This window comes from Notolepis coatsorum, assembly GCF_963971535.1.
Source record: "Notolepis coatsorum genome assembly, chromosome: 3".
Lineage (NCBI taxonomy): Eukaryota > Metazoa > Chordata > Actinopteri > Aulopiformes > Paralepididae > Notolepis > Notolepis coatsorum.
In genome coordinates this window covers 190220578-190364756 of record NC_140167.1, presented here as the reverse complement: position 1 = coordinate 190364756, position 144179 = coordinate 190220578, and the positions used below count along the sequence as shown (strand labels likewise).

The 144179-nt window shown below is 44.1% G+C and overlaps 3 protein-coding genes across 3 annotated transcripts; 2 read left to right on the top strand and 1 right to left on the bottom strand.

Moving 5' to 3' along the window:
* Positions 1-73552: 73552 nt before the first annotated feature.
* On the bottom strand, positions 73553-100673 carry atp6ap2 (ATPase H+ transporting accessory protein 2). Its single transcript, XM_084310427.1, has 9 exons — positions 100550-100673; positions 93365-93495; positions 91878-92006; positions 91570-91665; positions 91327-91464; positions 77862-77915; positions 76069-76218; positions 75803-75922; positions 73553-74707 (listed from the first exon to the last, which is right to left on the bottom strand). Exons 1-9 carry the CDS (start codon positions 100623-100625, stop codon positions 74513-74515), a joined length of 1089 nt encoding a protein of 362 aa, XP_084166553.1. The 5' UTR covers positions 100626-100673; the 3' UTR covers positions 73553-74512.
* Positions 100674-120087: 19414 nt separating this feature from the next.
* Positions 120088-123278, top strand: p2ry8 (P2Y receptor family member 8; the record flags this gene model as incomplete). Its single annotated transcript, XM_084311479.1, has 2 exons — positions 120088-120377; positions 122525-123278. 2 exons carry the CDS (start codon positions 120088-120090, stop codon positions 123276-123278), a joined length of 1044 nt encoding a protein of 347 aa, XP_084167605.1.
* Positions 123279-127280: 4002 nt separating this feature from the next.
* Positions 127281-132117, top strand: slc25a6 (solute carrier family 25 member 6; the record flags this gene model as incomplete). Its single annotated transcript, XM_084310144.1, has 4 exons — positions 127281-127391; positions 128434-128920; positions 130726-130866; positions 131960-132117. 4 exons carry the CDS (start codon positions 127281-127283, stop codon positions 132115-132117), a joined length of 897 nt encoding a protein of 298 aa, XP_084166270.1.
* Between the last annotated feature and the right edge of the window lie 12062 nt (positions 132118-144179).

Genomic DNA, 144179 nt, shown 5'->3' with positions numbered 1-144179 from the left:
ATATTTCATATTATTTAATTCAGAATTGTTACCACAATATAAACAGGCCTAATTGTAGTTCATATCAAACTAATCTAAGTGTGTTACTAGACATTTAAAGATGTACTTATTGTTAATCAAGGCAGGAGCAAACCAGGTGGTCACATGTGTTTATTACTTATTACTTACTAGGAGACCAAATGGTGGTCACATGTGTTTAACTAGGGCTTATCTGAACTCCTTCCTGTCCCCCACCCTGACGAACCCAGGTGGCTCTTTGTTCTAAAACCCCCGAAGGGCTTATTCAAACAGTTCTTGATAGTTTCCAGCCGGCTGTTGAGTGGCCCGACACCCAACTCTTTTGTGAGGGGTCTTGCGTTAGTAAATAACCCTATCTATTTTAGTGAGACAGGGCAAAAGGTTGGAGTAATTTAATCACCAGAAGAATGTATTTGGTTGGCTGACTAGTACAGCTGTTTTCCTAATCAAAACTTAATCTTATGACCTTTTCTATGGGACAATGAAGTTTAGGATCTATATCTATTAAAAACTACTACAGTTTCCACACTCGGATAGTTTATCTATCCTTAATTATGTCGAACATAGATCTTAACTTCTACATACTACTATCTGGATAAGAATTAAGACAAATCATACTTGGATAAAATACATATGGTTTGCCACACTCGGATTCTAAAAATCAACCCCACATTATTTTTCTATATCTCTCTTATGTATAATTACAAACACCTTTATTAGCAGTCTATTTCGGTTATTGTGCCCCGTGTGCAGTCTTTGACACGCTGTTTCGTACCAGGATCAATTTTCACTGGTTTCCAATGTGATTTGTCAAATTCTGACTTGGAGCAGTGAGGAGGGGGGGGGGGGGTCAATGTTTTCTAGATTGACCTGGCCTCCTCCTTATTTCTCAGAGCTGGTGCAGTTCACGACTGCTGAATGCTACCACCAACTCTGGGAGGTGGAATTAGAAAGCCAATTGCCTTTCTATCACACCCCGTCTTCTGTCGAGACCGCGTGCCTCGTGTTGAACTCTATAGAGGTAGGACCCCCTGCTGTATTGCTCTGTTGCTGTCACAGCTGTGAGGAGGTCGTCGCTGACTGCTCAACCCCCGTTGACCCTCGGATTAGTGGAAGAGGTTTGCTTCTCCCCCCCTTCCGCCTGGTCGTTGATAGGGGCGATAGCAGCTCCACCCTTTCGCTTGTTGACCCCCTGGTCAATTGCTAAGGCCTTGCAGCCTGTCTGTTGACAGCCGGAGTTGTTGATGAGGCCTAGCAGCCTGTCTCCTCGTAGGTTGCCTGTCGTTTGGCTCCTCTCGTTCCCCTCCGAAGCCTCAAGACCCGGTCACTGCGTTGACCGGAACTCTCCACGCTTGAGAGTTAGGCTTCTCCTGGATCTCTAGGTGCCCTGCAGTGTTGTGATTCCCCATGGACCTCTGGGTAGACACTAGCCAGTGTCTGGTTCCCCAGTACCGATGGAATCCTTGGGTCTGCTTCGTACCACACTCGGATGCATGTCGGTTCCCCAATCTCCCATTTGTATCCTGCAGTGAATATATATCGCTTCGGGACAGTGCAGGTTACTTTTAACACAACAATTGATTGAGAATCCATACTTTTCCTCCCTCAGACACTCTTTACTGGTCTGAGTTCTGACAACTTTCTTTTCCAAATCATTTTTCTATATATTTTATGGCTTCTTGATCGTTAATATTCAAAATTTCAGAAAAATTCACATGGCTCTCCTTATATTATGCTGTCAAAACAGTATAACCCACCACCCTTTGATGTGGAATAACATTCAAACATCATTACCTTCGTCCCTGGACAGCTGCTTCCTGGCCTGGACAGTCAGTACTGACACACCCACTCTCCCAGTAGTCCTAGGTGTATGGCAACAAATCACAGTCCGCCTTAAACACACATCTTCCACCTGCTCCGTCAGCCTTTACCAAGCCAACAGAGTCCCCCACAAGCCAATTATCAATTGCACATGTCCACACCCTACACAAAGACTATTCGGCCAATAGCGACCAAAACCTACTGAGCTTATCAGAGAATCATGCTTCCCAACACTTTCACCAGTCACGACACACCCCCAGAACCTAGATCCGGATTTTTAATGGGCGGAGAACAAAAATCCATGAACCAGCTCTAGTCCATCCACTTTGTTCCCAGTCCATTTTATAGACATATACTATCCAGTCCTGATGTGTCGAGATCATTCCCAGCTTGCCAGGTACCCTAAGAAAAAATATATTGAAAACAAACAAAAACAAACAAACAAAAACCATCCCCAAAACAATAAAAAAAAAAAAAAAAAAAAAAACTTGTGAGCTTTTTCTTTTTTCTTTTCAACTCACTCTTAGAAACAAAATTAACCTATTATCTAGGGGCTTATGCACCCCCGTATTAACTAAGAAACAAAAAGGGAAAAATCAAATGAATAAACAAAATGAACGCTCCCGGCCTAAGTCAGGAATTGCTCGTACCACACTAGAAAAGAGAAATTCTGCAGAAATAAAAATAAACACCTATATCTATTGCTCATAACTGTTAATATTCATCTATCAACACTATAAAAACCTAGGAACACTTATGGGTCTTTTTAATTTCTTCATCATGCAGTCCACCCTTTGACCAATCTGAATGTTGATCAAGCATGGATAATCTATTGACCACTAGCTTCCGCAGTGTCACATCATCACACTGTCTAATATTGAATACCTAATATTAACTGTTTAACATGATTTGATTTTCTTGTTAGTCTGATTAGTTCATGCATTTGTCAGTTACTCACACATCCATTTGAATAACTTCCATTCATAACCTAATCACCTAACCCCCCTATTTATTTTTTATTCTATTTTTATTCTAATCTAATCAGGAGCATATATTTTTATTCAATCTATTCCATCTTTACCCTAATCAGTTGTATATATTTTTATTCTGCCGGTGGCCTCTGCAGACATGACCTTTGAAAATGACCTTTCAGTCCACAGATCCAGCAAACCTGTCCTTGTTCCCTGGGTTGCGGGACCCGGTGGGCCGCCCGCCTGTGATCAGCTGGCCCTGGGGTCATCGGGCCCAGAGCATGTCCTTGCTATCCGCCATGGTTCCCTTGAGCCTGTTCTGGGGAGAAAGCCACGTACCTATTTGGTTCAGTCACAGTTCTTTGAGCCTGTTGTTGGGAGGGGCCCACTACCTGTCCAGACGACGGGGCACACGGCATTGCTCGATCACGGTGGCCTAACACCGACGCCCGAAACATGATCTCAATAGCTGTACCATCTAGTAGTGCAGTCTTTCTCGCCAGTTCTTGTTCCAATCGCTGAGTCTTGTGTGCAGCTTGACCGATCTCCAGCTGTGTCTTCATCAGATCTCGATGAACTGCCTCGTGTCGTTCGAACGCTGTTACAAACGCTCTCTGTTGTCTATAGGACGACGCCTCTTCCCCCATCTCAGCGCTGGCGGTTTGACTTCCCATCGCTGGGCCCCACCTCTCATCTTGGTTCTGGTGCTGAGGGGGTCCTGGACAGGGGGAGCTTGCGGGCCGTGGATCCTGTACTTGATACCGACCTTGGTTTTGCCCACGCCCACCTCATCTGTTCCCCCATCGAGGGCCTCCTGTTGTGGATAGATAGCCCCACTCACATTCTCGAGAAATGTGTCCGGGAGTCCCGCACGTCCAACACACAATTGACTGTGCTTTGGTTCCCTTCGCACTCCCTCTTTTGTTTCCACCTCGTCCCCGTGACTGCCCAGGTTTTCCCATTGGCCTTTGTTGTTGTTCTTGAGGGAGGCACGTCCCCCGCTCTTCCTCCACCTTGGCCCTTGCTGCCTGGCTCCTAGTCAGCGGGCCACTTCTCTCAGTCTGGTACTGATGGTGGGGGTGGGGGAAACCTAGGCACGGGACACAGGTGGGCTGTAGAAACTGTTCATGTATTATCCCATACCTGTTGTCCGTCTCTATTCCCGCCGTACGGCCAGCGTCAACTCCCTGGGACTGCTGTAACAACATCGCTCTCCTCAGTTGCTTTCGTTGTCTCTTGGTTAACTGGCAGTCTCCCGCAACGGACACTTCAGCGTGGATCGGCTCGGGTAATACAGTTGTCTCTGGGTTGCTTGCTGCAACGACCCCCTGTGGCGGAGTTAAAAACATTATTTCCAGTCCCTCCGTCACACTGGACTCAGGAGAGGGGTCGGTCACATTCCAGTCAATCAGGTTAACGTCACTGTTCAATTCGGTCAATGAAATGTCTGCAGAAGTTATCGGCATTCCCCCACCATTGGCCTGACTGTTGGCCATTTTTATATTGCTTCTCTCTATTACACTATGGTTTAACTGACCTAGACTATTTGTCCAGTTTTGGTTACCCTATTTTTGCTCCTAATTGCTCTTATCAAAGTTAGTGAATCCGCTCTATATTACTCATTCACACGTGCTCTCATACACTCAAATTCCACCGTTTGGAAAGCAAGTTTCTCTGTATTTAAACTATCTTTACAAACTTGAGTTAATCTCACTCATACTGATATATTGGTGCAAACAGGAATTGATAAATCGCTGTGTGTGATACTATACCCCGACTTTCAACAGTCCATTTGATTCCCCTGTCTGGAGTTCGGAATTGTCAGCACTGGCCTGTCCGCCCTGGAGCAGCTGTGAAGAGAGAAGAAAAAGCATACACTTAATTATCAGTGACATTTCCCGTTCACAATCCATCATTTATCTTTAAGCATGGAATGTAGGGCTTCTTCTATACTAATATCACTTTAAGAGAGCATTTGTGCAATTTTCTTTTGAATTATCAACGACTCGGCCTTAATCGTTTTTCAGTTGTCTCCATCGGAAAACTGGATCTCCCAATCCCGTTGTCATGTTCCTTCTCACAACTCCGGGGAACCCTATATCGCATCAGCCTTTTCCCTTCTGTTGGTCAATCAGAAATTTGTTATTCACAGCCTATCATTTCTAAACATCTGTGCTGGATATGGTAATTTAGGTGACTAAAATCATTTAAACTTTTATAATTCAGGTGAATAAAAGCGCTTTAACTCTTATTGCTCTTTGCAAATGGCTATGTGTATATTTAATTCTAATCTTTCCTCCTATATGTACTTTATTTATTTCTATTACTAGGAAAGCCTAAAAATGTATTCCGCTCACATCACATTTTACATATCAATAATACTCATATTTCACACATAATTTTGCACACAATTACTCCACATTCCCCCGTAACACCTAACCACGTAGGTGTTAAACCCACTTCTCACGAGAAAAGAAATACATTTTCAGTGCCTTACGTCACTGAATTCTCGTGCATTCGGAACAGTGTCATACAACCTGTTTATTAAACCACAGGTGCCGACACTACCCCCATATTGAAATCCCCGCAGACCAATGACATCTCACTGGTCAGCCTGACTTGTAGCCCACGGTGTCCCCCCCCAGTTTGCAAACCTGGAGCGCGACACCCCGGGCTTCCTACTCAAGGATATCCAAATTATGTACCACTCTCAACCACTGCTGCCCACACACAGCACCCCCGACTCAAATTAACCACCGTAACCACCGTCACCCAAACATCCACACACAATATAACCCAATGCGCGCAGTGTGGCAGCGAGCTTCTGACGAGTGCACGCATAGCGCATCCCCGTTAATGCGCGGTGGCAGACAACGAGCCCACCCCCGCCACGACGTCTAGCAGTCCCCGTACCCCCGTTAAAATGAAAATGTGCGCAGTGTGGCAGCGAGCATCGACGAGTCGCACACATAGTGCATCCCCGCCAATGCGTGGAGGCAGACAGTGAGCCACGACGATCTGTCTACCCAGGTGCAGCCGAGCAGAGTAACCCCCACACGCAGGTCCATCTGCGTGGAAAGTCCCCAACCTGTCCTCAAATATGCTCCGACTTACGGCCCAACAACATGAACGCCACACAAAAAAACACTGACACAGAGTCCACCGCGTTGCCCCGTGTCAGCAGCGCTATACTCCTCCGTTAAGTCAAGAGACCGGAAGGTGGCCGGAGACCTGGAGAGAGCCAGAGAGTACGGCCCCATCGTCGGTTGAGTACGACATCATTGCCCTAACGCCAGCCAATACCACTACCAGCACTAGAAATTCCCTAAAAATAACAATAAAACTGAATATGGAACAACAACATACAATAAACGAGTCCCAAACCCAACCAACTGCCTTTGAATCCTACAGTAAACAGCAATAAACAATAAACCTAGCAATACACCGCGTTTGAAACCTATACAGAACAACCATAAACAATATACAAGTCCAAACTAGGAGAGAAAGAGAGAGCGTTTCGGGGGGGGCCGAGGGGGGAAGAGAGAATGGAAGAGCGGTGGTGGAGGAACAAGATTCCTCGTTCACATAACACCTCATCACAATATAGCCTGTGCCACAGGGAGGGAGGGAAAGAGAGAGAGAGAGGGGGGGGGTAAGAGAGAGAGAGAGAGGGGGGGTGAGAGAGGGAGAGAGAGGGGGGGGGTGAGAGAGGGAGGGAGAGAGAGGGAGGGAGAGAGAGAGAGAGGGGGGAAAGGGAGAGAGAGGGCGTAAGAGAGAGAGGGAGGGAGAGAGAGAGGTGGGGGAGAGGGAATGGATGAGGGGGAGGGGGGGCCAGGGCCCCACATTCCACTACCAGATTAAAGCATAACAATCTAATCTACCCCTATTATTACACTAACCCCTAAATGAAATCGTTCTGTGTGCAGAACCCAAAAACAGTTTCGAAAGGAAACTCACCATGTCCTCTGCTGCCCCCTACCGTATTCCTAAATAAACTCCACCTTCCCCTCAACAATGGACGCCCGGCGCCCCTACTCAAGATGGCCGCCTCATCGCGAGATATTCCGAGAGTCTCGTCATGCTATGTCGTCAGCACAGTTAGCTTAGCATATTAGCTTCGTTAGTGTTGTGGCTGATGGTTGTTTAACACAGCAAGAGACGATATTTCCAATTGTAACAAGTAGGTAATTTATTTAGGAAAAAGAAGTTCCAACAGCAAAAGCTATGGTTCGAGCAGAGGATCACCACAGCTTGAACAAAAAACACTCTCCCTCTCAATCCCTCTGCTCGTCCCCTAAATCCCCTCTCAGTCCTGCCCCCCCATGACAGATATGATGACGTATCATATCATGTCAGATCTGACATGACGTACATTAAGATGATACGTAGATTTAACATCGGAGAGAGATAAGAACATTAAGAACATGAAGAGAGATAAACAAGATATGATGTACACACACGATATGATGTAAAACATTTAAGAACATTGAAGAGAGAGTGAGATGTGTGTGTGTGTGTGTGTGTGTGTGTGTGTATGTGTGTGTGTGTCTGTGTGTGTGTGGGTCTGCGTACAGACGTATGTGTATTGTATGTGTGTATTGTGTCACAGGGAATGTGTGTGTGTGTGTGTGTGTCGGTGTGTATGTCGACTGTGTGTGTCTGTGTGTGTGTGTGTGTGTCTGTGTGACTGTGTGTGTCTGTGTGTCTGTGTGTGTGTGCTGTGTCTGTGTGTGTGTGCTGTGTATGTGTGTGTCCGTGTGTCTGTGTGTGTGTGCTGTGTCTGTGTGTGTGTGCTGTGTATGTGTGTGTCCGTGTGTCTGTGTGTGTGTGCTGTGCCTGTGTGTGTGTGCTGTGTATGTATGAAAGAGAGAAAAGAACAAGATATGAAAGCGATACGATGTACGAGATTACCAGCACACAACGTGCCGTACTGAAATGTCCATCTGTCCAAGTTGTTTTAAGAACGTCAGCCAGACCGTCTTTCAGCACTGCTAGTTGACCTATATTAAACTAGTCCACCCCATACACATTTTCCCCAACATTCCCCCATTTGGGGCTATCCCTAGTCCCACCCAAATCATATAATCCAAGAAAATGTGAACGTCTAACTAAACGAGAAACCATATTTATATAATAAAAGTTTAAATGGCTGATCTAAACAAGAAACCTAGCCATATAATAAATTTCAAATGTCTAAATAAACAAGAAACCTTACTTCATTCACTGGACCCCTAACGGACCAACAAAGGCTGACTACCGTTCTCACAATAAACACAAAACCGCTCAAAACAAGAGTAATAATAAAACATCAAAAAAAAATACCCCAATTTATAATCCTAACCTGACAGACAAATCCCCCCAACCTCCACCGCTTACCAAATGAGCCACAGTTCCGGCCGGAAACCGCGACTCTCATCAGGGAAAGGAGAAGTTGACCGTCAGAACTAAACATAGAACATCCCTCCCAAAAAAAATGACATTGTCTCTTCCATAACATTGAGTCCCAGTGTCCATCGCTCAGCCCCCCTTCCATGCCCACGCCATAGTCTCCTCACCGTATTGCCAAAAGTCACATTTTGCCAATACAGCAACCACCACGCCACACCTCCAGTCCTCGTAGAAGCATGTCCCCATGCCTGGACGGGAGGCGCTGGTACCGACCTCACCACGTGTCCCCCCATCTTCGACGGGAGGTGCCCATCTTGCCCACTGCGTTAGCCCCCCCCTTTGTCCCTCCAGTCCCCAGAACCGATCCCCAGACCACTTCTTCTCAATGCTTCCTCAGGCTCAGAACCGACACTCTGCCGATGCCCCTTCCCATTCCGGTTTGACCAGGACCACGAGTAAAATAAACAAAAAATAATAATAAAAAAAAATAAAAAATAATGCAATGATTTTCAATGGTTGCAATCTCTATGCCGAAGGATCATTAGAAAATCAGACTAAAATTCCTAGTTAAAGGAATAAACCAACAAAACTGCACTCAGACCATCCCCCGTCACTCTTAAAGGAAAGAACCAACAAAAAGAAAATGTCCCTACCTCACCATACCCCTAATCCTCTATCCCCTCGTCTCCCTCTAAGGCAGCATAAAGCTGAGGATATGGCCCGATTTGTGGCTCAATCTCTTTCTGTCCCACCATCAGCATTTGGCTCGTTACGTGTGAAGTTACCAGCCTACCCAAGAGAGGCATACCACAACAGAAAAGGAGAACCAATATCAACCCTGCCACCCCAATGGATATCCCCGTCTGCATCACTATGCTTCCCCACTGTCCCAATCTTTCCAACACCCCACTCCCCCACCATTCTTCATTCCGGCCAGAATTCCCCCTCAACTCCTCCCTCAAATCCTTCAGCTTAGCCATGGCCTCGGAGAACTTTCCCCCTGGCCCCACATTCGTCGGAATGAATGTGCAGCAGTACTGTCCAAACATGGAACAGACTCCACCCTTCTCCGCCATTAACCAGTTCAGAGCCTGTCTATTCTGCCACGCCACCGTACTGGTCGCGTGCATCTGGTCCCCCATTGCATCCAACGCCTCCTCGGTGTAGTTGAGATACCGCTGCTGATTGTAAAACAAATAGTTGATCCACCCGGTGTTCTTATTGACCGATATCCATGGCAGAATAGACTCAAACCCTGCCGCAATCTCATTCTTAGCCATGAACTCGGCTGGAATGCCCCTTGGCTGTCCTATGCTGTCCAGATACACCCTTGGGTCTGCCTTGTAGCTACGCTTCGTTCGAGAGATAGGAGACTCAGAAGGTCCTTCCGTCACTGATAATGGTAGGACCACCATTGGCCTGATCGCCTGAACCCGGGCACATCTACCTGACCAATCTAAAGGAAGTGTATTCCTCAACCTCCTACCGCCGCAGAGCCAGTATTGGTCCGCCAGTGCCATATCCTGGACATGAAAAGGGCAAGCTACAGGCCGTGGGTTGGTATCCACTCCCTTTAACACGACCCCGTGTCCACACTTTCCTTCTTTCGTGCAGTTAGTCGTGATGCTCCAAATAGTAGTGCACCGCCCCTCTGCCACCTCCCCTACATCCCGGGTCCCCTCCTTTTGCAAGCACTCGAAATCCTTGGTCAGCCATAGTTTGACACCTCTGGGTATTGGCAACCCCGTCGCTACCCCCTGCACACGTACATCCAATTTCCTACAACGTTCCCGCATAGTGACATCCTTGAAATCCGTGACGTTTCCTGCCGCCTTAAAACGACTAGAGCCGAGAAACCCCAAACACTCTGCCTCGCACCAAGGGCGACTATTATGGGGCCCCTCCCATGCCTCTGCATCCCTGTCACACTGAGCCCAACTGAACTTCGTGCCCTTCACCAGCAGCCTATCCGGACGTGCCTTGGAGCAGACATAACAATCCTCTATCTGATTCTGCGCGCTCGTGTACTGGACCCACTTAAACCACTCATTCCCTAAAGCCGCCCTATACATCGGGTCAGCCTCCGGGTCTTCCTCGTCATAGTCATAGTCGCCCCCATCTTGTTCCCCGGAAGGAAGCAAACCCCTCAACCTGGCCCAGAGTGAGCCCACTGAGTCCCTCAACGTTCCGGCTGTCCTCTGGAACATATCCTGTCCCCCCACCTCTTCCGACTCAGTGTCCTTGACCTCCCTTTTTCCCCTCACCCCTGTCCCCTGTGATTGGTTCGGGACAGGCTCAACCCTCCTATCTACCCCCACAACCCGATCCTCGTTAGTATAATGGTAAGTATCCCCGCCTGTAACGGGGGAATGGTCAAAATCAAAAACATGCCCTTGCGGTCCTACGGGAAACACCCCTTTTGGTTGTAGTCTTATCTTCTCCCCCCCTTCCTCGATGGAGGGAAGAGGGGGCGCCTGATTCTGAGCCTGGTCATGAAAGCCTGCTGGTACTTGAGCCTGAGCGGGACCCCGTGGGACTCCTACCCACTCAAACCCGTCATCCTCAAGGACGGGTCGACCGTGACGGTTCTTAATGACGTCGTTGTGCCCGGCCAACCGTCCGCACACTGCTGCCAACATCTGCGGGAGCATCAGCAGGCACTGCACCTTCCAGTTGCCGTCTCGGACCCTCCATGTCGGGTTCTGCATAACTGCGATCGATTGTATCCCCCAAGAGATCGCCGCTGGCCTTTATGCAGTGATTGAAGTGGAACCAGGTCGCTGATCCTTTGACTTGGACTGCCGTTCCAGTCGATCGGATCACCTCGTACGGGCCCTCTCTCCGGGGTGATGACCACTTTCTCTTGTGGACCTTTACGAAGACCAAGTCCCCAGGGATCAGTCTCGGTTTGGTGGCTTCCTTCTCCGCCTCCTTCACCCCCTTTCTCTCCTTTCTCTGCTCCTGTCGAAACACAGCTTCATGTATTTTAGTCACTTGCTGAAGATATTTTTTCAGATCTTGCTCAAAAATATCTAATGCCGGGCCCCTAGCCAGGTGTCTAAATGGCGGTGCTGGCATGCTGCGGCCTGTAAGCATTTCATGCGGTGTTAGCTGTGTTTGGCGGTTTACGCTGCTTCTAATAGCCATCAGAGCAAGTGGCAAAGCATCAATCCAGTTAAGCTTAGTTTGCATACAGATTTTCAACAGTTTGTTTTTAATGACCAGATTGGCCCTTTCCACCTTCCCCTGCGACCCGGGACTATAGACACAGGAAAGGCGCTGTCTTATACCTAATTTCTGCATCAGCCCTTTAACCACCTTGTCGATGAACTCGCGGCCATTATCGCTTTGTAATATCGTGGGAATTCCAAATCTCGGAATGACCTCGCGACACAGGAACTTGATCACTGTGTCCGCGTTCTTGTGTTTAGATGGAATGGCCTCAATCCAGCGACTAAAGCAGTCCTCTACTACCAGGAGGTATCGTTTGCCCTGCACTGGCGTTATCATGTCTGTATAGTCCATAATCAGATGTCTGAATGGTCCCTCAGGGAGGGGTGTGTAAGCCGCCACTGTCGGTACTCCTTTGCGCACATTGCCCTGTAAGCATGTTAAACACCTGGCTAGTGTAACGTCAATTTGTGCCTGAAGCTTTGGGGACCAAAATCCCATTTTCGTGATTCGTTTCAGGGTCTCTGCTCTTCCACAGTGATCAACACCATGAGCCTCAGGTATCACTAAGGACAGAAGATCGATGGAGGCGACTATCAAACCGTTATGACTCCTCCACAGACCATCTGCCCCCCTTACAGCCCCCCTCTCCGTCCACGACTGTTTCTCGGCCTGCGTGGCTGAGTCCTGAAGATCACTCAAATTATCCTCAGTTACCTCAGTCGTCAGTTCGGCCGCAAACATCAGAACAGCCGTGGACGGCACCGCAGCCGCCGCCTTCGCGGCCTCGTCCGCCGCGTTGTTTCCCGTCGTCACAAAGGACAGGTCTTTTCTGTGTGCCTGGCACTTTACGATAGCAATGCTTTTGGGCAACTTTACAGCCTGAATAAGCGCCACAACCTGCTTGTGGTGAAGGATCGGTGAGCCGTCCGATTTCTTAAAGCCTCTTGCCTTCCAAATGGCCGCGAATAGGTGGCATACGCCATGCGCATACGCAGAGTCTGTAAAGATGTTAACCGTGCGATCTTTAGCTATTATGCATGCTTCTGTTAGTGCTATTAGTTCTGCAAGCTGGGCCGAACATGGTTGCATGCATTGTTCGGCCTTTCTTGTTAGTGTTTCTCCGTTAGGTTTGCACTGTACGACGGCGTATCCTGACCTTAAATTTTCCCCCTCCCGATAGCAGGACCCATCCACAAAAAGTGAGAGTTCTGCTATCGCGAGCGGGTCGACTCCCAAATCAGGACGGAGTTTCACGAAAGCCTGTACCTCCACCTCACACTCATGCGGTTGACCCTCGCTCGGGAGTGGTACCAGATCCGCCGGGTTACTGCCGTGGCATGTTTTTATCGTAACGTCCGAGTACTGCAGGAGCCTCATGTAAGCCTGTTGCCGTTGGCTGGTCAGAACAAATTTGCCTCTTTCAATCAAGTTTGCCAATTTGTGATGTGTCCAAATGCAAATGTCATATCCCATTGTCACGGCCGTTGCCTTCTCATACATCAAATGTGCTGCGGCCAGGGCCTGATAACAAGGTGGCAGACCCTGCTCCACCGGCGAAAGAGCTCTAGAGTAATATGCTATCGGTTGTTTTTTCCCACTCCCCCCCTGTGTTTGAGTCAGGACAGCTGTCGCATGCTGCGCTCTATGTGAGACGAATAGGTGGAAACACTTCTCATAATCCGGCAGCGCCAGGGCAGGGGCCTGTAACAACAGACGCTTAATGTTTATGAACGCGTCCTCCCCCTCCTCGGTCCATGTCAAGGGAGCGCGAAGCTTGTCTGTACCCGCCTCTTTTATCATCATCCTCAACGGCGCTGTCGCTATCGTATAGTCCTCCACCCACTCAGAGCTGTACCCAGTCATCCCTAAAAACGTCATCATCTGTCGGACCGTCAATGGCCTAGGTGCCTTGGATACAGCTTCGAGTTGCGTGGGTGAGATGTTTTTTATGCCCTTTTGAATGACGCGAGACAAGTACTCAACTTTTGGCTGGCAGTACTGCAGTTTTGAACGGGATGCCTTGTGGCCTCCCACGGCTAATCCACTCAAAACTTTGATGGAGTCCTCATGGCACTGCTGACGTGTATCCGAGCAGATTAGAATGTCATCTGCATACAGTAAAACCGTGCTGAGTAGTGTGTCGCACACTCCTTGCAAGTCTTCCTTGAGCGCCTTCGAGAAGTAATGCGGCGAGTGCGCGAACCCTTGTGGCAACCGGGTGTAAGAGTATTGTTTCCCCCTGTGGGTAAAAGCAAACAGATACTGAGACTCTTTTTCCAATGGAACACTGAAGAATGCCTGCGTGAGATCAATGACCGTATAGTACTGCGAGCTACTCGGGATGTTTGTCAGGAGGGTGTGTGGATTAGCGACTTCCGCCTCTGGTCCAGACACCACGTCGTTCACCGCCCTCAAATCGTGTACCAGTCTGTACCTAGCCCTGTCCGCCTTTAGCACTGGGTGGATAGGTGTATTACATCTGGATTTGAAAGGGACGAGCACTCCCCCCTTTAACAGTCCCTCAATCTGATGTGATATAGCTTCCTCCGACTCTGGCTTCATTGTATACTGTCTGATAAAGGGTGGTCTACAACCCTTCTTTAACCTGACCTTCACTGGCTGTGCCGACAATATTAGACCCACATCTGTGTCGTGTTTTGACCACAACCGTTCCGGGGTGCGCGCCAACATGTCCTGTTCCAGCAAAGCATCCGCCTCTGGAATAACGCAAGGGTCTCCTGGTAATCTGATTACTTGCGGTTTTGCCAAAACTGAAAAGGAAATCATTATTTTTATGAAACTCCCATCTGCGCTGTTCCAAATTAGCGGAGATTCCGTGGAGACCCACCTTTGAGTCTCGGATTCCTGTATCATTGAACCTAGATGTTCGGATTCGTAACCAGGATTTATTCTCAGAGTGATGTGTGGGGCGGCGTCTCTTAGTCTATGTTGTTCCCGTAGATACTTACCCGTGTTAACCCTCAACGCCGCGCCCTGTCTCCCTACAATTATCGTAGATGAGTTAATCTGCACCTGCTCGGGCTGTCCCTGCAACCATGCCTTGTTCCTAACTAGGTCACTATTCGTCAAATATTGTAGTGTGCAATGTGCCTCCATGTTTGTTTGTCTAGACTGAGGCAGTTGGGTTTTCAGAAATGGCTCCCAGGGGGCACAGACCCTTTGCAGCTCTGCATCTATGTTGCCCAGCCAGAACACAGTGGCCTCTTTCTCCCCCGTCCCTTGTAGCATCATTTGGTACACGTCTTGTTCAATTTGAATCCCCTCAGGCGTACATAGGATTTTACAGCCTAGTTTACACATTGCATCTCGTCCCAAGAGATTGCACGGGGTGCTGTCCGAAATTAATACAGGTATTGTTATGGTCTTGTTGTTATACGTCATAGAGATTGGATCTGATGTGGGTATTAATTGTGTTTTTCCCGAGAATCCGACCGTCCGAACATACTGTCCAGACTGGGGTAAGTGAGCGGCGTATTTTTGCTTTATGCAGGAAAAACCTGCTCCAGTGTCTGCCATCATCTCTGTTAATTTGCCCTCCACTAGGACCTGCAGAATAGGTTCTTGCTCAGCTCCCTTGGAAACCACAATCATTTGATTTCCCCCCGTCGCATTCTCTGGGCACCCCTAGTGATTACCCCCCTGGTTTCGGGGCCCTCCTGTCTCCCCCTGGTCGTGGGGCCCTTGTGACTCCCCCTGGCGCACGGGTCTTCCATACTCCGAGCCGGGACGGTATGGTTGCCTACATCTCATTTCCCTGTGTCCCTGCATGCCGCAGTTCCAACAGTGGAAACGGGGAAACTGTTGTTCGTTCCCCGGTCCCTGTGTAAACCGTGGGCCTGATTGCCCATTCCCTGCCTGCCGCCTGGACGCCTGGTTCTGTGAACTATAGCCATAGCTTCTCACTACCTGAGGTGCAGGCGGGGGTCCCTGGTCCTGCATGGGTGGAGAGGTAGCAGATGACACCATTACTGCCTGCAACCTCTTTTGGGGCTGCAGTTGTTGCTGAGTTAACTTCCTTGCGTCATTTCTATCCTGATCCCTGACTTTCTGCTCCTGAGCCCTTTGCTTCTCCACACTATGTGTTACATGTGCACAGAACAAAGGATAAGTCATGTCCATTAACCCCACCACGTCTTCCAGTCTATTCTTAACCACCTCTGGAAGCCCTCTCATCACACTTTCTCTAAACATCGCTCTCTGCAACGGGTCAATTTCTGGGTTGTGTCCTAGCTCACCTCTCCACTCCTTCAGTACTTTGTTCACATAGGCGCCAGGCCCTTCCGTCTCCATTATGGGGTTGCCTGCCAGTTTTGCCGGATTTATACGTGATGGATATTGATTCCTGAGTTTGTACCACAACGCCGCTCTATGCGCGTTGAATATGTCTCCATCATGGGCCTGCGTGTCGCATGCCACTCGCATCGATGTATCACCCATGATGTCCCGGCAGGCACCAACTCCTAGCAAACGCGTCAACAGGGATTTGACGTCACCCACTGCTAGCAGAAAAGATGACGTATTTTCCTCAAACTGCGTGATCCACCTGGAGGCTCCTTCTGAAAGGTCCGGTAGTCTTACTATTAAACCATCGATGTCTAGAGGTGACCATGGCATGTGAAAGATATCGTTCCCCTTTATTAGCAGGGGAAACTGGCCTGTGCTTGTCACACTTCCCACGAATGTAGGGGCGAAAGTCAGGGTTCCTGTAATGTTTCCTTTCTCCTGTCCTGGTTTTGTGTCATTCTCATCTTCCTCCTCATTCAACAGTTTAGTGTGGCCACACGCTCCGTGTTTCTCTGATGTCTGCTGTGCCACACTCTGACGGGGCTCTTCCTCTATCTTCCTCCCGACTCCCTCCCTCTGCCTGCCCAGGTTCTCTACCTCCTCTTCCTCTGCAGTATACAACTTCCGACGTACTGTCTCGCCATATGCCGCCAGGGCTTTCGGATAGAGATCCTGCGGGGTCAGTTTGGGGGGGGTATCTCGCCTAAGGGAGGTCTCTGATCTAGCGGAGGTTTCTGACCTAGCGGGGGTTTCTGACCTAGCGGGGGTCCCTAATTCCGTCTCCTCATATTCTCCTCTTATTGTCACAGTGCCCACCGGCAATTGCGTGACATAAGGTGGGGATGTTGGTTTCCCTATATCCGTCTCTCTCTGATTTAGCGCTAAAGCTTCCTGCCTGTATGCTCTCCCCTTCTGGGCGTAGAGCTTCATTACCCCCAACTCTTCTGTCCTCTTTTTCAACCTCTTTTTGCTGTTGTCGCCTGGCTTGTGGTTACGAATCATTACATTCATCTCTTCGCATACGTCGAGATCAAAAGTACCTCCGGAAGGCCATTTTGTGTCCCCGGCCTTTGTACGCCTCTGCCACCGGACACCAACCTTGAGAATTAGGTTCTTTATCAGCGGGTTCCGGTCTAACAGTATGTCCTCTGCTGTATGCATCGTTGTTTAGTGTGTATATGTGTTTATTGTGTTGTGTGTGTGTGTGTGTGGTTGTACTTCAGCTACTACTACTCTACAACTACCACTCCAGGACACAGTTAACCTAGATCTACTACTCTACAACTACCACTCCAGGACACAGTTAACCTAGATCTACTACTCTACAACTACCACTCCAGGACACAGTTAACCTAGATCTACTACTCTACAACTACCCCAGGACACAGTTAACCTAGATCTACTACTCTACAACTACCCCAGGACACAGTTAACCTAGATCTACCACTACAACGCTACTACAACTCGGTGTGTGTGTGTCTGTGTGTGACTGTGTGTGTGTGTGTGTGTGTGTGTGTATGTCGGTGTGTGTGTCTGTGTGTGTGTGTATGTGTGTATGTCGGTGTGTGTGTGTGTTTGTGTGTGATTGTGTGTGTGTGTGTGTGTGACTGTGTGTGTGTGACTGTGTGTGTGTGCGTCACAACCCGCTGTCTACCGGGACACAGGAATGTGTGTGTGTGTGTGTGTGTCTGTGTGTGTGTCGGTGTGTGTGTGTGTTTGTGTGTGATTGTGTGTGTGTGTGACCGTGTGTGTGTGACTGTGTGTGTGTGCGTCACAACCCGCTGTCTACCGGGACACAGGAATGTGTGTGTGTGTGTGTGTGTGTCGGTGTGTGTGTGTGTCACAACCCGCTGTCTACCGGGACACAGGAATGTGTGTGTGTGTGTGTGTGTGTCTATGTGTGTGTGTGTGTCTGTGTGTGTGTCGGTGTGTGTGTGTGTTTGTGTGTGATTGTGTGTGTGTGTGTGTGTGTGTGACCGTGTGTGTGTGACTGTGTGTGTGTGCGTCACAACCCGCTGTCTACCGGGACACAGGAATGTGTGTGTGTGTGTGTGTGTGTCGGTGTGTCTGTGTGTTACAACCCGCTGTCTACCGGGACACAGGAATGTGTGTGTGTGTGTGTGTGTGTCTATGTGTGTGTGTGTGTGTGTGTGTGTCTGTGTGTGTGTGTGACTGTGTGTGTGTGTGTGTGTGTGTGTGTGTCTGTGTGTAGTGACTGTGTGTGTGTGTGTCGTGTGTGTGACTGTGTGTGTGTATTGTATGTGTGACTGTGTGTGTGTGTGTGTGTGTGTGTGTGTGTGTGTATTGTATGTGTGACTGTGTGTGTGTGTGTGTGACTGTGTATGTGTGTGTGTGTGACACAACCCGCTGTCTACCGGGACACAGGAATGTGTGTGTGTGTGTGTGTGTGTCTATGTGTGTGTGTGTGTGTGTGTGTGTGTCTGTGTGTGTGTGTGTGTGACTGTGTATGTGTGTGTGTGTGGTTGTGTGTGTGTGTGTTTTCTACCACCAGGGGTCAGCAAACCCAAGAGAGCAGCAAACCCAGGAGAGAGAGAGAGAGAGAGAGAGAGAGAGAGAGAGAGAGAGAGAGAGAGAGAGAGAGAGAGATAAAGATTTAGTGAGATGTGTGTGTGTGTGTGTGTGTTTGTGTGTGTGTGTGTGTGTATGTGTGTGTGTGTCTGTGTGTGTGTGCGTCTGTGTACAGACGTGTGTGTCTGTGTATGTGTGTTTATATGTGTGACTGTGTGTGTGTGTGTGTGTGTGTGTGTAGGACAGCTAGCCTCTCTGTAGCAACAACCTCACAAGCCAATAAGAAAACGAACAATAGTGTTTGACACAGAGAATGCCAGTTGTGATAGTGTGTTTTGAATAACAGCAGAGCGGTACCGGTTTTTGTTTTTGAAAATTGAGAGTCTTATCTACAGAGGACAGAAAGGCACAGTTATGTGTGTATGTGGAGAGTGTCGTAAAGAAATCAGGGAAAAGGGTCGGGGAGAGGTTTGAAGAGATGGAGAAAAATTTGACCAGAGGTCGAAAACATGCAATTAAAATTGATTAGTGGCGTACTTATAGCCTGTTAAAAGAGGAATCGCCCCAGTGTAAACACCTCATCAGTCGTGTTCTTTTTAGCCGTCCATCCAGAAAACCAGTTCACACAACCAGCTCACTTTCTCCTCCCGCAGAAACTCTGACGGATATTTATATAACAAGCCCAACGCTTACCTTTTTTTGTCGACAACCGGCAGAATGTTTACGGGAGATTCCAGGAACTGGCCGTATGAAAAGGCCCGGTGGAGCGATCTACAGGTCAAGGGTCACCAAATGTTGTGGCTGATGGTTGTTTAACACAGCAAGAGACGATATTTCCAATTGTAACAAGTAGGTAATTTATTTAGGAAAAAGAAGTTCCAACAGCAAAAGCTATGGTTCGAGCAGAGGATCACCACAGCTTGAACAAAAAACACTCTCCCTCTCAATCCCTCTGCTCGTCCCCTAAATCCCCTCTCAGTCCTGCCCCCCCATGACAGATATGATGACGTATCATATCATGTCAGATCTGACATGACGTACATTAAGATGATACGTAGATTTAACATCGGAGAGAGATAAGAACATTAAGAACATGAAGAGAGATAAACAAGATATGATGTACACACACGATATGATGTAAAACATTTAAGAACATTGAAGAGAGAGTGAGATGTGTGTGTGTGTGTGTGTGTGTGTGTGTATGTGTGTGTGTGTCTGTGTGTGTGTGCGTCTGCGTACAGACGTATGTGTATTGTATGTGTGTATTGTGTCACAGGGAATGTGTGTGTGTGTGTGTGTGTCGGTGTGTATGTCGACTGTGTGTGTCTGTGTGTGTGTGTGTGTGTCTGTGTGACTGTGTGTGTCTGTGTGTCTGTGTGTGTGTGCTGTGTCTGTGTGTGTGTGCTGTGTATGTGTGTGTCCGTGTGTCTGTGTGTGTGTGCTGTGTCTGTGTGTGTGTGCTGTGTATGTGTGTGTCCGTGTGTCTGTGTGTGTGTGCTGTGCCTGTGTGTGTGTGCTGTGTATGTATGAAAGAGAGAAAAGAACAAGATATGAAAGCGATACGATGTACGAGATTACCAGCACACAACGTGCCGTACTGAAATGTCCATCTGTCCAAGTTGTTTTAAGAACGTCAGCCAGACCGTCTTTCAGCACTGCTAGTTGACCTATATTAAACTAGTCCACCCCATACACATTTTCCCCAACATTAGCTTTAACCCAGCGCGCGCAGGCCGCCAGTCTGTCCCTCGCTCCACGCACCCTTATGACGTCCCAACCGGCGACCGCTTAGCCGTTAGCGCGGCTAGTTAGCATTAGCTTAGCTTCACCCACGATACTTAGCTTAGCTTCCCCCACCCTGACGAACCCAGGTGGCTCTTTGTTCTAAAACCCCCGAAGGGCTTATTCAAACAGTTCTTGATCGTTTCCAGCCGGCTGTTGAGTGGCCCGACACCCAACTCTTTTGTGAGGGGTCTTGCATTAGTAAATAACCCTATCTATTTTAGTGAGACAGGGCAAAAGGTTGGAGTAATTTAATCACCAGAAGAATGTATTTGGTTGGCTGACTAGTGCAGCTGTTTTCCTAATCAAAACTTAATCTTATGACCTTTTCTATGGGACAATGAAGTTTAGGATCTATATCTATTAAAAACTACTACACGAACACAAAGAAGCGGGCGAGAGCAGCGAACGAAAGGAGCCATGATGTCACTATCTGGCGCAGACCTAAGATCATTCATGGACGATAAAGATGAGTAAACCAGTTAGATATAGTAGACTCTGACTCACGAAATGTTTACAATAAGTGTAAAACACAAGAAATAATGGACATGCTGCTGACTAATATGATTATTCTTTACCCTGAGTATTAATTACCTGTTGGGAAAATTTAAATATATCAAATCTACTTTAGTTTATATGTGGTTCTGAGGCCAGAGAGTGAGCCATAGACGGATCACACTTAGCCTGTGTTATCAGGCAAAGGTTAACCCTATACGTTCGTGGTTAGCTTCTCTGCACTTAGTGCAATATGCTCCCTGAGAGAGAAAGCTACACCTCTCTAGAACATCGGAAGATTATTTCATTTGTGATTTATGTAAGACAGCTTACTGGAAAATTGGAAGCCCTAGGTTTTCCCTTACAAGTGAATAGGGGACCATTTTGTTTTGTTTTTTATGTTGTATACTCGTTGACAAATGCCTCAAGCTCATATACTATGGAAGATAGATCTATGTTGTCCCTCGCTCCACGCACCCTTATGACGTCCCAACCGGCGACCGCTTAGCCGTTAGCGCGGCTAGTTAGCATTAGCTTAGCTTCACCCACGATACCATAAAAACGTTCCCCAACGACCCATTGTCCCGTTTCGCCGCGCGGGCCGACACCTCGCAATGTTAACACAACATCACTTTCCCCACAACAGAACCCTAATCCTCTCAAAACGCCAGCGTAGTGATTTAATAAAAAAAATAAAAACATAACATCATACAGGCCCTCACAAAACACTAGCTTGACCCCGCCGCCTTCACTTTCGCGGTGCTCAGGACGACTTCCGGGAAAATTTTTCATACCATCCCGATCCCTTAAAACATTAAACAACTACTTTATCCGCGTCGAATTTGAAAATTTTAAAGTGCCTTACACATCCCCGTGATCCCATGACACTATCGATCGACTTCATACATTCGAAACTACGCCGGTTTGTCACTAGCATTCTCCGGTCGCCCCCAGGCTAACGCAGCAGCTAACCGCTGCTGTGTTCCAACGGCCCTCGAAAAACATATCCCCACGGCTGTCTGGCCATTTAAACTTCATAATAATACTACAATAAACTCATACGTTTCATCAATCATTCCTAACCATAGCCATCATACAAACATTCATAATATTGCCACTCCTAACCACAAATAAAAACACAAACCTCCATACAGATTTACATACCATTGTTACTAGAATGTCCGCGCGGCAGTTTTCACATATCGTTTCACTTCATTCAATAACTTCCGCGCGACTATTAAAAACGAGACCAAGTGCAATCGTACACTTTACTTTACTGAATGCTTAAGTCTGCAACAGTCTCTCAACTGTATCGCAAAAAACGAGACTAAGCGCAAAAGTTTATTTCAATCGCCCCTAACAATCAGAATACAACTAGTACGCTGAATTTAACATTTAATCAAAGTACTATTTAACCAGCCACACATTCATAACCTGATTATACACCTTTACAAGTTCACATTGTATTTTTACAATTCTTAATACCCTCTGTGTGTTTATAAAAAACGAGACCAAGCGCAATAGTTTATTTTAATCGCCCCTATCATTCAAAATACAACAAGTACGTTGAATCAACATGTTATTAAAGTACTAATATGTTCGCCAGCTATCACAGCAATCGAGTCTTAACAATATGTCTCAGACAGTCACGCACTAAATAAGATCTGGCGACTTTGGAGCCTCTGAAATCCACATTCTCAACATGGGGACAGCCCTTCGTCAACTTAATCTACTTGAAAAATACCTTAAATCAGGCATAATTCTCCATTTAGTTCGGCCGATATTGAGTACCAAGAACGCAGATTCGTCGAATTGAAACCTCCTCCGCTACTATCGTACCAACATCGTAACAACCTGCGTACTTCTAAGCAGTCCCTAATCGCTCATACATTGCTCTTAACCCGATTTTGTCCTGCGACCCACAACAAGCCCCCTGATTTATACCGATCGCCCCTTCATTTTACCACATCTGATTACATAATCCAAACAGCGTTTGAGCTACTGCATCCACGTCCCGATGAAACACACCTCGCCCGGGCACCACTTTGAGTACCAGCCCCCCCGGCGAGACCTGTCCCACCTCCCCGGCGCAAATACATAGCTCCTCCACTGTTCAGATATGCAAAAAATTACCAACATTATTGCGCCCGGTTCTGAGAAATTTATTAGGTCTTCATAACCCAGAATACGCATCTGTCGAACTTGCCAATACCAGATATACCGCGCCCATGATCAGTAAGCTTTTCATCTGCTGTAGTCCGACGCCTCGACCCACACCATAAACCAGTAGTTGTGCCCCCCCCCACGCCTACATATTTAATACAATATGAGGTTTCCAACTTCTTCATATATACCTATATGAGGTTTTAACTTTTCTTCCCCCATGTTCGAACTGAGCGGCCTATTTTTCGTCATCACTCACCTATCTCACAGGATCGAAGCTGACGCAGCTGCGGTCGTCGTTGTCTGTTGTTGAGGTTGATGAATGAAGAAAAAAATTCTCGTTTCACGGCCGCTTCTCGTTCAAGGGTCTCGGCACCAAATTGTAGTACTTTTCTGGCTTATTGTTCTGATATGTATCAGAACCTAATATCTAATCTGCTCTGCGTTGTGATTCAAAAACCTTTAAAGCCCTGAAAAGTACTTTAAACAAAGACTTGAGGTCTTTGTTATGACGATCAGCGGTGCAGCAGGAGAAAGGAGGAGAAGAGGGTATATAACAGCAGCTGTTTAATCAAAGTTAAGAGTGTATACAAATTACAATAAAGAACACTATAAAAGATTCAAGGTACCGGAGCAATATGCCGCTCGCCCTTCTAAGAAATCAGATCAAAGAATGATAGTTGATAAGTTGTTGATGAGCTCTGTTCCCTTGCTAGTGAACAAAGCAAAGTTCTGTTTCTCCCTCCAAAATGTTCTCTGTCCGTTGATTCTCCTCTGCCCGCGTCGTCCGCCCCTGTGTGTAGAGATGGGTGTGGTCTCCTCGGGTGATTTGGTTTTCAGAGTTCCCTTCCACCATCACAACATCCCATTATATCCAAAAGCCTAGCGTCTCTGTGTGATGACATCAGCAGCTGTGTTTCTCCAATCACAGCCTCTCTACGTTTGAATGCAAATTGGGGGTTGTCTTTACACAGCCAACTGGACTTTCCTCTGTTCCCCAGTCAGAGACTCAAACCATCTAACAACCCAATACTTAAGTTATTCATTTCATAACATATATATTTGAATTGCAATTGATCACATAAACACAGAGATATTATACTTGTACACATTCTGTTATCATTAAGACTAATTTCACCTTAAGTAAAACTAATCTTATTCTGCAGGGGATTTAAATCTGTACCACAAAGTCTGCTGACTTTCAGTGAATTGCTAATAGGTCTAATCATTCTTTTAGCTTACATCAATATCTTCTATACAGTTTATACTTTAGCGTTCATTAATAATATGCTTTTATACAGTTTAGTATGCACATATTTAAGTATTTTCCAATGTAGTTTCAAACGTGACCCTCATTTCAAACTCTGTGATTCCCAGCCATAAACCTGGCATATTTCATATTATTTAATTCAGAATTGTTACCACAATATAAACAGGTCTAATTGTAGTTCATATCAAACTAATCTAAGTGTGTTACTAGACATTTAAAGATGTACTTATTGTTAATCAAGGCAGGAGCAAACCAGGTGGTCACATGTGTTTATTACTTATTACTTACTAGGAGACCAAATGGTGGTCACATGTGTTTAACTAGGGCTTATCTGAACTCCTTCCTGTCCCCCACCCTGACGAACCCAGGTGGCTCTTTGTTCTAAAACCCCCGAAGGGCTTATTCAAACAGTTCTTGATCGTTTCCAGCCGGCTGTTGAGTGGCCCGACACCCAACTCTTTTGTGAGGGGTCTTGCGTTAGTAAATAACCCTATCTATTTTAGTGAGACAGGGCAAAAGGTTGGAGTAATTTAATCACCAGAAGAATGTATTTGGTTGGCTGACTAGTGCAGCTGTTTTCCTAATCAAAACTTAATCTTATGACCTTTTCTATGGGACAATGAAGTTTAGGATCTATATCTATTAAAAACTACTACACGAACACAAAGAAGCGGGCGAGAGCAGCGAACGAAAGGAGCCATGATGTCACTATCTGGCGCAGACCTAAGATCATTCATGGACGATAAAGATGAGTAAACCAGTTAGATATAGTAGACTCTGACTCACGAAATGTTTACAATAAGTGTAAAACACAAGAAATAATGGACATGCTGCTGACTAATATGATTATTCTTTACCCTGAGTATTAATTACCTGTTGGGAAAATTTAAATATATCAAATCTACTTTAGTTTATATGTGGTTCTGAGGCCAGAGACTGAGCCATAGACGGATCACACTTAGCCTGTGTTATCAGGCAAAGGTTAACCCTATACGTTCGTGGTTAGCTTCTCTGCACTTAGTGCAATATGCTCCCTGAGAGAGAAAGCTACACCTCTCTAGAACATCGGAAGATTATTTCATTTGTGATTTATGTAAGACAGCTTACTGGAAAATTGGAAGCCCTAGGTTTTCCCTTACAAGTGAATAGGGGACCATTTTGTTTTGTTTTTTATGTTGTATACTCGTTGACAAATGCCTCAAGCTCATATACTATGGAAGATAGATCTATGTTGTACATACGAAATACAATGACATTATGACAAGCCTTAAATGTATTAGTTACAATATAAATGGTCTTAACAACCCAATAAAGAGGAAAAAACGTTTTGGACAACTTAAGAAAATGCAGTGCTCTATAGCATTCATTCAAGAAACGCACTTATCAATAAACAAACACCAGAAACTGAAGAGAGAATGGGTGGGCCAGGTGTATAGTGCGTCCTGTCAAACAGGGAAAAGGAGAGGAGTGGCTATTCTATTTAACAAATCAGTATACTTCACCAAAGAAAAGGAAATTGCAGATGACCAGGGCAGATATGTTATGGTCCTGGGGTCAATAGGAGGATCAATCATAACCTTTCTAAATATATATGCACCAAATGAAGACTGCCCCAATTTCTTTAAAGGTATAGCCTCACTTTTGGCTGGTAACGCCAAAGGAATTATCCTTATGGCCGGTGATTTCAACTGTGTACTAAATCCAAAAGTAGACAAACTTCCTGTAGATTGTGGACCCATTTCAAAAAGATCTAGATCACTGAATGCAATGATAAAAGAACTTGGACTTATAGATGCATGGCGTTTCCACCATCCTAGGCAGAAAGACTTTACCTTTATGTCTGGGGTCCATGGTAGCTACTCTCGGATAGATTACTTCTGTATTTCCAAGCAAGATATTGACAAGGTTGAATCATGTATCATTGAACCAGCGACCATCTCAGATCATGGACCTCTAACTCTTCAACTTAACCTCAGTACCAATAAGATCTTTAAATATTGGAGGCTCAATGTATCCATGCTGTCTGACTCTCACACACGGGAGAGGATAAGTGAAGAACTGAAGAGTTATTTTGATCTCAACAATAAGGGGGATGTCTCACCATCAATTTTATGGGACGCGGCAAAGGCTGTAATGAGAGGTAAAATTATCTCAATTTCAAGTGCACTAAAGAAACAGCGAAATGAAAAACAGCAGAACCTAGAAAATGAGTTAAAAATACTAGAAAGGAAACATAAACTGAACAGAGATGAGGAAGACTTAAAAGCTCTACTAACCTGCAGACAAAAACTAGATGACCTGTTGACATACAAAGCGGAAGGAGCCCTTAGATTTGCTGGTAGGAATTACTATGAGATGGGAAATAGGGCAAGCAAGCTACTGTCATTCCAGCTCCACAAAATACAGTCAAGTCGGATAGTTCCAAAGATTAAACACCCCAGCACACACATGGAAGTAATGCAAACACAAGAAATTGCTAATGCATTTGCAGATTACTATACCGACCTCTACAAAGCACAGCAATTGGAAAACAAGAAAGGAAGTATCATTGATGAGGGTAGGCGCTGGTTTCAAGAGGAATTCAGACTGGAGATGGTTTTCAGAGACAATGGCTCAGTTGGTGAAGAAAGTGATTTAATGCAGCATACAAGCATGGTTTCCACAGCACAGTAACAAGACGTCCATCCATGACCCAGCCTCGGCTAGACTGAGTCCCTTACTGTTCTCAACAAGTTGTTTAAATCCTATCTCCAATACACAAGTGGGTCTGGTCCTCCCCTGCCAATAGTTGGTAAACTGGTTTGGTCTGTCTGCGTGTGGGTACTGGGTGTGTGTGAGTGTCTGGGATGGGGGTTTCTGTGTGTGTGTCATTCATCAATCGGTCATGGGGTGTGTTTGATCAGATTGCTAGTGTGTGTGTGTGTGTGTGTGTGTAGTAACAAAAGGTCATTCAGTCACATCCTAATCAACTGGTTTTCGCCTTCAGGTGGGGGCTCTCTCTCTCTGGGGAACCTGTTTTGATGAGTAAGCGTTTGGTTCTAGCCATTTGGGGCAGATGGCTAAATCCACATTATTGTCTGGGTTCAGACTTACCAGTATGATTATGCTATAATGTCTAATAACCAATCAAAAATATACTACATAACCTCTCTTGTGACGCCCATGTGGGCGTTACACTCAGTGTTATTTTTGATGAAAATGAATATCAATCAGAAGAGTAATTTGTAAAATTCATAATAACAGAAATAATAATAATAAAAAATAAAAAGAAGGCACTACCGATCAAGTTAATAATAACAAGAATAATACTGTGAAAGATAATAAAGAAAAGAAATAAAGAAAGAATGTTTACCAATAGAAATAATACAAGAAATTAGTAAACGAATTATAGTCCATTTGTCATTAATTGAATTTGTAGAAATTTAAAATAATTTGTGGTTGATCTTTGCCGTTGGTCTTCTTCACAATCTGGTCTTGCTGGTCATTTGTTGTTCATTTTGTAGTGTTTGTAGTTCATCTGTCCATCTCCTCTCTTTAAGAGAAATATAGTATTTTGTTTCTCTTACATTGTGTTTTGTCATGCAGGCAATCACCGTCTCATGGCCCACAAACTTCCTCCTCTCTTGGGGCAGGTGGGATGAGGTGCGGTGCCTCTGTCTGATGTCAGCCTGATGTTGGGTGGGGCTCGGAATCCCGGTCGGATGACAGCTTGTTGTGTGGGCGGGGCTCGGAACCCCGGTTGGATGGGAGCCTGTTGTGTGGACGGGGCTCGGAACCCCGGTTGGATGGCCGCAGGCCTCAGTGACGTCTGGCCAGTGCGTTGGCCGGAGCTCTCAATCCGTGAGAGCTGGGCTTCCTCCCTGGTCCCTTGGTACCCGATGTGGCGATGTGGTACCCCATTGTTGGGCCCTGACCGGCGCTTTGGAATGTCAGTGGCGAGTATATACATTTTTTCTTTTTTTTTTTCTTTTTTTTACCTCTCTTGTGTCTTGAGAGATGAAATCTTACCCCCCAATCAATAGGGATAGAGGCTTCCTTGATTTTTCATCAAGGCTCGCTGTATCTTTTGGGTCTAGTTGTCATTCTTTGTGGCCTATGGCCTCTTGATGTCTTTGCACTCTGACAGGTGTGTCGTCAGAATCCAATGTAGTGAAGCCCTCGTTTTCCGTCTGAGTCTCCCTCTCTTTCTCCCGACAGCTGTCGGTCAGGTGTCTCCTCTCTGTCATGCCCTCGATCTCCACCGTTGTTCTCCGCCGATGGTCTTTCTGGCTGAGGGCTGCTCTCAATGACAGCCTCTTTGCTGTCATCCGTCATCTGGTGCAGTGTGCCACCCTGGGACCACCTCCTGCAGTGTGTCACCCTGGGACCACGTGGGCGATCATACCAATTGTTGCAGGATCACCAGGTCGTCTCGGCCCCCCGGAGTTTCTGATGCGATGTGGTATATAGCTCCACCTCTCTTGTCACTGGCTCCACCTCTCTTGACACTCTTTTGTCATCCCCTGTTGGCGTGTTGGGTCGTTGAACCTCTGTGCATGGTTGCCTGGGAGGATCGCCTTCTCTCTGCTCTGTGTAGTTTCCTTGTGGACACATAATTTGTAGAAACTCCTTGGCCATGTTAGTTGTTCCCTAATCGATCTACTCTCACGCTATGTTCATAAAAACAATACTTAACTAACTATAGTACAGCTAATTTCATATTCTGATTCAACCTTGTGTGTGTGCTTTTTCTTAATTGGTTTTCCTTTCTTAAATATTCAGTTTTATAGTTTCACTTTTTATTCCAGATTGTTTCTGTTTCTCTCTCAGCCCTGTTTAACAATTTCTTTTGCTAATTTATCTATATTTTTAGTTATTTCTCCATACACGTAAAATCATTTTTCTGTTGTCCATTTGCTCATAGAAGTTTCTGATTCAACGTTCTTATTTCCTACTTATTGTTTCTAAAATTACTTGTCTTCAACAATACATGGTTAATCTGTTAACACACTCATCCTGGACGCTGACTCTCACTGTAGTGTTATTTTATTCTGATTAGTGTATTCTAGTGTCTGTTTGATTACCTCAGCTCAGTTGCACAGACCTGGCCTATTACTAACTCTATGCTATTTTGAATTGTATACTATGTCTATTGTGCTTTTTATTTAAGTTAGTTTATATTTCCTAATTTTCTTTACCTTGTCTTAATTTTCTATTATTTCACTTTTGTTCTACTTACCTCTCTTGTCCTGTGTACTCTTTCCATCAGCTTTCACCAGGCAAACGGGGTCGGCGACTGTGACGTACCTGGGTATGTGGGTTGGTCATTACCATTATTACTGTATTTATGACACCTTCTGAACATCAGGTTAGTATATTTAATGTGTTATGTTTTGTATATGATGTGTGTGTGTGTGTGAACATGAGAGTTAATGCTGTCTCTTCTCTCCCTGTCAGGTGCTGCCCATCCCTACTGAAGAGTGCTGATTGCCTAATGAATGACAGCTGATGGCAATCACATCAAGAGGGATGGGTAGCCAAATACCTGACAGCACACACACGTCTCGGCGCCTCATTCTGTCAATTGCTAGTGACTAGAGAAGAGTGAGGTTGCCATTGTTAACCACTGTTGTGTTTATATATATATATTGTTGGCCTATGTGCCACTTCTCTAGCTGGGTGAGTGTCCTCTTGTTGGCCTTTGTGCCTGTTCCCACTGAGTGTGGACTGATACTTCACTGCCCTTTTTGCTGTTGTTTCATTCAAGTAGAGCTGTATATATATATATATTGGTAGGCTGTATGCCAGTGCCACTTTGCGTGGACTTGTACCTTTGGTACGTTTTAGCGTCGGTGGACGCTAATTTTGTTTATTTATTTATACTTCCCTTGTTTGTCTCCCCTTACCTTTTTCCCTTTGTGTGTGTTCTGGGTTTAAATCCCCTCTAAAATAAACATCATTCTCCCTTTGGGGAAAGCCGTGGGTTTCAAGCCCCACCACAATAAATATTATTTACCATTTGAAAACGTCTTTGTTTACTATCTGCCTACCCGGGACTGTTTTGACAAGCATTTTTCTACTGAGGGGGTTGTTTCTGCTCATGTACCACCTGCCCAGTTAACTATCCTGTATGATCGTTAGACCTCTGTACATGACATGGGGGCTCGTTAGTTTGCACAATTGTATGGTTCCTTGTTGGTTATGTAACATGGTGACTTGTCAATTGGAGCGTGTCAGGTAGGTTGCGTTTTTTTCATTTGGTAAGTTATATTATTATATATCCATTTTTCTGTGCTGCACACTTGACTGTTGTAAACCATTGTTGTGAGTTATGCTCTTAACCATTCTATTTTTTTCCACATAGGTAAAGGGTGGATCACCTGCTTGTTAGGGGGAGGGGGGCACACGTCGTCTATTCCGGTGGAGTGCGCAATGAAATCGGTAAGCGACTGAAGATATGTGTAGTCGTCATTCCGCTAGGGAAGTAGTTTAGACGGGGTAGTTAGTGTTACCCAGTGTGATCCTAATTAGGTGTTTAGAACCGACATTTATTGTTTTCATGAATGTTAGATGTGGATATTGAATCGAATTGGTCAGGTTGTCATACTGCATAATGTGGCTGTTGAGTGTTGCACAGGGACATTATTGAGTACTATAGGTGAGTGGCTATTTTGTGGGGCTTATTGAAGTCTGATTCGTTGTAGTATTGTGGGTAGTACAAGTTTAGGTGTTGCTTTCTTTCATAAACTGTATACTGTATACAGAGTACAGAGTGCAGAGTGCCGAGTATAGATATTTTTTTTCATAAGTAGAGCTATGGAGGTTTGTGATCAGGATGTTGGTGTGTCTGATCGTGAGAGTTTTGACTCTGCATTAGGTTCAGACCATGGTTCTATTACTTCTGCTGGTGAGTTGAGCACACTAAGCGCTGAGCTGCGTTTACCCTGTCTAGAGGAGAGAGACAGGCAGGACAGAGAGAGAAACAGAGAGAGACAGAGAAGAGAGAAAGGAGGAGAGAGAATGGGAGGAGAGGAAGGTAGAATGGGAAGAGAGGAAGGAGGTGAGAGAATGGGAAGAGAGGAAGGAGGTAAGAGACATGCTGGAGAGAAAGGAGGTGGCTGATAGGGGGTTTCAATTGGCGATGAGGAAACTGGAGTTGGAGTATGGTGACGCTAAACGTGAGAGCTGGGCTTCCTCCCTGGTCCCTTGGTACCCGATGTGGCGATGTGGTACCCCATTGTTGGGCCCTGACCGGCGCTTTGGAATGTCAGTGGCGAGTATATACATTTTTTCTTTTTTTTTTCTTTTTTTTTTCTTTTTTTTTTACCTCTCTTGTGTCTTGAGAGATGAAATCTTACCCCCCAATCAATAGGGATAGAGGCTTCCTTGATTTTTCATCAAGGCTCGCTGTATCTTTTGGGTCTAGTTGTCATTCTTTGTGGCCTATGGCCTCTCGATGTCTTTGCACTCTGACAGGTGTGTCGTCAGAATCCAATGTAGTGAAGCCCTCGTTTTCCGTCTGAGTCTCCCTCTCTTTCTCCCGACAGCTGTCGGTCAGGTGTCTCCTCTCTGTCATGCCCTCGATCTCCACCGTTGTTCTCCGCCGATGGTCTTTCTGGCTGAGGGCTGCTCTCAATGACAGCCTCTTTGCTGTCATCCGTCATCTGGTGCAGTGTGCCACCCTGGGACCACCTCCTGCAGTGTGTCACCCTGGGACCACGTGGGCGATCATACCAATTGTTGCAGGATCACCAGGTCGTCTCGGCCCCCCGGAGTTTCTGATGCGATGTGGTATATAGCTCCACCTCTCTTGTCACTGGCTCCACCTCTCTTGACACTCTTTTGTCATCCCCTGTTGGCGTGTTGGGTCGTTGAACCTCTGTGCATGGTTGCCTGGGAGGATCGCCTTCTCTCTGCTCTGTGTAGTTTCCTTGTGGACACATAATTTGTAGAAACTCCTTGGCCATGTTAGTTGTTCCCTAATCGATCTACTCTCACGCTATGTTCATAAAAACAATACTTAACTAACTATAGTACAGCTAATTTCATATTCTGATTCAACCTTGTGTGTGTGCTTTTTCTTAATTGGTTTTCCTTTCTTAAATATTCAGTTTTATAGTTTCACTTTTTATTCCAGATTGTTTCTGTTTCTCTCTCAGCCCTGTTTAACAATTTCTTTTGCTAATTTATCTATATTTTTAGTTATTTCTCCATACACGTAAAATCATTTTTCTGTTGTCCATTTGCTCATAGAAGTTTCTGATTCAACGTTCTTATTTCCTACTTATTGTTTCTAAAATTACTTGTCTTCAACAATACATGGTTAATCTGTTAACACACTCATCCTGGACGCTGACTCTCACTGTAGTGTTATTTTATTCTGATTAGTGTATTCTAGTGTCTGTTTGATTACCTCAGCTCAGTTGCACAGACCTGGCCTATTACTAACTCTATGCTATTTTGAATTGTATACTATGTCTATTGTGCTTTTTATTTAAGTTAGTTTATATTTCCTAATTTTCTTTACCTTGTCTTAATTTTCTATTATTTCACTTTTGTTCTACTTACCTCTCTTGTCCTGTGTACTCTTTCCATCAGCTTTCACCAGGCAAACGGGGTCGGCGACTGTGACGTACCTGGGTACGTGGGTTGGTCATTACCATTATTACTGTATTTATGACACCTTCTGAACATCAGGTTAGTATATTTAATGTGTTATGTTTTGTATATGATGTGTGTGTGTGTGTGAACATGAGAGTTAATGCTGTCTCTTCTCTCCCTGTCAGGTGCTGCCCATCCCTACTGAAGAGTGCTGATTGCCTAATGAATGACAGCTGATGGCAATCACATCAAGAGGGATGGGTAGCCAAATACCTGACAGCACACACACGTCTCGGCGCCTCATTCTGTCAATTGCTAGTGACTAGAGAAGAGTGAGGTTGCCATTGTTAACCACTGTTGTGTTTATATATATATATTGTTGGCCTATGTGCCACTTCTCTAGCTGGGTGAGTGTCCTCTTGTTGGCCTTTGTGCCTGTTCCCACTGAGTGTGGACTGATACTTCACTGCCCTTTTTGCTGTTGTTTCATTCAAGTAGAGCTGTATATATATATATATATTGGTAGGCTGTATGCCAGTGCCACTTTGCGTGGACTTGTACCTTTGGTACGTTTTAGCGTCGGTGGACGCTAATTTTGTTTATTTATTTATACTTCCCTTGTTTGTCTCCCCTTACCTTTTTCCCTTTGTGTGTGTTCTGGGTTTAAATCCCCTCTAAAATAAACATCATTCTCCCTTTGGGGAAAGCCGTGGGTTTCAAGCCCCACCACAATAAATATTATTTACCATTTGAAAACGTCTTTGTTTACTATCTGCCTACCCGGGACTGTTTTGACAAGCATTTTTCTACTGAGGGGGTTGTTTCTGCTCATGTACCACCTGCCCAGTTAACTATCCTGTATGATCGTTAGACCTCTGTACATGACATGGGGGCTCGTTAGTTTGCACAATTGTATGGTTCCTTGTTGGTTATGTAACATGGTGACTTGTCAATTGGAGCGTGTCAGGTAGGTTGCGTTTTTTTCATTTGGTAAGTTATATTATTATATATCCATTTTTCTGTGCTGCACACTTGACTGTTGTAAACCATTGTTGTGAGTTATGCTCTTAACCATTCTATTTTTTTCCACATAGGTAAAGGGTGGATCACCTGCTTGTTAGGGGGAGGGGGGCACACGTCGTCTATTCCGGTGGAGTGCGCAATGAAATCGGTAAGCGACTGAAGATATGTGTAGTCGTCATTCCGCTAGGGAAGTAGTTTAGACGGGGTAGTTAGTGTTACCCAGTGTGATCCTAATTAGGTGTTTAGAACCGACATTTATTGTTTTCATGAATGTTAGATGTGGATATTGAATCGAATTGGTCAGGTTGTCATACTGCATAATGTGGCTGTTGAGTGTTGCACAGGGACATTATTGAGTACTATAGGTGAGTGGCTATTTTGTGGGGCTTATTGAAGTCTGATTCGTTGTAGTATTGTGGGTAGTACAAGTTTAGGTGTTGCTTTCTTTCATAAACTGTATACTGTATACAGAGTACAGAGTGCAGAGTGCCGAGTATAGATATTTTTTTTCATAAGTAGAGCTATGGAGGTTTGTGATCAGGATGTTGGTGTGTCTGATCGTGAGAGTTTTGACTCTGCATTAGGTTCAGACCATGGTTCTATTACTTCTGCTGGTGAGTTGAGCACACTAAGCGCTGAGCTGCGTTTACCCTGTCTAGAGGAGAGAGACAGGCAGGACAGAGAGAGAAACAGAGAGAGACAGAGAAGAGAGAAAGGAGGAGAGAGAATGGGAGGAGAGGAAGGTAGAATGGGAAGAGAGGAAGGAGGTGAGAGAATGGGAAGAGAGGAAGGAGGTAAGAGACATGCTGGAGAGAAAGGAGGTGGCTGATAGGGGGTTTCAATTGGTGATGAGGAAACTGGAGTTGGAGTATGGTGACGCTAAACGTAGCACCATTTCCTCTCCAGTACTTTCCGGGCCCCAGGCACCCTTTGATATTAGCCAGCACATGTCCTTGGTTCCCCCCTTTCAGGATAGCACCATTTCCTCTCCAGTACTTTCCGACCCCCAGCACATGTCCTTGGTTCCCCCCTTTCAGGATAGCACCATTTCCTCTCCAGTACTTTCCGACCCCCAGGCACCCTTTGATGTTGGGCAGAATATTTCTTTGGTTCCCGACTTTCAGGAGTCTGAGGTGGATTAATTTTTCTCTGATTTTGAGCACATGGCGCGGGTTTTCCATTGGCCAAAGGACAAGTGGGCGATTTTATTGCAATATAAACTCACTGGTAGGGCTCTGGAGGCGTGCTTGTCATTATCGAATGAAGACGGCATGGTATATGAGAAAGTGAAAAGCGCTGTCTTGCGCGTGTACGAAGAGGTACCAGAAGCATACAGGCAGAAATTTCGCGACCGCCGTAAGTCTCCTTCCCAAACCCATGTTGAGTTCTCCTGGGAGGAGAGACTTAATTTTGATCGGTGGTGTTCTGCGTATGAGGTGAAAGACTTTGCATCATTGAGTGAATTGCTACTTGTGGAGCAGTTCATGGCCACCCTGCCAGGCGAAGCTCTGCTCTATTTATATAGGCCAACCCTCAAATCTCCGTCAACCCTCCGACAGGCTGCGATTTTGGCAGATGAGTTTGAATGGTCACGCAAACGTGTTTCTGTACGTCCTACTGTATGTGGTGGAGGTGGCCCATTCATGAGTGAGTCAGCATTTCAGCCACGCTCACCGCCGTCTAAGAGAGCGGTGGTGTGCAATTATTGTAAGAAAACTGGCCATATGGTAAAAGCATGTCATACGCTGAGGAAGCGACAGGAGAGAAGAGCGTCAGCTCAGAAACCAAGAGGTGTGGGGTTGATTGGTACAGTGTCATGTTCTGACCAGAATAGCTCTCTGAAAAAAGAAGGTGATGGCTGTTTTAAACCCTTTCTGTTTGATGGGTGTGTGTCACTGTCGGGTGACGTCTGTGACCAACGGAAGGTGAGAATACTCCGTGATACAGGTTGTTCTCAGTCATTAATCCTGGCTGGTGTCTTACCGCTAGATCAAGACTCTTACTGTCAGTCTAGTGTGATGGTAAGAGGTATAGAAATGGGGTGTATGCGCGTGCCGTTACATAAGGTGCATGTACAGTCAGATCTTATCACAGGTTGTTTTCCGGTCGCCGTTCGTCCATGTTTCTCTGTGGAGGGCGTTGAGTTTATCATGGGGAACGATATTGCTGGGGAGAGTGTGATCCCTGTGTGGGAGGTTGAAAACTGACTTGTGTTGTGATGAATTGATTAATAATCACCCCAATGTTTTTTCTGCTTGTGTTGTCACCAAGGCACGGGACAGGAAGCGAACTCAAGCTTTGGCGTTGAGTGACTGTCAGTAGCGAGGCTATCGCTGAGGACAGGGGGGCCATCTATTGGAAGGATGGAACAGGTTGCTGTAAGTAGCGTTCAGGGGACGCTGGTAATTCCCAAGTCTGCTGGCGTTTCGCTACCACAGACTCGTCAAGCATTGATCACTGCTCAGCACAGTGATTCCGGCCTATCAAGTTGTTTTGCGGCAGTGGCCAGCGCTACTGCTAGTAGGAAACAGACTTTTGTGATAGAGGGGGTGTTGCACACCTAGACCGGGTGTTTGTCGACTAAAGGATATGACAGGCGACTTTGGAGAGAAATGGGTAATTTGATACTGTGTGTCAGCAGCAGTTTGTGTTTTCACCCCACCCCTTTGTCAAGACCCGTTCAGCTTTCTGTTGATCTATTCAAAAAATGTACGCAAACTTGCAATAATTAGTTAGGACATGTTTTGACCTACCCCTCAGAATCTGAGGCGGTTCATTATAGAGCTTTGTATATAATGCGAAGCTTGTCAATAGAGCCTAGTAAAATAGAGTTCTACATGTGGATTTTTATTTATTTTTTTTATTTTTTTTCTGCTGTAATGATCAACGATGCTAAAGTGGATCGATGGAGCAGGGAGATGGAGCGTCAGTATTCTTTCACAATAGCTGCTGTAGATCTTATAGGCAAGGTTTCGTTTTATTGGTTCCTTCTGGAGTTGATTGCTAAATTAAGGGTGCACTATGCAGTTTCGGAGGAAGGTGGTTTGTTTGCAGAGCCTGCAAGAGACTAATACTTATTCTAGCTTATTTTATCATAAATTGAAACAAAATCATTTTTTTTGGGCGCTGTGAACCGAATATGAGCCTAGAGTATGTTTGTTGACAAAATTGCAGGCCTGCCTTTGCAAGCGACAGCAGTGAGGTAGTAACTTTTCAGGAAGCTTTCTAGAGGACAGTATATTTATTCAATTGTGACAATGTACCATTGGACATTATTCACTTCTCACAAAAACTGTAGTGCACCTTTTAAACAATGTTTGCCCAACAACCCTGGTAACTCGAGTAGTTAGTATTTTTGAAAGATTTTGGCAGAAGAAAATTATATTTTTGTATTTTCTGTGATATTTTCTTCACTTCAACTTTTTCTCTTTATACAAAGGTATCAATATGTGAAGCTGTTTTTGTTGACTTAACTTAACTTGTTGTTTTTGTCCAGTTAACAATCAGAATGACTTCTACTAAACCCATTGAGGTGTGGAGAAGACTGGAATACAAGGTGTCAAATTGTGTTGCCGATGAGAGGTGGACATTACATGTAAATGGTGGCACGTGACCATGTGTAGTCTGCTAATTTGGGTATTGCTAGAACTTGTAATAGTGGGGACGCCAAATCAGGGGGTGCATCCGGCTCCCCTGCGCTCCAGTCCGGACATGGGGGAACCTTTTTGAACATGTGTCTGTCGTCTGCCTAAAACAAGGGCGGAAAATCATTACATGTTGACAATTATATGTGGTTTCACTCGTTTCCCGGAGGCGATACCTCTGAGGAAAGTTATTGTTCCAGGCGTTACCAAGGTTCTAATTTGAGTGGCATCATTTTGGATCCTGCCCATGTTATTTTTGTGACGCCATTTTTTGAAAGGGGATGGGCGCTGTGATGGTGCCAGGGCAATGTGCTGATTTTTGTGTCCCTGTGTGCTGTCCTGTTAAGCGCGATGAGATGATTTTTTTTTTTTTTTTGTGATTTATTTGTTTTCCCAGGAAGTTTCCAGTTTGTTGTCTCCTGTTGACAGGACGGTATCGGCGGTGCGGCCTGTCAAAGTAGAGGTTGTTGTTGTTTCTGTTTTCCCTGGTGTGTGGTACTAATCGGATGTTGGGTAATAAGTAATAATGTTTTGCTAACCCTACAGGTTCGCTCTTATGGGGGGAGGTGTGACGTACCTGGGTACGTGGGTTGGTCATTACCATTATTACTGTATTTATGACACCTTCTGAACATCAGGTTAGTATATTTAATGTGTTATGTTTTGTATATGATGTGTGTGTGTGTGAACATGAGAGTTAATGCTGTCTCTTCTCTCCCTGTCAGGTGCTGCCCATCCCTACTGAAGAGTGCTGATTGCCTAATGAATGACAGCTGATGGCAATCACATCAAGAGGGATGGGTAGCCAAATACCTGACAGCACACACACGTCTTGGCGCCTCATTCTGTCAATTGCTAGTGACTAGAGAAGAGTGAGGTTGCCATTGTTAACCACTGTTGTGTTTATATATATATATATTGTTGGCCTATGTGCCACTTCTCTAGCTGGGTGAGTGTCCTCTTGTTGGCCTTTGTGCCTGTTCCCACTGAGTGTGGACTGATACTTCACTGCCCTTTTTGCTGTTGTTTCATTCAAGTAGAGCTGTATATATATATATATTGGTAGGCTGTATGCCAGTGCCACTTTGCGTGGACTTGTACCTTTGGTACGTTTTAGCGTCGGTGGACGCTAATTTTGTTTATTTATTTATACTTCCCTTGTTTGTCTCCCCTTACCTTTTTCCCTTTGTGTGTGTTCTGGGTTTAAATCCCCTCTAAAATAAACATCATTCTCCCTTTGGGGAAAGCCGTGGGTTTCAAGCCCCACCACAATAAATATTATTTACCATTTGAAAACGTCTTTGTTTACTATCTGCCTACCCGGGACTGTTTTGACAAGCATTTTTCTACTGAGGGGGTTGTTTCTGCTCATGTACCACCTGCCCAGTTAACTATCCTGTATGATCGTTAGACCTCTGTACATGACAGCGACAAATATCCTTGATTTGTTTTATTCCATTAACTTGTCTTATATGTTCACTTTGTTTTTATATCAACTCTCACTGTGTCATGTTTCTATTCTTACTTTATTTGTGCCCTACTCTTAAGTGGCCTTACTCTCTGTGTGTTGTGTATTTTATTTTTATTTTTTTTTATCCTGCCATTAAACATTTTCAGTCAATATGATTATAGATTGCCAGTTTTGGGCTAACCTAATTGCAGGACGGCTTTTTGCTTTTTCACTCCCACAAGATCTTTGAATTTGTATTCACTTTGTCTGGTGCATTAGTAGTCCAGAGATATGAGTCTGGAGATGTCACTTATTCGGTGTTGATAGTGTCCTCAATGCCTATTGCAATTTCTGTGTTTCACTTTCTTCACCTCCCCTTCTCTGTGTTCACTCTTTCAGTGAGTCTTTGCTCACAGTGATTTTTACGGCTCCTGTAATCGAGAATGTGCCTGCCTTAGGTTGCTGCGGGTTTCTCTCCGTGCAGTCTTACCCGTCTTTGGCTATAATGAATTAATCATTATCATTCTTCCATACCGGCCTGTTTTCAGCGTACCCGTTGGGACCGCACCGCTTGTTGAGGGGAGGCATATTTGCGCGCTGCCATTGCTGAGTTAATGGCCTGTTTTGTCATTGTCTGAGTTGAGATTTCTCAACATTATCCTTTTTGTTCCAGAAGTGTGATGTAGTCGCTAAGTAGGCTTCTCCTATTTCCTTTTCAAATTACTGTTCAGATTGTTTTTCAGAGACTTCCTTTGTAATTAGGCAGAAGAAAAGTTACTCATTTCAAAAGTAACTCCGTTACGTTACTAGTTACTTACACCCAAAAGTAATGCGTTACTGTGAAAAGTAACTATTTAGTTACTTGAAGAATAAAAAAATTGCTCCCATGCAGATACTCAAAATCGGTTGATCAACTTGACAGTTTCCATTCACATCACTGAACTCTGCTAAGCAATGTGGTCTAGAGATACAAACACAAATCTGACACAAACACAAATGTCCCGACGTAATAAGAAATGCACCTAATTGCTCGGGGAGGTTGAGCGCAGGCACGTTTAGGTTGCGCGCATGCACGTTTAGGTTGAGCGCATGCACGTTTAGGTTCTAGGTTGAAAATAAGTGCTTGAACAGCCTTGATATCTGTCGCCGGAGCGTTTCATTATAATAAACCGTCTTGCAACGTTGTTTAAGATATCAATCGTGCATTGCAACGTTAGAATAGTTAGGATATCAATTGTGCATGAAAGGACTATATTTATATTGTTTGATTAGTATTGATGAGATTCCCTGGCAGATTTGTAGTCAAAATGCGTTGATCAACTTGAGTTTCCATTAATTTACATTCACATCACTGCACTCACCTCACCAGTGTCTGTCGAGATGTAACGTTATTCCAGCAGCAACATTTTCTTTATCTCATTTCCATGTTGTACTATATTCTCTCTCCAAGTAGTTGGAAATAGTTTTCCGTCCCATTTGCTGTGTGTCGCCTGGTATCATTCTACGCGGGTGGCGAGTGGATTTGGATGAGTCCTGGTAGTTAACGTTAGACTCCAGTATCTCTGAGCCAAAACACAAATGACATAACTAAAACGTTATTTTCTTTTCGCTCGACAAAAGAGAAATACGCGAGGGCGCTGGGCGCTGCCATTATCAGTCAGGAATAGTAAACAAAACACGCCCCCAGCACAGCATTTCCCCGCAGCCAGAGAGGATATGAGGATAATAATAATAATAATAATAATAATAATAATAATAATAATAATAATAATAATAATAATAATAATAATAATAATAATAATAATAATAATAATAATAATAATAATAATAATCACTACCGCTCGCTATCAATCTACGCCGTATATAACGCAAATAACGCAGTGACGAACCATTCAGTAACGTAAGTAGCTTTACTGAATTTCAAAAGTAATGCGTTAGAGTACTAGTTATCGCCAAAAGTAACTTCGTTACTGTCCCAACACTGCTAATAACCAATCAAAAATATACTACAAAAGAAAAAATCAACAACTTCATAGATAACCTTAAACTTTCTAAACTATCCCCAGATGAGGCGGATGAGCTGACCTCCCCTATTACGGAGAAGGAGATAGGGGAAACTATTCAGATGCTTAAGAACAATAAATCACCAGGTACAGATGGGTTTTCAAATGAATTTTATAAACATTTCACTGAACAGTTAACACCAGTAGTAAGTGTAGTTTATAACTATGCCCTATCTGAGAGAGACCCACCAGGAAGCTGGTCAGAAGCTATTGTCTCGGTAATACATAAAGAAGGTAAAGACCCCACAAGATGTAGTTCCTATAGGCCCATAAGTCTCCTTTGCAATGATTTCAAGCTATTGACATCTATACTTAAAAAAAGAATACAGAAACATATAATAAAACTGATCCACCCAGACCAGACTGGCTTTATCACTGGTCGACAGGGTGCTAACAACATCAGAAGAACTTTAAATCTGCAAACAGTGGCTGGATCTCGAAAAGAACCATCAATGCTTCTCGGCTTAGATGCCGAGAAGGCATTTGATAGAGTTGATTGGCTGTACCTTGAACTAACATTGAAAGGTATGGGATTCAATAACACATTTATAGATTGGATAAAATGTTTATATAAAAATCCTAAATCTAGAGTAACGGTGAATGGTCACTGCTCTCACTTCTTTGAGATACAGAGAGGGACACGCCAAGGAGGCGTTTTGTCTCTGTTACTATTCGCGATTGGCATAGAGCCACTAGCGGAGATGATTAGATCAAACCCTCAGATACAGGGAATAGATGACCAAAAAGGCATTACACACAAGATCTCGTTATTTGCTGATGACATTTTACTTTATATCAAAAACCCTTTAGAATCAATTCCAAACATAATGATGGATTTAAGAAATTACGGCGAACTGTCGGGTTATAAGATAAATGAGACCAAATCAGAAGCCATGATGAACATGGCCAACACATGATTGATTGATTGAAAAGTTTATTAACAGATTGCAGAATGGGTACAGTACAGTACAGCTCAATACATACAATTGTTAAGAGGATGCAGACCTGAGAAAGACTTTCGTCTTGTTTCCATCAGGGTCCTCCATTTTCAATTCATCATATGACACACACGACATACAGATAGACAGTACTGCTACATCTATACATTTATGACATACCAGATTTTCAAATACAGTACTGTTTGTGATACTAAAAAAAATCCAGAAAAAGAGTGTATATACACTTGACATAGAAACTGTGCATTGGGGGAGGTTGGGTAGGTGGGGTGGGGCTGTACATTGGAGGTGGGGGGGGGGTGTTGGGTAGGGGGACACACACTGTACATTGGAATACTGACCTACATTTGACATAGAAACTGTATATTGGAGGAGGTTGGGTAGGTGGGGTGGGGTTGGGTGGGGCTGTACATTGGAGGTGGGGGGGGGGGGGGGGGGGGGGGGTACATTGGAATACTGACAAAGCCATGCTTGGTCTTTATTGTACAACTGGGTTAGGACATTTGTAGGGGCCAGTTTTGAATTGCAGTCTCCCGTAGGTGTTCTTTGAGAGTGTTTTTGAAGGTGGGTAGTGATTCACATTCCTTTACAGCTTTGGGTAGGGCGTTCCACATTGTTGTGGCATAATTGCGAAACGTGTTTAGTCCCTTGTTTGAGCCGAATCTGGGTTTTACATGATTTGTGGAGCTCCCTCTGGTGTTGTGATCGTGGTATTCACTGACCTTTGGGAAGTATTTTGACATGTACATGGGTACCTTGGTCGTGTAGTGCAGGGGTTCCCAAACTTTTCAGGCCGGGGCCCAGAAAATAAGGCGTCAGAGAGCCGCGGCCCAATGCACATCGTCTGGCTTTTTTTTTTTTTTTTTTTGCCATGCAATCGATTTTTTAAGCCAAATATCACTTCAATCCTATTAAGTTAGTTCAAGTTAGTTATTCATTTATATGTGCTATTTATGAGAGGGCTAACTTGTTGCAAAATAATAATGATAATAATAATAGCCTCATTAAAATACTATTGTTGCTTCGGTTGTTTTCAGCGTTTTATGTGCATAATCTGTTATTTAGTTTGAAATGTTCGTTGAAATAAGTAGATTTTTCGTTTTTGTTTATTTATTAAGTTAATATAAAACCATATAGTCACATTTTAGAATACAATAGAATAGAATTTTAGAATACAACTAGAAACACTGTCCTGGCCTGCTTCTAAGTTCAGTGGCCTGACAAAAAAAATTAAATAAAAATTTTATTTTTTTTTAATCATCTCGCGGCCCATCCGTGGCTGCTCGCGGCCCACCTTTGGGTCGCGACCCCGACTTTGGGAACCACTGGTGTAGTGTATCTTGTAGACCAGGCCCATTGCAAGTTGCTGTACTCTGTCGTCTACTCTAAGCCATCCTAGGTTGGCAAAGTGTGCAGGGGTGAGGTGGGTTCTAGGAGTCAGGTCAAGCAGTAGTCTGACTAGTTTGTTTTGAGATGTTTGTAATTTGGTTTTTAGTGCCTTTGAGGTGCTTTGGTACCATGAGGTGCAAGCATAGTAGTCTGAATAGTATAGCACCCTTCCATTGGGCTAGAGACGGATTCAGGTATTTAGGAATCATTCCCAGCAGCAATCAGTTATATCAAGCAAACTACGAAAAGTTGATTGTACAAATCAAATCAGACATGGCCAGATGGGACATTTTACCTCTCTCCCTAGTGGGAAGAATAGAATCAATTCGAATGAATGTGCTACCAAGACTCCTCTCAGATCCATAATATTCCTGGGGAAAGCATACTGGAAAAAAATTAAGATTGGTAACAAATGGATTACAAATACATTAAAGGTGTGGGAAAGTGTAAGGGAAAAGGGGGGAGGTCCACGATCAATATCTAGGGCCATGCCAATAGCAGACAATACAGAGTTCCGGCCAGCTATGGAGGATGGGGGTTTTAAAAAGTGGGCGGATTTGGGCCTGGTTACTATCAATCAATTAATGGATGGAGACTGTTTTAAATCGTTTGCACAGCTACAGCAATGTTTTGATCTACCTTCGAAAGACATGTTTAGATACTTTCAAATAAGACACTATGTAATGACTCACAGTGAGTGGGAAGCAATTAAGAGACCGCCAACAAATGTGGAGCGGTACTTTATTAACACAATAGAAAAAAACTTGATGGAAAGAAAGCAGATATCCAATATTTACAACATGTTACAACTAGACGATCCAGGAGACACCACCTATATTAAAGAAAAATGGGAGTTGGAAGCTAATGTGATCATAGAAAATGAAGAATGGGAGGACAGCCATTCAAGCAATCATAAAATCACAAATAGCCCAATGTGGAAGGAGTTTGACTGGAAGGTCAAGGTCAGGTACTGCAGGACTCCTCAAGTTCTCTCCGGATTTGCTGGTGGGTCCTCACCACTATGTTGGAGAGGATGTGGAATGATCGGAGATCATACACATATTTTCTGGGACTGTCCAAGGGTGCAGACATTTTGGGTGAATATCAAAAATGAGATTAAAACCATTCTAGATCTTGACTTACCTCTGAATCCATCGTACTATATCTTGGGATGTATACCGAAAGGCACATACTATGGAGATACGTTATACATCTTGAGAGTGATAGTATTAATAGCAAGGAAAATGATAACTATGGCATGGTTACAAAATCAACCACCGACAATCAAACAATGGACCAAGAGACTGAGACAGATGTATACAATGGAAGAAATGACTGCACAATTGCAACTGAAAAAAGACATGTTTATGCAGAGATGGTCACTTGTAACCTTGTACCTGGAGATACACTAGCATGAGTCTGATCCTCCTGACTCCCTCTCTTTTTTTTTCTTTTTTTTGTTAAATTATTTTTTTTCCTTTTGCTAAATTTATTTTTCTATTTATTTTTTCGTTTCTTATCCTACTGTATGTTCTTAAAAATTTTAAAAATCCCCCCCCCCTGGGTTGTTCATGAGGCGTACTCGGATTATACAGCTTATTTTGATTATGCTGAATACTTTGAAAACAAATTGAAGAAGATGGAAGAGCCTGAGTAACAAATGTCATTGACTATGTGAATCAAGTATATTATACTGTATGATTAATGCAATGTGATGTTCATTATGACACAAAATAAAAGAAAGGTCAAAAAAAAAAAAAGTACAGTCTAGTATCTGTTTACAGTAGAAGTGCAGTATAGTATATTTTTACAGTAGAAGTACAGTACAGTATCTGTTTACAGTAGAAGTACAGTATAATATCTGTTTACAGTAGAAGTACAGTATATTATCTGTTTACAGTAGAAGTGCAGTATAGTATATTTTTACAATAGAAGTACAGTATAGTATATGTTTACAGTAGAAGTACAGTATAGTATCTTTTTACAGTAGATGTACAGTATAGTATCTGTTTACAGTAAAATTACAGTATGGTATCTGTTTACTAACCAAGCTAACCTGAACCAAACTAAGCTGAACCAAGCTAACCTGAACCAAGCTAAACTTACCTGAAATAGTCACTGCATTCACACAGGAGGGCCTTGTGGGTATTCAACTCAGTGCTGTTGACTTTAATAACCACATCACAGAACCTTGCCTCCAGATGCAGCTCATTAAGGATTGTACAGGACATTGTTTCCTTTTCCATGTGGTGATTTTAAAATGGTATCTACAGAATATATTCAAACTTACAGACAAGTAGCTGCCCTCTTTTCTTGATCCTCGAATCACAACTGTCGCTTGCCAAATGTTCTAGAATGGTCTATTATGACATCATACTGTGACATCACAAATGTTCTAGAATGGTCTATTATGACATCATACTGTGACATCACAAATGTTCTAGAATGTTTGATTATGACATCATACTGTGACATCACAAATGTTCTATAATGTTTGATTATGACATCATACTGTGACATCACAAATGTTCTAGAATGTTCTATTATGACATCATACTGTGACTTCACAAATGTTCTAGATTGTTTGATTATGACATCATACTGTGACATCCAGTGATGGGAATAACGGTGTTATAAATAACGGTGTTACTAACAGCGTTAGTTTTTTCAGTAATCTAACGGATCTTAATAACGCTGTTACCGTTACTGCCAAACTGCCAAAAAATGCGGCACGTTACTATGATTGAAGCTGTTTTTTTCATCAGACAGAACTCTGCGCCGGGAAGCAATACTTTTTTTCCTTGGTTAGTGGGCAGTGCGCGATTGGCTGAGGTTGAGTAAAATGTCATGGTAAGCCAATCAGAGGTAGAGGTGGGTGGGTGTTCGAAAGAATCCAGTGTCTGACACACAGCGACAACACAAGCGACTCAGTCAACGACAGACCGCGGTTCCGTGTACGTTTTGATCGTTTGTTTGGCGAGCCCAAATAATCCAAAACTAATCCAACGAACAACACAAGCGAGCAGTCAACGACAGACCGCGGGTCCATGAACGTTTTTTGTTCACTCTTGTGTTAGTTGTGTTGCAGCGCAGGGCACTACAGTAGTGGAGGCTACAGCCTTATCAACAGTGCTGCACTTCCTGGTTTAATAGCACAGTCTTCAGGTGCTCAGATATATATATATATATATATATATATATATATATATATATATATATATATATATATGTAGACACCTGAATATTTCTAACAATAATTCAATGTGTCTAACGTTAATTCCTTGCATTCTCTGTGTTCGCGATGACGTTGTGTAACTTGCTGACCTCTCTTGATCCTCCCTATCTTAACATTGACACTTAATAGTGGGACATGATACAGGTACCGCCAGGGGGAGCTGGTGGCCTACGTTGGGCAGGGGGACACAGGTGAAGAAGGATGGGCTCAGGGCGCGGCCCCCGGCGGCGGAACTTCCTCTTCATCGTTTTCCAGAGAAGGAAGAGGTCGCTTGGAGCTGGAGCTCCGGACATCAAGCATGCGAGATATAAACCCAGTTACGAGGCGGGTTAGTAATGGAATATGCGATAGCTTAGTTTTTAATTAATGCTAAAGAGACATTGTGAACGAAGAAGCAGACAAGCTACTGCCGAAGACTGTGGTAGATATTGCACACGTTGCGTTTTAGCTAAAGTATAGGCGTCATGACAGGGGGTTGTCCCGACCCACAGCTTAGCTTCAGTTAGGCTAGCACCACAGTTTAGCCCACATGTCGCCCCACCCCTTCAGCCCAGCAGCGGACGTCACAGCACTGCACGCACCTCCAGCCCCTCCGAGCCGTTACCCCAGCAGTCACCTGCCTAACGTCTACCCAGCCCCGCCGCCTGCTATCACGGGACCTCTCGACGGCCATCTCACCACACGGACGTTCGGTGGTGGGAGCAGGCCCGCCCTTGGTTAAGTACACTCAAGCCAGTTACAGTGAGTGCTCCGAGTGCTGGAACTTTATCGGTAGACATTCTCTTTGCAGGCCCTTTAAGGGTGAAGAGAAGCAGTACTTTGAACTGACACTGGTAACAGTGTTTAGGGGCGCCCCGACATTTATTATTTTGGGGAAGCCGGGTATGGATAGGACTTTTGTTTTCAACGTGGACCCACTGTCTTTTGGTTGAATGTGGTGTGATAATGTGTGTTCTTTTATAAAATTCCCATTTAATAGCTCCTGTATCCCTCTCCCTCTTCCTCCCCTCTCTCCCCACCTACGGGGAAACGAACAAGTATCTAAACCCTTAAAGCAGTGTTTCTCAAAGTGGGGGGCGCGCCCCCCTGGGGGGGCGCAGAGGCATGACAGGGGGGGCCTTGAGATTTATAAAAAAACAAAAAAAAAAAAATTGGATTACAGAAAATGATCACTAAAGTGCTATCTGTTGCAGCTGGACTGTTCTCCATGAAAATACCATTTCTCAAAATCTGAAAATCATTATTTAATAAAACACAGAAAAGGATCACCAAGTTACTCTGGATAAAAAAAACCTTTACAGACAACATTGAGACAAAGCTTCCTGACACATCTCCATCCAAACTCTTGGAAGAACTCTTTGAAATCTCATCTGATACCACCTAGACCTAGAGAGCTAGTTTCAGAGTGTGGTGCTGAGTACCAAGTATCTCATCTCATGGCCCACCAAGTATCTCATGATGCAGCAGTTAAGGTGTTGATACCATTCAGCACCACATACAGTATCTGTGTGAAGCTGGCTTTTCATCCATGACAGCTCTGAAAACAAAATATAGGGCCAATTTGAAAGGTCACGATATTGGTGTTATTTCAATAAATTTAAACATGGCCCATTTCATGACTATTTTGTTGGGGCGAGGGGGGGGGGGGGGGGGGGCCCAAAATATTTTGGTCCGCCAAAGGGGGGCCTGACAGAAAAAGTTTGAGAAGCACTGCCTTAAAGGGATGGGTTTTATTACTGTGTCTTTCCCAGTGTGGGAATAACTTTAGTCATTACCGTAGAGCGAGAGCACTAGGTGCCCAGTGTGGAAAGAGCTTTGATTATTGTGTAAATACATGTCAAAAGAATAAGACTTTCAGTAAAAGAGAGCTAAATGGGAACACTGTGTACGTGTCTGTTAATGTGCATTCTGTCTAACCCTTTCCTTTCCGGGTAATGCTCATTATTGTTTAACCCTTTCCCCACCCCCTGCCTATGCCTCATTGGGACAGGTCTCTACTCGCCAATCAGGAAGGGTACTGCTTTGGGGAGAAAGTATATCATCCATCATTACTGCCATCGGGCGTAGGAGGGCACAGGAAGTATTGGGGGAAGTGTGGGTGTGTGGGGAGCTACTGCTAATCACCCTGGAGGGCAAGAAGGACCAGCGCACCACCCCTAGGTTAGTGAATCCTAGGCCCCATCCACTCCCTCTGCTAAATCTCCACTCCAATACTCCTGGCCTACAGTCTGGGACTCAGCCGGACCCAGCTCTGCTGCGTTCCCACTACCAGGTGGCAGTGTACATCCACTCCCATAAAGCAGGGATAATCCACCCTGCTACATATATATATATCTGTATGTCATGCATGTCTTAAATGTCATGATTATATTAGTTTATTAGATTCTTATATCTGTATGTTGTGTATGTCATAAATCATGTCATGAATTGAAAATGGGGGACCCTGATGTAAACAAGACGAAAGTCTCTCTGGTCTGCATCCCCTTAACAATTGTGTGTATTGAGCTGTACTGTACTGTACCCATTCTGCAATCTGTTAATTAAAATGTTCAATCAATCAGTATATATTTGTTATTTATTTTTGGTATAGTGCTTAACACGCATAATTTAATGTTGCCCAGTTGTGGCCTGTTGAGGGGCAATACGTATCAAAAGTTCCAAAACATCTATTGTGTTTGTATTTGTATTATCCACTATATAAACATAGTAATTATAATATCTACATACATGGCATTTGATTGGAGGCTAGTCTCACTTTGTCCCACAGCAACATTAAAATAGTTTAGATTTGTGTATGTTGTTTATGTAACAAATTTACTTGAAAGTAACGCAATAGTTACTGTCTGAAGTAACTAGTTACTTTTATAATTTGTAACTGAGTAAGTAATTTAGTAACTTTTTGGAAGAAGTAACTAGTAACTGTAACTAGTTACTTTTTTAAAGTAACTTGCCCAACACTGGTGACATCACAACGGAACATGTTTGAGTTCAATTTGAATAATTTAAATAATATGTTGACATTAAAAAAGAACAAATAAAATGATAAAAAAAACGACATAAAACAATGATACAAATTATAATAAAATATTTAAGTAAAATGTATAGAAATAAAGAAAAATAAGACAATGAAATAAAGATAATAATTAATTTAAAAGCTATTTTAAAAAGGTAAGTTTTGAGCAGTGCCAATCGAGTCTGCTGTCCTAACAGACTTAGGGTCTGTAGGGTAAGCACTTATTCCCTCCGCTCTGAACATTTATGGAGATGTATGGGCCTTTTAAGTCAGTGATAAAAGTGTCTTTCAAGGATAAGTGAGCTCCTGCACTGATTATTATAGTTCAATATTCAATATTTGATCACCAAAACCCCCCCAAAAGCATAAAAAGGCCCCTCCCTGCCCAAAAATAGCACAGGCCCAGTGCCCTTTTTCCAGCCTTTGAGCACCTGCCCCTCTAAAGTCCTGTGCACGTCCCTGCACACATCATGACATCATGTGCGTCTAATGTGTTGGCTGTCCTGGGTTCACACAGTTAGTGCTCTGGTCTGATGGAGAACAGGGCGTTAGCCAGAGAAGCAGGTAACAACCTCACTATATATTCACCCTCACTATATATTCACCCTCACTATATAATCACCCTCATTATATATTCACCTTCACTATATATTCACCCTCACTATATATTCACCCTCACTATATAATCACCCTCATTATATATTCACCTTCACTATATATTCACCTTCACTATATATTCACCCTCACTATATATTCACCCTCACTATATATTCACCCTCACTATATAATCACCCTCATTATATATTCACCATCACTATATATTCACCCTCACTATATATTCACCCTCACTATATATTCACCCTCACTATATATTCACCTTCACTATATATTCACCCTCACTATATAATCACCCTCACTATATATTCACCCTCACTATATATTCACCTTCACTATATTCACCCTCACTATATATTCACCTTCACTATATATTCACCCTCACTATATATTCACCTTCACTATATTCACCCTCCCTATTTTTTCACCCTCACTATATATTCACCCTCACTATATATTCACCTTCACTATATATTCACCCTCACTATATATTCACCCTCACTATATATTCACCCTCACTATATATTCACCTTCACTATATATTCACCCTCACTATATATTCACCCTCACTATATATTCACCCTCACTATATATTCACCCTCACTATATATTCACACTATATATTCACCCTCACTATATATTCACCCTCACTATATATTCACCCTCACTATATATTCACCTTCACTATATATTCACACTATATATTCACCCTCACTATATAGTTTCTTTAATAGTTGTCATACAGAAGTACAGAATACTTTTATACAAAATGCTTCTTTCTGTTACTCTTCAGAGACTGTGCTAGACAAAAGATACGTTTGAAATAAAATAAAATAGTATAGCATGTTTTTTTTATTTGATTTGAAGTCTTTATTTCGAACATGCAATGAATACAACAAACAATAACAAAAAACAAAACAACTCAATCTGCATGTTCGAAAAGGAGTAGGAAGAAGTATACACTTATTTTAATCCTACCCCTTTTCCACTACTCAAATGAGTGTACTATTTTAAACATAAAAAAGAAACGAAAAAAATAATATATATATATGCAAAACAAAAAACAAAAACTATATATGTATAAAATAAAATAAAATAGAAAACAAAATAAAAATGTAAACACCCGTGAATATCAAGTCCCTTCCTCATCCCTGTACCTTGTGAACATAATTTCCTTATACATCAGTTTGAATTGTCTCATGTTTGGACATTGCTTTAGCACCACATTTAGACTGTTCCACAGTTTCACTCCACATATCGAGATGCAGTGTTTTCTCATGGTAGTGCGTATGTTTAGCACCTTTAAATTGTGTTCTCCCCTCAGATTATAACCCCCCTCCCTATCAAAGAACAATTCTTGAATGTTTCTTGGAAGTGCATGACTTTTTGCTTTATACATTAATTGTGCCGTTTTAAATTCCACAAGATCATTTAACTTCAATGTCTTTGACTCCAAAAACAATATGTTAGTGTGATCACGATAACCTGCAATGTGAACTATCCTTATGGCCCTTTTTTGGAGTATAAAAAGTGTTTGTAGTGTAGACTTATAATTGTTTCCCCAGACTTCAGCACAGTAATTTAAATATGGTAAAACTAGTGAACAGTAAAGAATGTAGAGTGATTTTCTATCCAGAATGTGCTTTACTTTACTCATGACTGAAATGCTTCGTGAGAGTTTAGATTGGACATGTTTTATGTGAGGTTTCCAACAGATTTTATGGTCTATTATTACACCTAGGAATTTATTTTCATAAACTCTTTCAATAATCACATAATTTATTTTAACTTGTACCTGAGTATCCAATCTACAGTTTCCAAACAACATAATTTTAGTTTTGCTCAAGTTCAATGATAATTTGTTTCTATCAAACCATTCCTTCAATTTCTTCATTTCAGATGTGATGACCTCTAAAAGCTGCTGGACATTCTCACCAGAAAAAAAAAGATTAGTGTCATCCGCAAATAAAATACATTTAAATATATTGGATACTTTACATATCTCGTTAATGTACAAGATGAACAGTTTTGGACCCAACACTGACCACTGGGGGACACCACAAGCAATGTCCAAACATTCAGATTTATAATCTCTCATTGTCACAAATTGTTGTCTTTTATTTAGATAGCTTCTCACCCAGTCCAATACTACCCCCCTGATCCCATATCTCTCCAATTTCCTGATTAATATATCATGATTAATAGTATCAAATGCTTTTTTTGGGTCAATGAATACTCCAGCTACATGTTTTTTTTTGATCTATGGAATTTGTGATTTTTTTCAATGAGTTCTATTAACGCTTGTGATGTTGACCGGTGTGTTCTGAATCCATACTGGCTATCGGTGAGTAAATTATGTTTATCAATGAATTTATCTAATCTGTTGTTGAAGAGTTTTTCTAATATTTTTGAAAACTGAGGAAGTAGAGAAACAGGCCTATAATTTGTGAAGTGGTGTTTATCTCCAGTCTTGAACAGAGGTATGACTTTTGCTAAAAAAAAAATAAAAAAAAAATAAAAAAAAAAATGTCTTGTTTTTACATTTATTAGTAGTTTCTATAATTTCATTTTCATCTACCGCTTCCAGAAACATTGAACTAGGATTTCTTTCAATGTAATTGTCTTTTATGTCTTCAGGAGTCACTGGATCTGGGATTTTTCCTGCTAATTCTGGTCCAATATTTACAAAAAATGTATTAAAGTTGTTAACCACATCATCCATATTGCTAATAGTTTGATCCTTTTCCATAAAATACTGAGGATAGTTTATTTGTCTTGATCCATTCCTGATAATACCATTTAATATCTTCCAAACACCTTTAGTATTATATTTGTTGTTATCTAATATTCTACTATAATGATCCTTCTTACATCTTCTCATAATATTAGTCAACTTATTTTTATATTTCTTATATTTATTTTCTGCCTCTTTAGTTCTATGTTTTATAAATTCTCTATATAGTGTATTTTTCTTTTTACATGCATTCTGTAATCCCCTTGTGATCCATGGGCTGTCTGAGTGTTTATGTTTACTGCTATATTCTTTTATTGGACAATGTTTGTGATATAGTAAGTTAAATATAGATAAGAATGTTTCATATGCTTTATCAGTGTCATCCTCTTTATATACTATCTCCCAATTTTGTAGTAGCAAATCATTTTTGAAAGCGTTCATTGATTCTTCAGTCCTTACTCGTTTAAATTGTAGTTTGTTGTCCTGCTTGTTTTCTGTGTAGTTGTTGTCATAAACTGTAAAAACTGGTAAATGGTCGCTGATGTCATTTATTAGTAATCCACTCACTGTATTGTTTTCTATAATGTAAAAATAGAAGTAAAAATAGAAGTCACGTACGTAGGCACAGTGTTCAGTATATACATATGTACAATGTTCGATGCAGAATAGAGTAACTGAGTTACCATATAATATACAATACTATGCAATATACTAATATACAATACTATATAGTGCAAAGCAGAAATGGGATGAGGTACAATTTAGGTACAATTTACAGTAAGGTGTACTGAGGTATGGGTTGTAGTGCAAGTCCTTTACCAATTAATATAAAGTGTGTTTAGGTGTTCTAAAGTGTGGAGAGCATGGGTGCTGCAGTGTGTTGTTTGTTTAAAGTGAGTGTGTGCGTGTGGATGTGTGTGTTGTGAGTGCATTTGATGGTTGTTGCATAGTGTTATTGTTCGTTGAGCAACCTGATGGCCTGGGGATAGAAGCTTCTTCTTAGTCTTTCTGTGCTTGCCATGAGACTCCGGTATCGCTTGCCTGACCGCAGCAGTTCAAAGAGGCAGTTGTTTGGGTGGCTGGAGTCCTTAATAATTCTCTTAGCCTTACCCCTGCACCGCTTGTTGTAAATATTCTGGAGAGTGGGAAGCCCCCCTCCAATTGTGCGTTTGGCTGAACGTGCCACTCTCTGTAGTCTGCTTCGGTCTTGTGCGGTGCTATTCCCAAACCAGGAGGTGATATTGCCAGTCAGGATGCTCTCTATTGTACATGAGTAGAAGTTCTTAAGGATCTTCTGACTGACTTGGAACTTCCTTAGGCGCCTGAGGAAGTAGAGGCGTTGTCGTGCCGTCTTCACAACACTGTCAATGTGTGTGGTCCATGTCAAGTCCTCGGATATGTGGGCTCTGAGGTACTTAAAACTGTTCACTCTCTCCACCGGTGCCCCGTCGATGCTGAGGGGGCTGTAGTCCCTGACCCCCGACCTCCTAAAGTCCACAATCATCTCCTTTGTTTTGCTGACGTTCAGTGAGAGGCTGTTCTCCTGGCACCATCCCGCCAGGACCTTGACCTCTTCCAGGTAGGCCCTCTCGTCGTTTGCAGAGATCAGGCCCACCACTACTGTGTCGTCAGCAAATTTGATGATTGTGTTGTTGTTCTGCTGAGCCACACAGTCATGTGTGTACAGGGAGTAGAGGAGGGGACTCAGAACTAAGCCCTGGGGGGCCCCTATGTTGAGGGTGATGGATGATGAGGTGCAGTTGCCTGCTCTCACCACCTGGGGTCTGCCTGTCAGGAAGTCTAAGACCCACTGGCAGAGGTCATAGTTCAAGCCCAGGTCCCTGAGCTTGGCTATGAGTTTGGAGGGGACTATGGTATTGAATGCTGAGCTGTAGTCGATGAATAGCATTCTCACATAGTTCCCCTGCCTCTTGTCCAGGTGTGATGCTGCTGTGTGCAGCACATGGGCTATGGCGTCCTCTGTGGACCTGTTGGGGCGGTATGCAAATTGCAGGGGGTCCAGGTTGATGGGGAGGGAAAAGCAGATGTAGCCCTTTACTAGCTTCGTAGCCCTTTACTAGTGTAACCGATGGTTTAGCTTGCGTTGTGTTCTGGTGTACTGTCAATAATCAAGCAGGACTGGATCTCAGGTTGTTTATTCACCCTGTTAACCCAAATAACACAGGAATTAATGTCTTGTCTTATCCTTTTTGGCCACAAGATGGCGCCTAGGTTCTTAGATTCTCTTAACAACCAGAGAGAAACTTCCATTTTAATTCACATTGAAATAGCACATTGAGTGAATAATACAACATGGGTCACTCATCCATCTGTTAAAACAGATACAAAATAATACAATATGGGTCACTCATCCATCTGTTAAAACAGATACAAAATAATACAATATGGGTCACTCATCCATCTGTTAAAACAGATACAAAATAATACAATATGCCAATAATAAGATTGACTCATTACCTATTAAACAAATACATTAAAATAATAAACAAAACCATTAGTAAGATGGACCCATTACCTGTTAACCAGATACATTAAAATAATAAACAAAACCACTGATAAGATTCAATCTTTACCTGTGAAAACCCAAATAACACAGGAATTAATGTCTTGTCTTATCCTTTTTGGCCACAAGATGGCGCCTTGGTTCTTAGATTCTAATGGGAAGACATGCAACAAACAGGTCAGGGTTGAAGCCTACTCAATGTGTTACACAGAAAAGATCGTCACTTCTAAATAACTCGACAGAAAGTGCACAAAAGTTACTCTTCACCATAGGTAGTTAATGTATATAATCTGGTTCATTGCCCAGCAACTTATCCATACATTTACACCACAATAATGCTCTTTTAACCCAAAGATATGTCTAGAACCACAGAGCAGTCCTTACCTCTTAACAACCAGAGAGAAACTGGCGCGAGAGGGACGCACGCTCAGAAATGAGAGACGTGAGGGGAAATACGTTACTTCGGCAGGAAGTGACGATGTTTCAAAACAAAAGACTTTTGATAATAAAATAATAATAATAAACAAAACAATGAAAAAAGGGTGTTTTGGCGAAATTCACAAGAGGGACATATTAACCTGTTACATTCACCCCCCCCCCCGAATTTCCCCAAAATCACCTAGCACCAAAGCTGCACTTCAACACTAAGGACGCGCATAAGACACCGCTCAATTCTACCCCTCTGGATCAGTCAACACAAAGATCTAATCTCTGAGTTCAGTTGAAAAAAAAACTATCCGTAAAACAGATTAAAAGGCGTTACAGGTTGGCCAAACCCCCAACCCTTCAAGAACATAGAGGTGCAGTCTACACCCCATTACACCCGATCCCCAGGCACTCATATGCGACAGCGTCCTATCGGTCCCATTTATAAATATGTGTATGAAGTGACTCTAAAGCTTTATGCCACACCATGCCTTGCGAGGCGGCAACAGACCCCAATTAACAGGTTTCTGAACCATGTTCTCTATGAGCCTATTGACTGGCTTGACCATCCTCCCCGCCCTTGTGACTACCCCACCCGCAATCGGAACTTGGACAGAATCATGCTCGGGCAACCCTGACAGTGGTCTGTCATGTCGGCTGCTAAAGGTTTGAGATAGGTCGGGCTGAGGGCTGTCACGTCTGTGTTCAGAGGTCTGTGGCATGTCCGAGTCGACAACAGGAACAGTCTGTGTCTCTTCAGAGTCAAGTGGACAACTGGCCAGAGTGGAGGCTGTGTCAGTCAGTGCGTCATCCACGTGATCAGAGGGAGGCGAGTCAACGACATCTGCCACTGTGCTTCCATCCTCATTTCGGTCTGAGTCAGACAGGACCCACGATGATGTCCGCTCCCTAGAAGACTCGTCGTCCAAGCCACTGAGATCACCAGCATCGGATGAGATGTCTGAATACTGATCCTCCAGTCGATCCCGAACAGGGAGGAAACTGACATCCAACAGCAGGTTCCTGTGGACGACCTTCTGCCGGCCCGAGACATCACAGATTTTGTAGATATGAAGCTTGGGGTTTTTCTCGACAACAGTGTACACCACAGGCTCCCACTTATCAGCTAGCTTCCTCTTGCCCCGTTCTCCCTTGTTGGCCAGCAGCACACGATCCCCAACTTGTAGACTGACGCCCTTGACCTTCTTATTGTACTGACCAGCCTGGTGCGCTTGCTCTTTGGCGGTGTGCTGTTGAGCGATTCTGGCAGCCTCAGACAGGTAAGTCTGGAGGGTCTTAGAGTAGCTGCTAAAATCCACCACAACGGGATCATGCAGGGCAGACCTGAATACAACGTCCACCGGAAGCCTCGGCACACGCCCAAACATCAGGTGGAACGGCGCATAGCCAGTGGTCTCATGGACGGTCGCGTTGTAGGCAAAGGTCAGCGTCTGGATCTGTTGAGGCCATTCTTGCTTGGCTCTGAGAGGGAGTGCTCGCAACATATTTCCCAGGGTGCGATTGAACCGCTCTGTGCCCCCGTTGCCCATGGGGTGATAGGCGGTGGTATGAGACTTGGCCACACCAGACAACTGCAGCAGCTCGGACACCAGTTCACTCTCAAAGTTGGCACCCTGGTCTGAGTGAATGCGCTCAGGGAACCCGTAGGTACAGAAAACACCGTCCCACAGCTTCCTGGCAATCTGTTTGGCCATCTGGTTTCTGCATGGGAAGGCATGTGCCATTTTCGTGAAGTGATCAGTTATCACAAGCACGTCAACAGAGTTCTTGTTCTTGTCTTCCGCTGACCAGAAGTCGATGCAGACGAGTTCCATGGGAGCTGAGGTCTTTATGCTCTCCAACGGGGCTCGTGCTGCAGGTTCTGGAGTCTTAGCAAGCACACACCTCTCACAGCACCGAACATACTCCTTCACATCCCTCTCCATGTTAGGCCAGAAGAAACGTTGCCTTGCCAGATGGAGGGTTCTGGCCCGACCTTGGTGTCCTGCCAAATCATGCACTCCCTCCAACGCCTTGTCCATCAGACTTGCCGGCAGCACCAACTGAAGTCTTTTTATCTTGCTTACTGGGTCTCTTGTCTCCCTGTACAAGACACTGTCTCGGACCTTGAGCTTCTCCCAATGTTTCAGCACAGCCAGTGACCTTGCATCTATACCACTTCTCTCCCGCCTGGAAGGACGTCGCTTGCGGACAACGAATGGCAGCACACCGGCGATGGCAGAATCTTGAAGCTGGTGATCCTCCAGCTCACGTAAGGTGAATGAAGGCAAGGTGTCTTGACCAGCAGGTTGCAGCTGCTGTACCTGGTGAACGAGGCAAGTAGCCCTGTTCTCTGCAGTAGCCGTCCAGTCACTGTGATGCAGCAGGGCAGCCCTTACTTCAGAGGAGCCGCAGGAACCAGCCATGTCCGGTGCGGACTCAGATCCCTGGACCACCTGAACATGCTGGATGCTAAGCCTGAAAGCATCCTGCACTCTGCCAGCTTCTTCACCCTCTGCTTCATGCACCAAGCTACTGTAGGGTTCCTGAATGAGACGCCTGCTGATGGGAGAAGTGAAGGGGTCACGGCTGAGTGCGTCTGCAACAACATTCTTTGGACCTGGGATGTATTTCAAGTCGAAGTTGTAGGCCGACAACTTGTCCACCCATCGCTGTTCATAGGCGTCAAGCTTGGGCTTCGTCAGTATGTGGGTGAGTGGGTTGTTGTCAGTCCACACCGTGAAGCCGTGCCCTTTCAGCCAGTGACTGAACTTCTCCGTAACGCTCCACTTCAAAGCCAAGAATTCAAGACGATAGGCGGGATATCTCTGCTGCGACTTGCTGAGGCTTTTGCTGGCAAAGGCGATGGGGCGTGCCTTATCCTCTCCAGCGGGTAGCTGTGACAAGACTGCCCCTAGTCCGTCCAGAGATGCATCGACAGACAAGATGAAGGGCCTCGAAAAGTCTGGATGAGCCAGCACAGCACAGCTGAGGAGCTCCCTCTTGAGCCTATGAAAGGCTTCCTCACATGCAGGACTCCAGTCTGCTGCGGTCAACTTCCTGAACATGCCGGCACTCCTTCCACCACGGCCCTTCCTCTTCTGGCCCCCTGTCAGGGCAAACAGAGGCTTGGCGATGGCGGAGCATCCAGGGATGAAGCTCTGGTAGAAAAATACCATGCCCAAGAAGGACCTAAGCCTCTTCACGGAGGGAGTGCAGCCATCCTCCTCCATTACGGCCTCCCTTGGCATGTTAGAAATCACATCCACCTTTGTTGGGTCCACAGCAACACCACTCCGGTCGATTACGTGACCAAGGAACTTGACTGACTCCCGCAGAAGATGACATTTCTTCGGACTCAGCTTGAGATTACTGCCCCTCAGCTTCTGGAAGACCACTCGCAGCCTGCTAAGGGCTTCCTCTTCGGTGGGACCAAATACAAGGAGGTCATCCAGGTAGCAGAGCAAACTGGTGAAGTTGAGACTGCCAAAGATATCCAACATCATCCGCATAAAGGAAGCTGGACTGTTGCAGAGTCCCTGTGGCATTCTGTTGTATTCGTACAGGCCAATCGGTGTCGTGAAGGCAGTGTACTTTTTGTCTTCCTCGCACATGGGGACGTTGTAAAACCCGGAGGTTAGGTCCATTGTGCTGAAGAAGGCATTGCCTCCGAGAGCTGCCAGACAGTCGGCTTGGTGAGGAAGCGGATGGGCATCCTTCAGAGTCCGAGCATTCAGCCATCTGAAATCTGTACAAATCCTCAGCCCACCATCCTTCTTCCAGACCATGACGAGGGGAGATGCATATTCGCTGATGGATTTGCGGATGATGTCCATCTCCTCCATCCCTGTGAGCACCTGCCGGAGATGTTCATAGTGGGCAGGGGGCACTCTCCTGTATGGCATGCGGAACGGCCGGTCATCTGTCAGGCGGATGCGATGCACAAACCCCTCTGCTTTGCCGCAGTCAAGTGAGTGCCTGGAGAATATATCCTGGTACTCTTCGACAAGCTCAACAAGCTCCTTCTTAGAATGGAAGCTGGCGTGGCACGAGTCGATGTCGAGGGCACTCAATCCGAGGGTGGAGAGCCTGTCCCTGAGGTCGGTATCTGTGGCAGCCGGCCTGATACCCTGTCCTGGCCTTCCTGCCTCCATCGTGCAGGAGCCCTGCTGGATGTCTAGGTCTTCCACCGCAAGGCAAGGTGAGACATCTGCGACCTTGGAGTTGCGTTTCAGGGTGATTGGTCTGGGTGAGAGGTTGGTCATCCTCACAGGCACCCACCGATCTCCCCACATTGGCGTGATAACCCGCCCAACAAGCACGTCTCTCGGTCTGGCCTTAGAGGTGCAAGGCTCCACGATGACCGTGCTTCCTGGAGACACTGGCACATTGCTGGGCAGCCTGCCCCACACCAGGTATTCGCGTTGAGGGAGCAGCGTGATGGCATGGGGTAACTTCACAGTGCCGATCATGTCGGGGGCCTCGTCTCCCCTCCATCTGGTGGTACATGACATCATATCCAAGAACTGCTCATGATCAGGCGGCGAATGCTTGCCTGCCGCAGATATGAGTTTCCAGTAGGTGTCACTACCTTTCATGACACTCATTAGGTGCTTGAGAACGTTTGATCCGATGATGAGGTCATCGCTCTGACCTGGGACCACTAGAACAGGGACGAAGCATTTCACTCCGTAGATGGTCAGTGTTAAGTCATATATGTATTTGGGGTGGGTCTGTTTTCCTCCACAGCCAACCAGCATAATCCTTCCTGCTGACTGAGGTTCTCCCACTAGGGCCCCAGCTTCTCTGAGCTTACATTCTGCCTCCTCTTTCAGGGTGCAAGCCATGGATCCTGAATCAATCATGCCCTTCAGTCCAACTCTGTCATTCACTGTGACCTGAGTGTAGAACAATTCACTGAAAGCTGGCACCTCTGCTGATCTTTGAACCACGACTTCGCATTCTGGCATGGCTGAACAGGTGTTAACATAGAGAAGCTCGAGACTTGACTCATCTTCACTGAGGGTCTGCTGTCCACCCCCCACACTGCCCCTCTCTGAGTGTGGGTGTTCTAGTTTCCCGAAGGCTGATCCCGACTGGGGTCGCCCTGACCTGACTGCCTCTGTCCACGCCTGTTGCAGTCTCTCTTCCAATGACCTGGAGTGAAGCATGAGAGGCACAGATTCTCTCTCCTGCAGTGCATGAGCGTGGAGTGGCCGGTATCACCGCAGACCCGGCAGTTCCTCGTCTGAAAAGGACCCGGAGCAAACTCTCTTGGCGGGGCCGGTGCCGGTGCATGGGCTGCCACCTGCACATTCTGCTGTGTTATCATGCGACCCAAGAGGCTGAATAGAGCACGCATGCCATCTACGTCGGCCTCTGCAGTGAGGCCCGGAGCTGGCTGGCGATGACCTGGCTCAAAACCAGGTTGAGCAGTGGCCACTGGTACCGGGTGAGGGGCGATTAGCACCTGGGGAAGTTGTGGAGTGAGAGCGGCTGTTGGAGCCGGAATGAACTGGGCTGCTGTGGGCGAAAGCTGTGGGGTTAGTGCTGAGACCGATGCCACATCGTATGCTGCCGCAGTTGAGACAGCTGAGAGATGTGAAGCTGTGCTGACATGCACTGGCGGTGGTCTCTCCATGTGCTGTGGTATGGCCGTCTGGGTGTGGCTCAGTACATGTATCTGCGGGGCTTGAGAACGGCCTTGCGATGACCTGAGCTCACGCTGGTGGCTGTCGATGCGCTCCTGAACCTCGCTGGTCGACCATTCTTCAGCCGCTCTGATGCTGAGCCTGTTAAAAAGGACCGGGTCTGGACAGTACTTGATGAACATCATCGACACTTCACGTCCTGGATCCTCCACACTACGCCCCTGCCTCTTTAGACACTCGTCTGCAATATCAATGGCATTGTTCAGTCTCACCCAGTACTCCATCACTCCCTCCCGCTGCAGTGGCTTGATATTATAAAAGTCAGCCATGGGCATGGATGAGTAGGATAGCTCACCGAAGTGCTGCTTCAGAATGTCAAAGATCAGGTCGGGAGTCTTAATGGGGTCGAGTGTGGGGTTGTGTCGTAGCGTAATTCTCACTACATCTTTCACCCCCCCCATTAGCTTAGACAGTATCTCTTGTGACTGTTGGTGTTTCGGTGTGTTTTTCTTTATAAGATATACCCCCATTACTTCCACCCACTCACGAACGGAGTATTTATCACTGCCATCGCCCCTGAAAATTGGTGGCTCCTTAACATCGGACTGCATGACGAGCTTTACACCTGACAAATTCAACTCAGGGGCTCTCTGCTCCGATTTAGGGCTCTCTGCTGACATGGACCTATTAACACCCCTGTCACCCTGTAACTGGGTCGCAATCGACTGACCAATCTGACTGGCCAACTCTGAGATGAGAGCACTCAACTCTACGTGAGAAGCTGTTTGTGGGCTTGGTAATTCATACCGGGGGACCTGGCCACCAGTGGAACAAAACCGTGGGGTTTGCAACCCACCCGCCCTAGGCGTTTGGCCTTCATCTACATGAGAAGCTGTTTGTGGGCTTGACAATTCATACCGGGGGACCTGGTCACCAGTGGAACAAAACCGTGGGGTTTGCAACCCACCCACCCTAGGCGTTTGGCCTTCATCACCCAAAAACCAACCTCTCCCAAAGCCCACCCCAGATAAACTCTCTCCTTCAGAGACCCCAGCCCCTTCTGAGTTAGCTGCTGGTTCCATGCCTTTTCTCCTTTTTTTTTTTTTTTTTTTAAACCTTATTCAAAATGCCCCACACGGCCAAGAGTGACCAACTTGAAACGAAGGCGATCTTCAGCTTCCCTCGGCGATCGAGACGACATCGATTGGCAGATGAATCCGAAGGTCGACGGCACCAATGTAACCGATGGTTTAGCTTGCGTTGTGTTCTGGTGTACTGTCAATAATCAAGCAGGACTGGATCTCAGGTTGTTTATTCACCCTGTTAACCCAAATAACACAGGAATTAATGTCTTGTCTTATCCTTTTTGGCCACAAGATGGCGCCTTGGTTCTTAGATTCTCTTAACAACCAGAGAGAAACTTCCATTTTAATTCACATTGAAATAGCACATTGAGTGAATAATACAACATGGGTCACTCATCCATCTGTTAAAACAGATACAAAATAATACAATATGGGTCACTCATCCATCTGTTAAAACAGATACAAAATAATACAATATGGGTCACTCATCCATCTGTTAAAACAGATACAAAATAATACAATATGCCAATAATAAGATTGACTCATTACCTATTAAACAAATACATTAAAATAATAAACAAAACCATTAGTAAGATGGACCCATTACCTGTTAACCAGATACATTAAAATAATAAACAAAACCACTGATAAGATTCAATCTTTACCTGTGAAAACCCAAATAACACAGGAATTAATGTCTTGTCTTATCCTTTTTGGCCACAAGATGGCGCCTTGGTTCTTAGATTCTAATGGGAAGACATGCAACAAACAGGTCAGGGTTGAAGCCTACTCAATGTGTTACACAGAAAAGATCGTCACTTCTAAATAACTCGACAGAAAGTGCACAAAAGTTACTCTTCACCATAGGTAGTTAATGTATATAATCTGGTTCATTGCCCAGCAACTTATCCATACATTTACACCACAATAATGCTCTTTTAACCCAAAGATATGTCTAGAACCACAGAGCAGTCCTTACCTCTTAACAACCAGAGAGAAACTGGCGCGAGAGGGACGCACGCTCAGAAATGAGAGACGTGAGGGGAAATACGTCACTTCGGCAGGAAGTGACGATGTTTCAAAACAAAAGACTTTTGATAATAATAATAAACAAAACAATGAAAAAAGGGTGTTTTGGCGAAATTCACAAGAGGGACATATTAACATGTTACATTAGCTTGTAGCCCTTTACTCACCCTCACTATATATTCACCCTCACTATATATTCACACCCTCACTCTATATTCACCAGTGGCGTTGTTAGCCCTGGGCTTCCGGGGCTTTGGCCCCGGATGTTTTTCTCCTAGCCCCAGAGCTTAAAAAAATATATAATAATAATAATAATTGTTTACATTTTTTTTTAATTCTTTTTATATATATTTTTTAAGATGGCAGCATCCCCATTGCCTGTGCTGAATGTTTGTTAACGTTTGGTATTTTTTGTTGGTTTTTAGTACTTTTAAACATCCATTTTTAGTAAGTAGTAGTTTTTATTTGATCCTATAATTCTTTCATTCACCGATTTGTAGACTTTTTTTTAGTGTCCTGAAAAGCGCCTTATAAATAAAATGCATTATTATTATTATTATCATCCAGGAGGGAAAAGACACTTTGGATAGTAGGGACTGCATCTCCTGTCCTGGCCAGGAAACACTTTGCAACTGTGATCTCCTCTGGCAGTAGTTGGATATTGTAATGTGTGGCGAGGGGTTGCAGCAATTCCACTGAGAGAAACTGGTCTGAGGCTGGATAACATGCCTGTATGCCTCTCATAAGTTGTTCTCCAACTCATGAGAACCTGCTCTCAAGCTCTTGCAGCATTCTGCCGAGGACTGGATAGAACAGTCTCTGTCTCTGCTGATCTCCTGAGCTGAGGTCTGAGCTTGTGCCACAAGATGACTCAACTACATACTCGTCCATCCTTTTCTGCTTCCTCCTTTGGCTGGTAGTATGTTCCTCAATCCCAAGGCCATTACATATGGCCTTTGTCCTGTCATACATGTCCACTGCCATCTCTGAGGTGCGATAACCTTTGAGTGTGTCCTGCACTGTGCTTTTAAATAGTACAGATAGGTATTGAAGATATGCACTTTAACGCAGCAGCACCTGGAGACATCCATACCCATGTCCAGTGTCCACTGACAAAGACATGCTCATGATACTGTGATAAACTATAATAAGCTTTAATCGAACCCTGGTTAATTTCCTCTGATAGTCCGGTTGGTTTGGGGTGGTGTGAAAGCTCATTCACTCTTGCAAGTGAACCCTGCTGTGGTTCATTTGAGATGTGAATGCAAAGCGGACCAAAGGCAGGAAAAGACCCAACAATCTAATTTTTTTTATGAGAAGACTGAGACATATGTATATAATGAAACACACAATACAGTTTTTTTCCCCGATTGCTTGAGCACGATTTTGAAAACAGGGCCGGTGTTTCAAAACACTACACACAATTAGCACAACCACACACACAATTATCAGAACACCTCAGATCCGTTGCTAAATTAAACACTCTTGTCAAAACTATACACTAATTTATAAAAACTACATTTTGTTACCATATGAGACACACGTTTCATATGACTTAATTCTGTTTGAACCAGTTACACACTGCTGTGCTTAACCTAAAACACATTTAGCTATTCTACTTCTCAGTGATTAGAGTACTGTAAGTGAAGTACACAGAGAATGTGCAAATATACAATAAATTCACCAAACACTACACAAGACCAATGCTGTAGAGTAGACTGATGAAAATATAATTAATTTATCTCCATATACCCAAATCAATGATGCAGACTGATGAAAATATAAATCTTCTCTCCATATAACCAAATCAGTCAACATTTCAACATGGAGAATCACAACAAATCATGTCCCAGTTTTCATGCTACTACAGTGTGCATAACACTGTAAACTCAGCAAATATCAGACAAACATAAAATACTGTATCCAGTACAGGTTAAAATGACAGTAAAACAAAAACAAAAATAGAAACAATTTAAATAGAGTACAGAAAATACTAGACATTATCTCTTTGCCTAGCTGGATCTGGCAAGATAATTTTTTGTTGTGATTCTCCATGTTGACTGATTTGGGTATATGGAGAGAACATGTATATTTTCATCAGTCTGCATCATTGGTTGTCTTGTGTAGTGTTTGGTGAATGTATTGTATATTTTCACGTTCTGTGTGTACAGTCCTTCACTCTCCTTCCATTTTGGGTGAAGACAGGTGAACTCACCTACTGCATTTTTATAGTGCTTAAACCTCATTGGTGTATCTACAATTAAGCAATGGTGTGTTTGTGCATCTGATGGCTGTGTTTAACCAATTGGCTTATATGTGTGGTAATTTGACATTCTGTGTCTAATGTAATGCAAGTGTGTTTAGTGTTTTGCAAATCACTGTGTGTATTGTTTTGCAAAAAGTGTGAGGCTGACATTGTGCTTATAGGGGTGCAAATCTGGGCCTATGTTTTGCTCCTTGAGTGTAAGGTTTTGATAATTGTGTAATACTTTTGATTTGAGTGTTTATGCAATCGAAGAAAACTGTAAAGACTAGAGATTAACTGTTTATTTCTTTTGTACATAGGCTGTGCATATGTTTGTTTGTTTGTTTATTTGCTTATGTGTATGATTCTTAACTGTGTTTTTATTTAGTTATTGGTGTATATGTGTGTATGTATGTATATGTATACCGGTATTATATATATATATTAGGGGTGTAAAGGTACACGTATCCGGACCGTATACCGAACAAGTTTCAGTGTGTACACTGTAAAAAATGAATGTTTTTTCATGGGACATTTACTGTATTATTTTACAGATTATACTTTTGTTTTTCTACTTTAAGTGTAAATGCCATAAAAATACAGTAAATTACCTTTTATCAAAATATTTTAACCATTCAATAAAGGTTGTAATCTGTAAATGTATTTGATTTTACTGTCATTTGACAGTAAGTATTTGGCAACCATTGATGCCAGACATTTACCGTTTTCTTGCAGCTTTTTTTCTTACAATGTACTGTACCGTACCGAACGGCTGTGTAGTGTACCGAACGAATACAACGGTATATAACCACTAACGACCGCCCACCGGGGGCTGTTTTTTTCACAATCTAATATAATCATTATTTATTTTTTAACAAGTTGATTATTAATTTCAATATAGAATATTCGTTGACAGCCCTACAAGTACAATTAGTTACTGCACACTACATCACCCCTGAGTGGAACATGGAAAGCCAAACTTTCCCCCACTGTACCGAAAACCGTACCGAAACTCTACTTCAAAACCGAGGTACGTACCATACCGTGGTTTTTGTGTACCGTTACACCCCTAATATATATGTATATATGTATGTATGTATATATGTATATGTGTACTCCTGTTGGGGCCTCTTGGACCAGATCAATGTTTTATCTGGCTATATAAAGGTTAAATAAATAAATAAGAAACTGATGATTTGGTCCTGTTAACTTTGAATTTTCTATGGGGACTGCCCAGATCGCTCTCATGGACCTGGACCTCACTTTGAAAACCTATAATCTAGTTCTTCAGTATTCGTCTCCAATTACTCTAAAATTGCGTATTTCTGTAAAACAAAAAAGACCCATCTGTAAAACACAATTCACCATCGTAGCCTATAATAACAGCATTGCATTGGCCTATCAACCGGCTTTAATAAACAAACAGAAACAGTAGCATGTGCATCTTTTTGATCAATTAGGCTATGAAAATTAGGCTGCCTCTAAATATAAAAAGGAATTAAATAAGAATGTTTGCTTAAAAAAAAAAAAAAAGCATTTTATAATAAAAAAAGAAGAAATTATAATTGATTATTATAATTTTTTACAAAACGAATATTCGATTGTAAAAAAATTAAATCGATCTTAATAACAGAAACGACCATTCGAATTTTCGATCCCATCCCTACCTCCAAGTAGGCCATTTTAATTAACCAAGCAATATCACACGAGAGGGGGTGCCATTATACTGCATATCGATTGTAACGGATCCTGCTGGTAAAATCACTGTTTAAACCCCAATTGCTCCCGATCTGCAGGCTGGCACGTTGCATGGTTGCCTCTGCCATCAATGTGTGAGTGAATGGGTAAATGTGAGTAAAAAATATTGTAAAGCGCTTCGGATAAAAGTGCTATATAAATGCTCCATTTACCAAATAGTAAATACTAATTTAGTTCAGTTAATGCTAGTAGGATAACGATAGGTTATGTAGATAACCTAGTTATATTAGTATAGGCTAAGCGTCCCGCTCTGAGCCTTACGAGATACTTCCATCTCCTGTGATACCTAATGTATCTCCCACGAACAAAAAACACATGCACCCCACCTGTATGGGGCCCCGCCCCTTATGGTGGTACCACCCATATAACCATGACTCTGGTCATGAAACACCCTTCCTCGCCAAAAAACCCGTCCCAGGAAAAGACCCCTCAAGAGGGAACTCAGGGCGCGCAGAGCGGGACGCTTAGCCTATACTAATATAACTAGGTTATCTACATAACCTATCGTTATATTTCGTATAGCATCGCGTCCCGCTCTGAGCCTTACGAGATAATGGGGAAGAGCGGGCGCGAGACCCGACAGATGTACCCCCTGAGGACCCGTAAGCCCACATCAAGGGGTGCGGGGAGCCCTGTCACCCCATCCTTCCTAACGAAGGGGGGGCGCAGTCAACTCCACCTGAATGCGAACAAGAGGGAGCCAGAACCCCTTGAACACACCGTACAGGCGGAACCACGTGTGACTCAACACACTGCGGCCCATACCCATACACTCCTGCTACCCGACCAAAGGACGGGAAGCAGGAAAGGCCACAGACCCCAGAACCGCCTGGGAGACAGAACCCCCGGTCATGTCCATGAGGTAAAACCTTACAAAGGGGCCCGGTGAGGACCATGAAGCTGCAGCACAGATGTCCTCCACCGAGGCCCCACCCAGGAGAGCGGCAGAGGCAGCCACCCCACGAGTGGAGTGCGCCCTGACGCCCCCAGGGGGATCCTGCCCAGCCAACGTGTAGCAGAGGGCAATACCCTCGCACAACCAATGGGACAGGCGCTGCTTCGACAGTGCCTTACCAGCACGAGCCCCACCGTAACAGACAAAAAGCTGGTCGGTAACCCTGAAGTCCTGAGTACGGCTGAGGTAAAACCCCAAAGCACGGACTGGACATGACAGGTGAAGGCCCGCATCTAACTCACTAGTGTGAGGAGGAGGACGAAAAGCCTGAACCACAATATCCCGGGAGCGGAAGGAACTCCGGATATTCTTAGGCACGAAAGCCACCCACGCGTTTAGCGGAAGTGACAGCCAGTAGGAACGCGGTCTTGAAAGACAGCCGTCCCAACGGCGCCTGCTCGAGCGGCTCAAACGGGGCCAAGGACAACCGACCGAGGACCAATTGAAGATCCCAAGTCGGAGCCAAGGAGCGTTGCACCGGCTTAACGCGTCGAGCGCCAAGCAGGAAACGCTTCACAAGAGGGTGGCTGAACAAGACATCCCCCTCAAATCCCTCATGATAGGAGGATATAGCTGCTGTATATACCCTCACTGTCGAAGCCGACAGACTATCAAGGAGAGACTGGAGATAACCCAGAACAGCATCCAGGGGGCAGGAGACTGGGTCCCAGCCCCCCCCCCCTTACACCATTCTTGGAACGCACGCCACCTGCCCGCGTAAACCGCGACAGTGGAGGGAGCATGCGCACACCGGATGGTATCAACCACTGCGGGATCCATCCTCTCCAGACTCACCCTCCCACCAGCCACACCACCAGGCGTTGACCCAACACCGGAGGCTGGACAAGCACTCCATTGTGCTGCGAGAGGGCCGTCGCTGACCACGGAATGACCCAAGGAGGAGCGACCAGAAGCTGGATTAAGACCGGGAACCACACTGACGTGCCCCGGTCCGGCGCGACCAGGATCACCGTCCTGCGCTCCCTCCGTATCCGCTCCAACAGCTGACTCAACAGCTGTACAGGAGGGAAGGCGTACAGAAGACCGGGCGGCCACGGAAAGGTCGAGAAGGCATCCACCCCCAAGGGGGGATGATCCGCTCGACTGAGCGAGAACCACAAGGGGCACTTGTGAGAACGTCGGCACGCAAACAGATCTACCGAGGCCTCCCCGAACCGATCCCAGATCTGTCTGACTATGTCGGGGCGGAGTTCCCACTCGTCGCGACGAGGACCGCCCCGAGACATTATATCCGCCGCCACATTTTCCGTACCAGGAACGTGGAGCGCCCGCAGACTGCGCAGCCTGCGGGATGCCCATAGCAACAGTTCGCGCGCCACCCGGAGCAGGCGGGCGGAACGAGTCCCACCCTGCCTGTTGATATACGCCGCCGCCGTCACATTGTCCGTCCTGATCAAAACATGTTCGCCTACCACCAGGTGGCCGAGCCGTTTGAGGACCAGGAGGACCGCCTTCAACTCCAACACATTGATATGCAGGACAGCTGGGTCGGCATGACCCGTCCAGCTGCCCCCCACTGCGTGGGTCCGAAACGCCCCTCCCCAACCTGTGAGAGAGGCGTCGGTGAAAACCGTGACGTGGGAGCCACTGCTGCCCATGGGGACCCCAGCGGAGAGGATACCCAGCCTCCCCCAGTGGGCGAGATCCCCCCATATCGACAAAGGAACCGTCAACCGTCTCCCTTTGCCCCACACCGGATCTATTCTCAAAGAGAGAAACCACCTCTGTATCCGCCTCATAAAGAGGAGGCCAAGAGGAACCACCGTGTGGGCCGCCGACATAAGGCCCAGCAGACGCATCACCTGCAGCGCCGTAACCGTCCCTCCCAGACGGAAACCCCCGAGCGCGTGACGGAGAGCCCCCCGACGCTGCTCCGAGAGGGTCGCAAGCATGGGCTTCGACCTCAATGTCAAGCCCAAGTACTCCACCTGTTGACTGGGAAGAGGGGTACTCTTCTTCCAATTCACAGCAAAACCCAGGCTGGTGAGGAATTCCACCACCAGTCGAGTATGAGACCTGGCAACCTCCTCTGAACGGCTGAGGAGCAGAATGTCGTCGAGATAGAACAGAACTCGTATCCCCCGACGACGTAAAGGCCCCAGAGCAGCCGCCACGCACTTGGTGAATGTGCGGGGAGCCAGAGAATAACCGAACGGCATTCTGTGGTACTCGTACGCTACGCCCTGAAACAGGAACCGTAGGAACTTCCTGTGAGGAGGGAAAATGGGTATGTGAAAATACGCATCCTTCAGGTCTATGGAGGTGAACCAGTCCCCCCTCCTGACAGCAAGCAGAAGGAGTCGGACGGTCAACATCCTGAACGGTCTCACTACAATCAACCGATTGAACATGGACAGATTCAGTATAGGTCTGACCCCCCCAGTTTTCTTGGGCACCAGAAAATAACGGGAGTAGACGCCTGACATTGCGTCCTCTCTCGGGACCACAACGACGGCCTGCTTCGCCAACAGAGATTGAATCTCGTCGGCCAGGGCTGTCACCGCGCCCGACCCTAACAATAGGGTCGGCACCAAACCTGAGAACGGAGGATGGGGCCGCGCAAACTGCAAAACCAGCCCCGCCTCTAATGTTCTCCTCATCCACCGATTCAAGGGACATTCCCGTCGCCATATGTGAATATAATCCCACAGCGCCCCCGCCGTCAACTGACGCTGGGCCGCAAGGAACAGCAGATAATTGGCCCGGTCCCCCCCGTCGTGCAAAGCACCCAAGGGGGGACCCCGACAGAAAGGGCCGGTTTGATACGGGAGAAGCGGTCATCAAACTTGTGGACACACACTCACCCCCTGAACACCCCTCCAGCACACGCTGAGGAGCCGTTCCGCAGCCAGACACGCAAGGCCTGAGGACCCCATGGGCTCCTACACGCCGAAGCCCTGCAGTGATATTGCTACCACTCAAATCACGCCAGCCTCTCCTTTGCAGACCACTGCCGGTTTGACGGGAGTGGGAGGCAACAGCGCGATACCCCGCCTGGCGAGGGCGAAGCCGGGGTAACCCCTGCTGAGCATTCAACAGAAGAGGCACCGAGTCCCCCTGCTGACCACTGGAGCTAGTGGCAGCTGCAACACCAGGTTCCACCCACCCACAACCTGCGGTGTAGGAACCACGCGACGACGGAACATTCTCACGGACAGACCCAGGCTCAGCCATCAACTGGGTGTCAGCCCCTGTCTCCATGAGAAGTGAAGAATGGGGCCGCATACGCTTCAAAGAAGGTTCGCGGCCCGCAGCCAAAGGAGAACGCTCAAAGCCCCGCTTCTGGGGATACCAGAGAGAGGACTGAACGGGGAGCGGGCTGCTCGCGGCAAAATGACGACGGGGTGGTTTACCAACCCCGAAATCACCCAAAATGGCCGATCCCTCGGCCGCCAAGACTGTCGGCCTTGCGAAACCCTGTCGATTCTCCAACCAGGGCACCACTGGCGGGGGAAACATGGCCGCCTGTCGAGGATCTCGCCACAGTCGTTGACGAGACCGTGCTCCCACCCCTGGCTGCACAGCGTGAGGCGGTGTAGGACCCGAATCAAAAACCGCCTGCGCCTCCACAGAACGCCCAAAAAGACTATCTGTGGAAAAAGGAGTCGTGAGGAGAGAAAACCTATCCTCTTCCCCAAGAGGAGACTGCTCCAACCAAAGATGCCTAACAACCAAAGTCGATAGCATCCGAATCCTCCCCGCAGTTATAGCTTGCGACTGAGTCAAGATCTCTATAACACCACAAACATGAATCACGTTCATAGTGTCGGTTGGACCCAAAGACCTACAACCCGACGCCATCTTGGATAGGAAAGTAGCCAGCTGAGCCACAACACTGGCCGCCGCTAAATGCCATCCTGCAGCAGTATACCACTCATTCGTCCATACTGCCACCCTCCGAGCCGACATGCTATCAAGCAACGGCCGGGCGGAACGTCGTTCATCCCCGCCTGGGCACAAAAAAGAAGCTACCTGGCTACTTAGCCAAGGTACCCCCGGGCTGCACCCCGTCGTCAGCCCCTTCACCCGCAAAAAAGGTAAATAGAGCTCAGCGAACCCCCCCACACCCACCACCGACTGACCTTCATCAATGAAGGTGGCAAGAGGAGGGAATGGCGGAATCCCGCGGCGGGGATTATTAGACATTCCAGCGTCAACATCAGCGTTAGCAGAAGAAGCAGCAGTAGCATTAGCAGTAGCATTAGCGTCAACAGCATGTTCCAGGATCGCCAAGACATCGCCCACTACAGTGGAACGATCGCCAAGCCGCCCCGGCCCTGGTGCCGAAACATACTCCACAGCACGACCAACACCGACATCGACGCCTACTGACACAGACCTCACCTTTGTACAAGCCGACCCGTTAGCCAAACCTTGTACGCTGCCCCTCGGTCCGTCGCCGTCAGCCGAGGAACCACCAGCATAGGTCTGCGTCGTCAAAACAAGCTCCGGAGAATCCAGGGAAACACAATCCTCCGGTAAGCCCTCAACATTATTAATCTTCCTTAATCTTTTCATTCCGCTAGCTCGTATGGTGCAAGCATCCAGTACGCTGGGACGAAAATAGAGGAAGGGTGTTTCATGACCAGAGTCATGGTTATATGGGTGGTACCACCATAAGGGGCGGGGCCCCATACAGGTGGGGTGCATGTGTTTTTTGTTCGTGGGAGATACATTAGGTATCACAGGAGATGGAAGTATCTCGTATGGCTCAGAGCGGGACGCGATGCTATACGAAATATAACCTGCTGTTCTCATTATAATCCCCCAAACCCAGTGGAACCTTTCAGTTTTCCCAGGTGAAGTGGTGAGTGGGGTGACATGGTGGAACAGTGGCTAGTGCTGCTGCCTCACAGCAAGAAGGTCCTGGGTTGAAACCCAGACGTCACGGGAGACCTTTCTTTGTATGTTTGCATGGGTTTCCTCCCACACCAAGACATATAGGCAGAAACTACAGATGAAAATTGGCTCATTAGCTAACTCCAACGCATTTATTTAGATGCATTGTCCCTGGGAAATAAATAAATAGGAGTGAGTCACCAGCTGTGTCCTCCTATTACACCTTGTATTTCGGCCACCCCTGCAAATGGCTGGTGTTGCCTCATGTGATGTTAGTCTGTGCAGGCATTGCCCCCCCCCCCCCCCTAGGAAACATACTACAAGTCAAGATTCATTTGAATATAATTTCATCTCACTGCTCACTAACGACTCAACACATTTCAAAAGAAAAATAAATAAAGGGTAATCCATGGAATAATTTATTCTGCATCATGTTGCAATTTACAGGTCTTCATTTTTGCTTATCCAATTCTCATCCAAAAGTTCGACACGGTATCATCAATTTCAAATCCATGCAGGGAACAACCTACCTGGCATAAAGAATCACACATCTTCTCACAATATCGACACAGCAGTTTCGTATACAGTTGTATTTCTTTCTTCAATATATACACATAGAATTTTTATTTAACTTAAAACAGTTTTCAAACAGCAATAGAAGCACAACGATGACAACCACACACGCACGCACACACACAACTCTCTAGCCACACAGTTCTCATTCTTTCAGGGTGTTACAATGATCCATCATTTTCACAATAAAAAATAAAACCGCCATCACAAGGGGGAACGAAAAGGTGACTTGCGAGGACCTACGTCATAAGGAATGATGCGATCAGTGGGGCTGATGGGTAGAACTATACAAGAAAATGTTTTACAGTGTAACACCTCCAAAGCAAGGCCTTCATGCACCGGGTGAAGATCTAAATTCAGAAAGCACAGTAAACCATCAACCTCTACGTCAGTGTAAACTGCAGATCACGTACTGTAATAAATACTAGTCAGGGTCCAGGAGAGACGAGCGGTTAACGACCGGGCTTTGGGTCTCCTGATGACGACAATCCATCTCCTCGCTCCTACAAAATGTGGTTGGATAGATGTTCACTTTCTGCCGTCAAGTCATTTCTGTGGTTAGGCCGGCGATATCGGTTACAACCATTCCATCTCTAGTCCACTCCACACAAAGTGCTTTTGAGAGTTAAGGGCCAGAGGAGCGATTTGGAATTGGGCCTAAACGTTACTCCCATCAACCCCACGTCATCTAGTTTGTTCTCACCAAACAAAAGAGACCACACAAAACGACAAAAACATTCACTAGAGGGAGATCTAACTGGACGGTTGGGAGTGTCGATGGGAGGGACTCAGTCCATCCTGATCTTCTGATTGGTCATCCTGTATATGATGCTGTCATAGCCAGGGTCCATGTTCCACAGGTTGTAGGAGACGGCGATGACGGCGAGGGCCAGGACGATCATCAGCCACAGCACGATGTTGAAGATCACAGCGTAGTTGTAGTTGTACTTGTAGGCCAAGTTATACGGGCTGTCTGGGTTACTCTGCAGGGAGAAAACACAGGTTATACAGGCTGTCTGGGTTACTGTGTGTGGAGAAAACACAGGTTATACGGGCTGTCTGGGTTACTCTGCAGGGAGAAAACACAGGTTATACAGGCTGTCTGGGTTACTGTGTGTGGAGAAAACACGGGTTATACGGGCTGTCTGGGTTACTCTGCAGGGAGAAAACACAGGTTATACAGGCTGTCTGGGTTACTGTGTGGAAAAAACACGGGTTATACGGGCTGTCTGGGTTACTGTGTGTGGAGAAAACACAGGTTATACGGGCTGTCTGGGTTACTCTGTGGAGAAAACACGGGTTATACGGGCTGTCTGGGTTACTCTGTGGAGAAAACACAGATTATACGGGCTGTCTGGGTTACTCTGTGGAGAAAACACGGGTTATACAGGCTGTCTGGGTTACTCTGTGTGGAGAAAACAGGGGTTATAATATACGGGCTGTCTGGGTTACACTGTGTGGAGAAAACAGGGGTTATAATATAGGGGCTGTCTGGGTTACTCTGTGTGGAGAAAACACAGGATATACGGGCTGTCTGGGTTACTCTGTGTGGAGAAAACACAGGATATACGGGCTGTCTGGGTTACTCTGTGTGGAGAAAACACAGGTTATACAGGCTGTCTGGGTTACTCTGTGTGGAGAAAACGCACATGTCTGGTTACTCTGCTGGGAGCATGGAGAAAACAGGGTTTAAACACAACGTGAAAGGTTAAGGAATAGGCTAGATTCATAAGTCACTCAAAACGGAGAGAGAGGATGGAGAGTATTGCTGCCTGTTTGTCTGTAATTGTGCTTTTGCAGAGAGACCATGGCATGGCTAACATAACATATCCTGCTCATGGTCAGTTCATGCCGTCTGAACTCTAAAAACGGATACAAATCTGCATCAGTCCTGTCCAACAAATGGATACTCCTCACTGAAACAGATCTAGATGGGCAGACACAACGGATCAATCTGGCAACTCCCCCAAGTTGTTAGCATTTTGTTTTGTTTTTGTATGACAGTTAAAAGTAAACTAATCAGTTTGGTGAAGTAAATGTGATCAGTAGATCAAGTAGATCAGACTCAAAAGACTTACAATCTGCGTGGACTGCAGGATGGAACGGGACTTCCTGGTCAGGGGGACCTCAAAGCTCTTCACCGTGACAACCTCCACCAACGCACTGTTACCATAGAGACCGTACACATCCTCGCCAAACTACAGGATGACAGATGAACAAATATGTAAACAATAAGAGATACAAAAGAAAAAAAAAAAATATATATATATATATATCAGGGATATTTGAGTTTAACCATTAGGTGAATGAAGCGACTCCCGTTACCCACAGATCCCCTCTTTACCTTCTGTAAGACGGAGGCCAGGATGGCGGTGGCGTCACGGTACTGGGCGGAGTCTTGGCCGTATCGCCGACTCAACTCCTCCAGGCCAGACAGCTCCAAGGAGTAGAGGTCTGGGGAGTGGTCCTTGGCCAGGTGCTTGTGTCTCTGCAGCTAGACAGTAGAGAACAACTGTTACACACACAAACAGGTACTTGTGTCTCTGCAGCTAGAGACAGTAGAGAACGGTTAGAGACACACAAACAGGTACTTGTGTCTCTGCAGCTAGACAGTAGAGAACAGGGACGTGCACAGGACTTTAGAAAGGCAGGTGCCCGAAATTAGAAAAAGGCATGAATTATTAAATGCAATGCGAGCGCGCATAGCGCACAAGCCCGATTTTTGGGGTTAATACAAGTCTATGGTACATTCAGTTTCACCGATAGATGTCACCAAAACTACATAGTGTCCCTTTAATAACACAATATGCGCTCCAGACCAACAGCTGCGGGAGAGAGAGAGAGAGAGAGAGAGAGAGAGAGAGAGAGACCGACCGACCGACCGAGACCGCATTAACTACCTTGGTTAGTTGAAACGTGGTCCAGGTCAGGAGGGCTTGATGAAGTATTATGTCCACTGTCCCACAGTCACAGACTGTTGTCTTGATCTATATCCACTGTCCTCCAGACTGCATCCAGCCAAATAGCTTATTGTTAGCACTGTAGCTTTGTTGTTGTCAAACTTGTCACCACACAGGACATTCACGAAGTCAAAAACTAATAGCGCTTGCCGATTGGTGCTAAGAACAGCAGGGCGGGTGCAAGCCGTGTGACGTAATTGGCAGACTCGACTGTCAATCAAAATTATTCTGTTTTCCGTCAGAGAGGAGGAGAGTGAGAGAGAGAGAGAGAGAGAGAGAGAGAGAGAGAGAGAGAGAGAGAGAGAGAGAGAGAGAGAGAGAGAGTATGCTGCGTGATTTTCCTGCACTAGCAGCGGACAGGGAGGGGCTGGGGAGGGGTGATCTGGCGACGTGTTTCACGAAAATATACAGTGCACTGCAAACCCGACATTTTATTTTGTTGGGCAAATACCTTACCTGATGAAGTGTACTCTTGCTTTGTTTTAGTTGAAATAGTAACTGTAAAAAAAGAGGTCTCGACTCGAGTGTGAGCTCAACAACAGCTGGATATCAATTTCGTGTTCAGTGCACTGCTGTGCTGCTGGCCCTGCGCGGTTTACAATCATCTCATGATCATCACCCACCCACGTGCTATGCCTATGCGTAATCTCATGATCATCACCCACCCACGTGCTATGCCTATGCGTAATAGGTCCTTCCAGGCTGGAAGGACCTATTATTTACAAGAGGGGTGGCATTTCTCTTTCTTTACCTAATATTTAGATTCTATCGTGACATCTTTCATTTGGAAGGGCAGGGCAGTATATCTATATGTGCAACAGTAAAACAAATAAAAATAAAAAAGAGGGTGGCATAAAAAGGGCACTTTCTAATGAAAAATGAAAAAGGCAGGTGCCCGGGCACCCCTTCACCCCTATGTATGCACGTGCCTGGTAGAGAACAACTGTTACACACACAAACAGGTACTTGTGTCTCTGCAGCTAGAGACAGTAGAGAACGGTTAGAGACACACACACAGGTGCTTGTGTCTCTGCAGCTAGACAGTAGAGAACAACTGTTACACACACACCGATGCTCGTGTCTGCAGCACTGCTGCACCTCGTCTGAAAACATTTTGAAATAGCTTGAACGCGGGATAATGGCTGCTTGTTGTTATTATTATACTTGGATCCCTTACCAGGGCTGTGATGTCATGCAGCACCTGCACCTCAGACAGGAAGAGCAGATCAGCCTGTAGAGCAAAAGGATGAAAGAGGTAAGAGACAGTACAGCCACACTACAAACCACCCAGTGAATATACAATTATGAAAAGGACTCCTTAACCCTTTCACTGCCACATGACAGCCGGTTAACCCTTTCACTGTGACAATACAGAAGGTTAGCCCTTTACTATCACACAACCGACGGCGATGCTCCATCATTAGCATCATTAGCTCCGCGGATCCTTCTGTCGTGTGGCAGTGAAAGGGTTAATAATATCTTCATTACTGGCAATACAGGGTTTCATTCATAAGACCTCCGTCAGGTAGAACTGATTACTTTGAGAATAAACCATGCCTGTACACACAGCCATAACAATTCATTAGACGGATTAGTTCAGCGGCCAAGTTACACCCAACTCCTGCACAACTATACATTTTAACCCTTAGAAGTCTAACCTAAATAGCTCCTCCTCCTGAGAATTTCCCCCTTTTTTTTTGTTACATAATATAAAATTACAGATTCATACCTTCAAAATAAGCCATCAATTGTCAAATTTGAGACGATAGTTTTCAATCAATGTCCTATCAAACATTCTGGTACAGTCATTACCAATTTGCAGCAGGGGCCTCTGAAGGGAATTCAGTGAATTCAGCTAATGATAAGGGAACTACAGTCCTTCCCAGAATTCAATGTGATGTCAATGTTAATTTGAATGACTAATTCACACCATGAAACAAAGGCCCAGCAGGGAACAATTACAGCTGAATGGGGGTATAGTGTGACTGATCAATACAGGCAACACACACTTTGATTTGATGCCATGCATATACACACACTAGATAGACAGAGGTTTAGATAGATATATAATAGTAATATAATAGAAAGAGAGAGAGAGAGAGAGAGAGAGAGAGAGAGAGAGAGAGAGAGAGAGAGAGAGAGAGAGAGAGAGAGAGAGAGAGAGAGAGAGAGAGAGAGAAAGAGAAAGAGAAAGAGAAAGAGAAAGAGAAAGAGAAAGAGAAAGAGAGAGAGAGAGAGAGAGAGAGAGAGAGAGAGAGAGAGAGAGAGAGAGAGAGAGAGAGAGAGAGAGAGAAAGAAAGAAAGAAAGAAAGAAAGAAAGAAAGAAAGAAAGAAAGAAAGAAAGAAAGAAAGAAAGAAAGAAAGAAAGAAAGAAAGAAAGAAAGAAAGAAAGAAAGAAAGAAACAGAGAGAGAGACATTTATAATAATAATAATAATTATTATTATTATTAAATAGAATAATTTTCTATAGGCTTGCCGTGGTAGTCAGTGATACTGGTGTCATTCTGTGTTCAGGCTTCCATACTTATTGAAAAGAATGCTCATATCCAAAAGTATTAGATAGATATAGGTCATACATGTAGGTATGCATTTGGTTACACACACACACAGAAGTAGTCTCAGACCGGGAGTAGTCTCAGAGAGGGAGATACAGAGGAGAGATGGAGAGAGAGATTTGAACTTAGTGTCCACTTGGGTGTCTGAAAACAGGCTGAAGTTAAACATCTCAAAAACCAAGAGCCTAATATTGGGATCCAAGCATACTATAAGAAAAGACGTGAAGCTAAGTATATCTTTAGACGGAACAGCTATTGAGCAAGTTAGAGAGGCAAAGCTGTTGGGTGTCACACTTGATGGAACACTCTCATGGTCAACTCACACCAACAATGTGGTTGCCAAAATGAGCAGAGGTATTTCAATTATCAGAAGGTGTAGGTATTTTCTAGCCGATCTGATATTGAAGCAAGTGATACAGTCATTAGTTCTTTCTCACCTTGACTACTGTCCAGCTGTCTGGTCTAATGCCTCAAGACAAGAGCTCAATAAGATCCAGCTCACTCAGAACAGAGCGGCCCGTCTGGCCCTGAACTGCTCAATGAGAAACAGTGTGGAGGGGATGCATACCAAGCTGTTGTGGTTGAAGGTGGAAGACAGACTGGATTGCAGCCTGATCTTGTTCATGAGGAATATATATATCTCAAGAGAACCTATCTGTTTGTATTCACAGCTAACATGTACACATGATCGACATAAGTATAATACTAGGCATGCCTGTAGGGAAACGTTCACACTGCTACTACCAAAAACCAATGCAGCAAAGAAAACTGTGTTATATAGAGCCATGTCATATTGGAATAAACTGCCAGTACATCTTACTCAGATAACCAGTAAGATAAGTTTTAAAAATAATTTGAAAAGAGCATTGAGAGAAAAAGAAATTAGTTTACATTAAAGAAAAACACAGATACTGTAGTTTACACTGTAAAGAAATGACTGTCTGAGAGTTTAATCCCTTTTATTGTATTTTCTGTGATCTGATACTCTGTTTGTGTACTGTAATGCTATTTGGAAATATTTTTATATTTTTATATGTAGGAATATTGGAATATATTTTTAAATGTATGCTACTATAATGTTATGTATGTATGTACTGTTTTTGTTGTGTGTGGACCCCAGGAAGACTAGTTGTTGCTGCGGTGATGACTAATGGGGATCCGTAATAAAGATAAAGATAAAGAGAGGGAGATAGGGAGATATAGATAGAGAGAGGGAGAGATAGAGGGAGAGAGATATATATAGGTTAGAAAGCAACCTGGGTTCTCAGACAGACAGACAGACAGACAGACAGACAGACAGACAGACAGACAGACAGACAGACAGACAGACAGACAGACAGACAGACAGACAGACAGACAGACAGAGAGAGAGAGAGGCGACGTCATCTTTCCTTCACAAAGCGCATCGTTGCGCTGTCAACTAAAGCACCGTGTTTACTACAGCGCGGGTGACCAAAACACCAAACTCGTCGCACAGTAGCCAGTGGCTGATCATATACACACACGCACTCTGCCATACTTAGTTAATGTTTTAGCGCGACGTGGGTATACAGGACTGTTGAGGATGCTGCAGTTTCTGTTGCACATAGAAGCAGACTCGACACAAGTTTCGTCTTGACGCTGCGTCTCAGCGCACACACACACATCACATTATTCTGCGAAGCAGCTCAGTGTCCCGTGGATATTATTGCAAGAGATATTTCATACATATTATGAAAAGCCGATGCCGATCTGTTGTTTAGAATTTGGATGGGGGGTAGCGAGTCTCTGATACCTCTCACCTCTGCGCGGGGGTCTGACACCTATTCACAGCGCACACGCTTCACTTGTGTGTGTGCGCGCGTGCGTGACGTGCGTTTCGTGACGCGCTGTAGTTCTCTGGCAAACGCAGATAATTACAAGCATAACATCTAGCAAGAATTAAACGTATTTACAAATCGTATTATGTTTAGCAGGTAAGGAGACATATATAGTAAATCTCAAAGCACTCGAAATTGTCATTTTTCTATTTTTACAGATTTCTGAAAAGCACGACTTCCAGAGCATTTATGAGTCATTCTAAATCCCTTTGTTCTCCGCCCACGGGTCCAAACAAGCCCCGCGACCTAAAAGGGTTAAAGGCATGTACGGTACCCCTGGCAATAGAAGTTGGCAGGTAAGCGAAGAAGGTATATGGTCTGTGACCTGGGAGATAACGAAAATAAAAACACACTTTTTATTGTAAACTACTTTATGATAATCGGCAATGAACCTTTGTAAGAATGCAGAATACAAATAGGTATTTTGGTTTGATGAAAATTAGAAGTTGGAGGCGGCTGGGTAGCGCAGCGGACTAAGCGCCTGCCTACCAGCGCAGAGACACTGGTATCGAATCCAGCTGTCAGCGGTACCTCCGGCTTGGTTGGTTGTCCATACTAACCAATTGGCAGTGTTAGCGGGTGGGAAGCCGGCGGGGTGTGTATCCTGGTCATTGTAAACAGCGACTCCTACAGGTCGGTCGGGGCGCCTGCTCAGCGAGGGGGGGAACTGGGGGAAGTAGTGTGATCCTCCCACGAGTTATCTAAAAACCTACACACATATGCTCCAGCTCGTACCCCCCCCTTCCAGACCCCCCATTGGATATTCCATCCACTTTCCCTCGCTCCTAACCAGACATTACCATTATATGCTAGCTTTTATTTTCTCCACCACTTCTAACCACAATGTCATTTTGGATTCATTGAGACCCAAAATTCTTGCTGTAGATATTTCTTGATAGATCACATCGAGATATGTAATAATCCAGACCTTTCGGCACATTTTTTCCGGTTGGAACCATCGTGATGCTATCAGCTTTTTAGCCACTGTGATACCCCGATAAAACCAATCTCTTTAGCTGTGGATGTACTGCACACTGAAAAACATCTTCAGCAGTAGTACAGAGGGGTGTACAGGTATATTCCAATTTAAGAGGTTTGATAGTTGCTGGGTCACCTCTTTCCAGAATATCTTAACTGGTGGGTAGTCCCAGTACATGTGCATAAATGTCCCCTCGTCCCCATTTGTACATAAGGAGCATTTGGAGTCTTGTATAAGACCCATTTTTTTCAGTCTTATAGGAGTCAAGTATGTCCTGTGAATATAGTTAAGATTGATTTGTTGATGGTCCGGGTTCCTTGATGTGAATCGAATATTTGCCCAGGCTTCTTGCCAATCAAAATCACTTTCCAGGTCTGGTATATCCCTCCTCCAGACTGAGTCTAGGTGGAGGGTTTCATATGAGGACGTTAGTAATTGATGATAAAAATCTGAAACAAAAGCTCTTGATGTCTCTCTTTCAAGTTCAAGTTCTTTAATAGTTGTCATACAGAAGTACAGAATACTTTCATACAAAATGCTTCTTACTGTTACGCTCCAGAGACTGTGCTAGACAAGATAGTATCAAATAACATAATATAGCATGTAATTTAGAAGAAGAAAAATGAGGTCACAGTGTTCGGTATAGACATATGTACAATGTTCTGAGTTACCATATAATATACAATACTATGCAGTGTACTAATGTACAGTACTATCTAGTGCAAAGCAGAAATGGGATGAGGTAGAATTTTAGGTACAATTTACAGTAGGTGTACGAGTTGTAGTGCAATCCTTCATCAATAAATATAAAGTGTGGGGAGTGGGTGCTACAGTGTGTTTGTTTAAAGTGGGTGTGTGCTATAAAGTGTGTGGAGTGGGTGCTACAGTGTGTTTGTTTAAAGTGAGTGTGTGCGTGTGGATGTGTGTGCTATGTGCGTTTGGTGGTTGTTGTTGTGTAGTGTTCATTCATTGTTCGTTTAGCAGCCTGATGGCCTGGGGATAGAAGCTTCTTCTGAGTCTTTCTGTGCTCGCCTTGAGACTCCGGTATCGCTTGCCTGACCGCAGCAGTTCAAAGAGGCAGTTGTTCGGGTGACTGGAGTCTTTAATGATTCTCTTAGCCTTGCCCTTGCAACGCTTGTTGTAAATGTTCTGGAGGGTGGGGAGCCCCCCTCCAATTGTGCGTTCGGCTGAACGTGTCACTCTTTGTAGTCTGCTTCGGTCTTGTGCAGTGCTATTCCCAAACCAGGAGGTGATGTTGCCGGTCAAGATGCTCTCTATTGTACATGAGTAGAAGTTCTTAAGGATCTTCTGACTGACTTGGAACTTCCTTAGGCGCCTGAGGAAGTAGAGGCGTTGTCGTGCCTTCTTCACAACACTGTCAATGTGTGTGGTCCATGTCAAGTCCTCGGATATGTAGGCTCCGAGGTACTTAAAGCTGTTGACTCTCTCAACCGGTGCCCCGTCGATGCTGAGGGGGCTGTAGTCCTTGACCCCCGACCTCCTGAAGTCCACAATCATCTCCTTTGTTTTGCTGACGTTCAGGGAGAGGCTGTTTTCCTGGCACCATCCCGCCAGGACCTTGACCTCTTCCAGGTAGGCCCTCTCGTCGTTGGCAGAGATCAGGCCCACCACCACTGTGTCGTCAGCAAATTTGATGATTGTATTGCTACTCCGCTGAGCCACACAGTCGTGTGTGTACAGGGAGTAGAGGAGGGGACTCAGAACACAGCCCTGGGGGGCCCCTATGTTGAGGGTGATGGATGAGGAGGTGCAGTTGCCTGCTCTCACCACCTGGGGTCTGCCAGTCAGGAAGTCCAAGACCCACTGGCAGAGGTCATAGTTCAAGCCCAGGTCCCTGAGCTTGGCTATGAGTATGGAGGGGACTATGGTATTGAATGCCGAGCTGTAGTCGATGAATAGCATTCTCACATAGTTCCCCTGCCTCTTGTCCAGGTGTGATGCTGCTGTGTGCAGCACATGGGCTATGGCGTCCTCCGTGGACCTGTTGGGGCGGTATGCAAATTGCAGGGGGTCCATGTTGATGGGGAGGGAGGAGCAGATGTAGCCCTTTACTAGCTTCTCAAAGCACTTCATGGCTATAGAGGTGAGAGCTACAGGGCGGTAGTCGTTGAGGCAAGCAGGCTTGGATTTTTTGGGTACAGGGATAATAGTGGACTTCTTCAGGCAGGTGGGGATGACAGCCTGTTCTAAGGACAGGTTAAATATGTCAGTGAATACTAGGGCCAGTTGGTCGGCACAGACTTTTAGGACGCGGCCGGGGATGCCGTCCGGACCTGCTGCCTTCCTGATATTCACTTTTTTAAAGGTCCGCCTCACCTCATGCTCTGTTACCCTGAACACTGCGCCTCCATCAGCAGCCGACCCCCCCCCCATTGCCGTGGCTTGTGAGCTGGTGTTGTTATTACCAGCATCAAACCTCGCATAGAAGGTATTGAGGTCATTTGCTAAGGAGATGTCACTGTTCAGTTTGAGGGAGGCGCCTTTGTAGTCTGTCATCGTTTTGAGCCCCTGCCACATAGCTCTAGAGTCAGCTTGTTCAAACTGGAGTTCAATTTTATCCCTGTAGCGCCGTTTGGCCTCTGACACTGTCCTCCTTACGTTGTATCGCGCCACCTTGTGGTCATTCATGTTGCCTGCCACTAGGCCGTCGTTGTATGCTTTGGTGCGCTCTCTCAGAGCTTCACGGACGGATTTGTCTACCCAGGGTTTTTGATTTGGGTAAACTCTCATTTTGGTAGTGGGGATTGTTTCTTCCACCCTAGTACAAACATAGTCCAGCACTGTTTCCGTGTAGACATTAATGTTATCTGTGTCGCGGAACACATTCCAGTCTGTGCAGTGAAACACAGACCGGAGCGTCTCCTCTGACGTCAAATCCCATTTCTGCACCTCTCGCGAGACTACAGGAGTACTTTTAATTCTCTGTTTTAGAAGAAGAATTTGTGGTATCTGTGGTGTACAATTGGTATATTTAATGGAACACCGTGAGCCTTCAAACATGCCAATAACTGTGCGTAAAAGTAATATGTGGACTTGGCGAGATAAATTTTTTTGCGTATTTCATTTAAACTACAAAAACCCTGTTTATTGAAGACGTCTCCTAATGAGTGTATGCCTTGCTTTTCCCATCTAGGGAATCTTATAGGTTGTTTTTCTATCCAGAGTGCATTGTTATTGAATAAGGGAGTATGATTATGCCATTTATGTAGGGTCGAATATTTTTTTTGTGTTTCGCGCCATATCCGGATCGCATGAGTAATTATGGGGCCAAATTTCCGTTCGCATTGCTTAATTGGTAATTTGGTGTATACTATGCCCTTCAGCTTATGTGGAGCTACTATATTTTCTTCTAAATTTCTCCAGGATACTAATGCTTGGGGATCAAACCATGTTGTTAGTGGTCTTAAATTGTACGCCTTAAAGTAGTGGTAGAAATCTGGAAATGCCATACCTCCGTCTGCTTTGTTTCTCTGTGCGGTGGATCTTTTTATACGTGGTGGTTTGTTATTCCAAATAAATTTGTATGTGGAGGAGTGTAATTCTTTCCAGTAACCCTTTGGAGGGGGTAACGGTAGCATTGAACTGAAGAAATTGATTCTAGGTAGGACGTCCATCTTGATTATTGATATACGTGCCTGTAATGAGTTTTTAAGTTTCGACCACCTGACAAGGTCGTATTTGATTTTGTTTTGGATTTTTATGTAATTGTGCTTCACCGTTTGGCTTATGGTGGGGAATATCTCAACTCCCAAACATCTAAATTGTTTTACCATCTGTATCTCTTTTGGGAGGGTTATGTTTCTTTTTGCAGGGGCGTTAAGTGGGAGGAAGGCCGACTTCGGCCAATTTATCCTAAATCCCGATAGATCTCCAAAGTCCTCAATGAGCTTGAGAAGATGAGGCAATGCTGTGTTGGGGTTTTGCATGAACAGTATTACGTCGTCCGCATATAAACTAATTTTGTGTTGTGTGCCCTTGATTATGATTGGTTCCATGGATTGGGATTGTCTTATATATTGTGCTAAAGGCTCTAATGATAGATCGAATAGTCCGGGACTAAGAGGGCAACCCTGTCTGGCTGAGCGTGATACCGGAAAGATTTTGGAGATGATTGTACCTGTTGTAATCATGGCCGATGGGTCTTTGTATAATACTTTAATCATATCGATGAATCCTTTTCCTAACCCCATCCTTTCTAATACTGCCCATAGATACGACCATTCCAACCTGTCAAAAGCTTTCATTGCATCCAGGGACAGTATCGCCTTAGGTGTGTTGTCTTCCTTATTGGCATCTAGTACGTGTAGTAATCGTCTTGTTATCGGTGATCAAGCGACCTCTTATGAATCCAGTTTGGTCCGGGTGAATTAAAGATGTCATATGCTTTTGTAGTCTGATGGCTAATACTTTAGAGTACAGTTTGATATCGGTTCCGAGGAGGCTTAAAGGTCTATAACTACCGCACTCGGTGGGGTCTTTGTCTTTTTTAAGGAGGACTGTTATGAGTGCAATATTGTCATTCTTATGGAAGTTCCCCTCCTTAACTGAGTATAAAATCATATTTAGTAATAAGGGTCCAATTATGTCCCAACAAGAGAGGTACATTTCTGGTGGGATACCGTCTCTTCCAGGAGCCCTACCACTTTGCATTTCAGATATGGCCTCCCTAAGTTCAACTAGTGTGATCGGTGTTTCTAACTGTTTAGCGTCATCCTCTGAAAGTTTAGGGAGAATAATTTGATTAAGATATGTGTCCATTTTGTTTTGATCGAAGGTCGTTTCTGATTTATATAAGTCGGAGTAGAATTCTTTGAATGTATCATTTATTTTTTCAGGGTCTGTTTCAAGTACTTGTTGTGCTCTAATGGTAGTTATATCTGCAAATGTTGCATTAATTCTTAATCGCATGGCTAATAGGTGACTAGGTTTAGAACCTTGGGAGTACTGCTGTTGTCTTGTGCTACGTATTTGTATTTCCGATTGTTGTCTGTATATGGCATTGATCTCTTTTTTTAGTACCTTAACTTGATTTTCTAGTCGAGTTGAGTTGTTGTATTTTAAAGAATTAAATAACGTTGAGTAAAGCGTTTCCAGCTCAGCCAGTTTTGTGAATTGATTCTTGCGCATTTGAGGAAAAGCTATCAGTGAAATCTTTGATCATTCCCTTTACCGACATCCATATTATTCTGGGGTCTTGCACCGAGTTTGCATTCTCCCGTATGAATACTATAAGAGCTTCTTTGAGTTGTGTAATGTATTCCTTGTTATTAAGCAGCATCGAGTTAAATCGCCATCTTGGGGCTCGGGAAGATAGTATACCAAATGTTCCTTTTAGGAGTAAATAACAGTGATCTGATAGTGCGTTGGGTATCATTTCCACTTCATAATTATCAAATAGTCTCGGGGATGCAAAGACATAATCTATTCTGGATAATGTGTTATGTCTCGCAGATCGACAAGAGTACTTTCGGGTCGTGGGATTAAGTGATCGCCATAAGTCATTTACACCTGTAATCTTCGACCAATCCTTTAATGCATTAGATGAATTCTTTTGTTCGCTGGAAAAGGCGAGGTAAGATTTGTCCATCCTTGGATTCCAAATGGCATTAAAATCCACACCTATTATAAATGAGTAATCGGGAATGTCTAACATTGCATTGGTTAGTGTAGTGAAGAAACCCTCTTCGTACAAATTTGGGGCGTATACCGCTACCAACGCTATTTTCCTGTTCTTGTGTACAATCTTAGCTATCCGACCTTCTATATAAGACCATACTCCCTTTAATTCAATATTCAACTTACGTTTAACGACTATGGCTACACCCCGAGTTCTCGTACCAATAGAAGAGTGACTAATATTATGATATGTGTTATTATGGGCTGGTTTTATTTCTAAAGCTTGGAAGATTAGGCAAACTATTGTGAGATTGGTTGGTTTATTTGATGTATGTCAAGTATGAAGGTATACAGAATATGCAGTTAATGTTTCCCTATAATTTGTATATTTGGTCTCACACCTATGTACAAAGAAAGTGACAGTCTGCTTTGCAAGCCCAGCAATATTATTTTATTTGTAACGCACTTTATATGTAACAAATCTCAAAAGTGCTACATGAAAGGAGATAGATAAAATAAAAATGAATAAAACAACCAATGACATGAAAGAAACATTCAGATCAAAGTCAGCACTAGACAGCTAAAAAAGAAAATATCACGTTTTTTTAAAACACACAAGGCATCAGTAGGTCCATTTAGGCAAATGCCTTGTTAACACTTTAACTGCCGGAAGACGTGTTTAGGCGTCCTTCCCCGCCATGCTCAAGTTGCCGAAGACGCCGTAACTCGTCTTTGATATCAATATTTCAAAAATCTGTGATCGGATTCATATTTCCTATCCGCTGGCCTGAGACCCACCAAAAAGCCCCACTGAACCCTCTAGCGGTTCAAGAGCGCCATCTGGTGGCCGATCGGCGCAATCGCCTAACAGGAAGTTACTTGGACGATGTGCTGTTCTCCCATATTACTTCCGGGCACTCGGTAAAGGTCCCGGCACTCTAGCTCGTCACAATACATAGCGATCCGTTGCCAATAACTCGATAAACAACATGATTTGGACGTATATACCATTATACAACCTGGAAATGGACCGGGTATTCCAACATCCCATAATAGGAAAATGTATACTCCACGCTCATCGCCCAACGGCGCGAGGAAGATACGGTAAGATTCAGCCAGCGTTTCCGTTAGAACATATTCGTGCCGGTCTGGGTGTCCTGCAAGATTTCTATCACCGGACATATTCGAGATATTCCGGTCAGAGTTTTAAACAGCAGTCTATTATAATCACATTTTTATGAGCTAACGAATTCCGTTATAATTGGACATGTGTATTAATTACATCAAGCGAAGAATGAGAAATTGATTTGCAGAATCAAATTACTATCTCTCGCCTCTCAAGTTAGTGCGATACGCTACCAGCATCAAGCTCCCGCCCCGCAGGCTTGCGCTGCAGCAGCTCTGTCACACGCACCCCCAAATGAATCTCGAGTAGACATCGCTTCACCTCGTTGTATCAGACACGTCACACATATCATAATGTTCAACTTCACACACAGCAAACTGTAGTTGATCATCACATTGCCTCGTTTGCTAGCTCGTCGCCACATGCAGAGAGGACGAGCCACATGCGTGTAACTTATTTGTTAATTTCATTATAGGTTATAGCCTACATTTAGTTATAATCAATAATATGCATTACTATGTGACACGGCAGTCAACCAACAGTTGCATATGATTAAAAATGTCAACAATCACTCACCCCGTCTCTCGTTGTGCCTATCCGTTTTGTACCTGCGACGGCTGCGAGAACAGCGACTTTAGTTGCTGGTTCGACTTTAATAGATCCCCATTGGAACAGGCGAGGCTCGCAACGGTAGCAGCAGACTGGGGATGCTCTTTGTGGTTCAATCAATAAATTAATAGTAAAAGTACGCTCGACATTTGTTTCTTTTCCGCGGGAGCCACCACGGCATCAGCGTCAGCGGTCTCTGTGACTTCAAGGTCAGAAGACTCATCTTCGTTGTCATTATTAGACCTGCTTGTGCTTGGTTTCATGAAATATTTACTAATCTTAGCTTGTTTCGCCATCTCTCTCTCTTCCTCGTATACCCGTTTGTCATTATGGTGGCCAGAGCGTGCAGGCTCAAAAAAAAAGAAAAATAAGTTTCACATCTGAGCGGCGCCATCCTATCAGAGTGAAGCAACAATTAAACTGAAAATGGAATTATTGTTTCGTTCATCGCATAGGCTATTTAATTTTAGCCGATTTTAATACAATTCAAATAATAAAATTGTGCTTAGAGGAATTATTTTCACCGGACATTAAGACCGGAGAGATTTAAATATTCGGACTTCAACATATTTTGCCGGTCAAATACCGGTAATTACCGGCTAACGGAAACGCTGGATTCAGCGTTATTTTTCAATGTCTTCTATACTAACTGATCTGATGAACATTTGACCCACATTAGATGAATGGTATAACACTGCCCACGGAATTATAAACGCCCCCTCGCCCATCCGGTCAACATCAGATGATGTGTAGTAACTTCCAGAAGTCCGTCCAGTTGGATTTTTTTATATCGCGCCGATTGCTATCAAACTGTATTTGATCATCAATATAATGCATTTGGGGCTATAAATCACGTTCTGGAGAAAGCTGCAGAAAGAGATGAAAACATACTTATACTTTAGATCATATTTTAGTATGAATATGTGAATGAAAAAGTTTAACGTTCATACACCCTGAACAATACATATAGGACATTGAATGGGCCCTAATAATGGCAATTTAGCAATAGAATTTAAAAAGTTATAGCCCTGCAAAGAAGGGGAATTTCTCCATAGACAAATAGAGCTGGCAACCTATGGTATATCATGAATTTAGCCTTAGGCAATCAAAGTGTTAAAAAGAAATGTTTTTAAGTCCTCTTTTTAAATGCCGAGGTTTACAGGTCGACGTGTGCTGTAGCGTTGAGTGTTGCATTTCAGACTGCCACTCTAGTTTATATATATTTTTTTGATCCACTTTTTCTCCTTATTTTCTATTTTTCTCCCATCCCAATTTCGCTGTTTCCAATTCTACCGCCCTGTCTTGAACGTTGCTTGCATATGCCCCCCACAGGTTGGTCGTAGGGAGGATAGAAGCTTTGCATCACGTGTCCCCTCCGGTACACGAGGAGGCAGCCTGTCACATCTTTTCACCTGCCAGCGCGTCCTCTCATTGGCGAGGTGTAATGTGTGGAAGGCTCACACTACCCCCGCTATTTCCTGTCTCTGCTGTGCAGGCGTCCCCCAACCGACCTGTAGGAGTCGCTGTCCACAACATCCAGATTACCACCCATCGACTTCCACTCGCTGACTCTGCCAATGGACCCATCTCAAACCCTGCCCTCTTTTCTTGATCCTCCAATCACAACTGTCGCTTACCTCGGAAAGTTTGTCCGAGGTAAGCGACAGTTGTGATTGGAGGATCAAGAAAAGAGGGCAGGGTTTGAGATAGGTCTAAGCCAGTATGACGGCCGGCCCAAGCCGGAGGCAATGCAGACAGCCGGATTTGAACCTGGTGTCTCTTGCGTTGGTGATGAGCGCAATGTCCGCTGCGCCACCCAGCCGCCACCACTCTAGTTTATATTGTACTGTATATGACCGTGCTGTAGGGAGCTGACCTCTGCGTTGCGGCTGAGCGAGTTGAGGGGCAGGGAGGAGAGCACAGAGCCGTCTTGGGACAGGCGAGCGCGGATCTGCTGCAGGGTGACCGGCAGGTCCTCGAACACAGCGTTGGCCTTGCCCAACATGTACAGCCTCTGGAAGGAACCGGAGCAGAGATGACAAACCATTATAGATACACACTAAAAAACAGTCAACTTCACAAATTAATACAATCCAGTTTTACAGGGATATTGACTTACCTCCTCGCTAGGGGCCAGCTGCAGCACCACAGGGGTGTCCTCGGCAAAGAGAGAGTGGACCGTCTCCGCCACACTGTCCAAGGTGAACGGCACGGGCTGGAAGGACAACAATCCAATCACATCCTAGTCCTTACAGTCATATCCAGTATACTATTATGCATCCACACATTTTACATTACGAGATTTTTTTTTTTTTTTATTACCCACATGCCATCGTGTCATGTATTAAAATGTTGTTAAGCCCATCTCAGGTAATTTCAGTATGTTGTTATCCAATCACCAGAGGTTCAAAGCCTGGTCACACTTACATTTTCCATGGGGTATGAGACCACACTCTGTGGCAGGGCAAGGCTGTCAACCCCCCTCACCACCACCAGTACATTAGCCCTGGGACGCTGGAACAAGGGACCGGCCTGGAGACCTGGCCAGGACAGATCCTGCACACAAAAACACCCTAATGAAACGCTCAATAATACATAATGGATAAATAGTAGGGGTGGGAATCACCAGAGGCCTCACGATACGATAGTATTGCGATTCAAAATATATTGCGATATGCTGAGTAATGCGATATTAATATTGGGATTTATTACCTTTTTTCAACTGCAAAGTAAAACTTTGTCAACATGTTTTATGTAATAAAATAAAGTGTTCAGTCCGTTCATCTCACTTCAACATTTTTTATTGCAGCAAATGGGATTTTCTCAAGCAGACATGTCAACACTGTAATATGTGTTGCATGTACCTGACAAACTGAACTGTTTGTATTACAGTCATATTCCAACTTAACTGAATGCACACGTGTGTGTGGACTACTGTACTATTACAGGTATTGAAATGAACAATGCAACTTCCTTATACAAAAAAAGAATAATAATATCGCTAATAAAATATCAATACTTGGCGTCCTTGTATCGATACAGTATCGTCACGCAAAGTATTGCAATACTATATCGATATTTTCCCCCACCACTAATAAATAGCACTGTGTCTACAGTATTAGGTAGGTCTATCTATAATAATAATAATAATAATAATAATAATAATAATAATAATAATAATAATAGGTAATGTTAGGGATAAATACCACTGTGCCTACACAGTATCAAGTAGGTATATCAATAACAAGTAGTAGGGATAAATAGCACCACTGTCTACAAATCTTTGCAGCATCATTCATTTTTTATTCATGCATGCCATTTCAACTTAAAGTCAAGGAAAAACAGGGCTTGCAACTGCTTTATAACACTCTAAAAAACGTTTAATATTAGACTATTGACAATGTTTCTATCCCAGTTAGTCTTCAGCTGGGATCAAAATTTGACTGTAAATAGTCAAATAAATGATTTGGGGGGGATTAAAAGGAGTTGTGAGATTTCTTTTTCTTGACTGAGATATCCGTGTTTTGCAGTTTGGTTCAGCACCACCACAGAAAGGGTTGTGCAAAATAATTACTACCGTACCGACTGCATACCTTTTCAAGTCACATTAGCACTGCTCCGATGCATTTTGCATGCTACTTCTAAATATGATTTGTCCTGTACTTATCCGTGCTACGGATTGTCTGACTGTCTTGTGGTTTACAGTCTTCTCTCTCATAACATTCGATGTTCCTCATTTGTCATTTCTTAGATCGTATTAATGTATATATTTACTCTGAAATGTCACTGTCAAGTGTCAAGTGCTTTTCAATATCCAGACAGGAATAATACATACTGTCCATGTAAAAAAAAAAAAAAATGCACATCTAACACAAAAATGACTGAACAGCAGATTTGATTTATGGATACAGTACCTCCTGAACAGAGAAGCCCATGGTTAGAGCCACAAGGTCAGGGATCTTCTCTCCAGAGATGGGCCAGTCTCCCTTCTGGAAGGACACACAATCTGGAGCCTGCAACACCGTCAGGCTGTCCCCGTGGACCCCTGGGGGAAATGTGTGTTCAGGTCATAAACACTTAGATGCAAAAGCAGTGCGACCGTGATGTCTTGTAGTGGGTTGGGCAAAACTCACAAAATTGCTAATCGATAGTCAGTGGGAACTATTAGACTGTAGCGGATATGGACCACTAGCCAAGCTTAAAACTCCAGGAGAGGTGTTGTTGGCCAACAGCTAGGCTAGTGGTCCCCATCTGCTTCCATTCGTTTGTGCTAAGCTAGGCTAGCTTGCAGCCAGATAGCTTTCTACTGAACGCACAGAGGAAATTGGTATCCAATCTTCTTGGAGAACACGGTAAGCACATTTCCTATAATGTTAGCGTGCCCCTTTAGCAAAAGCTGAAGGTATATCCAGGCTGATGCATGCTGCACTTGCTTTAAATGTTGATTCCTTCCTTTGTAAATCTATTGATAAGATGCTATTAACATTTAAAACGATGCGTCACCCAACTAGGGCTGGGCGATATGGCCTAAATATGATATCACGATATTTTCTGACCTTTCGGCGATACACGATACGCATCACGATGTTTTTCTTTTTTTCCCCAAACAATTCATTATGAGGCTTACCAAGACAGTATTTGAGTTTGCAAGCTAACATTAAAGACAAAATAAAATACCCATGCATTTAGCATTTTTATATTATATATTAGATTTAGATTATTGGATTATTAGATTATATATTGCATATATTTAGCAATGAGATATTATATGATTTAGATATGAAATATGATGAATTGAAAATGGGGGACCCTGATGTAAACAAGACGAAAGTCTTTCGCTGGTCTGCATCCCCTTAACAATTGTATGTATTGAGCTGTACTGTACCCATTCTGCAATATGTTAATAAAGTTTTAAATCAATCAATCAATCAATAGGATTTTAGCATTTTTATGAAACTACTGTATATTTGTATGTCTCTAAATGTTTTGATGAATTGAAAATGGAGGACCCTTATGTAAAAAAGCCGAAAGTCTTTTTCTGGTCTTCATCCTCCAGTCAGTCCACTGTTGTTGTATTGAGCTGTACTGTATTGTACCCATTCTGCAATCGTTAATAACGTTCATTCATTCAATCATTCAGCCGGCAACAGAATAATTTTGATTGACAGTCGAGTCTGCCAATTACGTCACACCGCTTGTACCCGCCCTGCTGTTCTTAGCACCAATCGGCAAGCAGCGCTATTCTTTTTTTTACTTCCTGAATGCCCTCCTTGATTTTAACGAGAGCTCAGCTCAACGACAACAACAACAGCTCACCGCAGCCGACGAGTGATTACTAGCGCACCGCAGCATGACAACGAGGCATAATGATTTTACTGCAACACATGTTATAATAAAAGCCTTTCAATACATCCGTCTGATTGAAAACTTTATTAACAGACCGCAGAATGGGCACGCACAACTCGGCACGGACTGAGATATGAACAGTAACGCTTGCTATCTATGTCGTCATCGGACGTTGCTATGTTTGGGTAAATACGCTGATGTGTAACTATATAACGTGTAACTATATAATGTTGATGCCACAAAACGAATGCCTTTGTTAATCATAACAAGTACTAACTTTGATGCAGTAGTGTGTGTGTGGGAGCGGCGTTGTTCAAAAGTTTGAACGGGGTGGACCAGATTGACGCGACACAATCCTCTTGGGCAAAACATCACGATATCCACGATACGTTAAAAAAGTGTATCGTTAATGAACTGTACCCGATATTTATATAATATCGTCATATCGCCCAGCCCTACACCCAACCCATGAGGAGCTGACACAGCTCTTAGCCATCTTTAGTCACAGCCCTGACCCTCCGAGGTGCTGCCAAGGAGTGCTTCAAGTGCTCCTTTGTGCCCTGTGCCACTATAATGCCTCTCTCCACACCAGCCAACCAGGGGGGTGCCGAGATCTGACATGTATCTGTACTTTGTATTATGTACACACAGCTGTGATACTATAATGCACATATTCCGATTTTTTAATAAGACTACTGAAACAACTATTTGCACATGTATTTCATACATATGGTACTTGATTATTCCATACACATACACTGATTAAATGCGATGCAAGTGGTATTCCCCCCCCCCCCCCCCCCCCAAATAAGTGTTAGATAGCTCTACAGTCTGACAGCCATCACTGCTATATAGGGTTTGGTCAGTAAGATGGGTCTGTGCAGTAAACAGTAATTTATTTGTCTGGTATCCCATTTCACTTTATCCAATCAGGAGAGAGAACCCTAGATATTGTACTTATTTCAAGAAATCTTGCCAAGCCAGGTTTTTTTTGTACTGCACTGGCAGATTATTTTACCTCACATATTTGCTTAAAACTGGTTTTTATTTCTTATTTTGTTTTTTTCTTTCAGTGTCAAGTTCTCTCTCCTGATTGGATATTGTATTTTCTGTTTACTGCAGAGCGGAGGGACTGGGAGACCCATGTTACTGACCAAACACCAGGGGAGGAAATTAGGCCACTTTATTCGCCAAATGCGAGTCTTTTTTACGTTTGGCGAGTGATTCATGAAGAGCACTCGCCAGTCTGGCGAGTATACAAAATAAAACATTCTGCAATCACTGCACTGGCAAACGGTGCGCGTCTTCTGAGTGTTCGCTTTAGTTGACAGTAGGGGTGGACGGTATGGTCTAAAATTTATATCACGGTATAATTTGAAGCATAGACGGTAACGGTATATATCACGGTATCATCGTTTTTGATTAAATTTTTTTTTTAATTTTATATAATTTTTTTTTTTTTTTATATAAAATATATATATTATATAATTAGACTTGTACTTGTATTATCTGCGAGACATCGCCACCACGCAACAAGCTCCACTGTCTGTGTGTACATTAGTAGCCTCTAGCTACGGCCAGGATTCTCCGGAGCTGCAGCTGGACCTATACTCGAGTAGCCTCGAGCTACGGCCAGGATTCACCGGCGCTGCAGCTGGGCCCTAGTATTGGTATAACGTTAAATCACATTCACAAGCCCTCAGCTCGAATACGCATCGAATCAGTGTTATAAGACATTGATATCAGGAGCTATCTGTAGCTACTGCTAGCCGGATATATAACGTTAATACAACGCCTCAGTGAATTATTTAGTTCAATGGGACATTTCGTTTTGAACGGTGAACTAACTTGTGTTAACGTGAGCTAACGGCTAACGGAGCTATCATACACGTCTACTCTCTACTAGACTTGATGGAGCGTTTGTTGATGTCAGGAGCTATCGGTAGCTGGCCGACTAGATACCGTTCGGTTAGACAATGCCTCATCATGTATTAAACTAAAAGTGAATAGTTGACTGGGTCATTTTGTAACGGTAGCTAAGCTAACGTTAGCTCAGGGAGACGTCCCGTCCCACTACTACTAGTAGACCCGTGTTTACATGCGTGCGGGAGGGGCTGGCACGCCCACTGCGCGAAGCCTCCTAAATAACTTTTTCCAGTTCGCACATATCTATTATCTATGACTAATTCTATCTATTTTTAGGGGCAAATGCGAGTGAAATAGTCGCGCTGTGGTTACATGACGTCATTGCTATTTTAGAGCTGCACTACCGGTTACACGGTATAGGCAAAATCCATACCGTAGAGCAAATTCATACCGTTTATACCGTATACCGTTTATACCGTCCACCCCTAGTTGACAGTGCCACGAGAGCACTGCACAAGACCACCCGCGAACATATAATGTTTAATAAACGTTTGCGCAGTACTGGCCAACCCGCGGACATATAATAATAAAAGTCCCGCGGTACTACTAGGCTAGCCATCAGGAGCACTCGAAAACAGATAACGTTAAACACAGCAGAATTAGGGATGCCCCGATCACGTTTTTTGCCACCGATACCGATCACCGATCGTCTTGAGCCATATCGGCCGATACCGATCCGATACCGATCGTTTTTGATTAATAAAAAAAAAAAATTATATATATATATATATTTTTTTTATAAAATATATATATTATATAATTAGACTTGTACTTGTAGTTGTATTATCTGCGAGACAACGCCACCACGCAACAAGTCAAAATGCTCGCTATCTCCACTGTCTGTGTGTATACTCTGCTTTGATCAAATCACATTCGGCTCTGCAGATTTACCCTAGGCTCTGCAGATATACCCTACTCCCTCAGCTATCCCCGTTAGTGACTGCGACGCAAGCCGGGCTTCGAATATGCATTGAATGAGTGTTATAAGACATTGATATCAGGAGCTGTCTGTAGCTACTGCTAGCCGGAAATATAACGTTAAGACAACGCCTCAGTGAACTATTTAGTTGAATGGGACATTTCGTTTTGAACAGTGAGCTAAGCTAACGTGAGCTAACAGAGGTATCATACACTAGTACTAGATAACTAGACTATTGCTGGAGCATTTGTTGATATCAGGAGCTATCAGTAGCTAGCCGGCTAGATACCGTTCAATTAGACAATGCCTCATCATGTATTAAACTAAAAGTGAATAGTTGACTGGGTCATTTTGTAACGGTAGCTAACGTTAGCTCATGGAGGTCCCGTCCCACTAGACTAGACTAGACCCGTGTTTACATGCGTGCGGGAGGAGCTGGAGGAGGAGCAGACGCGCAGCACTGTGTGCAGCTCCCGGTGTCTGAGACAGAACTCAGCGAGTGAGATCTGTTTTGACGATCGGCGAAAATAAAGCATTCACCGATCACCGATCGCATATTTATACTGATTATCGGCCGATAACGATCGGTGGCCGATCGATCGGGGCATCCCTAAGCAGAATATGGAAAACAGACAGACTGACCAACGGGGAACTGCATCCAACCCTAGTACAACCATCGAGTATAAGTTACTAAGGACACATTTAAATCACAGAGGTGTAATGTTGTCTACTGGAACTGTATACAGTGGTTAGCTTCTAGTTAGCGTTTTAGCTAACGTTAGCCCCGTGTGCTCAAAGGAGCCAGCTAGGTGTATATCTGTTATGACTATAATGTTTCCAAAAAAGCACCGGACTACGACGTAAGGTTAAACATTTTATTTCATGCTCAAAAGCCCCTGGCTTGCACATCGCAGTCACGAAAGGGGCTAGCTCAACCAGTGCAGTGTGCACAACGTCAACAGCACACCAAACCCAACTGACGTTACCACAACACTTGACGGTACTTCACAGCACTGTCGTAAGACCACCGTGCTGTCTTAAAGGCACAGTGTGCCTACCCAGATGCATACACAACATTGACGCGGCTTGACATACAAAGAAGTAATTATCACAATTAGCGATTTTTTTTGTCTGGTAAAAAATCTGTTTGGCTGGTAAAAAAAATCAGATACTCGCCAGTTGGCTGGTAAGCCAAAAAGTTAGTTTCCTCCCCTGCCAAACACTATACCAGTGATGGCTGTCGGTATGTAGAGCTATTATTTTAACATGTAGACCACTTATTTTAACAAATAAATACCACTTACAGCACCTTTAACTTAGTTACTTACTCTGTATATAAAACTGTTGTACATATTCGTCCCCCTGGGATGAATAAAGTACATAGAATCTAATCTGGACAATGCCATTCAATGAGTCAGGCGTCTCATTTTAAAATAAGCAGAAGTATGGGATATATATAAAGGTCAGTTGTTTCAAACGGCCCACATTGCTAAATCTATTTGGGCTATATCACTCAGTTTGATTGATTGAAAACTGTAATGAACAGATTGCAGAATGGGTACAGTAGTACAGTACAGCTCAACAATACACACAATTGTTAAGGGGTTGCAGACCAGAGAAAGACTTTCGTCTTGTTTACATCAGGGTCCTCCATTTTCAACTCATAATGACACACAATATTCAGATATAAAAATCGAATCTAATCATCTACTCTAAACTAATCATGACATTTATGACATACATGACATACAGATATGCAGTACTGTTAGATTTGTGACATACACGATATGTAATCATGTACAGTTAACTTGTATCCAATGTACAGTTTCTACGTCAAATGTATATACTCTCTTTTCTGGACTCTTTTTGTATCACAAACAGTACTGTAAATCTGGTATGTCATAAATGTATAGATGTAGCAGTACTGTCTATCTGTATGTCATGTGTGTCATATATGTTATGATGAATTGAAAATGGGGGACCCTGATGGAAACAAGACGAAAGTCTTTCTCTGGTCTGCATCCCCTTAACAATTGTATGTATTGAGCTGTACAGTACTGTACCCATTCTGCAATCTGTTAATAAAGTTTTCAATCAATCAATCAATCAATCAATCAATCAATCAATCAATCAATCAATCGTGTAATCAACTGCACCAATAACATGTAGATTAAGGTTTGTGCCTCATGCAGTCATCATGTGTTCCTGGATCATTTCAATCACTGACAAGTGACTGCTCTGCCATAGAGAGTAAACACCTCTGTGGAGAGAGAAGGCACTAGTGTCATGTCAACCATCAGTATGGTGTTACAATCCACTCCCACTAACTTGTTAATTATAAACCAGCAGCTAGTTTACAGTCGATAAAAACAGAACTGGTCAACCAGTGGGTTAAGAATAAAGGATCTCGTGATGACGGAGAGATCAGGACTAAATTATACGCGAAGAGGAACTGGCAGAATGTGATGCATGTCACATGATATATGTCACCCTTGTGTGTGTACCAGAAGCTAATGCTAGCTAGCTGAGCACCGTTTCTGACAGGTTCAAAATGCAGGTGCGTTTCCAACCAATTTAGAGGCCAATAACCTCCAAACAGTCAGTGGCTGATTGCAAATGACACAGCTTGCTTTAATTGACATCTTCACCGTGTATCCTTGAAGAAAATTGTTAAAGCTGGGATATAATGTCAAAGGACTAACAACAAGTCAACGTTGGGTTTAAGCACAAACTGGGGTCCTCCATGCATTTGGTCTAAACGCGATGCTAGTAGCTAACGTTAGCTAACCTGTCATTTCAAACAGTCACTCACGACCCATGCTAACCGGGTAACATGTCAGCAGAACATGTAACGTTGGTTAAAGTAACCTTCGTCAATTACTAGAATTTAGCATTCCACACGTCTCACCTGCCGTGACAATGAAACAGAAGGTAAAAACAACGGTGAATAAACTCTCCATCCTCCGATAGATTTTCAGCGACATTTTTTCTCCTTGCTGCCAGTGATGATCAGCTGACTTCACTGACGTCGTGACGACCGCAAAGCATTGTGGGTCAAGACTAGTAGTGACGTTTTTGAGTAGGGGGTATCTGCAGAGCCGCAGAGCCAGGCTGGACGGGTATAAGTGGTCTGGACAAGTATAAGTGGTCTGGACAAGTAGTTGCGAATGGGGGGGGGGGGGCGGGGTTCGTCTCGTTTACATAGGTACATTATACATAGACAGTAATGTTACATCTAGACATGTAATAATAGAGTCAGTGTGTCAACAGTTGGAGGATGTGTGTTTAGTTGTCACTTTGTTCCCTCAAAGACCCAGGCTGACCCAGGCTGGACGGGTTGGAGGCGGGGCTTCGTGGTCTGGACAAGTATGGTTTGATTGATTGATTGAAAAGTTTATTAACAGATTGCAGAATGGGTACAGTACAGTACAGCTCAATACATACAATTGTTAAGGGGATGCAGACCAGAGAAAGACTTTCGTCTTGTTTACATCAGGGTCCCCCATTTTCCATTCATCATAACATATATGACATACATGACATACAGATAGACAGTACTGCTACATCTATACATTTATGACATATCAGATTTGCAAATACAGTACTGTTTGTGATACAAAAGTGTCCTGAAAAAGAGTGTATATACATTTGGCGTAGAAACTGTACATTGGAGGAGGTTGGGTGGGTGGGGTGGGGTTGGGTGGGTTGGGTGAGGGCTGTACATTGGAGGTGGGGGGGGGGGGGTTGGGTAGGGGACACACACACATTTTACACTGTACATTGGAATACTGACAAAGCCTTACTTGGTCATTTACTGTACAACTAGGTTAGGACATTTGTAGGGGCCAGTTTCGAATTGCAGTCTCACATAGGTGTTTTTTGAGAGTGTTTTTGAAAGTGGGTAGTGATTCACATTCCTTTACAGCTTTTGGTAGGGCGTTCCACATTGATGTGGCATAATTGCGAAACGTGTTTAGTCCCTTGTTTGAGCCGAATCTGGGTTTTACATGATTTGTGGAGCTCCCTCTGGTGTTGTGATCGTGGTATTCACTGACCTTTGGGAAGTATTTTGACATGTACATGGGTACCTTGGTCGCGTAGTGTATCTTGTAGACCAGGCCCATTGCAAGTTGCTGTACTCTGTCGTCTACTCTAAGCCATCCTAGGTTGTCAAAGTGGGCAGGGGTGAGGTGGGTTCTAGGAGTCAGGTCAAGCAGTAGTCTGACTAGCTTGTTTTGAGATGTTTGTAATTTGTTTTTTAGTGCCTTTGAGGTGCTTTGGTACCATGAGGTGCAAGCATAGTCGTAGTACCCTTGAATGAGTGCTCCTGCTAGAGTCTTCAGGGTATTCTTGTTTACCAGAGAGGAGATCCGGTACAAGAATCGCGTTCGTTGGTTGACTTTTTTTTATTACATTGGATGCCATTTTGTCACAGGAAAGATTAGCCTCTAGGATGGAACCCAGGTAGGTAATTTCATCTTTCCTTGTGATAATATTGTCACCCACTGTAACCGAGAAGCCGTCGGTCTTGCTGAGTTTGTTATTTGAACCGAAGAGAATGGTCTGGACAAGTATTGCGGATGAGGGGGGGGGGGCTCTCTCGCTATGTGTTGGAGTGCGCAATGTGTATGCGCATGCGTGTGGACTGGAGCACGTGAGAGTATAAAGAGTAAATTTTTTTAAACCAGGGGCGTATCTAGACCCAGCACTTTAGTAGGGCACAGAAGGGCACCAAAAACTATGAAGCGGGAGCGCGTAGCGCGACCACGAAAAAAAATGTGGCCGGTTTTGGCCGGTTTGTGGGCGAAAATGGGTGGATTTTGTAACTATTTTTTTTAACTTTATTTCGGTTTTAGGGTTAGGTTAGGGTTATGTTATTTAATTATTTTGTGGAGCCAGCCCCCCAAACTCCTGAAATGCATAGAAATCTATGAAATAAATAAAACAATCTGACATTTATATTAAAAAGAGCTAGCCACCCAAACCCCTAAAATACATAGAAATCTATGCATTTTGGAACAGTTACTATATATATAGTCAAGAAAGCATTTAGTCATACTTAAAGTTTAAAGTGCTTTACTTGCATTGAACATTGCATTGAACATTGAACATTGAGGAGACATCATTAGAAAGCACAATGTATGTTTCCATAGTTACGCAGATGACACACAATTGTACATCTCCGCTGAACCAAATGATCACACAGCTATAAACTCCATTTCCGCCTGTCTCTTAGCAATAAACAAATGGATGACGAACAACTTCCTAAAATTAAATGAGGGCAAAACTGAAATCCTACTAGTCGGTCCTATAACAAAAAGAGAAATGTTACAGAGCAATATGGGGCAACTTACTCCTTGGATCAAACCCGAAGTTACAAGTAAGTAACCTACACTGGCTTCTGGTAACATTTAGAATTGATTTCAAGGTCCTCCTCCTTATATACAAAGTATAAACATTGCGATCATCTACTACTGGTCTATTGAAGGTTCCAAGCCACAGTCTAAAGAAAATCAGGGATGCAGCCTTTGCTAACTATGCACCAAAGTTATGGAACACACTACCTATGGACATTAGGGAAGCTAGATCTCTTAATATTTTCAGAAATAAGCTAAAAACGTACCTCTTCACCATAGCCTTCTAATACACCGCGCTGTTGATTGTACTGTAGCACTATTTTACTCTGGCCATTCTATTGCATAATTTTACTATCTATTCTACTATTCTATTATTGCACTGTATTATTGGTGTGCAAACCAGTCAACTTACAAAAAAGAGCCTGTTGGAGGATTTCAACAAGATAAATGCAGTGCCAAATATTTCACTATAATATTTCAAAGCGAAGTAAAAAATATTATAATAATTATTTGATCATGTTAAATGATCATTTGATCATGTTAAAAAAGGGAAAATAAAAAACATTTGTTTAAATTTTTTTTTTTTTTTTAAATCAGTGGGGCACAGATGATCATCAGTAGGGCACGTGCCCTATTGATAGTGGTCTAAATACGCCGATGTTTGAAAGCCGTCCAATCTTTCGCCGTCGACTAAAGACTCACTACTAAAAATCTAACCCTAACTAACCTTACTGTCATGCACTTGTCCTAATAAACTAACCTACACTGTAGCACTCAACACTTTATGAACATTGTTACTGAGACGAAAGTTAAGTTTACTCTATTATTACTAGATCTGGTATGTCATAAATGTCTAGATGTAACATTACTGTCTATGTACAAGTTTACTCTATTATTACTAGATCTGGTATGTCATAAATGTCTAGATGTAACATTACTGTCTATGTAATGTTATGTAAACGAGACGAAAGTTAAGTTGAAAATGGGGGAAGGTAAGTTGAAAATGGGGGATCTATGTAAACTAGCATGGCTTTGTCATTATTCCAATGTGCCCAACCCCCCTCCCCCCCACATCCAATGTACAGCCCCACCCAACCCCACCCCACCTACCCAACCTCCTCCAATGTACAGTTTCTATGTCAAATGTATGTCAGTATTCCAATGTACAGTGTGTCCCCCCCCTACCCAACCCCCCCCCACCTCCAATGTACAGCCCCACCCCACCTACCCAACCTCCTCCAATGCACAGTTTCTATGTCAAATGTATATACACTCTTTTTCTGGATTTTTTTAGTATCACAAACAGTACTGTATTTGAAAATCTGGTATGTCATAAATGTATAGATGTAGCAGTACTGTCTATCTGTATGTCGTGTGTGTCATATGATGAATTGAAAATGGGGGACCCTGATGGAAACAAGACGAAAGTCTTTCTCAGGTCTGCATCCTCTTAACAGTTGTATGTATTGAGCTGTACTGTACTGTACCCATTCTGCAATCTGTTAATAAACTTTTCAATCAATCAATCAATCAATCAATCAACGAGACGAAAGTGAAGTTGAAAATGGTGTGCAGTAGTGCAATTATATGATGAATTGAAAATGGGGGACCCTGATGGAAACAAGACGAAAGTCTTTCTCAGGTCTGCATCCTCTTAACATTCTGTACATTCTGTAACATCCTCTGTACCCATTCTGCAATCTGTTAATACACTTTTCAATCAATCAATCAATCAACGAGACGAAAGTGAAGTTGAAAATGGTGCGCAGTAGTGCAAATACTTGTCCAGACCACTAATACTTGTCCAGACCACGAAGCCCCGCCTCCAACCCGTCCAGCCTGGCTCTGCGGCTCTGCAGATACCCCCTATTGTTTTTGGCAAATTTCTTGTTTTGGCATTTAAAGGGGAACACCACCCAAATTGATTGATTGATTGATTGAAAACTTTATTAACAGATTGCAGAATGGGTACAATACAGTACAGCTCAATACACACAATTGTTAAGGGGATGCAGACCAGAGAAAGACTTTCGTCTTGTTTACATCAGGGTCCCCCATTTTCAATTAATCAGGACATATATGACATACATGACATACAGATAGTCAGTACTGCTACATCTATACATTTATGACATACCAGATTTGCAAATACAGTACTGTTTGTGATACAGAAGGAGTCAGGAAAAGGGAGTATATACATTTGACGTAGAAACTGTACATTGGAGGAGGTTGGGTGGGGGGGGGTTGGGTACACTGGGATATTGACAACCATACTGGGTAATCTACATTGGAGGTGGTTGGGGGGGGGGGGGGGGGCACACTGTAGATACAAGCAAAACTGTACATTGAGGGGGGGGGGGGGGGGGGAGACACTGTACAAACAAACAAAATTGTACATTGGACTATTGACAAAACCATACTAGGTAAATGACTGTACATTGGAGGGGGTTGGGTTAGGATATTTACAGGGGCCAGTGTTGAATTGCAGTCTCCCGTAGGTGTCCCTTGAGAGAGGTTTTGAAAGTGGGTAGTGATCCACATTCCTTTACAGCTTTGGGTAGGGCGTTCCACATTGATGTGGCATAATTGCGAAACGTGTTTAGTCCCTTATTTGAGCCGAATCTGGGTTTAACATGATTTGTGGAGCTCCCTCTGGTGTTGTGATCGTGGTATTCACTGACCTTTGGGAAGTATTTTGACATGTACATGGGTACCTTGGTCGTGTAGTGTATCTTGTAGACCAGGCCCATTGCAAGTTGCTGTACTCTGTCGTCTACTCTAAGCCATCCTAGGTTGTCAAAGTGGGCAGGGGTGAGGTGGGTTCTAGGAGTAAGGTCAAGCAGTAGTCTGAGCAGTTTGTTTTGAGATGTTTGTAATTTTGTTTTTAGCGCCTTTGAGGTGCTTTGGTACCATGAGGTGCAAGCATAGTCGTAGTACCCCTGAATGAGTGCTCCTGCCAGAGTCTTCACGGTATTCTTGTTTACCAGAGAGGAGATCCGGTACAAGAATCGAGTTCGTTGGTTGACTTTTTTTATTACATTGGATGCCATTTTGTCACAGGAGAGATTAGCCTCTAGGATGGAACCCAGGTAGGTAATTTCATCTTTCCTTGTGACAATATTGTCACCCACTGTAACTGAGAAGCCGTCGGTCTTGCTGAGTTTGTTATTTGAACCGAAGAGAATGGACTCTGTTTTGCCCATGTGTAATGATAGTTTGTTATCAGCGAGCCATATGCAGATTCTGCCTAGTTCCGAGCTGAGGGTTTTTTCAACCTGTAACTTGTTCTTGTCAGAGACCAGCAGGGCTGAGTCGTCCGCAAACAGGAACAAGTTGCAGTCACAAGCTGATGACATGTCATTTGCATAAATTAGGAACAGTAGCGGTCCTAGTATGCTTCCTTGTGGAACACCACAGCTCACTGTGAGGGGGGGGGGATAGGGTACCGTTTACCTCCACCATCTGTTCCCTCCCCTCAAGGTAGGATTGCATCCAGCTCACTGATAGACTATCAAAATCAAAAATCTGTATTATATCCAGAGACATCTATATGTTAACACCTCTTTGTTATTATTCCCATGGCCTTGGAAAGTTCAATCACTATTGAAAAACAGCACAGCTAAACATCACAGCTAACTCAATTCACTATGAATTGAAAATGGGGGACCCTGATGTAAACAAGACAAACGTCTTTCTCTGGTCTGCATCCCCTTAACAATTGTGTGTATTGAGCCGTACTATATTGTACCCATTCTGCAATCTGTTAGTGACGTTTTTGGCAAATTTCTTGTTTTGGCATTTAAAGGGGAACACCACCCAAATAAAACAAATCTGTATTATATCCAGAGACATCTATATGTTAACACCTCTTTGTTATTATTCCCATGGCCTTGGAAAGTTCAATCACTATTGAAAAACAGCACAGCTAAACATCACAGCTAACTCAATTCAATATGAATTGAAAATGGGGGACCCTGATGTAAACAAGACAAACTGTTATGGTTTGTAACCAACCCCAATCGCACAACACAAGACAGGTATGAGAGTAAGCCAAGAACAGGGCATTTATTGAAATACAAACAAAAGGCGGCACTGTCCCTTTAAGGGAGAACACAAAATACTGGAAACAAGAATTAGGGAAAATTGGCACTGTGCCTTTAAGAGGCGAGCAGGCTAAGGGGCTAAGGCTAAAGGACAGGGCCAGGGCAACGGACAGGGCAGGAACAGGGGCACTGGAGAGGGGAACAGGGACAGAGGCCCGGGGAGGCGGGCTGGAGACAGGGACAGAGAAAACAGGGTTAAGGCCTTGGACAGGGCGAGGGCCAGAGCTGCTTACAGGGATGGAGTAGGAGCGCGCAGGCTAGAAGAGCGCGCCGGCTCGGGGTCTGGAGTGGAGCGCGCCGGCTCGGAGAGACGCATCCTCCCGTAGAGGATTAGGAAGCGATGCGCGTCGGCTTGAAGAGCGCGCCGGCTCGGGGTCTGGAGTGGAGCGCGTCGGCTTGAAGAGCGCGCCGGCTCGGAGAGCGCGCCGGCTCGGAGAGACGCATCCTCCCGTAGAGAATTAGGAAGCGATGCGCGTCTGGAGTAGTAGCGCGCCGGCTAGACGTCTGGAGTAGGGCGCGTCGGCTTGAAGAGCGCGCCGGCTCGGAGAGCGCGCCGGCTCGGAGAGACGCATCCTCCCGTAGAGAATTAGGAAGCGATGCGCGTCTGGAGTAGGAACGCGTCTGGAGTAGGAGCGCGTCTGGAGTAGTAGCGCGCCGGCTAGACGTCTGGGGTGGGACACTGGAAAACCTCCCGTAGAGAATTAGAGAGCGCACCGGCTGTGTCCCACTCCAGGCAAACGGCGACAGGTGGCGATGGCTGGCACCTCGTCTCACGCCGGAGAAGAACCAGCATACAGATACAGATAAGATACGGAATCTCCCGTAGGAGCTTACAGAACGACCCGACGAGGACTGGAGGGGAGGTCCAGGTATTTAAAGCCCTCTGGGGCGCTAATTAGAACACACATCAGGTGCGTGATGGTAATTGATACTTGACTTAGAAGTGTGTGTTCGGCACGGACCAATCAACACAGAATCCTCACAGTACCTTAAAGGAACGGAGCGAGGCAGGGAATGCAATAAATCAACAACGCGAGGGTGGGGGCTGGTGAGGTGAGGAGACAGGGAATTAAAGGTCCAGGGAACAGGCGAACCTCACAGTACCCCCCCCTCCACGGGAGCCACCGGGCGACCCAAAAATACAGACAGAGGGGCAGGGGACAAAACAAGGCAACAAACAAAAAATTGGGCCATGCTAGCGGGGAAGCTACACCAAAAGTGGAGGCCATGCAGAGGGACCGGGTTAGCTGCCTGGGCATGGCTAGCTACAGGGCCTATGCTAGCTGCAAGGGCTGCATTAACATAGAGGCTGTGCTAGCAGTCGGGGCTAAGCTAGCAGACTGGGGCCAAGCTGGTAGTAGAGGCCTGGCAAGCTGCAGGGGAGCTAACGAGGCTAACAGGGAAGCTAACAGGGGAGACTAACAGGCTAAACAGGGGAGCTAACAGGGAAGCTAACAGGGGAGACTAACAGGCTAACAGGGGAGCTAACAGGGAAGCTAACAGGGGAGCTAACAAAGAAGCCAACAGGGGAGACTAACAGGCTAACAGGGGAGCTAACAGGGACAAACTCAACATACACTGTCTGTGCTGGCTGGGGTTGTCGACTGGTCGGGTCGTACTGTTATGGTTTGTAACCGACCCCAATCGCACAACACAAGACAGGTATGAGAGTAAGCCAAGAACAGGGCATTTATTGAAATACAAACAAAAGGCGGCACTGTCCCTTTAAGGGAGAACACAAAATACTGGAAACAAGAATTAGGGAAAATTGGCACTGTGCCATTAAGAGGCGAGCAGGCTAAGGGGCTAAGGCTAAAGGACAGGGCCAGGGCAACGGACAGGGCAGGAACAGGGGCACTGGAGAGGGGAACAGGGACAGAGGCCCGGGGAGGCGGGCTGGAGACAGGGACAGAGAAAACAGGGTTAAGGCCTTGGACAGGGCGAGGGCCAGAGCTGCTTACAGGGATGGAGTAGGAGCGCGCAGGCTAGAAGAGCGCGCCGGCTCGGGGTCTGGAGTGGAGCGCGCCGGCTCGGAGAGACGCATCCTCCCGTAGAGGATTAGGAAGCGATGCGCGTCGGCTTGAAGAGCGCGCCGGCTCGGGGTCTGGAGTGGAGCGCGTCGGCTTGAAGAGCGCGCCGGCTCGGAGAGACGCATCCTCCCGTAGAGAATTAGGAAGCGATGCGCATCTGGAGTAGTAGCGCGCCGGCTAGACGTCTGGAGTAGGGCGCGTCGGCTTGAAGAGCGCGCCGGCTCGGAGAGCGCGCCGGCTCGGAGAGACGCATCCTCCCGTAGAGAATTAGGAAGCGATGCGCGTCTGGAGTAGGAACGCGTCTGGAGTAGGAGCGCGTCTGGAGTAGTAGCGCGCCGGCTAGACGTCTGGGGTGGGACACTGGAAAACCTCCCGTAGAGAATTAGAGAGCGCACCGGCTGTGTCCCACTCCAGGCAAACGGCGACAGGTGGCGATGGCTGGCACCTCGTCTCACGCCGGAGAAGAACCAGCATACAGATACAGATAAGATACGGAATCTCCCGTAGGAGCTTACAGAACGACCCGACGAGGACTGGAGGGGAGGTCCAGGTATTTAAAGCCCTCTGGGGCGCTAATTAGAACACACATCAGGTGCGTGATGGTAATTGATACTTGACTTAGAAGTGTGTGTTCGGCACGGACCAATCAACACAGAATCCTCACAGTACCTTAAAGGAACGGAGCGAGGCAGGGAATGCAATAAATCAACAACGCAAGGGTGGGGGCTGGTGAGGTGAGGAGACAGGGAATTAAAGGTCCAGGGAACAGGCGAACCTCACACAAACGTCTTTCTCTGGTCTGCATCCCCTTAACAATTGTGTGTATTGAGCCGTACTATATTGTACCCATTCTGCAATCTGTTAAATAAAGTTAATTCATTCATTCATTCATTCATTCATTCATTCATTCATTCATTCATTCATTCATTCATTCATTCATTCATTCATTCATTCATTCATTCATTCATTCACTCTGCCTCAGCTGGCATTGGGTCCTTATTTGTAATACGTACACATTGTACATTGTCAATACAATACGTAAATATATTACTTATGGCTATAACATAATGCTACACAAGCAGAAGAAGCAGCGGGACAGAGAAACATGAGAGAGGTATACAACATCACCAGGAAGCTCTCGGGGAGAAGGATGAGATCAGAGAAGCCCAAAAAAGACAAGGCAGGAAACACACTATCCACAAAGGAAGAACAAACAAGGAGATGGGTAGAACATTTCACAGAGCTGCTCAACAGAGCACCAGCGAGCATCCCAGCAGATATACAAGCAGCAACAGACACACTCCCACTGAAAATGACCCCCCCAACAAAAGAAGAAACTAGGAAAGCAATATCACAATTGAGAGATGGGAAAGCAGCAGGACCAGACACCATTCCGAGTGAAGCATTCAAGACCGACATCACTACAAGCATCAAAGCACTCCATCCCCTCATGAGGAAAATTTGGCAAGAAGAAAGGATACCCAAAGATTGGAAAGAAGGCTACATAGTGAAGATACCAAAGAAAGGGGACCTTGCACTATGCAAGAACTACCGGGGGATCACGCTACTTTCAACCGCCAGCAAAGTCTTCAACCGGATAATTCTAGATAGGATGAAGACTGCCGTTGACATGCTCCTCAGAGACCATCAAGCAGGATTCCGGAAAGAAAGGTCATGCATAGACCAGATCGCCACACTGAGGATCATCATCGAACAGTCCCTGGAATGGAACAGCTCTTTATACATCAACTTCATCGATTTCGAACAGGCCTTTGACAGTCTAGATAGGAACAGTCTGTGGCACCTGATGGAGCACTATGGAATCCCACCGAAGTACATCAACATCATCAGAGGATCATATGACGGGATGACAAGTGAGACAAGGCTGCCTGCTGTCCCCCTTCTTGTTCCTGCTGGCCATTGATTGGACCATGAAGAAGACAACAGAAGGAGCCAGAAACGGCATCCAGTGGACACTGATGCACCAGCTTGAAGACCTCGATTTTGCAGATGACCTAGCTCTCTTATCACACAGTCACCAGCAAATGCAACAAAAGACCAACAAACTAAAGGAAACAGCCTCAACTCTAGGAATGAAGATCAATAGGGTAAAAACCAAGATTATGAAGATCAACACAAAGTGCCAGCAAAACATTGAACTAGAGGGAGAGGCCATCGAAGAAACTAACTCCTTTACCTACCTTGGGAGCGTAGTAGATACAGCGGGTGGCACAGAAGAAGACATCAGAGTGCGAATCGGAAAAGCAAGAACGGCATACAACCTACTTGGTCGAGTATGGAGGTCTCGCGAAATAAAAACCAACACAAAGCTGAGGATCTTTAACTCCAATGTTAAATCAGTCCTCCTGTATGGCTCGGAGACCTGGAAGACAACCGTAGGGCTGAAGCAGAAAGTACAGTCCTTCATAAATTCCTGCCTCCGCCGCATTCTAAGAGTGAGATGGCCAAATGTCATTACAAATCTGGACCTGTGGGAGCGCACAAAACAACTACCCCCGCCAGAAGAAATAAAGAAGAGAAAGTGGATGTGGATAGGCCATACCCTGAGAAAGGAAGACACAAACATCACCCGGCAAGCCCTACGATGGAACCCACCTGGAAAGAGGAAACGTGGCAGGCCTCGAAACACCTGGCGCCGTTCTTGGGAAGGGGAAATGAAAGAGGCTGGACTGGGATGGCACAACATCGTTCGGGAGGCCAAAAACCACGCAACATGGAAAGAAATCGTCAGTGGCCTATGCTCCGCAGGGAGTGCAAAGGCTTAAGTCAAGTAAGTCATAACATAATGTGCATTATGTATGCTTTTTCCTGTGGTTGATTAGTACTTTATTTACATATTTTAATCAAGACCAAGTGAAATGTGATACCCAGACAGCACGACCACTACAGAATATTCTGGACCAAGGGTTAATTTGGTCGTGTGTCTGGGTTAAAAGGTTTAGCTGTGTTCTGTCAAAGCAGTTCCATGAATCTGAAGTTGAGAACAACACAAGATATCCATTGTATATTTGAACACTTTGTACAGGAAATCCAAAACGTACAACATGGAATCTGCAGGAAGCAGATACAGTGAATACTAGATATCATCTGATACTAGCAACCCTGAGGAATCTAGGGGTACCAGAAAGTCTATGCTAATGTACCGGGAAAGATATTCTGCTCCAAATTTGAATCCTATAAACCTGAAATTAAATTGGGCTCACTGGAACCACAGACGTTTTACCTCTGTGTCTAACCATGTCAGAACTTACAGTCAAAATGAATCATTAAATTCTTTTATACAAAGATTATTTTTTCTTTTGCCTTTTTCTGCATACTGAGTTATTAAGCAGAGTAGCCTACTTGTGAGTCCAATGAGCACAATTGTTTTTATGTGTAATCATGTAAGTAGTCATGTTAGACCTTCATAAAGCTCTATGACGCTTTATTTCCATGTCTACTTACAGCTCTATTAAAGCATTACATCACGCGCAGTCTATTAAAGCATTACACCACATGCAGTCATGGGTTGTGAGATTTAGACCATGCCAAGGGGGGTCTAACGACCACCCCTAGGCATGGTCTAATTCTCACAACCCATGACTGCACGTGGTGTAATGGCTTTTATACAACTAGTGAATTCATCCAACCTTATTGCTATACAATAAACACACATTAATTGAAGATTTATTGAAAAAACCATCCGCAGAAAAAGTAGTTCCCAAAAAAAAAGGGAAGTTGCCTCCATGTGGAAGCAGCTCGGAAGTACATCCAACTGTTCTCACTGTCTCTCAACTAGACATCCAACAAACTAACACATCCAACTGTCTTTCAACTAAGACATCCAACAAACTAACACATCCAACTGTCTTTCAACTAAGACATCCAACAAACTAACACATCCAACTGTCTTTCAACTAAGACATCCAACAAACTAACACATCCAACTTTTCTTTTGTTTTGAACCTACTTTCTATAGAACTTCATTCTTAGATGCTTCTATAGAAAGTAAGTAAAACAAATAAAAAAAAGTTTGCTTTGCCCTATACAGGGGGACATTTTTTTTCTTTGCCCTATAAGAGGGGATTTTTTTTAACCTACTTTCTATAGAAGCAGCTGGGTGCGCTGTTTTAAGTGAGCGTGGATTATTGAATTGATTGATTGATTGATTGCTAATTTTATTACTGTCCGCCTTGTTTCCAACTGGTTAAGTTTAGGCAATCAATTTGCGCAATTTTTATTTTGTTCGACAATGACTCATGACCCATCAATTACATCATCCAACATTGTTTAAGAAACTAACACATTCGCCGTCACAGAATCGTTTTTCATTTAGTCTTTATGACCCTATCACCATATCCTTTTGTAACGTTTACTGTCCTCCATCTTGCTTTCACTTCTAAAAACTTGCATGGCGGATTGATAGTAATGCGGTTGTGGGCGGGTCCTGGGACCAAGAGCGTGGGGTTATTACAAATACCCACGTGTAACTTGCATTGTTTATGCCAATCAGAATCGAGAAATGTGCATGCCGTTGTATAAGAAGCTTTACCTCCATGTCTACTTAAAGCTCTATGCAGCTTTACCTCCATGTCTACTTACAGGTCTATGAAGCTTTACTTCCATGTATACTTACAGCTCTATGAATCTTTTCCAAAGCGCTTAGAGAATAGGAAGAGAGCAATCAGCAGGGAAAATGTATGGCAGACAATGTCTCACTAAAATAAACACTTCATTCAAGTATTTGATTAAACATATGTGCACACACCTACAGTTGTCTGTGGAATAGCACTGCTTAACTATCAGGAATATTTATTTCAATATTGTAAATACATGTTGTCTCATTTTGACATAAAAACTAGCCATATCATTAGCCTAGAATACCCTGGTTGTCTGAGCGTCGTCAAAGAAGGTTATAAACGTAGTATGACCCAAAATATAAAATAAAAGAAAGAAATATATATTTATCCGCTGAATGACATTCCAAGTTTAAAATGTCAATATGTTTCTAAGACTCTAAACATGGAAGAGCTGTTCCTCAGTCAATACGCCTCCTCTCCTTTACTGGTATAATCAATTATACATCCCACACTCCATTCATTTTGGAGCTCTCAGGTCTGTAGCCAGGGAGAGCCATCTCATTTCCTATTGCTCAGGCTTTTGAATAAAAGGACAATATATGCTTGCAGTTTGGCGCCCCCTGTTGAAACACTGTCGCCAAAAGAGGTGATAGAAATTTAGGACCAATTATTCTTTATATGAGTCATGCCAAGAGAAGCACAATCATCATTATCCTGCTAGGACAATGAGACCGTAGGCCTCAACGGTGAGACTGTCGGCCTCGGGGTGGTTCCCGGGGTGGTTCCCACGGTGGTGGTGGTGGATTGATTGATTGATTGATTGATTGATTGATTGATTGATTGATTGATTGATTGATTGATTGATTGATTGATTGATTGAAAACTTTATTAACAGATTGCAGAATGGGTACAATACAGTACGGCTCAATACACACAATTGTTAAGGGGATGCAGACCAGAAAAAGACTTTCGTCTTGTTTACATCAGGGTCCCCCATTTTCCATTCATAATGACCTGAATGAAATGAGCACAAGACAACACAAATGAGGACAGAGAGCCTTTTGAATTGTGGTTTGACAGTCTCTGACACATTTCTTCGTCGATAAGATCTTGTAACAACGCGTTGTGATATTATGGCCTCTCTCGGTCACACATGGGGTAAAGCAGAACTATGGAAATCAACAGGAAGCTACAGTAGCAACATAAGCACACTTCTCGTGCATCTCGTGCATCTCGTGAACGAGAGAAAAGGAACACATTTGACACATCATAAGGACCAGATGATTGATTGCACTTTTCCACACCAATATTTCTATGTTCTACCTTCTCCCTGAATGAATTCTCAAATAACTTAACCAATTGTAACCGCTCTTGTTGTCACCACTACAACATTAGCACAAAGTCACACGTTGATCCCATCCATGTATTTGGAGAGTAGTTCAAACTAGACAATTTCATTCAATTGAGAGGGTGGTTGTTGCCAATACACTGCCGGCTGTGTGCTGAACACAAGTGTGTGTGTGTGTGTGTCTCTCTGTGTGTGTGTGTGTGTGTGTGTGTGTGTGTGTGTGTGTGTGTGTGTGTGTGTGTGTGTGTGTGTGTGTGTGTGTGTGTGTGTGTGTGTGTGTGTGTGTGTGTGTGTGTGTGTGGTGTGTGGTGTGTGGTGTGTGTGTGTGTGTGTGTGTGTGTGTGTGTGTGTGTGTGTGTGTGTGTGTGTGTGTGTGTGTGTGTGTGTGTGTGTGTGTGTGTGTGTGTCAGTGGAGCAGTGTCTGTGCCCTTAAATGGGCTGGTGAACTGCCTGTGACCCAGTCCTTAATGACCATTAAGTTCTAGGAGGGTAATGCAGCAGTTGCAATTTGGCCACATTTCCATAAAATTTGGTCCCCAAACACTCCACCTGTGTGTGCACCATACTCCCATCTCCCATTGGATGGCTGACATCTCTCCATGTTTTACCCTCCTTGGTTAAGTCACAGTCAGAGACATGAGTGATTAGGAGCGGTTTTGGTAAAAAGTGAGGGGAAAAAAGGCTGCAGAAAACGATTTGCTCATTGACTCCAATGCATTCGGCGGAAATGTCTCTGTCCCTGTTTGCGCTCGTGACTTTTCACCTAGATCCATTCGCTCATTCCCACGTGGGGTACCATTGGAAAGCCACACTCATTCGTTACAACCCTGTCTCCCATAATTTTCGAGATTTCCAAATGATGGACGGAGGTAGAGGCTCGGGAGTCGGGAGTGGTATTTGAAAAAATTAAAAGTCTGCCGTCTACTTTGGCGCATGCCTCACATATCGGCATGTAACTTGAGAACCGCTGACCGGAATTTGTCGCCTGAAACGGCAATCGACAGGCAACAAATATGCACACTGAGCTGCTTGAGGTTGCCAAAGTGGCATGTCGCGCCGGTGGGCAAATCGTCCTCGGGCCGTTGTGTGGTAAGAGGATTTATATAATTTCACATTTGACGTAATCAGAGCAGCATAACTGGACTCCCAAGCACTGGAATATCCAAACGTCATGTAGAATGCATACCTTTACTTAGTTTAGATGCTTCAGTACATTCAATAGCAAATACTTCTCTACTTTCTAGAATTTGAATGGAGGACCTTTACTTTTACCAGACTACTAATTTATCTGGGTATTTCTATTTTTACTTAAGTAAAGGAACTGTATACTTATTCCACCGCTGGCCATTGCCATGTACAAACAATAGAATAGAATAGAAATACTTTATTCATCCGGAGGGAAATTTGGCACTACAAATCGCTCACAGTAAACAGTAAACATTTAGGTAGACGAAGGTCTGGACTCTAAAAAAAAAATAAATAAAAACATTTAGGTAGACAAAAACAGAAGTCACGAATAAGAATAAAAATAAGCATAAGAATAAAATACGGTCCGGGATATACGTTTCCTATGTTATGTACTGTATATACATTCTAATATAAAATATACAGTAAAAATATACAGAAATATACAGTCAGTGTAAAATTGTACAATGTCGGTTAAAAAAAAAGAAGAAAAAAAAAAACACACACACACACGCACACAATGTTGTACTGTATTGTGTACATAAAGTGTAGCGGTGGGTCGTCAGAACAAGCGTGTGGCTCTTCCTTGACAGCATGAAGACGCACATGACTCATTTCCCTCTACAGTACCACGCTCGAACCTCATTCGACATAATATCTCTGTATCCATCCCTGACTGCCTCTCATATGCATGACTGCCCTCTGCCTCTGCTGTTACTGTCTGTAGAGGTGAGTACCTTTTAAAATATATATATATACACACAATATTGAAATCCTTGTATATCTTCCTGTACATTTTACATTTTTGACTGTAGATTACTGTATATCTTTGGACTGTATATTTTATAATGTATATACATATTTTAGAATGTGTACTCTTATTCTTATTTTAGATTTTTGACTTAACCTATTATGTTTATTGTGAGCGATGTGTTGAAATGGCAATAAAGTTTTCTATCTATCTATCTATCTATCTATCTATCTATCTATCTATCTATCTATCTATCTATCTATCTATCTATCTATCTATCTATCTATCTATCTATCTATCTATCTATCTATCTATCTATCTATCTATCTATCTATCTATCTATCTATCTATCTATCTATCTATCTATCTATCTATCTATCTATCTATCTATCTATCTATCTATCTATCTATCTATCTATCTATCTATCTATCTATCTATCTATCTATCTATCTATCTATCTATCTATCTATCTATCTATCTATCTATCTATCTATCTATCTATCTATCTATCTATCTATCTATCTATCTATCTATCTATCTATCTATCTATCTATCTATCTATCTATCTGTGGTGCTGAATTTCCCTTCTATCTATCTGTGGTGCTGAATTTCCCTCGGGATTAATAAAGTACTTCTATTCTAAACATCTTTTTTTAATGATGTTGAACTAGGACTATTTAGGATCATCGTGTTGTATGTCATTTCCATAGCTTGACGTTTTAAAAGTAAAATTCCCATAAACGTCACTACAGTGAAGGCAGATTTAAAGTAAGAGATTATTACAACATTATCTTTCTTGTTTTGCTTTGTTTACTTTGACCAAAGTGTACTTCAGGGAGAAGTACAGTATGGTAGTATAAAGTATAAAGGTCACCACGTTACTTGGAATAGCACATGGGGGGAAGATACTTTCACTTGGCCTGTATTACAACTAGACGTTTGGCTCAGTTATGTGTTTAGATCTGCGGTTTATTGTTTCAGCCGTGGTTTGGTTTGTCGTATATACGCACCGCACCATGTGTAAGTGAAAGTGTTTGATTGCATTCCTCTATGTTTAGAGGCTGTGGTTCTGCCGCTAAAAAGAGGAAATTTACGTCTTTGTCATCGGTACAATGTAGGCCTACCATGGCAGTAAAACATGAATTGCCTTAACCATTATGTCCAATAGTTCATAGGATTTCACAAAGCATCCGTTAACAGTTGACACTTCTAAGTCTCTACTTGCAACACCCACAATGGCAGTTGATAAACCTCACCACAATTCTAGTCTGCCCTTTTCCTGTTTGAAAACTCCCCCCTTGACATGTGTGGAATAGAGTGTACATAGGACTCATTACCTTTTGTATTGTATCTTAGTACTTTTATCATGTCTATTTTTATTTCTATTCTATTTTATTCTATTATTATTTGTATTTTTTGCACAATCGAAGCGGGCATGGCCACCTTCAGTATTATGTCTTGTGTATGTATGTGATGAATAAACCTCTTGAATCTTGAAAACGCATGCACCTCCAGCTATGTGGCAATGATGCTTGTGCGCTTGCACAGATTGCTGCATAACACCTTTTAAAATCAAAGCACCTTGCTGAGTGGAAATTGTGACCGAAAGTGATAGTTGAATGTTACAAACCATGTTTCCCCTCGGGGATTAAGAATAAACCATACCATACCATACCATACCATACCATACCATACCATACCATACCATACCATACCATACCATACCATACCATACCATACCATACCATACCATACCATTCCATACCATACCATACCATACCATACCATACCATACCATACCATACCATACCACACCATACATACCATACCATACAATCAACAATAATGTAAGTCCACAGTAGTAAAGTGGTTGTGACACTACTGTGTCATTTTTCACAAACGGGGCAATTTGTGTTTCAAGTCCAAGTTCAAGTTTTGTTTTATTTGTCACATATAAGGTTACATACATTATATTGAAATGCTTGGTTCAGTATGAGCCCCCTGAGATTGTGCTTTATATATATATATATATATATATACAATATACAAACTAAAGTACAAAATGCAAATCAAACCTACACCTAAACCTACACTTGCACAAAATAAATAATAACGAAAATAAAAAATAAAACGAAAGATAAACTATGGTGTAGTGTTTAAAAGTGTTTAAAGTTTGTACATGTAGAATGGATGGGTTAGTGTTGTATAGAGTCATTGAGCATCCTGATGGCCTGGGGATATAAGCTCCATTTCAGTCTCTCTGTACTAGCCATGAGACTCCGATAGTGCTTGCCTGACTGCAGCAGTGCAAAGAGGCAGTTGTTTGGGTGGCTTTGACAATTCTCTCAGCCTTGGCCCTGCAATGCCTGGTGTAAATGTCCTGGAGAGTGGGAAGCCCACCTCCAATTGTACGTTCGGCTGATCGAGCCACTCTCTGCAGTCTGCTGCAGTCGTGTGCGGTGCTATTCCCAAACCAGGAGGTGATGTTACCAGTCAGGATGCTCTCTATCGTGCATGAGTAGCAGTTCTCTAGGATCTTCTGACTCACTTTGAACTTCCTTAGACGCCTAAGGAAGTAGAGGCGCTGCTGTGCCTGCCATGCTGTTGCACAGTACTGCATAAAAGAGCACAGCACAATGACACAGCATATACAGTATTTACAGCTTTGTATCACTCAGGGGTGTAGGTTTGATTTGAGCTTTGGTAGGGACATCTGATATGCAAGCGCACAAAGTGTAAAAGATATTTTTTGCACTAATCTGAACGTAAATGCGCTTGTTGTTGATTGCATATTGCAGATAATATGATCGCTGGCTGATTTTCTCGCTGGTTCTTGATGCAGCTGTCAACCTACACTTTCGCAACAGATACAGTAGTAAAATGGCTCTGTTTTGCAAGACCGCGATTACTCTGCATTTCTTTTGGTAGGGACAATTTGTGTTTCCGTGGCATCGGTAGGGACATGTCCCTAGTGTCCCTATGTAAGACTATGCCTATGGTATTACTGTAACAGTCCACACAAATCACTTGCGATCCTCTCTATAAAGCTTGTCTCCGTTTTGACCCCAGGTACCTGCGAAGGAATTCCGATATGTGTGGTTTAAACATCACCAAGCTGGACAACGACACAATATCCCTGTTCCAGAACTTCTATGCCAGCTCCACCATCTCCATCATCTACATCATCGTCACGGTCATCAACCTCTCCGGGAATGGGCTTTCTATGTGGCTCCTCCTCTTCCGCACATCACCCAAAACCCGCTCCATTATCTTCATGATCAATTTGACCTTCACAGACTTGGCCCTGGGGGCTGCCTTGCCCTTCCAGATTGCCTACCAGCTCCAAGGATACAATTGGACCCTAGGACCCATGATGTGCAGGTATTCTACAGTCAGCGGCCACCTCCTCATGGGCTCCTTGAGAGAGAGACAGAGTTAATTTAATTTACTAGAGCTTTAGTACAATGAGATCAAAGAAAGACGGTTGACAATATAGGTTTCATTCTTTCCACTAACATCTCCTCAACAGTAGACAATTCTCATTATTAATTAGATCAAAATCATAGTAACACTAAAAATCTTCTCAGATGGGGGTCTTTGGGACAAAACATTACTGGATCGACAGTTCGATGTTCTAATCTGTTTATCTATTTGGGAGCCCCTATCCTATACATAAGTTGCCACTCATATCCTAAATGCCCATAAAAGATAAGATATTAATTTATTGATCCCCTTGGGGAAATTCAGGCATAATATCATCATGGGGGAGCGGGGAGGGGAGGTACAGGTATGGGCAGTGGAATAGAAGAAAGACGTAAATATAGGCAATACAATTATAGTAAAGATAAATATAAGCAGTGTAAACAATATAATTAACTCTGTGAATATAGAATAAAGCAGTGGTTCTCAACCTTTTTACACCAAGTACCACCTGAGAACATAGCTGGCTCTCCAAGTACCACCATATGACCGATGTTAAAATACAGTCTATTCAGTTCACGCAGAAGGCAAATCTATTCCTAATAACATTATTTATTGTTAACTTTTGTCAGACACAGCCACCATGTACAAAGGGGTAGCACTAGAACTAGCAAACTCTTCCACACAATGCTCATACAATGCAAGGGGCATTGAGAACATAATAACTAACATTCTCACATAGCAAGTGAGAAAATTAAGAACAACTGTATTTCAGCAAATGTACCCCCCCCCCCCCCCCCTCTCTCTCTCTCTCTCTCTCTCTCTCTCTCTCTCTCTCTCTCTCTCTCTCTCTCTCTCTCTCTCTCTCTCTCTCTCTCTCTCTCTCTCTCTCTCTCTCTCTCTCTCTCTCTCTCTCTCTCTCTCTCTCTCTCTCTCTCTCAGCAAGCAATTGTACTTGTACACACACTAGTGATGCGCGGGCTGATTAGATCCATAGTGCGCGGGATCACGAGTCAAACTAAAATATTTGTATTGTTTGCGGGTAATTTGCGGTCGGGTTAGTTAAAAATTAAAGTTTTATTAGCATAATATCGCCTAGAACTACATCAAATCCTGAGGGATCTTCTTCCAATCAAATACAGTCTAATCCGACAGCAGTAACAGCATAAAAGTGATGTGGATTGTGGACGTAAATCAACAAAACACTTGTAGTCCGTTTTAGACAGAAGGCTTTGAGAAACGAGTGTTCAGTCGGACTCGGTATAATGTGTGGCTTACCGACTTTCATTATGCGGAGGCTGGAACAATACGAGTTGTCCTGTGCCTTCCTGGCTGCAGGATTGAATCGTGGACTTGTGCTTTCTCAGTGCATCACGTTTTCTTGTGAAGAAATCTTCTGGTTTAAAAAAATATTCTCCTCCACTATTCTCTTTAGAATATCTCCCGTTTTGAGCAACTTTTGCCACATCCCTCGGCTAGTCATCACTAGCTTGCTTGTAACGTTAGCGAATCGTACACACGCCACAGGTACTACTGTCCGTCAGGAACAATGTCAGACTCAGAAACAAATTTAGTTTCTAAATCTAAAAACAACCAAATAAATGTAAAAAATATTTTAACCCCCAATTTCAATTATCTCAAGCTTATTTTCATTTGTTGTAGTATTAGTATTTTGATTTTAAAGGTGGTTTTATAAAAAAAAATTGATTCCAGGGATCCCTCCGAGTACCACCAGCAGGGGGCCCAAGTACCACTAGTGGTACGCGTACCACAGGTTGAGAACCACTGGAATAAAGTAAACAGTTATCATATAATATGGGCAATAAAACACTTAGAATCTGAATATAGAAGTAAGTAAAGTAAACAGTATACACAGGTGCAGTATACATAAGGTACCTTAACCCTAGAAATAACCCATATTCATTGAAGGTTCTGTGTTGGAGAGTAGCATGAACCTATAACACGTCATAATGTAGCTTTAACCCTTTCACCCTTTCACAACCGGCGACTGTCGGTTGTGTGATAGTAAAACCTTCTGTCGTGTGGCAGTGAAAAGGTTAATGAAGTGATTGTCTTCCATCATGTCTTCCATCATGTCTTCCTCACAGGTTCGTGACGCTGGTGTTCTTCTCCAACATGTACTGCTCCATCCTGACCATGACGGCCATCGGCGTGGACCGCTACCTGGGCATCGTCCGGCCCATGCTGTTCCGAGAGACCCGGGAGAACACGTCCATCGCCGTGGTCTGCTGCCTCCTGATGTGGGCCGTGGTCCTGTCCGTGTTGTACCCGCTGATGACCACCGACCTCACCTTCCACGTTCCCGAACTGGGCATCACCACCTGCTTCGACGTGCTGAAGCGTTGCATGCTGCCGTCCACGCTGGCCTGGGTCGCGTTCCTCTTCACCCTGTTCTTCGTCCTCTTCCTCCTACCGTTCTGCGTCACCGCGTTCTGCTACGTCAGTGTCATACGCAAGCTGGCGCGGGACTCCCGGACGGGGCAGAAGGAGAAGGCGATACGCCTGGCGCTCGTCGTCCTGCTGGTGTTCACCCTCTGCTTTGCGCCCAACAACGTCCTGCTCCTCGCCCACACGGTCCGCAGGCTCTACTACAAGGACTCCCTCTACATGGCCTACAAGCTGTCGCTCTCGCTCAGCTGCCTGAACAGCTGCCTGGATCCGTTCATCTACTACTTCGCCTGCGCAGAGTTCAGGCAGAAACTGAGGCAGATGTTGCGGCTCGGGAGTATGAGCAGCGTGGATAGGACAGAGCGCAGAGAGAGCCTCTACTCGACCAACTATGCTTCTGTTGGACAAGAGAGAGAACATGGCCACCTAGTAGTACGTAACAGCCTCATGTAGGGTGGGGAGAGGCAGAGAGAGAGAACATGGCCACCTAGTAGTACGTAACAGCCTCATGTAGGGTGGGGAGAGGCAGAGAGAGAGAACATGACCACCTAGTAGTACGTAACAGCCTCATGTAGGGTGGGGAGAGGCAGAGAGAGAGAACATGGCCACCTAGTAGTACGTAACAGCCTCATGTAGGGTGGGGAGAGGCAGAGAGAGAGAACATGGCCACCTAGTAGTACATAACAGCCTCATGTAGGGTGGGGCGAGGCAGAGAGAGAGAACATGGCCACCTAGTAGTACGTAACTGCAGCATGTAGGGTGGGGAGAGGCAGAGAGAGAGAACATGGCCACCTAGTAGTACATAACAGCCTCATGTAGGGTGGGGCGAGGCAGAGAGAGAGAACATGGCCACCTAGTACGTAACAGCCTCATGTAGGGTGGGGCGAGGCAGAGAGAGAGAACATGGCCACCTAGTAGTACGTAACAGCCTCATGTAGGGTGGGGAGAGGCAGAGAGAGAGAACATGGCCACCTAGTAGTACGTAACAGCCTCATGTAGGGTGGGGAGAGGCAGAGAGAGAGAACATGACCACCTAGTAGTACGTAACAGCCTCATGTAGGGTGGGGCGAGGCAGAGAGAGAGAACATGGCCACCTAGTAGTACGTAACAGCCTCATGTAGGGTGGGGAGAGGCAGAGAGAGAGAACATGGCCACCTAGTAGTACGTAACAGCCTCATGTAGGGTGGGGAGAGGCAGAGAGAGAGAACATGGCCACCTAGTAGTACGTAACAGCCTCATGTAGGGTGGGGCGAGGCAGAGAGAGAGAACATGGCCACCTAGTAGTACGTAACAGCCTCATGTAGGGTGGGGAGAGGCAGAGAGAGAGAACATGGCCACCTAGTAGTACGTAACAGCCTCATGTAGGGTGGGGCGAGGCAGAGAGAGAGAACATGGCCACCTTTGTGTAGGGTCGGGAGAGGCAGAGAGAGAGAGAGAGATAGAACATGGCCACCTTGTAGTATGTAACGGCAGTGGGGAGAGGCAGAGAAAGAGAGAGAGAGAGAGTGAGAGAGAGAGAGAAAGAGAGAGATAGAGATAGAGAACATGGCCACCTAGTTGTACGTAACAGCATCATGTAGGGTGGGGAGAGGGAGATAGAGAGAACATGGCCACCTACAGTAGTAGTATGTAATGGCATCGTGTAGGGAGAGAGAGAGAGAGAGGCAGGGAGAGAGAGAGAGAGAGAGAGGGTGGTGGCTGCCTTTTTTTTTTTTTATAGCGTAACATGGCATTTTGCAACATCCTTTATGTGGTCAAATTTCTAAATCCTTTCTGTTCTGCTGATTTATTGACCAACAAGTAAACATGAACAACATTATAGCCTCTTTTTCATTGTTAATCTGGTTTGCTTATATTATTTATTTCTTAGAATTTCTTATTTTATTTTATTTTATTTGTATTTGTTTAAATACAAATATTATTGTACATATTATTAAATATTTGTTTACCCTATACCTGGAGCTGGAACTGCTATCATGATAGCATGTAAATTGCAAACAATGTGAATAAAATGTGAATCCCATTATGCAAAGACTTTTCTCTATTATACTTGAACTTATAAACCACTTAAGAGCAATACCAATGCCACGACATGCGGTGCTGTATTATGTTGGTCAATAGAAATTAAAACAAAGATATATCATTGGTCGATTTGATCACCTGTATGTATTTTGTGTAGCTAAAGTAAAACAAGGATCATCATACATAGAACAATCTCAGCCATAAGTCATTCTTAAAATCACAGTTGTTAGTTAAACTCTATCTCAATGAAGACACTTGTCTTTTTTTCCCCTAGTAAATTGTAGTGTAAGAAAACACTGAAAACCCTGTGAGAAAGATATGCGTCTATGTAGTAATAGGCTATTTCCATCAGTTGCCAGCATTGGCCCAAATGATCTGTGCTAGGCCTAATTATATGTGCCATATTATTTATGTAATATTTTTGCCTACAAACTCTGACATATGTTAGTTTTGTATACCCTGTATGTGTAGCAAAGTGAAGACATTGTAGGCAAGATGAAAGCCGTTAAAAAAATTTGACATACACATTTTCTCACTATTTATTCTTGCTATTAGAACACAATTGAATGTTTACAGTGCCTCCTGCTATGACTTGTGGTCTGTGCAGGTATGTCATCTAACTCTACAATTAGCTATGAGGATAAAAAAATATATATGAACAATGCTATCTACCAAGACCTTTCTAATTCAATTATTAATTACATTAATTAATTAAACATGTTTCTATAATACACTCCTCCACCATTAATGATCAGGTCAGAACTTGTAATCCTCCCACCAACAGATGGCAGTAAATCCTACAAGAAGGGGGTCTTACTATAGAGGTGAGGGCTCTCCTCTTTGGGGCTATATTATATGACTCTGTGGTGAGAGGTCCAGGAGAGAGGTCAAAGAGGTCAACCAGGAGAGGTTTCATGTTCAGGAAATCCTCTTGTTTTTGGCCCCAGGGTGTGTGGTGCTTGTAGCAGAAGCCACGTTGACTGGGTCAACACCTACCCTCTCCAGTCTCTCAGCTTTCTGGTGAGAGGGGAGGGGAAATACCAAGAGACAATTAATACAACTGCTGAGAGAATCCGGCTTTGGGAACATCTGTGTAGCCTATAGGACCTTTCTTGTTGTTATTGTTGTTAATGTTATATTATTCATTGATGAATGATCTTACCTATAGACCCTTTTCAGGAGAATTCCGTTGGGGAACAGCTTTGCCTGCTGTTTATGTCCCATCAGCTGTTGTATTAACACATACTCCCAGGCAGGGCTGTCTCTACGCCTGTACGTCACAGCCAGCTAAAATGTGATTGATTTAAAGTCTCAATCCATTATTATTATTAGTTTGCCATATCAATGTGAGGTACATCCACATACATTCTTCAAGCGTTTGATCTGTAGATGGAAAAAAGATTTTGGGACGTGTTTAACCAATCATAAAGCAGAATATAATGTTACAACGTAAACAAACTTTTTACAACCACAAAATACAGCAAATAAAATTAAAACTCATATGTCCCTATTCTCTAGTGTTAATCCTTGTATCAAGACCTGAGTCAATAATGTCTCCATTGCAAAAGAAAAATTATGGAAGGAACATATTATGGAACATTGGTTTTCTTTAGGTGATAGGTGCTGGGGGAAGGTTACATAGATAGGCTACTCCTTGCAGTTTGGCCAGGGTTCTGAATCTGAGTCTTCAGATTAAACATGCCATTCAGAAGTATTCCCATACGTGATGCCATACCCATGGACACAAACAATCAATTAGCTTTAATTGATTGTCCCCTTTGGAGGCAGGAACACTGCCCACCTGATCTATGTATTTGTATTTGCTAGTATTTGAGTAAGGGATTATTTGTTCTACAACACCCACCAGAAATTATCTGCTCAAAACAAGGGAAGAAAGAGATGGTGGGAATTAAATAATGAAAATTAGAATTATTTGACTAGTTTCTTCTAGGAAAGATTTACAACGTTGTTCCACAGAATAATTTTTTAATATATAGATGCTCATTGTATGCCTGTCTATAATTGAAATGTGCTATATACAAATACAGTTTATTATTATTTGAAAAAACCACAACATTTTTGAAAAGATGAAAAATATGGGACCATTCAAATGTCGGCAGGCCTGTTTTGTTTTAAGACTTTGTAATGTATTATAAAATGAATACAGCGTATTTCTCTTAATAATTATTAAAACTTGTGTTATGGCACGATGTGATGATGACCGACCGACGGGATGCTGACTAACTGCGCCAGCGTTCAACGTCCCCTGTATCCTCTCGCGAGCTTTTACCAGGACTCCGTGTTCCCATTTAGTCAATTCACGGATGCTCAACTTGTGGTACCCAGACAGACGTCTGAAACTCAGCCGCCGCCTCGTACCTCCTGCGTTCGCTCCTTATTAAAACCGACAATTCAAACCACACACCAGCAATCATGGCAGACGCGGCTGTATCATTTGCGAAGGACTTTTTGGCCGGTGGCGTCGCGGCAGCCATCTCCAAAACGGCAGTGGCACCAATTGAGCGAGTGAAGCTTCTTCTTCAGGTAGGCGGCTTATTGCGCATCGGGGGTTGTTGGAGAGCGTATGCGTTGAATGAAAAGTATCTGCGAATTAGTATTCCACACGCTACATGATTCAACAACAACAAAACGAGCCTTATCCTACCGATAAACTGACATCTGTTGAGCGGTTACCATGTTTAAATCCTCGAACTAACCATCATTGCAGCTGTGTCCTGCAGCGGTGAGGCGCGCACTTCTACAGTAGTAGGGTACCACCACCGCGGCTGTAGCCCATAACGAGTGGTTTGGGTTTTTTAACCCATCCTTAGAAAATGCAACAATTTCATCTTGACTCTCATTTTGGGCTATAAAGAGAAAGTAGTTCTACCCACTGTTATTAGGTCAGCAGCATGTCTCTAAAACCCCCACATCTGCTGTGTTTAGTGGTGCAGTACCACTGCAGTGTCACACTATAGCCTATATACCCAGCTGTTATGGTTCCATGGGTTCTGATGATGAGGCTATTTCAGTATTATGTATTTGGGAAGGGGTGGGGGCGCGTATATATGATCAATTAAGCCATAATGTACATACATAATGTCATGCATGATTGCTCGCACCATATTTTACAGTTGAATCCTAATTGAGTGCCTGAATGTGACACTAGGACTAGGCCAATATGCAGGGTGATGTCAGCAGAATTTCTGGTATGAATGAATACAATTTTATTTTCGTGTCATGTCCGACGGACCCATCCCTTACGGGATTATAAGACACCAAAAACAATAATTGAATATAACATTCACTTCCCAAGGTTTGTAAGCTACACCATGCACACCATCAGAGGCCAAAATAAATATGACAATATGTTCTTTTCATACGTTTATCCCAAGCTTTCTCTAAACGGCATTATTATTATTATTATTATTATTATTATTATTATTATTATTATTATTATTATTATTATTATTATTATTATTATTATTATTATTATTATTATTATTATTATTATTATTATTATTATTATTATTATTAAGGAAAATGAATGGCTCATTGGCTCATGTCTCCCCTGTTCCCCCACCAGGTGCAACATGCCAGCAAGCAGATCACTGTGGACCAGCAGTACAAGGGCATCATGGACTGCCTCGTGCGCATCCCCAAAGAGCAGGGCTTCGCCTCCTTCTGGCGCGGCAACCTGGCCAACGTCATCCGCTACTTCCCCACCCAGGCCCTCAACTTCGCCTTCAAGGACAAGTACAAGCAGGTGTTCCTCGGAGGCGTGGACAAGCACACCCAGTTCTGGCGCTACTTCGCCGGCAACCTGGCGTCCGGCGGCGCCGCCGGAGCCACCTCCCTGTGCTTCGTCTACCCGCTGGACTTCGCCCGAACCCGCCTGGCGGCCGACGTGGGCAAGGCGGGCGCCACCAGGGAGTTCAACGGGCTGGCCGACTGCCTGAGGAAGATCTCCAAGTCGGACGGGGCTCGGGGCCTGTACCAAGGCTTCGGCGTGTCCGTTCAGGGGATCATCATCTACAGGGCCGCCTACTTTGGCGTCTACGACACAGCGAAAGGTGTGGGAACACCGCGACACGAACATGCATCCTCTCCACTAGGCCTGCACGTGGGACTACGGGTTGACAGAAACCTATACCCGAATTTACCTGTCTCAAGCCCCCCGCCCTCTTTTCTCGATCCTCCCATCACCGTCGCTTCCCTCGGGGAGGAGGATGGAGAAAAGAGGGCGGGGCTTGAGGTAGGTCAATCAGAAATTCTACAGTGGACTTTTCCCGTGCCGAACTAAAAGAATCACGTATGCATGTGATGTCACTCTGATCAGTATATTGTAATATAATGACTATATTAATGCGATTCATCTATATACAGCCGTGAGGTGTTAAGCTGAGGAGGGGGGGGGGGGGCGTAAAGGCGCTCCCATAGTCCAGCAGACTGTACACAGAGCAGACTCCGCGGATGTCCGCGCGGACTCTTGAGCTTTGATCTCAGCGGACAGCAGACCCACAGGTGCGACGCTCCTATTTTCTGAGGCGCGGACATCCGCGCCGCTGACTTGGTGTCACACAAAACGCTGCTCGGCGTTTTGGTTGACATCGAACTGCATTAAATGTGACACTGCGCGAGCGATTGGTGGCGCGAGGAGAGAGATGAGCCCGTGAAGCGCGCTCTCTCTCTCTCTCTCTCTCTCTCTCTCTCTCTCTCTCTCTCTCTCTCTCTCTCTCTCTCTCTCTCTCTCTCTCTCTCTCTCTCTCTCTCTGTCTCTCTCTCTCTCTCTCTCTCCCTCTCCCTCTCTCTCTCTCCCGCTGATGAATGAATGAATGAATGAAAACTTTATTTAACAGATTGCAGAATGGGTACAATACAGTACGGCTCAATACATACAATTGTTAAGGGGATGCAGACCTGAGAAAGACGTTTGTCTTGTTTCCATCAGGGTCCCCCATTTTCAATTCATATAGACATTTATGACATACACAACATACATGACATTTATGGCATAGGGACATATAGGTATTTAGTACTGATACATTTGTGACATAGGCGGTATTCAAATATACAGTACTGTTACCCCTAGATCCTGACAGAGTATATACATATGATGGGGAGGGGACTGTACATTAGGAGGGGGTGGGTGGGTGGGAGGGAAATATACATACGGCGGGGAGGGAATATATACATGCGGTGGGGAGGAGACTGTCTATTAGGAGGTGGTGGGGGTTTTGGGCATTTACGGTGGCCAGTTTCGAATTGCAGCCTCCCGTAGGTGCTCTTTAAGGCCGTTTTGAATGTGGGCAGGGATTCACATTCCTTTACAGCTTTGGGTAGGGCGTTCCACATTGTTGTGGCATAATTGCGAAACGTGTTTAGTCCCTTGTTTGAGCCGAATCTGGGTTTAACATGATTTGTTGAGCTTCCTCTGGTGTAGTGGTTGTGGTATTCACTGACCTTTGGGAAGTATTTTGACATGTACATGGGCACCCCGGATAATGTTCCCTCTGATCTGCCAGTACAGTAGAACAGACAGAATTGTGGGAAATGTAGTAAAACTGGTGCGAGAAATGTAGGAAATAGACCGCGGACGTCCGCTGAGATCTGCTCGACTATGAAAGCTCAAAGAGCCGCGCGGACCTCGGCGGAGTCTGCTCTGTGTACAGTCTGCTGGACTATGGGAGCGCCTTAACGCTCAGGCAGTCGGGACACAGCCCTCCTGTGTATCGCAGCGGTCGTTAGAATAAGGCCACATGTGTTTTACTCCTATAGAGAGACCACGTGACCAGTTCCCTATACTGTGCTTTTTGACCACTTGTTCCAGAGCGTTGTTCTCTTCTGTTTTCTGTCTCGGGTCGTTTTGGCACAACAGGTATGCTTCCTGATCCCAAGAACACACACATCATGGTCAGCTGGATGATCGCCCAGTCTGTGACGGCCGTGGCAGGAGTGGTGTCCTACCCCTTCGACACCGTGAGGCGTCGCATGATGATGCAGTCGGGGCGCAAAGGAGGTGAGAAAGTAGAAGTAGAAGTAGAAGTAGAAGTAGAAGTCTTTATTTGTCATCAATTAACACACACACACACATGCGATGGGCGACCCACAGGAACACACACATGCACTGAGTCGCTGACGAAATGTTCCTCCCATACCGTTGTCCTTCCCCCCAAGGGCCGGGAGCAGACAAGGGCTGCAGTGTGCGCCACACTCGGGGACCAATCCAAGTGCTCCTGTCCGTCTTCGTCAGGGACGCAACAGCGTTAGCGATCTGTTGTGCATGTTTTTCCATTGGGTTTATCTTATCGGGAGGGGAAACCCTTGCGAGCACGGGGAGTACATACAAACTCCACACAGAAAGGCCCGGGAGATACTCCCCACCTGGGTACCTGGCAATGCGGCAACCTGGTCCCCAAGCGGGAATTGTACCCAGGACCTTCTAGCTGTGAGGCGACAGTGTTAACCACTACACCACCGTGCCGCTTAAACCGAAAGGAGAGTCTTACTGGTGATTCCACCTTCAGGAGGTCTCCTGGGCCTGACTCAACAAAACGGTTGTGATGGGAGGTGCTTACTTGATAACTATGATACCCTTTAACATCTGAACTGGGTTCCTACATAGTATGTATTAGTTCAGGACACAATGGATCATTCAAATGAGGGGAAAAGCACACACAACATTAAAATGAGCTCAAAGGAACCACATCGAGCTAAGCCTAGCTTAACTCTACGAGAGGTCTTTTTGGCCAACAGCTAGGCTAGCTAATCCGTATCCGCTTCAATTAGTTTGTGCTAAGCTAGGCTAGCTTTCAGATGGAAAGCTTTTTAAAAAGGGTTTTGTTAGTTTTATTTTGAAAAGCTCTATAAATAAAATGTATTGTTGATTTTTAAAATATTATTATACTTTTTTTTAAATGATTATTATTACTACATTATATCCTGTTTATTGGTCTGAGTAGCATGAGTGAATTGTATTTTATTTTGGTGTCATACCATCTAAATAACCCATCTCACATATATTGTATATATTATATATATATAGTACATGACTGTATACCATACTTTTCCTATATATGTGGCACATGGATAATATTTCTGCGTCTCCCCAGCTGACATTATGTACACATCTACCATGGACTGCTGGAGGAAGATCGCTCGTGAAGAGGGAAGCAGGGCCTTCTTCAAGGGGGCTCTGTCTAACGTGTTCCGAGGCATGGGCGGGGCCTTCGTCCTCGTCCTCTACGACGAGTTCAAGAAGTATGTCTAAGCGGAAAGCCCTGCCCCTCCCCCGCCCTGACTGGATCAGAACAGCTCTGACAGAGTAGAATAGCTGTTTAACCACTGGTGTTACTGAACGCTTTAACCACCCCCAGTCCTTCTCAAAGTCATCCTGTCTGGGGTTTATGTTACAGGATAGTTCAAAACGGACAACTCCTGCAGACCGTCCACCTCATCCGTTAAACACAGTATATATTTATAGATATTTATATTTTCCTCGTTTGTTCTGTTGGGAACATCTTACACGATTTTCTGTCTTTCTTAAGCTTGTTTGCACAAAAGTGGCAATTGGCATATGACCTGTTTTCCTCTGACCTCAAACCCAGTACAACTCTCTTAAGGAAAGCAGTTTCTATGTCACAGTATTACCGAGCCATTGCCCACCTCCTATGTGATATGTGATATTCTCGGAATGTTGCCCAAATATTTATTTTGCAGTTCAAAGTATTATACAGCTATTTAATTTAACGTCCTGCTATGTCAGACCACCTCCTCAAGATGGCGTCACTAAACCACACTTGTCTCACGCATTGCCAGATACCTTTGAAGAGGCACACAGAGTCCCCTATTCTGTTACACACTGTAATGCTCTCCAATAACAACGAGATGGGTGTGCTGTAGCAATTGTTTGACAATAAAATTAATAGGGGGTTTTGAGAATTAAAGGGTTCATGACGCCAAGCCGGGGATTGGAAGAGTGTTAAATGCGTGTAGTTAGGTTACACCGTCTCTTTTAAATACATGAAAGTGTAGGACAACGGTCCTTTAATTCTTTACAGATACAGCTCATGTCAGTCAGCTTTGGGGGCAACGACTCGAACAGCCAAACAGCTGATGGGAATCTGGGCATATCTATGGCCAGAATAAATGTTCATTCCTCCTGACACTGAAAGTGTATCCCGATTACCCTTCATTTGGATCGCTCTCTCTAAGTATTTTCCTAGAAGGGTAATAAGGGCGGTCATACTTTTCATGGCTATTTTCTTGTCAGTCTGGGTACAGGCTCTTTATGACACACGAAGCTGATTTCCATTAGCCAAACATGAGTCGTTCCAATGGAGAGACGGAGCGGGAGGGGGGTTGAACTTCAGTCATGGCACTGTGTGTGTACAGCACATGACGTTTGATGTAACCCGAAGACACACTGTATGCATCGAGAGGCCGTACCTCGGTGCTCAGCTGACTGGATATACTGTAGTGTGAATGCCTGTATTGATTCAATAAAATTCAATACCTCATGTACATGTCGTTAGTGATCAGTTCTTGGAAGAGAGAGCAAAGCGAACGACAAAGTTGTATTGATTATGGTGGGAACATCGTAGGCTAGTAGTGACTTACAGATGATCAGCCCCAAATGTAAGTCACTGAAGTTGCATCGCCGCGGAACATGGGAGAATTGTTTTCATCAAAGGCTTCGTCAATCCATTCTTCTCTCTCTCTACTGTCCCAGCTGCGTTCGCTCACCCCTAAACGCCTTGGGTTTTTTGTTTACCAGCATCGATAGCAAATACTCTGCAAGGCTTTGTAATGAAAACCATTCAAGTCAATCAAGTTTGCCAGAGACCAAAGGCCAGTGTAATTTGGGAAAATTCCTGAAACTCCAAAGTAATCTTCTGTAATGTGATCTTGCCTATTGAGCGCTGGCTGTACTGTGTGTGTCGGATACGAGCTCAGTCGTTTTCTCCAGATACAGACCTGACAAGCAGAATGGGATCTCCACCTGCAAGTAATCACCATTCTAGTGTTAAGTGCTTTGATATTAAAATGACTGATTTAAGGCCATTTGCTGTTTGTAGATCAGCAAGAGATTTGCAACCACTTCCATATGCTGATAGCAAGGATAAGCCAAATGAGTTTGTGAACCGAATGGATTATATACTACACTGTAGTATATAGTAAGTAATTAACATATTATTTATATACTCTTATATATCAACATTTGAAAAGAAAAATCATCAATAATACATGATAGTGTAGTTATGTTGATCCTCTAATTAATACATTGTGTATACACTGCCGTTTTCTTTGTTTATTTTCTTCTTTTAGGGGAGGGGGGGGGGTAACAGAAATGATGTTGGCAAATGATGAATACTTTGGTTATGAGCCAATGACTGACTAACATTCAAATTAATTAAATAGTGTATTGAACAGAGGTGGGAGAGAGTTACACATGTGCCACGAGCAAGTTTCAAGTCTAAAGCAAGTCCCAAGTCACTGTGTTTAGACTCAAGCAGGTCAAGTTGAGCCACTGCTAAGCAAGACAACTCAAGCAAGGCAACTCTACAACTAGGATGGGTATCATTAGGATTTTATCAGTACCAATGCCTACCAATGCCACTATTGATACTGCTTATTGATACCAATACGTATCAATACTCTCAAGACATGTTGTGAAAATAATTATCAGTGCCACCTTTACATTAGTTTGAGCAATAATAGTTAACAAAATAGTTTTGTTGATACAATGAAATGAATAGATTGTTTTCTCAGACAAAACATGATGGGACCAATAGATACTGTAAATGGCTGGTAGTTGTTGATACCAACCTTATATTTCTGTTGGAATTAATGGGAATATGACTTATTGCTACCTTTGTGAGCTGCAGTTGTTTTTCTTTTCAATCTCCTTCCTAAAATATCTAGGCTGCTCTGGTTACATTAGATTACATACACTACTGACATTTTAAAAATCACTTATTACAACAGACATATAATATTGATATGCTACTTCAATGCGTTTTGTAATTCTTCCTTTAATTAGGCCTTTCGTTGACAGTTTATAGCCTTTCGTTGACAGAGGTCAGTGTCAGTGACATTAAAATAGCGTTGAAATTACTGATATCATGGTGTGGAGGGTGACTAGCATGTCTGAATGACATGGCAGTGACTAATACCTAATCTAAGACCTTTGAATGCAGAGATATATTATTATATACCCGCAACAGTTTGGCACTTTGTATTTATCATGCGGCACATGTCAGATTTGGGGTGATCCCCCTCTGGTTACCCAGACAGCCATATCGGTTTTGTTTCCTTAAAATGTTTGGCTTTTGCCCATAAATCATGTGATTTGTCAACATTCCAATTCTAAAGCCAGCAGCAGTCTCTGGGCCCTGCCTGCTGAAAGGATATCTATACTGGTCTACAAAGGCAAAACATATACCAGTAACTTCAGTTACTGCTGTTAAGCCTGTGGTCGACAATAATTGCAATCAAGTGTCAGGGATTTGTAATTGAATGCTGTTATGAATTCAGCAAGCACATGGGGGACCGCTGCTGTCAGATTGACTTCAGATTAATTTGATACACTATATTTGTCTGTCCCAGTTAATGTTATTAAATGAAGCCACTAGTGGAACATAAATCAACCACACGGTCAACCTCACAAACCACCTTTACACATTGAAACTGAGAGGTTCATGTACTACTACAAGAAACCCCCTCAGCTTTATCTGAGAACGGTATAGGCTACATTCTCACTTACTGCAAGATAAAGGTGACATATAAGAAACACAGATGAGTAAAAAGTAGGATATTTGATGACATATGTAGTACAGTAAGACTATTGACTGGGAACTATTCCGCTTCAATGTAATTTCATGTACCCAACGGTATAACCACTAGGGGGCAATATTGGCTAAGAGAAACTCAATGAACACTAGCATTATTTAAGGCCCTGACCATTTTAACAAATGACACCGGAACAAAAGCAATCATCCTTGTGGGAATTTAACTTTTGTTTTCTGGGGACAGTGTGATTCTCATTATTAATAGGCTAAAGGATAGAAATAATCCAAATGAATGTATACATACAGAATAACAAACACATTCTGCAATCATTTCGTTTTTCTGAATTGTCTCTCAAAACACAACTCTGTTGGGTGCCTATTTCAAAGAACACACTTGTTTATCAAACCTCTACGGCTGTCGGCAAAGAGAATAAGTCAGATGATGGCTAGCTCCTCAACCCACATTTGATTTCTGCAAATGTGCAATTGTTCAAAGTGAGTTGTGTTTCATTGATTTGTTTCAAGGCAGAGGGAAAAATAACCTCAGGGCTTCTACCAGTTAGAAATAACAATGGAGCCCTTCTTGACTGTTTGCAGTCTCTCTATATTTCGGGCCTGACAGGGAAAGAGCATGGAGGGAATTTCACAGTGGGTTTTAATCTAGTGATGGCGACTGAGATAGACTAGAGTACTGGACCGGGTTAAAGTGGACAGAAGTAAAATGTCATACAGATCTCATAGCTCTTCAACCTACAAGCCATTTAGCTCTAATGAGGCTTCTGAGATTCTTCTTTCTTTCTTTTCTTTCTTCCTTTCTTTCTTTCTTTCTTTCTTTCTTTCTTTCTTTCTTTCTTTCTTTCTTTCTTTCTTTCTTTCTTTCTTTCTTTCTTTCTTTCTTTCTTTCTTTCTTTCTTTCTTTCTTTCTTTCTTTCTTTCTTTCTTTCTTTCTTTCTTTCTTTCTTTCTTTCTTTCTTTCTTTCTTTCTTTCTTTCTTTCCTCCTTTCTTGGTTTCCTTCCTGTTTAGGCACCCTGCTTACAGTATGTAAATAATCGAAATAAAATTCTATGAACAAATATTGGTAAATTATGCTAAATTAACTCAATGTTGCCTTCTCTGATCCCAAGGTACATTATCACTATATGTACCATTACCAAGGTACAGTATCACTATGCATACCATTAACAAGTTATGCTACCATTATAAGTACCATTAACCATGTATATTGTCACCACAATTACCATTAACAAGGTATATTATCATTATAAGTACCATTAACAATGTATATTATCACAACAACCATTAACAAGGTATATTATCATTATAAGTACACTAAAAAAACTGGGATTGGGGTTAATTAATATTTATTAAATCATTATTAGTAACTTATACATAATAAAAAAGACTATGTGCCGTATGCAATAAAATTGGGCTGAATTCAACGAATTTGAACAATTTATTAATTGCATTTTACACAATTTTTGTTGAATAAAATTAGCTGTGATACATTGAGTCGAATTTAATTATATTTTGTCAGAGATGCAGATAATTGATAGATTTTACTCATTAGGAGGTCTTTGGTTTTAATCACCTGGCACTTTCGCCCAACTAATGGGACCTTATTTTGACACCACGTGGATGATGCGGCCAATCACATGCAAGGATCATGCTATTGCCATTATATCCAAAGACAGCGAGTGTGGTACATGCACACGGACCCAGGTGAGTAATAATTACGAGTACATTTAATCTGTTGCCTGTTCTCAAGTTAATGCCACTATGTTTTTATTCATGTAACATGCTGCTAAAAGTAGCCTATTAAGTTTTACATTTCAGGGGGAAATGTAATTCCGACTCCCCCTTCACTATCTTATCTTGGTTCGCTAATGCGTCTACATGGCTTGCATGCTTGCTATAGCTAGCCTATACTAGCCAACCAGTTCTTGCTAAAAAGACGCTCGCCTGACATCGTCATGTAACTCGAGAACGGAGGCACGGAATTGGTAGAGTGAGGTTGCATTAGAATGGCAAAAAATAGATCTTTCGAACAGGTTTTATATGTTGGGGCGAAAAATGCAACCAGAGGCTCTAGATGCTCGCAAAGTGCTGCGACTTGTGTGTGTGTTCAGTGCACGGGCCCGACACGGTAACCCACCTGTTAAGATTAAAACGTGGCAACAGCCAGGCACCATGCTGTCGGCTCGCATGCTAGCTAGCTAGCTAGCCTATACTAGCCAACCAGTTCTTGCTAAAAAGACGCTCGCCTGACATCGTCATGTAACTCGAGAACCGAGGCACGGAATTGGTAGAGTGAGGTTGCATTAGAACGGCAAAAAGTAGATCTTTCTAACAGTATTTATATGTTGGGCGAAAAATGCAACCAGAGCCTCTAGACGCTCGCAAAGTGCCGTGACTTGTGTGTGTGTTCAGTGCACGGGCCCGACACGGTAACCCACCTGTTAAGATTTAAACGTGGCAACAGCCAGGCACCATGCTGTCGGCTCGCATGCTAGCTAGCTAGCTAGCCTATACTAGCCAACCAGTTCTTGCTAAAAAGACGCTCGCCTGACATCGTCATGTAACTCGAGAACCGAGGCACGGAATTGGTAGAGTGAGGTTGCATTAGAACGGCAAAAAGTAGATCTTTCGAACAGTATTTATATGTTGGGCGAAAAATGCAACCAGAGCCTCTAGACGCTCGCAAAGTGCCGCGACTTGTGTGTGTGTTCAGTGCACGGGCCCGACACGGTAACCCACCTGTTAAGATTAAAACGTGGCAACAGCCAGGCACCATGCTGTCGGCTCGCATGCTAGCTAGCTAGCCTATATTAGCCAACCAGTTCAGTTCTTGCTAACTAGCTATTGTGCTAGCTAAGCTGTAACGTTATCAGCCACAACACGGTGTAATTTCCCTATTTTCTTTTTGTGAACATGCAAATATTTCTTGTAGAAGTGGCACAATCTTCCATTTACTTGGGTATGTAAATTAATTACTTTTTTCCTTATCTTAGGCTTGGACTATGAGGTGGAACTGTAAGATCTGCAAATCATTGTCTACTACAAGGAGGAATCTACTGAAGCATTACAGACTACAACACGCAACATTCGGTAGTGCACAACCCCAGCCATGTCTACATGACGGTTGTCCTTGCACATTCAAAACACAGGGTGCCCTTCGCACACATTTATCCAGATACCATGCAGCAGGAGAAAGTTCAAGGCCAGGAATTATTCATTTTAAGTGTTTAGTTTGCAGTCACCATTGTCCTACAGTGAAGGACTACTTTCAGCATATTGGAAGGCATCTGAAGAGGCACGAAACTGTCTTTTGTGTATTTAAAGGTTGTGACTTTTGCACAAATATATACAATACATTTCTCAAAAACAGAAGCCATATAGGCTATTCTTTGAGTGATTTTAAGCAAGACGTGTTTGCGAGTCACCATAATCAGACTGTTGACCATTCTGATGTAGGCCTACCAGAGGCCAGTGATGGTGAGGAGGATGGATTTTGTGTTTTTATTTATTTCATGGTTATACAGTTTTTAGAAATGTACTTGTACCATTTGAGGCTTCAATGTTCCTTTTTGTCTTTCAGCTCCAGGATGAGTTTCAAAGAATCACAATGGTGCACCTTGAATCACAGTTCATGTCCAAGCTGGATGAATACACTCCCAAGCTGTTGGCCCTCTTCCAGTCCAAGGGTGGCGCCGTGGGGATGAGGTTGAAGGCTATCCTACTTGAGGTATTCTTCAATGACTTTTCTGTTTGCTAATATTTTCAGGAATGTTGTGGTCAAACTGCTGGAATATCATTGCTTATATGAAATATACAGCAGGTATTGTTCGCTTGTCATTCTCTCTACAACAGAGTATGAAATAGTTGCAGACCTTTTAAATACACAGTTGGCGGCTGGTTAATGTGGGGCACCTGGTTGGAAAATAGTTTTCAAATTGTATTTGGTTAATTTCTGTTTATTTTGAGATGGACTCTTATTTGACCAGCTTATTGAGAACTCCACTGGTTTGGATTCATAACCAATTGCAACGTTTTGGTGCTCGGAGTTCTAATAATAATTACTGGACCATGGAAGGTAATTACACACAACACACGTGTGTGTGCATGAGGCGACAAAACACAAAATCATTTCATAATTATGTACTCTGAAAATATGTGAATGTCCCCGAGTTTGGTGACTAGTATGGGGGGTTATGGTGTTAAAAGCTGAACTAGTCAATGAACAGTAAGCCGGTAAAGGCGTCCATAGGCCCACAGTTGATGCAGTTGCTCACATCCTCCACACTGCAATATACTGAAGAATAATGATTATTTGTGTCATTTCAGGCTCCGAGCATCAACATCACCAGAGATGTTGCCATTCAGGGCTTGGTGATGTACCTTGGGGAATCTACAGATCAGCTCTTAAAGGAGTATGATGTAAGTTGAAGCACATGTTAAAAGAGAGAAAAGGGTTGGGGGCAACTTTAAGCCTGAGGTTGTTTTGTGAATACGGCCATTGGTTTTCTTGTCCAAAGGTTGGAAGGAAGGAATTTGGGAGATGTTCAATTATAGGGCCTTCTCCTGTGGCTGTACAGTCTAAAGTTTCTTGCCCTTTCAGGGTGCTGATGGAGATGGTGTGTCGCAGGTCCTTGCTGTACAAACAACAAAAATCTACACGATCAAGAAGGAAACATCAGAGGGTCCCGACGGCCTCTATGCCTTCTACAACGGCGCTCAGTTTCCGGGTTCCTCTGATTGGCCACTAAGCCCACGTGACCGCGCGCTAGCGCGCCCCCCTTATCCCTTATCGCCCACTCTCGCGCTGTGAAGCGGAAACGCCCAGCGTAGCGAGGCGGTGGTTTCTCCCCGGCTCGGCGGTGGTTTCTCCCCGGCTCCGTGCGCCGCTGACTCGGTCCAGCTCCAGCGGCCGTCTTCCGCCCGCGATATCCTCTCTCCGAGGCGGCTCGTTCTTATTAATCCCCCATTGTTCAGGTCGACATGGTCGCACAAACACCCATTGAAGGAGTAGTGGGGGAGAAATTAATGAATGAAAACTTTATTTAACAGATTGCAGAATGGGTACAATACAGTACGGCGCAATACACACAATTGTTAAGGGGATGCAGACCAGAGAAAGACGTTTGTCTTGTTTACATCAGGGTCCCCCATTTTCAATTCATATCGACATTTATGACATACACAACATAGGAGTAGTGGGGGAGAAGAAGAGGAATATTTTTAAATAGCAAGAATTATCGACTGGCAACTCTGTGCTCGTCAGACATGTTAATGTCATGTATGTCTTGTATGTCATAAATGTCGATATGAATTGAAAATGGGGGACCTGATGTAAACAAGACAAACGTCTTTCTCTGGTCTGCATCCCCTTAACAATTGTGTGTATTGCGCCGTACTGTATTGTACCCATTCTGCAATCTGTTAAATAAAGTTTTCATTCATTCATTCATTCATTCATTTCTCCCCCACTACTCCTCCAACGGGTGTTTGTGCGACCATGTCGACCTGAACAATGGGGGATTAATAAGAACGAGCCGCCTCGGACAGAGGATATCGCGGGCGGAAGACGGCCGCTGGAGCTGGACCGAGTCAGCGGCGCAAGGAGCCGGGGAGAAACCACCGCCGAGCCGGGGAGAAACCACCGCCTCGCCCCGCTGGGCGTTTCCGCTTCACAGCGCGAGAGTGGGCGATAAGGGGGGCGTGCTAGCGCGCGGTCACGTGGGCATCGTGGCCAATCAGAGGAACCCGGAAACTGAGCGCCGTTGTAGAAGGCAGAGAGGCGTCCCGACGACATCGGTATCGTCATAGAGGGCGTGAAAGTTCTGACTGCCCTGGGTAATTTCCCATGGGCTTGCTCCATGCTAGTTGGGTTGGCATATGCAGTGAATCTTGCCTATCCCAAGGAACTAAGGTACACAGAATTAAAGGCCTTTACATTTTTCTAACCTACCTTGAGTGAACCTGCATTATTTATGCCATTTTCTTTGGTTTTCTTCCTCTCTTTGGTCTCAGGTACACATTCGAAGTCTTCCAGAAACTCTTCCTGGAGCTGGATTGTACAAGGCTGTCTCCAAAAGTGACCAACCTCAAGAATAAGATACTGGTAAGAAAGGTGACCCTTGCAGAGTGAAAGGGAAAAGTCACTGTCAAAAATAACATTGTTTCCTTCAAGTTTTGGTTAAATGTGAGTTTCAGTGATCCGGTTACTGTAAGTAGTTGTTTCATCTCAGATTTGTCCAAATAGCCATACTCATTTGAGCGGAGAGGCTTCATGGTTTTGAATATTGGCACAGAACAGTTCAGCACCCCCTCTCAATTATTGCAAAAAAAAAAAAAAAAAAAAAAAAAAAAAAAAAGATATATATATATATATATATATAATTTTTTTATTTTTTTAATTTTTTTTTATGACAGTATTTATATATTTGTATATACTGTAACTGTATAACTGTAACACTGTATATTATAAGTTTATCCTGCTCAAAGCACTTCACCATTTTAATATTGTGTGTATTGAGCCGTACTGTATTGTAGCCATTCTCCAATCTGTTAAATAAAGTTTTCATTCATTCATTACACTACTGTATGTACACAATCATACGTGTAAAACCGAAGAGATTTTCGAGTGATGACAGACTGTCACAGACTGATTGAATGACAGGTGAAACAACTAATTGTATTCACCTCCCGTCTCCCGCCCTTCCCACGCGCCACGAACCACTGAGCTACTGTGATACAGTGCTTGCGCAGTCAGTCGATTTTAGCTAGTAGTCAGACTTTGCTAGCACAGAATGTCTCACTCGCAGAAAAGAAAAATATCAGATTTATTTTCGAAACGTCCCGCCGGTCCCAGTGACAGTCCCACTAAATCTGATAAACGTCAGAGAGAGACAGAGACAACAGGTTCAGCCTCAGCATCAGGTATTGAAGAGTTAACTGAGTCTGTTCCCCTATACCCCCCCTCGGGCGCCAGGGGCTTCCACTCACGGGTGATGCAAATAGGGATGGGGTGTTATGGCAGCTCATGATGGAAAGAGTGCGCACCGAGTCTGATCCCGAGTTGAAGAATTGGCTCCAAAAGAGAGACAACTGGATGTCCAACAACATCCAAAACGAAATCTTACAGCTGTTTGCCCATGATATTCAGCGACAAATTAGAGGCAAAGCATCCAAAAGCCCATTCTTTGGCTTGAGCGCTGATGGAACCACTGATGTCACTTACTGGAAAAGAACAATTCTCGTGTAATATACAGTTCGCTGATGACAACTTGGAAGCTCAGAACTTGGGTTTTTACAATGCCCGGCCCAGACACAACAGCCGAGACGCTGTTTTTGTGTATAAAATACTTTTACGCCTCGACCTGCCCATGGAGAGGCTGATAGGATACTGTTTTGACGGGGCCAGCAACATGTCTGGGGAGTACAGGCTAGACCAGGGGTTCCCAAACTTTTCAGGGCGCGACCCAAAGAAAATGGTGTCAGAGAGCCGCGACCCCCACTATTATAGGAGGTAAAAAAAAAATTAAATGGAAATGTATGGTTGAAACATGCAAACTGTTACAAAGGGTCAGATTAAACCGAATATATGTATTTATTGATTGATATATATTGCATAATATTTGTATATCGTTTGATATCCCTTGTGTATTCTTTGTACATATACACGGAATATCCCTTTAACCTAGTAGCCTACAGACCATAATATTTCGTTCTCTTATTGGATAGCGTTCCACCAGCGCCAGTGTCTTACCCCCAGAGTCAAGTTCAAAGCTACCGTCAAGACATGTCTGTACATGCCCGGCTCTGCCCAGGACTACGAGACAGGAATAAAGCTGGTACTAGTTTATTCGCCCAACATATAAATATGGCGCAGGTGAATACAGAAGTAGTTCAGTTCAGTCCGCAGTCCGTTCAGTTCAGTCCTAGTAACAAGTGAAGCCTCACCCACTATGCAACGTGCGGTGAAGTAGGGCTCGTATTGCCCCAAGATAGAGTCTTGTTTATCCTAATACGTTTGTTCAACGTATCGTTCGCTCCTTACTAGTAAAAGCCTTCATCACGAGTCAAAGACCAAGTGAAGTGAGCAATTGTGTGTCTAAATAGAGCACTTATAGCCGCGTGCGAATAGGATAGTGGAGTATCAGAGCTTGGTTGAGTAACGTCAAGTTCAACTTGGTTGGTGTGGAGTACCGCGCACCGGAGGATCTGCACCGGTGAATGCGGAGCCCCTTTCCAGCTGGAGTATTATTATTATTGCTTTGTACCAGGCTGGTGGAGAGGATAAGAATCGTCTACACCCACTGCTGTGGGATCTACCGTGAGGAGCATCATTCGAGCCCGTCTCTATTGGAGAGGCTGACCGGGTTCCACCTGTGCTGCACGCATACTGGGATTACAGCTGCCTTTCGTCTGCCGAGCAGGGAGTAATATACCGCCTCCCATAGCAGGAGCCTATATTGAGTCCCCGCTGGAACCAGACTTTGCATTAGAGCATTGCCTCCCCCTGCTGGCTTACAACCGGTGGGA

Bases quoted from the DNA above. Each gene is read 5' to 3' on its own strand.
- atp6ap2 (XM_084310427.1), bottom strand. From the start codon at position 100,625: ATGTCGCTGAAAATCTATCGGAGGATGGAGAGTTTATTCACCGTTGTT. The intron at 92,007-93,364 runs GTACTGTATCCA...TTTTGTGTGCAG, and splicing joins TGGGCTTCTCTGTTCAGGAG to GATCTGTCCTGGCCAGGTCT. The intron at 91,666-91,877 runs GTAAGTGTGACC...TTGTCCTTCCAG, and splicing joins TCTCATACCCCATGGAAAAT to CCCGTGCCGTTCACCTTGGA.